The sequence below is a fragment of the Pholcus phalangioides genome, unplaced genomic scaffold (assembly GCF_987345545.1).
Source record: "Pholcus phalangioides strain wild (caught in Gottingen) unplaced genomic scaffold, Ppha-v1.0 ptg000010l_1, whole genome shotgun sequence".
NCBI classification, from domain to species: domain Eukaryota; kingdom Metazoa; phylum Arthropoda; class Arachnida; order Araneae; family Pholcidae; genus Pholcus; species Pholcus phalangioides.
The window spans coordinates 2,140,500-2,284,678 of NW_028301603.1; the positions used below are offsets into that span (position 1 = coordinate 2,140,500).

The window sequence follows — 144,179 nt, forward strand, 5'->3', positions numbered from 1 at the left end:
GCAGTGCCCTCTGAAGACAAAAATTTCACCCAAATACTTTATCTACACCTAAAAAAAAAAAAAAGAACCCTCTACGTGAGAATAATTTTTTCGCAAACCGCATGCAAATTACCAAATCCTTTAATGTTTTGAAAAAAATTGGACATTTTGTTTATTTAAAAAAAGTATGCTATGGACAAGACTGAAAATACCAATGCATAGTAGCGCAATTCTGAAAGTAGATGTCCCATCAGTAATATACAAAAACTGAGGAATGCTAGATTAGAATCTAAGAATTGCATGTCATATCCTGTTCACTACGAAAAAGAAACCACAAAATTTCAAGACATTTGAAACTACAAAAGTCAGAGAGAAAAAAAAAACAGATTAAACAAAGTCATTCAAAAATACAATGATGATATTAGATTCCACAAATACTTACCCAGCCATTGCAAATATCCTAATAATTGAGAAACTTGTAGAACCACAGCGATGAAATTAGAATGATGCCCTTCCACTTTCTGAACATCTTATATCTTTAACTCTCGTGAATGACGGATGAGAACTTTCATGCCAAAATTTTTCATCAGCAACTCAATGGTATTTGGTAAAAAGAAAGAAAAATGAACAATGTGAGACATTTTAGAACCATAAAAAAATATATGAAAAGATAAGAAAGCTTTTATCCATCTTTTTCATACAACAGGAGACAACACAAAAAACACATATCACAAGACAAGGACAGCACACACATCCATCCCTTTCACACAACACAAGACATAACAATACAAAAAACACAAATCACAAGACAAGGACAACACACGCATCCATCCCTTTCACACAACACAAGACATAACAACACAAATCACAAGACAAGGACAACACACGCATCCATCCCTTTCACACAACACAAGACATCACAACACAAAAAACACTAATCACAAGACAAGGACAACACACGCATCCATCCCTTTCACACAACACAAGACATAACAACACAAATCACAAGACAAGGACAACACACGCATCCATCCCTTTCACACAACACAAGACATCACAACACAAAAAACACTAATCACAAGACAAGGACAACACACACATTCATCCCTTTCATACAACACAAGACATCACAACACAAAAAACACTAATCACAAGACAAGGACAACACACGCATCCATCCCTTTCACACAACACAAGACATAACAACACAAATCACAAGACAAGGACAACACACGCATCCATCCCTTTCACACAACACAAAAAACACAAATCACAAGACAAGGACAGCACACACATTCATCCCTTTCATACAACACTAGACATCACAACACAAAAAACACAAATCACAAGACAAGGACAACACACGCATCCATCCCTTTCACACAACACAAGACATAACAACACAAAAAACACTAATCACAAGACAAGGACAACACACGCATCCATCCCTTTCACACAACACAAAAAACACAAATCACAAGACAAGGACAGCACACACATTCATCCCTTTCATACAACACTAGACATCACAACACAAAAAACACAAATCACAAGACAAGGACAACACACGCATCCATCCCTTTCACACAACACAAGACATCACAACACAAAAACACTAATCACAAGACAAGGACAACACACGCATCCATCCCTTTCACACAACACAAGACATAACAACACAAATCACAAGACAAGGACAACACACGCATCCATCCCTTTCACACAACACAAAAAACACAAATCACAAGACAAGGACAGCACACACATTCATCCCTTTCATACAACACAAGACATCACAACACAAAAAACACAAATCACAAGACAAGGACAACACACGCATCCATCCCTTTCACACAACACAAAAAACACAAATCACAAGACAAGGACAGCACACACATTCATCCCTTTCATACAACACTAGACATCACAACACAAAAAATACAAATCGCAAGACAAGAACAGCACACACACTTTCATCCCTTTCACACAACACAAAAAACACAAATCACAAGACAAGAACAGCACACACATCCATCCCTTTCACACAACACAAGACATAACACAAAAAACACAAATCACAAGACAAGGACAACACACGCATCCATCCCTTTCACACAACACAAGACATAACAACACAAAAAACACAAATCACAAGACAAGGACAACACACGCATCCATCCCTTTCACACAACACAAGACAACACTAATCACAAGACAAGGACAACACACGCATCCATCCCTTTCACACAACACAAGACAACACTAATCACAAGACAAGGACAACACACATTCATCCCTTTCATACAACACAAGACATCACAACACAAAAAACACAAATCACAAGACAAGGACAACACACTCATCCATCTCTTTCACACAACACAAGACATCACAACACAAAAACACTAATCACAAGACAAGGACAACACACGCATCCATCCCTTTCACACAACACAAGACATAACAACACAAATCACAAGACAAGGACAACACACGCATCCATCCCTTTCACACAACACAAAAAACACAAATCACAAGACAAGGACAGCACACACATTCATCCCTTTCATACAACACAAGACATCACAACACAAAAAACACAAATCACAAGACAAGGACAACACACGCATCCATCCCTTTCACACAACACAAAAAACACAAATCACAAGACAAGGACAGCACACACATTCATCCCTTTCATCAGTGGCGGATCATGATTTTGGGAGGCCCCAGGCGCAACCTGATCTGGAGGCCCCCCCTATCAGGGGCGGATTAAAGGTAGGGGCTGTCACCCCCCCCCCCCCCCCCGAGAGCAGAAAAATTAAATGGAAAAAAAAAATATTTTCTACGTTTTTGACTGAATAACAAACCAAGAAAATAAATTTGCTTAAAAAAGGGGGAAAATTCAGAATTTTTTCCAAAAAAAATCAGAACCGTCCTGAAAAATTGAACACATTGTCACAACCACCGCCCCCACCCACAAATTTGCGTTTATCCACCACTGCACCCTTTTGGCCCTAATAAGAACGAGATGGTTCACTAAAATGAACAGTATTATGAAAATCATAACTTTTTTTTTATTTTTGCATCACCAAAACCATAAACACAAAAATAAGATAAGGAAATATAATGATATTCTCTGGTACTAGATCAAAAATAATCACACTCCCATTAAAAAAAAAAAAAAAATCACAGTAAAATTCTGCATCATATTTTTAGTAATCTAAGATGTCCGTCCTGGTGCCTTCAGCCAGCCACACGGCGAAAATGGAGATCCGTCATAGTTTTAGTAATTTAATATTACTGATTAATAAAGATTTGATAATATCTCAAATATAATATATTTGATTTGATATAAAGATACTGATAATATTTAATAGAAAAACATTTCTTCAATAGAGGGAAGAAATTATATCAGAGTAAATATAAGAATTATATTTTTAATGGAAGAAATTAGGTCAGAATGAATAAAATTTAATGAAAGAAATTATTTCATAATGAATTAAAATTATTGTCAATGAAAGAAATTATTAAAAAAAAAATTTTTAGAAATTATTATTTTTTATTTGTTTATTCTATTTTATTTTTACTATTATTATATTAATTATTATTATTTTCTCTTTCAGCCACCTCGTTGGGCACTCTGCCTGTTGTGGCCTTTGCCTTTGTATTATTTGTATTCAGAGTGAATAAAAATCTTCTATATTATGCCCCCCCCCCGTTTCGTTTAATAACGAAAAATGCCACAGTATAACATTGTGGCCCGCGTACTTTATAAAATGTTTCAATATGGCCTGCTATGCCTCAAAGGTTGAAGACCACTGCAGTAGCCTCTCGCTAATCCGGTACGTATTAGACCACGGTGTGCCAGATTTTACCGAAATTGCTGGATTAACTTTGAAGAAACCCATTGAAATAATATATGAAATTTCGTGCAAAGACATAGTCAGGACTTGGTCAGCAATTAAGAAATATTAGAACGTGTTAAGGGGTTAGGGCATCAGGAGAAAAGTGACACCACACCACCTAAATATCCTGGACTACTGGACGTGCTGGATTAGAGCACGACCGAATTCTCCAGAGACTACTGTAGTTGAATTGAAATGCTCAAATAAAAATTTATCAGATAATTTTTATATTTTTAGTTTTGCTTACCGTTATTTTTGGAGATTCTGCCATCTAAATCCTAAAGGAAATCTTGAGGATCGGCATGGAATTTTTTTTCATTACAATAACACACATTACAATTACATTAACAATAAACACTTTTCGGTCTGACACAAAGATGTTGTCTACCCAAGCCTCCTTGATCAATCCAAAAATGTAGCTCTTTTTTTTTAGAAAGAAGGAAAAGAAACCCCCTTGATTTTTTTCAGCCGGGGAGGGAGTGTTAAAAGAGAAACAGAAAAATCACGTGATTCAGAATGCATGTCATTCAGCATTCATTTCAAACCCCACTTTTTTTTTTGTCATATGGTCGTATGATTCCAGTCATAGATTGCAAATGTATATGTTGTTTGAACCAGCTTATAGTATTTCATTCAAACAAGTGGGAGACAAAATCACAATAAGAGCTCTACTACATTCATTTTAATTATACAAATACAAATATACAAATACAAATACAACGCCACAACAGGCAAAATGCCCAACAAGGTGGCTGATAATTAGTACGAGTGTCTCTTCCTGTCGATGTCGCCGCTTGCCGATAGCCATCTTGTCATCCATTATACTGTATACAAAAGCTTACACCAAAGCTGTCGTATTATTGGCGCCTATAAAAGCATTTAATATTGTGGAATGAGACATCTGTTTATGCCTTCACTCCAATTTTCATTTCGGACAGACATTAGGACCTGCTGTTCTCACCCCTCCTCCTGCTTGTGCCCTTAGGGAAATACTGTTTGAAAATGACCCTCCCTGAATGATCGCTTTACAATGTCTCTTCTTTCTTTGTCGGGGAAGAACTGGCCCTTGAGAACTGCGTCTTGTAAATTGTTCTTTTCTTTCAGTTCCCGTTTTTCTTCCATAACTCTTATAGGTACAGTATACATAAAAAAAAAAAAGGTAGAGCAGATACTGTACTTAGTTCAAGAGATTTGTTGATGCGCATGTAAATTCATATGTAGGATGAAGCACACAACTATTTGGAGGCCCCCCGCTCTGCCGAGGCCCCAGGCGCGCGCCTGATGCGCCTGTGCGGTAATCCGCCACTGTTCATACAACACTAGACATCACAACACAAAAAATACAAATCGCAAGACAAGAACAGCACACACACTTTCATCCCTTTCACACAACACAAAAAACACAAATCACAAGACAAGAACAGCACACACATCCATCCGTTTCACACAACACAAGACATAACACAAAAAACACAAATCACAAGACAAGGACAACACACGCATCCATCCCTTTCACACAACACAAGACATAACAACACAAAAAACACAAATCACAAGACAAGGACAACACACGCATCCATCCCTTTCACACAACACAAGACAACACTAATCACAAGACAAGGACAACACACGCATCCATCCCTTTCACACAACACAAGACAACACTAATCACAAGACAAGGACAACACACATTCATCCCTTTCATACAACACAAGACATCACAACACAAAAAACACAAATCACAAGACAAGGACAACACACGCATCCATCCCTTTTATACAACACGAGACATGATAACACAAAAGATCATAAATTCAGTATGCGCACTTACATAGTTGCAATGAGATATTATCTCCTCTCATCTTTTGGATGAAAGTTCACAGCTGGTTTGTAAATTTGAAAAACCTGGAAGTAAAAATAAAATACAATATGTGTGTTACAGTAGATAACTAAATGCATGGAATCACATCTGAGTAAAGGCCGAAGCACGCTACACTGATGTTACGTGATTATTACGTCACGTCAGAGACGTTGTGAATTCTGATTCGTGGAAATTCTGTGACGTAAAAATTATGTGACATGAAATTCCCTCGTCGCAGAATTTCCACGAATAAGAGTTCACAACGTCACTGACATGACGTGAAATCAAGTGCCAGTGTAGTGAGTTCCTGCCTTAACGTTATGGTCATTTGATGTATAGGAGAACAAATTATACCGGGAACTATGGTATACAACTGATTTTCTTGGCAGTTTCTCTCTTTCCATAAAACTCTGTTCTAGGTCTTGTCAGCAAAGATTCTTTAAATGGTATCAAACTCATTACTCATTACGCTTCTGACAATCCTTTGTCATGACGGATGACTGTATTCTCGGCAAGTGCCTCCTAAATGCATACAATGTTCATTGTTCAATGTTTCATTTTTGTTTTGTCCATTCTGTTGTATGTTTCAAAAAGTATTCGAAATAATTTCTCTTGAAGTTAATAAGCCCTAGTTCTATTGTTCAGTGCTGTTTCTATATGCAGATTTTTCTTCTTCTGGATATGCTATGTATACTGGATTTTCTTTGGACCTCTAAGTTGTACGAAGTTAAAAGTAGTATTTGAGTTCAATTTCAGTATACAAACCGTATGTTGTACAGTACTTTGATTGCTATACCATTTTTATTTGTCCACTGCTGTTATAAAAAGTAAAGGAATGTGTTTACAGAACAGAAGATAAAAAGTGTAGATAACTATTATAACTATTATTAACAAATACAGCGAAACTCCTTTAGACTACCACTTGTGCGTTAAGCAAAAAAGTGGTCGTCTGCGGAGGTGACTGCCGAATAGAACCTGCCCACGAAGGTGTTCCATCTGGCCCGTGAAAGGTGTTCCGGTACAAATGTACCTATAAACACCTATAGACTGGCTGTTTCCTTCATAAGAAAATACAGAAAATCGGGATCCCCACGGAACACCACCAATAATAATAATTTAAAAAAATGGTTAAATGTAAGTAAAGCTGCCATTTAAAGCAAAAACTCTCAAAAGCAAGTAAAATTGCCCATTATAAGCGAAAACATTGTCAAAGGTCACTACAATTGCAGAAAAATTACCAATGGAGGGAAATAGAAGTTTACCACCAGTCCTAATGGGTAAAAATATAACTCCCCACATAAATAAAAAAAGATAATATACAATATATTTGACAAATATATGAGATGAACATATTTAAATGACGAAATAGTTTTGACAGTCATAATTATCATAATATAGTTTATAAGTCATCAAAATAATCTGAATTTTTGGTTTCAGTGAAAAAAATTTAAATTCAAGTAAGAGGGTCATTCCATGTCAAATCACCCAGCCATGACACCCATAGTCTCAGATTTCAATTTTTTTTTTTATTTGTTGCATTTACCATCCTTATTAACCGTGTGAAATATTATTTGCATACCTCTAAAACTTTTTGAGAAAAAAAATGTTGAAATTTATCAAAAACTGATGCAGATGACTTTTCCGAGGCTCAATTTTTAAGCGGCATTGTTTGAGAAAAAAATCATAACTTTTTCAATTTTCAATATATTCAAGTGAAATTTTCACTAAAGTGTTCACAAAAACATACAAAATATGAATAAAAATAATTCATACATTTACATTCGAAATTTACATGCGAAAAAATTATGTAAACTTTGTTTTTGTGGAATTTTTCGTTGGAAAAAATACAATTTTTCAAACGTATTTTTAGACCAGAAGCACAGCAGTTTTAAAACAAATTTTATTTTGAATTTTTCTAAATATATGAAGTAAAATACTGGCGAAAAAAAGTAATGGTTTTTTGACCGTTAATATATTTATTTTGGCTCACAACACAAAATTCATCGAAATAAGACTGGATCGTTCCAATTTCAAATCAATCAACTAGATACTGAAATGCAACCCATCATCTCGGATTCCAATTATTATTTTTTGTTTATTGCTTATACCATCCTTGTTGACCATGCAAAATTTCATGTACATATCTAAAAAACTTTTTGAGAAAAAAATGTTTTCTAACTCCATGAATGACGTGTCTAAGACTAACCATTCAAGCAATATTATTTATGGAAATGTATCATAACTTTGCAGATTTTCAATACATTCAAAAGAAGTTTTCACTAAAATGCTCAAAAAAAATGCAGATTATGAATAGAAAAAATGTAGACCTTAAAGGGAAAAAAACATTTAAATTTAATTTTTTTTTTATTAATTATTAATTTTTTTACTTTTAACACAATTTTTTAAACACTTTTTTTTGGATGCACAGCATGAATTTTCAATTTTTTTTTAATTTAATCCTATTAATATATTAAAAAGAAGACTGTGGAAAAGTAAACATTATTTTGACAGTTAATACATTTGAGTAACAAACCACAATTGTACTTATATGACTATATTAATTAGAAGCTATCCATTCTTAGAATAAGACAACCATAGACATTCTTTATGGGCATTGTATAATATTTTATCATGTGTATATATTGTTTATAATTTTATGTTAATTGCATTTTTAATTGGGTTGCTGTATTTTTGAAATATATGACATCCATATTTTTATGGGCATCTTTTTATCAGCCACCTCGTTGGGCATTTTGCCTTTTGTGGCGTTGTATTTGCATAATGATTAGTAAAAAAAAATTATATTTTATTTTTCATGTACGCTTATACATTTATTACAGTATTCACTAAATTAAGTTTCATGAGTAGTTACTGCAACAATTAAAAAATTTTAAAATTCAAGGATTAAATGAATTCATGAAATAATTAGAAATGTTAATGTAATGTGTCAAATGGGAGTTTGTGAAAAAAAAGGTTTTTGGTGAATAAAATATTTTTTTAAATTAAACCTTCATGTTCAGATTCTTAGAAGTGTTCAAATTCTAAATAATTTATTTCACTTTTAATTGATGTATAAATATTTCTTTTGATGCAACAAAGGCGAGCTTTTGCAATCTGATATATTTTTGCATAAAGAATTATTTTGTATTTGATAAATCCAGATAATATTAATCATATATATAGATGTATTTTTGAAGTTTTTTAACATGCTTAATTATAAAGTTATTTTACCACAACAGTGTTAAATTTTTTTTTAATTGCTTTGATTTTTACAGCATATATTTTAATAAACATATATTTAATGTATATGACAAATATAAAATGGTTATACTTGTGTGGCAAAAACGTTTACATTATAATATTTAACACAGGCCTCTATATATTTCTCCCAAGAAATAATTTAAAATTGCTGATAAAAAGCCAGAATATGAGGCATTAAATCACAAAGAATGAAATAATTATCAGCTACAACCAAATTGTTGTAGCTGAGGCAGATGGAAGAGAGTAGAATTGAAAACCTAATGTATATAATGCCTGGTGGTGATATATTAGATGAGATGTTTCTTGTTGTGATGATGATTGTAAAAAATAATAATAGCTTCTGTGAAGATATAAACTATGGCACACTGGTCTTTGTCCTTCAGAGGGCAGCTGGTGTCTTATTTAATTATAAGACTTTATCATCCCAGCAGGTGATGATAAAGTCACTGCTGCTGCTTCATAGCGAAAACTAAAACAAAAGTGTTAGAACTAAACTCCCCCCCACCCCATCAGATGATGCAAGTCTCAATTATGATCTTGCTGAAGACAAAATGTGCTCCATAGAGTAGCCTACTCCAGGGTTGGAAAATTTTTATATAACACAATTTCCATTTGAGCTAAATATTTTATATCATCATTTTGGAATTCAAAGTAAAATGTCAGAAAAGACACTCGAAATTTATAGTGTTGGAAAAGAAACTGGATCTGACTGTCATAAAAAGTGTTATGCAGAAGTGTAAAATCTGTTACCCATTACATCATTTGCCCCATCGGATATCAATCTTTTGATCTTGAGGAGTGGAGCAAGTTCTGAACATTTATCTACTGTGTGTTCAAGCATCATAGAGCTTTTTTCTCAAAGTATGAAATGTATCCGAAAGCATGCTTTAATCCTTTTAAATGTCATAAGAAAAAAAAAACAAAAGGTTTAAGGATAGCAAGCTTGTATTTTTCACGTATAAATGAAATAGATGGTTGTACAAAATCAATTCCAGGGTAAAAAATATTCCATGCCTGTAGGGACAGTGAATATAAACATCAATAAATTAAGTGAAGAAACTGGATACTGTGAAGAGATGAACAGCGATAGTAATGTAGAGAAGTAACTTGAAAAAATTTCAATTACTAAACAAGAAGCACTTGAAGAAATAAATTCATCTCTACAGAACATAGAAGAGACCAATTAAACTTCATAGGGTAGCTCCACAATGCAAGTGAAACAATGCCAAAAAAAAAAAGTTGAATCGGCTTGTAAGCTTTAAAATCAAAGGTTTGTAAAGTTTTTGAAGAAGAATTACCAGAAAATGAATCTCAAAGCACTCTTAATGGAAGATATTAAACAGAAAGCAAATGATATGTTTATTTTGATAAAGTTAATTAGAAATAGGACTCAATTTAACCATCACAACAACGGGAAACTGCAAATTTTAACTCTGGCCCCTGCTTTAGGAAAGGGGAACAAGGAAAAAATCTGAAGAGTTCGATGTCACTGAATATGCTGTGCGAAAAGCAGGAGAGCTTTTGTAAATGAAAAAGCAAAGGTGAGCTATTGTGTTTTTATTATTAAAAAAATCAAAAACTAAATTTCAACGATTTTTTTTGCAATCTAATTTTTCAATGCAAAGGTTCAAATTTTCTTTCCTAGTCATAATCTACATTTTTTTGTGAGCATTTTAGTGGAAATTTCATTTGAATGTATTGAAAATCTGCAAAGTTATATATTTTCACAAATAATATTGCTTGAATGGGTTTAGCCTAAGAGACGTCTTTCCTGAGGTTGGAAAACATTTTTGAGATATGCACGGGAAATTTTGCATGGCCAACAAGCATGGTAGAAGCAATAAACAAAATAATAACAATTGGAATCTGGGATGATAGGTTGCATTTCAGTATTCAGTTGAATGATTTGGAATCAGAACGATCCAGTCTTATTTCGATGAATTTTGTGTTGCGAGCCAGAATAAACATATTAACAGTCAAAAAACAATTACTTTTTTTCTCCATGAATAAATGAACGCCAGGGTCTCTGCCACCGGACTTATCCCATTGTCGAGATCTCTTCCAGCCCAGCTTCGTGGCAGAGTCTGGAACAAAGGATGTGCACCTAACAGTCTGAGTGTGTAGCTATTGTTGTGTATGATATTTCAGTGCTGCCATCTATACTTCAAATTGTGAGTGAAGTGTAATGATTGAATATTTGTAACGTTGTAGGCCTGTTGCTCTCTGTGGCGAGACTTTTTAACGGGGAGATCGGTTCGCAATCGCGCCTTGAAGTTGGGAACCACAGAAAACCACCTTCAACGACCACCACTGTGGGGTTCGAACCCGGATCCTCGCATCGCGAGTCCGTCACTATAACCACTCGCCCACCACAGCGGCTATTTTTTTTTCTCCAGTATTTTACTTCATATATTTAGAAAAAATTCAAAATATAAGTTGTTTTGGTAACTGCTGTGCTTCTGGTCTAAAAATACGTTTGAAAAATTGTATTTTTTCCAACGAAAAATTCCACAAAAACAAAGTTTACATAATTTTTTCGCATGTAAATTTCAAATGTAAATGTATGAATCATTTTTATTCATATTTTGTATGTTTTTGTGAACACTTTGGTGAAAATTTCACTTGAATATATTGAAAAAGTTATGATTTATTTTCTCAAACAATGCGGGTTAAAAAATTGAGCCTCGGAAAAGTCATCTGCATCAGTTTTTGATAAATTTCACATTTTTTTTTCTCAAAAAGTTTCAGAGATATGCAAATAATATTTCACACGGTTAATAAGGATAGTAAAAACAACAAATAAAAAAAAATCATTGAAATCTGAGACTATGGGTGTCATTTTGGTCTTTTGCAGGGTGATTTGAAATGAAATGACCCAAGAGCCTCCTTGAAAATAAAGAAAAAAAAACGTGAGACATTAAAAAAATACCCCAGTTACAGGAATGTCGTCACCCTATATACACAAGCTTCTGGCTTGCAAGCAGCAGAAATATGGCATATCTGACCCACCGATTGAAAAAGTTGTGTACCCTTGTCTTGTATAGTCTTGCGTCTCAGAAACAGTAAGGTAGGTAGGAAAAAAATATTTCTGAGTTGACCACACCCTATTTTTTTTTATTAGTTTCAAAATGGTAAGACTTTTTTAAATGAAGGGCTGAGGGCAATCGATTCCCCCCCCACCCCCGCTTCCAGTGCAAAAACTCTCGGTGATTTCCCCATCTTCTCCTTCCTCGTTGGAATAGTGAGTACCTGCTTATGTTTGTGAAGATAGAGCCATCCAATTTACTAGTGTGAAATATTTCATGATTTATCTGTTGAAAGAACAGCATGCAAAACAAAAAAGAATGTCGTGAAGCATACAGTAGCAGCTCTGAAAGATGTCTAACATGTGGCAAAAACCACAATCAATCACTGAGAAAGAAGAAATCGGTGTTAGTGAGAAAAAAAAAAATTAAGTGATGGGAACTGATTCATGTGCCCTGTCTTTCAATGTTTGTAGTTTCTTACATTCTGGCCAAAAGAAGGCATGTGTTCTGCTATGTGTTGACAGCAATAATTTACAATCCAGAGGCTTGCTGGTGGTGTGTTTCGGTTTCGCTGAGTGTTTCTCCACCCTGGCTCCCAAGTGAATTTTGTCAGCAGACTCGAGAGATTAAACACTGGGATAAACAAAAAAAAATTATATACTCAGTCCCTCTAGGATGGGATGGGGATAACGCCATCAAGCCGTCAAAGCTGTTGTATTTGACATATTTAGCTTTTGTTAGAGATTCCTCCTTAGCAGCAGGGCCCTGGGCCACCAGACCAAGGATTTCTAGCAACTGAAAATGTTTAGGACCCCCTTTGCCCCGATTTTATATATATTATGGAGGAGAGGAATTGACATCCATTATTTCAGCACACATATCAATGCCCAGATATATCCATACAAAAAAATTAAAAAAAACACAGTTGTAAAATGTAAATTAACGAAACAAAATTTATGAAAATTTAGCACTGGATGTACCTTCAAACAGAATCCCCGAAACAAATGAAAATTTCAGAACTGATGAATTAAAAATAATTGAAATAAGTAAATTCCAGCACCAACGAAAGAAATAATTCAACAACTGATGAAAATCCAGAATAAAGGGAAGAAATCCAGAATCGATGACAATTTTCAGAACTAACGGAAGGAAGAAAAATTAACGGAAGGAAAAAAAATTAAATTAAAAACACAACAACGGGGTAAAAACCGTTTTACCGCATTGCATATGTATATGTTACTGTCAAAGTCGGACTTTGACCAGTCATTTAGCAAAGTGGCAGGAGATCCTTGGTAAAAGCTTGATGCGCTGATGTAAGACGGCCCGGTAGGAGCCGAATCCATTTTTTTAAATCGCCAACGGGTGCTACATAATAGCTGTATTGGATTAGCTCCATGTGACGAGAGAAAAAAGAAAACAAGTAAAATTTGAGACAAAAAACTGAAAGTAATTGCGTAAACATATAGTTTTTTCTGCCGGAATTTTGAGGAAAAAAATTATTACTGCATCGTGACTATGGTTTGATGGATTGATACAAATGTAGACATAATTATCACGAAACAATACGCCGATTGAACGATGATCCCACATCACTTCTTTTGTTATCGGACTTTGGCCAGGGATCTACGGCCACTTCGCAAATTGGCCAATTTCGGGCTTTGGCAACAACAAACATATATGTACAATGAATGAATGAACGTCAGAACTTTGCCACTGGACTTATCCCGTTGTCGACTTTTTTGTGTCAAAAAAAGAAAAAAAAAACATACAAAATTGTTGCAACATATTTTCCCCAGGACAATTAGTTGCTGTCGCGATTAACAAATTTTGTGGTGATTACAGACGAGATGGGGTTCCGGGAGTTGGAGGAATTAGAGTTGGGAATTCGGGGTTTCATTAAGACGGAGAACGTACGCATTATTAGGATGGAAATATATTTTAAAAGCAATTGGAGAGGCTCCCCATTCCATCTCATCTGTTATCTTACACTTGCAATATTACATACACAGGATACAAAAAAAATTAAAGAAAAATAAAATCTTATTATGAAATATAAAATATCCATCGGAGCGAGTCTCACCTCGCTTAACACATTATTGGTGAGCAAATGGGTTTGATAACTTGCGGACTAGAAGCCAGCATCAGTTTTATTGGGTTGAGTTCACTCGCTCTGGTGGATTTGATGAAAATATGCAAAATACAAATATTGTGTGAGGGAATATACAATTAGGGATCACCCGTGCCATCTCGCTTAGCACCTTACTCCGTGAGCAACATGAATACGACAATATGAGTACGCACGTGTATTGTGGACATGAAATGCATGAATAACTTCAATAGAGGAAAGAGAAATACACATATATATACACACGTTTATATACGTCAATATCAATATATGTAACTGCCAGATCGAGTATCACTCTAAACCTATTTTGGTGAGCAATGTACATATATGTACAGTATTAGGTTTGGGTTTTTGACACGACAAGTGTCAAAAATAGCTTTAAACAGTCAAAATTCGGTTTAAATTGTCAAAAACTGTCGAAAACCGTCAAAAACCTAAATGAATGCTTTTTGATAATGTTTTGAACACAATAGGTATATAACATAATGAAAAACTTACTTTTTTGTATATTACAATGTTTTATTTTTAAACATTAATTTATTAAAATAATTAAAACAAAATATTAATTACAATTTGCAATTTCAAATTTTTCAACATAAGAGTCTAGAACATATAAAATAAAATTTTATGGTTTATTTATCTAAGCTATTCCATTGGCGTATGCAAAGCCAAAATTATAGCGTTATTTTGCAGGAAAAAACGTAAACCCTCCCTCAGAAGCGATAAAAATGAACCTTTCCCCCCCGCCGAGAAAATTTTGCATACGCCTATGAGCTACTCATTACCTGTGTTCAATTTGCTAAGCAGAATAGAGAGCTGCTTATTCGAAATATGTATGATAGGACTATAGGGTTAGGTTTTTGACTTGAGAAACTAAATCAGCATTAAAACGGTCAAAAACTTATTGTCAATGTTGTCAAATAGTTTTTTTAACCCGTCAGATATGTTAAATAACAAAACACTTACTTTTATAAAGATTAAAGGGTTTTATATTTGGAATTATAATTACTGAGAATCTATTTTAATATTTAAAATTTTCTGATCTGCCCAAAATTTTATTCCATGTAAAAATTCTTACACAGAATCTGTTAATACACTAATTAAACTCATTTACTTTCATCTAAAAATTTCTTAACTCAGGCTGTATAAATTCACACAGTTTTAAAGAGTATTTTCAACCAACACAGAGCTGACAGGACTTGATACCCAAAGCATTTGTTTTGCACATTTAAAATTAAATACCGCTTCAATTGGGAAACCATTGCATTATATGAATTCTAGTAAATATACCATATCATAGTGCAGAAGTAAGAATAACTGTGTTTGACTAAGGATAAGTTAAAGAAGTGCATTAAGCATAATATATAAGCCAGCATTGCCAAATTAAATGACATTTTAGGCAATTAATGGCATCCTACAATTTAGTATTTTGATCGCTAGATATATTTCAATGTTATGCACAATAAGTGTATTGTTTTAATTATCAGTGATTATCTAGATAATTTAATAATAACAGAAATCACCATTACATATATGATATAATAAACCTTTTTTTAAAACACATATCTGTTGTAAAAAGAGTACAGTTTGTATCAAAACACATATATAAGCAGTTGAAGAAATTTTGGAAGGTCAAGAATCATCTTGAATCAGAGAATGTTAAATCATTCCATAGTTTTATGCTATGCTTTATTCAAAGTGTATATTTTATAAGAAAAAAACATATTTTGTGCAAAATAATTCTGTAGAGAGTAGAAAATTATTTCACAATCATAATTAAATATTTACTCTTTGTATAACATAGTCACTTTGAACATTACATGCAATTAACGTGTGTATTTCCAATGGGAATTTTTATATTGAGAAACAATATTTGAGGTTTTCGATAGTTTTTGACGTGACAGTTTGAACAGTAGTAAAAACCGTCAAAAACTGCCATGTGTCAAAAACTTGTCAACCCTGGCCTCTATAATGCTGTTTTTTTCCCAAAATTTCCTTTGTTTTTCGAATTTGGCTATCCCAACGAATATTGCACTCAGGAACGTGAAAACAGTTTTTTTCTCGTTAACCTCGGGAGCGATATTGCAACGACTCTCTAATTGGGTCTTTGGACACAGGGTGTCTGTATAAAATGTTAATTTTTTTATTTTGATAGCTACACAACCCCTTGCAATATGAATGGCGTATCCGAGTTCTAAACGTTATTTGGATACTTTTCCTAATTGAAAGTACGCCTCTCTAGGATCAACGGTTCACCAGTAAAATTTTGTGCGTGCTGTTACCCAGCAGGACTATACAGTAAGGTCATCTTTTTCCCAATCTTTGTGAACGTGCACGCGGCCGTGGCTCAGTCGGGCATTGTCTCGGAGCCACTACGTGACGTCATAGATCAAGCATTTTGTATCAGACAAGAAAGAGCAAAGACCAAAGTGTCGTAGCCTAGGGTATTGAAGAGGATTAAGCGGGGCCGACTCTATATGATTTAATATTGGAACGATTAGGTCAGCATCGAAAAAGACTAGGGTTGGTATTGTATGCCCATACTGAGTTGGCCTCTGACCTTGACGCGCGAAGGGAGGGTTCATTTTCCAAGGAGGGGAAACGGGGGGGGGGAGGAAAGAAGTCACTAAAATAGCGCAAAAGACGCCAACGGAAAATACCAACCTGCGCCTTTTCACCGAAAGAATATTTAAATGGAATAGCCCATCGTGACGTAGCCAGAGGCCAATTCAGCGTAGGTATACAATAATTTATGGAAATTTTCATGTAGTTGATCGAGAAAAAATGTAATCGATTGATCGACTGGTAAATGGAACTTTAATGGACTATTTTTCATCTGCTCACACTTGGTAACAAACGTATATCGGTAACTTTAATTGATGCTGTAGAAATATATTTTGTTCATTTCAAACGCACATATTCGCTCGCTGTATGTAAACAAATATAGAAATGCACTAAGAATTTGAGGTCATCCCCCTTCCCCTGTCGAAGCAATTTCATATGCTGAACATATTTTAATTAATGCCAATTTGTATTTAATGAAATAATTCATATTTAATGAAAATAAATAATTTCAGAACATGTGGAGGATAATAAAAGAAATCATTTCAGAAATAAACGCAAATTCATAGTAAATGAAGGAAACTTCAGAATTAACGCAAATTGAATGAAATCAATGATATCCAGAATTGATGAAAATTCACATTTAATGAAAATAATGATTTCGGAATTAGTAATAATATTTAATGAGAGAAATCATTCCTAAATTATGAAGTGACAATCACTGAGAAAAGTAAGCTCATTAACTAGATCCCGGATTATATGCAAATGCATATGTGCATATGCATATTTTGGCCTTTTTTTAGCATTAATGAATATAAATGCATAAGATCAAAGAATTTTCATTATACGTGCATATTCTTGAAGGTTTATTTAAGCTCACTCAATTTTTTTTATAATTTTCCAAATAAATATTTTTCATAATATTTTCATAACATCAATTTTTTCCCCCCGCATGTGAAATTTAGTGAATTAATACGTATTTATAAAGTATTTTTACGAATACCAACTGTTTTATTGTAAGGCTATTTCTAGAAATGTGTCAAAATGTTAATTTTGTTTTTAGAAATAGTGTCGAAATTCTTTTATTACTGCTATTTTCGTTATTGAGCAGCTACAACAAACTGAAAACTAAAAAATGCCTGAATAAAAAAATATGTAGAAATTATTTGCATATGTGGGGATATATATATATATGAGAAGACATTTTTTGTAAATGAAAAATACATATGCACTAATGAATAGAAAACAAACACATTCGCTTTTTTTTTTTTTTGCATGGTGGATTTTTTAATGCACGTTTTCTATTTTTAATGCATATTTTCTCATCTTTTATACATATTTCGGAATTTTTGACTTTTTCAAGATTTCTAATGTATATTCTGGGGTGTTTAATGCATATTTTGGAATTTTCAGTGCACCTTTTGGTATTTTAAGTGCTTACTTTTGCATTTTTAAGTGCTTATTTTTTCATTTTTAAGTGCATATTTGCATATTTTTAGAGTATATTTTGCCACCACAGTGCATATAATCCGGTATCTACGCATAACTAATAATAATGGATACATAATGAGAGAAATCACTTTTCAGAACTTATGTAAATGGATATTTATTGAAGAAAATTTCAGAATCAACTTTAATTGATATATACAATGAAATAAGTCATTTTAGAACTGACGCTGAATTCATATCCAATGAAAAAATCATATTCCAGAATTGATAAGAATAAATACTTAATGAAGGATATCATTAAATTGGATACATGCATGGATTTAGGTATTGCAATAAGCCGCATTCTGGATTTCACTGATCATTATCATGGCATAGTCTGCAAAGCTAATAGAATTTCATATATGTTACGTACGGCATACCGTAAGTGTGATGCGCATACGTTGTCTCTGGAGTTCTGTTCGCAAGTATGGAGCCCTTACAAAATCAAGGACATACAGCTCCTCAAAAAGCCACAGAGGTCGTTTACTAAACGAATACCTGGCATGGGCGGTCTATCTTATTGCCAGAGACTTAAATTTCTGGGTTTACACTCACTGGAATGGCGTAGAATCGCTGCAGATCTGAAGATGTGCTACAAACTAGTCCACCAAATTGTTTATCTACCATCCAGAGAGCCTTTCTTTGAGATCATAGACAGGCGAGTTAACCTACGTAGGCATCGCTTCCAAATAAGAATACCAACGGCTAGAAGGGATTGCTTTTTCCACGGATATAGATGCCGTGTGGCAAGAATATGGAACAGTCTTTCCATCAGAACTTGTATGTGCCTCCTACGCAAGATTCGCTTCCACTATTGGAGATTTCGACCTGACTCCGTATGCGAAGTGCTTCCCGTTCTGACTATTATTATTATTATTTTCTTCCAGTATAAGTGTATTTCTTGCCTTCTGGGGTTATTGTAAATAAATAAATAAACAATGGTTTTTGGGCCTCAACAATCACTTTCCGAACGTTTACTTTGGTTACCGCGGTTCCCTATCAATGCGTTTCAAACGCGTTTTATGCCTTTAGAATGGTTTGTCACTTTTCTCATCCTGTTAGCATATGTATATGTATAATAGTTTATGCCTTTATAATGGTTGGAGGGACCACATTTTTAATACTACCAGTAATAAGGGGTTTTGAATAGATGTCATAATCATCATCAGCATAGCTTTGAGGATCAGGAAAAGGGTGATCCTCATAGAAATCAGTGTTAAAATTGCCGATTTTACCGTGGAAATGCGAAAATTTGGTGGGGTTTTCTGTCACATTAATAATTTTAAAAATTGTATTGAATTCTCGATTTTTGAAATATTGAGCTTACTTAGAGATATACGAAGCCCAGGAGATTAAATATGAAGTGATTAGCCAGACCTAGTTTTAAGTTCAGGTGAGATCCATGCAATAACATTGATTTCAACTTTTTATTTATATCTTCTGACGCATGAAAATTAATGTCTCTGTATTGTCTTTTAATATTCAACTGCATAAATTGATATAGTTTAGGTTGCTTTAAAATTAATTATGGGCCCTTAAAAAGTACATCGAAAAAACTCCACAGCTTTAATTAAACATGTTTGGAAGCAGAAACAGGCAGAAATAGATAACTTGAAGTTCGGGAAGGGGATCGAAACACCTAGCGCCCCATAAAAAAGGAAAAAAAATATATTCGTTTCTTAGTTTCTTTAATTCTAGATTTGTTTATTTCATCAAATCGCGCAGGAAGTCGCCATATTGGTTAACTTAGACACGGTTTGCAAAGAAAGAGGGAGATATCACGTGATCCAAACAGCCTCATTGGAGAAAACCCGGGCAGCGTGAAAAATATTGTTCCAGAATTTAAAAAAAATGATTTAAATTAAATTAAAAAATAATTTTCGAATTAAAGTGAACTCACATTTAACGAAAGTAATAATCTCAGAATAATTCGTTCAACCAACATCAGTTATATATTAGTCAACTGGTGGTTAAACACGGAGTGAGGGGGGTCTGTTGACTTATATCTCAGTCATGAAATTTTTTTTGGATTCCGCCCTCTCCGCAAAATGTTTCTTCAATATTTGTTGAAAAGTATTGTTGTGCAAAAATTAGATCACTTTCACGAAACCATCATTCATAGAAAGAATTGTAGAAGCTCAGCAAGTATGCTTCCATAGTTTTAGAGCTTCGGGTTTGCTTATACAAGGGAAATAGGCACTGCTATGCTAATTAGAATAACAGAAGAGGTATCGAGTATTTAAAAGAAAAAAATTGGTATATTTCCTTTTCCATTTGTAATATCCTGAGCACGCAAAAAAGTTCCATCCATCATCTAAATACCTTCCGCAACTTTACAAAATGTATACTTAAGTAACAAATTAACTTAAGAAAAGAGTAGTTGTAAATACTTGAAATCATTACTTACAAACGTTCGTAATTTTACAATTTAAGGGTCATTGTCTCAGAGCTACCCCCTTAAGAGGGGGGGGGGGTGCGAGCGACAGGTGCGGTTGCACTGAGCCCCACGCTTACAGGAGGTCCACCACTCATGATAATAGAAGTGAAGAAATTCAAAACATATGTAATAATCGCCCAGATTAACCCTTTTTTCAACTCGAAATAGATGTTATGATTTAAATTCATTTTGTTTCTCTAGTGGTGGGTCGGAGGGACCCGAAGCCCCGAATCAATCAGAGAAGCCCGAATTCCTGAAAGCTTTCAATAATCCTGGAATTGTTTCTTTCATTAATTCTGAATTCTCATCAATTTTGAAATGGTTTCTCTCTTTCATTGATTCTCAATATTCTTCATTTATGGAATTATTTCTATCGCTGATTCCGGAATCATTTCTTTCATTATTTATGGAAATATTTCTCTCATTATTTATGGAAATATTTCTCTCATTAATTCTGGAAATATTTCTCTCATTAATTCTGGAAATATTTCGCTCATTAATTCTGGAAATATTTCTGTCATTAATTCTGGAAATATTTCTCTCATTAATTCTGGAAATATTTCTTTTGCTGATTCCGGAATTATTTCTTTCATTAATCGTGAAATCATTTCTTTTCTAGAAATAATTCTCTCATTAATTCTAGAGTTACTTCTTTTTCATTATTTCTGAAAAATTATTTCTTTTGCTAATTCTAGAAATATTTTTCATTAATTCTGTTCAACAATTCTGAATTTTCATCAAATTCTAGAGCTATTTTTTTCCCATTAATTTTGGAATTGCAGTAAAATCTCTCTTTTGCGGACACCGGCGGGACAAAAAAATTCGTCCGCGAAAGAAAGTGGGGAATGAACGCATCTGAGGGCTGTCCGTTAAGAGGGGTTTTACCGTATTTACTTCTTTCGTTAATTCGGAAGCTGGAATAATTTTATCCAGTAGGTTCCAATTTTCGAATTTTTAGAAGATGATTCCCCTTTGCCCAAAATACATTTGAGAATGGAAAGATGCCATTCCCCGCCAAAGCTTTTCGGGGCCCCGAAATTGTCAATAAGCCCTGGTTCTTCTTTATTCTCGAACTGGGCCCCGCGCCCGGTAAAGGCGGCTTTGCATATTCAGAGAATTGTTTTCTATAAATTTCACTGATTTACAAAATATAAATGAATTTATGAAACTAATTGTAAAACTCACCAGAAACGGAAGAACGAATCGCACTCTCGAAAACACGGGAGGCAGTAACGTCACTGATGACGCCCGAAATTCAACTGCGCAGTAGAATTGCGCTGTCGTCAGCTCTGCGCCTCGAATTTGGCGGGAAATTGCAAGCCTTCTCATTGGTCATTGGGTCATCTTTCACATCCGGGCGCTGTTGCTAATTTGTTTATACTGCTGTGAGAGACAAACAGAAGGCAAAAAATCGTCTGCTCTCTATCGCTGTCTATGGTATTCGAGCGGGAAATTTCAAACGATCTGATTAGTGTTCCTTGGAATCCGGGGATTCCCAACGCGGGGCCAATTTGAGCAGAACCGTGGCGTGCCTTCTCGGGGCCCCTGGGGCAGAATTTTCTTGGAGGCCCCCCTGAAAGGGTTATTATTATGAAAAATAAGTGTAAAATGTTTTTGTGGGGGGGTTCCCATTCAGCTCAGGGCCCTGGGGCAGTGTCTCGGTTGCCCCCCCAAAATTTCAGTTTTTCTATGAAAGCTTGGAATCTTCCGAACTCCTTTCATTTTTTATATCAGTTCAAATTTTTAATTTTTTTAAAAATTTCTTGATTTCCACTTCTCTCTCCCATTGTTCTCTTTCAGTGGAAGGGGTTTGTTTGACTAATGTTCTTTGTTCCCCGATAAATTTGTGCCAGTAATATAAAGACCACGGATTCCATGTACCAATTCAATTAATAAAAAGGGGACACACGCACAAAAACAAACACAAACTCCTTCAAAAAAAAATTCATTTCTGTGTATAACAATGTAAAAACAATGAGTTGGTTGTTTTCTCATTCAAGCTCATGCACCCCCTTCGAATTCTCTCTGAGGACCCCACTATTATGAACCGTTGTTTTTGACTGAGTGAATGTAGACAGAAATGGGGGGGGGGGGGGCAAAGACCCCTGTTTTAAAATTTAAGGAGAGGAAAGCAAACAATAATGGTTCTTACATTTAAAAAAACATTCCTTCTGGAACTATGACGTTTCACCGGTGGGGGCATGTCCTGAAAAGTTTGGAGACCACTGTTCCATACCAAAGTGCGAGAGCTGAGGAGGAAGTAGATGGAGAGAGTCACGTGGGGGGAGGGAGGCGACTCAGCTAAATATAGAAACATTAATTCATTTAAGAGTTTAAAAAAAAATTTAGCAAAATTAATGAAATACCCTGAATTCATATTGGGGCCACCTTCACCGGACCCAGGGTTGTCTTAAGGGGCCGTTCGGAGCAGGTCGTTGGAAATTTGGGTGTTTTTATACCTTTTCCCCATCTGTGCGTGTGCCGAATTTGAAAAAAAAAAAGAAAGTCGGGAGTTGCCATATAATAAATGGTGATAAGATATTACGGAAAATAAAATTTGTGTTAGAGCCATCTAAGAGAGAAAAAAAGAAGAGAAATATAAATGAACTAGCTATAATACCCGGCGCTGCCCGGGTTTTCTTCAATGAGGCTTTTTCTCTTTCTTTGAGGGACATACAAACCGTGTCCATGTTAACCAATATATTGCGACTTCCTGCGCTGCTCATGAAATAAACAGATCTAGATTTAAAGAAACATAGAAATGAAAATATTTTTTTTCCTTTTTTAAGGGGTGCTAGGTATTCCCCCCCCCCAACTTCAAGTTATCTATTTCTGCCCGTTTCTGCTTCAAAATATGCTTAATCAAAGCTGTGGAATTTCTTCGATGTACTTTTTACTGGCCCATAATTAATTTTAAAACAACCTAAACTATAGGAATTTATGCAGTTGAATATGAAAATACAATACGTTTTCATGCTTCAGAAGATTTAAATAAAAATTGAAATCAATGTTATTTTCTGGATATCCAACTCAAAAGTAGGTTTGGCTAATTAATTCATATACAAGCTTATATAATTTTCTGCGCTTCATAACTCTAAGGGAACTCAATATTTCAAAAATCGAGAATTCAATACAATTTTTTAAATTATTGATGTGGCGGCAAATCCCACTAAATTTCCGCATTTCTACAGTAAATTCGGCAATTTTAACACGGATTTATATGGGGATCATCCTTTGCCTGACCCTCAAAGCGATGCTGATAATGGTTATGGCATATATTCAAAAAGTCTCATTACTGGGAGGATTGCAAAAGTGGCAAACCATTATAAAGGCATATACTCGTCTGAAACGCATTGCTAGGGAACCACGGTAACCAAAGTGAACGTTCCGAAAGTGATTGTTGAGGCCCAAAAACCATTGTTGCCCGACAGTTTTTTGCCCATTTGGGACATTTTCCCTGCTCTGAAGAAATTTTAAAGTAGCCTATCGTTCAAGTCGTGTCCCATTTGGTATATATGCAAGATTTGGCGACAATCGATCTAAAATTGTAGATTTGTATAGAGAACCTACACACACACAGACAGAAATCAATTTTATATACAGTCGAATCCCGTTTTAACGAATTCCGTTATAGCGAAAATCTCGTTTTAACGAACACTTTTCCAATCTCCCAAATAAGTTTGCATAGGAACAATGCTAGGTAATCTGGAATTCCTTTAAACGAAGTGATTCTTCCGGTCACTTGGCGTTCGTTATAACGGGATTCGACTGTATATAGATAAAAAAAGAATATAAAACTGAAAAGGCTTTTTTCAACTGCGGAACCTGTTGGGACACTCCGTCCACCATAGAGGCGAAATTGTTTTCGGCACGAGCAAAGCTGTCGGGACTCTCCGTCTGTCTCAGAGGCGAAATTGTTTTCGGCACGTGAACCTGTGGGACCCTCCGTCTGTCTCAGCGGCGAAATTGTTTTCGGCACGAGAGACATTGTCGGTACTCTCCGTCCGTCACAGAGGCGAAATTGTTTTCGGTACGTGCGCATCTGTCGGGACCCTCCGTCTGTCTCAACGGCGAAATTATTTTCAGCACGAGCGAATATGTCAGGACTCTTCGTCCGTCACAGAGGCGAAATTGTTTTCGGCACGAGCAAAGCTGTCGGGACTCTCCGTCTGTCTCAGAGGCGAAATTGTTTTCGGCATGTGAACCTGTGGGACCCTCCGTCTGTCTCAGCGGCGAAATTGTTTTCGGCACGAGAGACATTGTCGGTACTCTCCGTCCGTCACAGAGGCGAAATTGTTTTCGGTACGTGCGCATCTGTCGGGACCCTCCGTCTGTCTCAACGGCGAAATTATTTTCAGCACGAGCGAATATGTCAGGACTCTTCGTCCGTCACAGAGGCGAAATTGTTTTCGGCACGAGCGAATCGGTCGGGACCCTCCGTCCGTCACAGAGGCGAAATTGTTTTCGGCACGAGAGACCTTGCGGGACTCTTCGTCCATCACAGAGGCGAAATTGTTTTCGGCACGAGCGAATCTGTCGGGACCCTCCGTCCGTCACAGCGGCGAAATTGTTTTCAGCACGAGAGACCTTGTCGGGACTCTTCGTCCATCACAGAGGCGAAATTGTTTTCGGATTGTGATCAAAGCTATCGGGTCCGATTCACAGGAGATTTCGAGATGGGTCCTGCAAATTCACTTATAGACAGGTGTTCTTTAGCTATGGGTCATGATCAAAACTTGATTCATAGGGGCTTCAGAGAAGGGTTCGCGAGGGTCCATAACAATTAGCGGATCCTCTTGAGTTATGGGTCACGACCTAAACTTTATTCGCAGAGACTGCCGATGGATCGTACGAATACACTAACATTCAAAGGGGGTCTTGAGCTAAAGTGATTCACAGAGGATTTCGAGATTGGTCCTACAAATCCATCAGCAGCCAGGAGCCTCTTGATCTAAACGCGATTCGCTTGTTGCGGCCGAAGCCCGAAATAGGATAGTTTGCCACCTACCGGACCGTCTTTCATCCCGTGATGAAATAAGCTCGCGATATATTGCCCAGGGAAGTGTTTCTTAACTTTTCTACGCCCATGGCCACTCCCCTTTCAACCGGGGTTTTTTTCGTGCCCCCATCATCGTATTATGCAGGGGGGCCTCCTTCCAACAGATACTTCTTACTTTGTTGAATCCCTTTTTTAAGCGAAGTGATTAAAGGAAAAATTTCCAGGTTTACCCCTAATTCAGTGAGAAGGGGGAAGGGGGGTGGTGTTCTATGCAGTGCCGTATCAACACCATGGCCCCTCGGGCAAAAACATGTTCTGGAGCCTATTAATTTGGCGGGAAGCAACAGCTTCCCTACTCTCGGAAATCATGGTACCAGATGTCATCATATATGACCCACTATTCACATCAAGCTAAGGCAGGAGTTCTCAAACAGTGCGCCGTGACACTCTGGTGCGTCTGCAACCTTTGTCGGTTGGTGCCGCGGAGCGGTGACCCTGGCAAAGGTTTTTCGAAAATATTCTTTGTTAAACGGCTCTGGGGAGCTCGCGGATAAGCATTGAATAAGTGAGGGGAGGGGCACCGTGGGTGGAAAAAGTTCGAGAATCCCTGAGCTAGGGATGCCTGGATGGGCTCACATGTTTTATTATGGCCCTGGTTATATGCAGGATCATTTTAACAGCATCAGGGGCTCCCCTACCAGTGGAGTATATACTATTTACAGTGCGGAGCTTAGTGGGCTATAGCCCCAGGCAGGCAAGTTTGAGGAATGAGTGGTCAAGAGAGTGTGTAGAATTGGGGAAGGGTGGAGGAAAATTTGTATACACCTCAATAACTCCCCCTCTTCTAAGACAGCAAGGGACTATGCCACTGAGCGACGTACAGAGTTTTCAAGCACGAGAGTGGGCAAAAGAGCGACTTGGAGCGTGAGCAAGCATGTGAACGTCTAAAAGAGTGACCGACCTGACCCCTAGTGAACAGGCCTAGGGACCGGATTAGTGAGTCACCTAGAGCAGTGGTTCTCAACCTCTTTTTGTCCATGGCCCCCTTTCAACCATTTCTCATTCCTGTGGCCCCCTCTAGTGAACATGAATAGTTTTCTACTCCCCCCCCCCCCTTCCAGTTTTTCCATTAGAAGACAGTTATTCAAAAATTGTCTGAAGTATAAATATGTTTGAATTTAATTTCATTAATTTTTAATTTATGAAAATAACGAAAGAGCAAAATAAACGTAATAGAATAAAGTAAAAAAACAGAATAAATTATTTTCAATCAATGTAAATTCTGCGCTTGAAGACGGCACAATGTCATCAAGTCACTGTACTGGATGAAATTTGTATTATTTCAAATTAGTTTATTTTTGTGTAAATGATTATGGCTTCATTGAGAAAATGTCAGTTGTAGCTCCCAAAATACGCATTCTTATAGTGATAAAAATCGCAAAAAGTGGTAGCAAGCAGTTTTATTAATTTTATTCTCTTCATAAAAGTAGTAATGAGGGAGTAGCCACGCAAATGAATCGACTGTTGAAAAGTTGAACCTTTCACATCATTTTCACCAATAATACATGTATCAACGATATAGGTTCATATTGCAGTCCTACTATGAATTTGAAAAAAATGAACTAAAATACGTGTGAAAAATTTTAAATACTTGTTTGAAACATTCATTCCAGAGAAATCATGTACGCAGTCACAGGGACGGATTAACCATTATGCAAAATAAGCACGTGCTTAGGGCATCAGTACAGAAGGGGCACCACAAAAAGATATCGAATGGTTTGTTTTTTTTAATGTAAAAATTTTTTTCAACATTGATCAATCGATAGAAGATCCTGAAATTTAAAGAACATTTGATTGTATAGTTGAAGATCGTTATCACAAGGATGACACAGAACATGGGAAACTAATAGTATTGCAAACTAGACCACATTATTTTGTTCAGTTTTTTGATTAGCTTTTCCAAATTTTCATAAAGTACGCCCAGGTCTGTATTAACATTATCATACGCTCACATACAAAGCGATTTTTCTGAGAGAGGCACTACTACCTAGCTAAAAATTCCTACCTACATATTTGCATATTTACTTTTGAAAATCGGAACTAGATCTAATTCTCCCTTGGCACCCGGTGCCAGAAGTGCCCAGATGGGGCCCATGCATTAAACCAAGTTCTACAGAATAAGAACATGATTTTTGTGTGTTATTAATGAATCAACTGTATAGTTTGATCTATAGAAGTAATAGAAATGCTACCAGGTGTAAATTACAAACTTGAGAATGTATCTAAAAAAAAGAAAATACCCAATATATAACGGTGAATCTTCAGAAATAATATACCTACTGGCACTGGCAGGGCCGTAACTGAATACTGGATTAGCCGGGGCGACTACTCAGTTAGGCAGCTCCCGTAATGCTGAAGGGTAGGTTGAATGGTTAAATTTGCGCCCCCTTTTGTAATGCGCCCGGGGCAACAGACACCTCAATGCCTGCACCCGCCTGCTCCCCCCTCCACTAGTTACGGCCCTGCCTATTGGTAATATTATGGCCATTCTAAGAGTCAATGGTTTCTCCTTGGAGTGTTGGTAGAGCCTTTATTCATCAACCGTTCGTCGTAGTGCCTATAGTTCTAATTTTAAAACATTCTCAAAATGTGACCAGAAATTACTATGTACGAGTGTTGAGGATGAAGATACAGTGTACACAAAATAAACAATGAAATTTTTTAAACGATATCTCCCCCCCCCCCCCCGGTTAGACAGTTGTTGCTCTTTCTCTTCTGAGCCCAACAAACAAATCACATGTTTTTAACTGCATTATTCCCTGAGATATTGAAATTCAAAAATCGGAGACAGGTCCGGGCTTAGGAGAATTTTGCGGCCCAATTCAAAAATAATTTTTGCGGCTCCCTCTAAAAAATTTTATGTAGTTACTCCCCGACTTACAAACTTTTCGAGTTACGGACGTAAATCTTGAAGGGGAAATTTTTTTCACAAAGAGAACGCGTTCAATTACACTAATTTTTTTTCATTATTTCAGGAACGCGTTGATGGTCTGGATCGTAATCAAACACGATCCATTGAGAGGGAACAGCATTTAAATTAATTTTACAAATTTCATAAATTATTAATGATAATTAGTGCGTTATTAACCTGCTGACACTTCATCGTGGCTCGAATCATACTGAACAGACATAAATTTTGTCATACTTTTAAAGCGCTTCATCACCTCTTTATCAAATATACGTTCAATTCGATAACTTTGATTATTTTTTATTGCTGTTTTTGTTTAATTAATGTAAATTAATAGAAGTAAAGGAATCAAGTACTGGAATTCCATGACCCCCACAAGGGTGGGGCTGACAGGCAGGATCGTCGTAATAGCATCATAGGCCCAAGGATTTATATCATATAGCCTCATAGCGTCATATAGCCAAGGGATTTTTTGGAGGTCCTACCTCAAAAATTCGCGAAAAATTCAACAACGTCTCGTTTTTCTGAGGCACCTCTTCTCTTGAGGTCCTTCGGGCACGGCCCGGGGAGGGGGAAGCATGCGTTAAGACGGCACTACCTAAAGTTCGCACCAGGCGTTCCCTTTTTTCAGTTTTGAATCTGGTAACCCTATCTGAAGACCACATAATCCGTATTTTCACTTATTTGTTCGATCATCCATATTGTTCGAATGCTTTTGTGGAAAGAAATAATAATTTTTTTTTACATAAAATCGATTATATTGCAAATTTGCGAATTTTGTTACCAAAATTTTCGTCTCATAAAAAAATTTTATGCCAAAAAAAAAAACTCTCTCTCTTTCATCATCGCATGAGTTGCCTGAAATTTCGAGATCAGATGGCAGCACCAACAGCATATAAATCAAGCCTCCAGAGATAGTATGACGTCAGCGGTCTCCGCCTTGGCAGTGCTGAGAACTGTGCTTTCCCCCCCCCCCCCCAGCATCTTTCGTCGGAACATCACGTGACTCGGCGAAAACAAACACGATCCCCTGTTATATTCTTATGGCATAAGTAGGAGTTTAAAACAATAAATGAAAAAATAATTTCAGCATCGACGAGATAATTCCAAAATTAATGGAAGTTATAATTTCAGCATTAAAGGTAATTTCACCATTAAAGAAAGATAATTTCACCATTAATGGAAGAAAATATTCTACAATTAATGTAAGAGATCATTACAGCATTGATAAAAGTGATAATTCCAGAATTAATGAAAGAGATAATAATAAAATTAATGAAAAAGACAATTCCAGAATTAATGAAAGAGATAATTCCAAAATTAATGAAAGAGACAATTCCAGAATTAATGAAAGAGATAATAATAAAATTAATGAAAGATAATTCCAGAATGAAGGAAAGAGATAATTCCAAAATTGATGGAAGAGAAAATTCCAAAATTGATGAAAGAGACAATTCCAGAATTAATGAGATATAATTTCAGAATCAATGACAGAAATAATTCCAGCATTAATAAAAGAAATAATAATTAATGAAAGAATATTCAAGAAATAATGAAGGAGAATTCCAGAATTAATGGAATAAATTTTCAGAATTAATGGAGGAAATTTTCAGAATTAATGAGGGAAAATTTCAGAATTAATGAAGAAAGAAAATTCCAGAATTAATGAAGGAAAAGTCCAGAATTAATGAAGGAAAAGTCCAGAATTAATGAAGGAAGAGTCCAGAATTAATGAAGGAAAAGTCCAGAATTAATGAAGGAAAAGTCCAGAATTAATGAAGGAAAATTCAAGACATGATGATAGAAATTATTCCACATTAATGAAAAAAATGATTCCGGTATTTTAATGAAATAAATAATTTAATCTTTTTTCATCCTTAGACGAGTCCTCTATCCTTTTTTTAAATCTTTAAAACCCAATATTTAGAGCCCGAACAAATTACTATGGACAAATTGCCGGGCGGGAAGTTTGTTTCCACCGAGTCCCGTGATTTCCTTGCATTTGATGTCGCTGCAGTCGCGGTGGCTGGATTCTCCCTCCAGTAATATATAATCTCTGTAGTCTGCTTCTCTCCATGTTACTTGTTTTGGACGTCTCCTTGTGTCCTGAATAAATAACCGAACTGGGAGTTCGAACTTCCAGTTCTGTTTGTGAGCTCAGCTTGTAGGGAACCGACTTCTCGTCTGTCGTCTGCTCATTAAGAGGTAATTCGTTTTGGACGTCTCCTCATGCTCATATGAAATAACCGAACTTACAGTTTAAATTTCCAGTTCAGTTTACGAGTTTTGTGTATAAGGAACTGAGCGGAATAAAGAATACAGTTTTTTACTTTAAACTTCATCATCACCACATGAGTCGCTTTTAAATTTGAGACTAGATGGCAGCACATTACTATGAAGTGGAGTGGAAAAATTCACTTTTTACGATCTTATCCGTCGTCTGCTTGTGTGGAGGTCCTTTGTTTTGGAGTTTTGGATGTCTCCTTGGGTCTTGAAAAAATTACTGAACTGGAAGTTCGATCTTTCAGGTCAGTTTATAAGGAGCCAAGCTGAATGAAGATTTTTAGTTTTTTTATACCTGAGCTTCGTCATCACTACATAAGGCACTTCTAATTTTGAAAGTAGGTAGCAGCACCAACAATATTTTTAAAAATGAATGTCTTAAAGTAATCTACAGTATTAAATAATTTTAATTCCTTAAGAATAGTTAATGCCATTGTGAATTCGCTGCAAATGCTACAAGGCAAAAAAAAAAAAACTGCTTTGGCGGACAGCGTAACATTTCGATTCACCCGGTATATACGGGTTTTGTCATTGCGTAACGCAGTGACAAAACTGTTCGTGTGAACATAACAATGATTCATTGTCAGGATTTCAAGATCATCGGAAAATATAAATAATCAGATTTTCAAATAAGAAAATTATCAGTTTCTTCACTTTGTGGCGCTACTTGTTTTGTGCAATTTTTATATTTTTATTATATTTTTTATGCCACTTACTAGCTAGGCATTATCTAGTGTGTTCTTGTATTGGAGTTCAGTCTGACTCCAACTGTCGACCGAACATGTCCTGAAAGTCTCTCTCTCTTCTATTAAATAACTAAAAAAAGAAAGGAGTCATGACTGTATGTTTCCGAAATAACAACCAGACACATCCACCAGCACTAGCGTCACCACAGAATTGGTGACCCACGTAAAGCAGATGTTTGACAGCCACGAACGCGCAGACGAAACTACTCTTTCTCGCCTCGTCGTAATATGCGACTTGCTGCATTTTTTTTCCCCTGTGTGTGGTGCGTTTGCTGACTGATTGAGGGGACATCTCCTCAGTTCTCTTCCTGGATTGTGCTGAACTTTTTTTGGATATGCCGAACGCTACCGAAGAAACAGGTATGTCTTCTGAATTAGAACTTTCGCGTGTTTCTTTTCGCGCGCCTTCGATTTGGAAATCCGATGTCGATCTTTGGTTTCTTCAGATTGAATCGAACTTTAAAATAGCCGGAATTACTGATCCTAAAACGCAATTTCACTGTGTTGTGACAGCTCTCGATGTTGAAGTGTTATCATATGTTAGCGATTTGATCATTGCTCCTGTTACAGACGATTCTTACAACCAGTTAAAAACACGCATTTGTCAACAGTTTTCACTGTCGGAAACTTCCCGCTTACGAGTTCTACTCCAAGAGCTCACTCTTGGGGATAAGCGACCTTCTCAGTTGTTGCATGAGATGCATACATTAGCTTGCAAGAAAATTTCAGATGAAGTGCTTAAAACCCTTTGGTTACAACGTTTGCCTATCCATATGCAGCAGATACTTTCTGTTAGTAAGGATACATTGCCGGATTTAGCAGAAATGGCAGATAAAATTACCGAAGTCACTGGGCACACACCGACTATTTCTGAGGTCAGCCGTAATGAAACCATCAGCTTGCAATCACTTCAAAGTCAAATTTCGACTTTGACCGTTGCTGTTGACCGCTTATCCCGCTATAGAGAGAAAAATTTTAACAAAAAGGGAAGAGTTCGTTCAAATTCTCGGTCCAGAGAGAGGTCTAGTGGTGATGGTACACCCAAACGTAAACCTTATTGTTGGTACCATTTCAAATTCGGTCGAAAAGCATCAAAATGCATTAAACCCTGTGATTGGTCGGAAAACTAACTGGCCCATCTGTTTTGGCGACAGCAGGTGATGGCCGGCGTTTAGTTCGCCTTTTTGTTCATGATCGAAAATCCGGTACTGGTTTTTTAGTGGACACAGGCGCTAGCATTTCGGTTTTCCCACGAGATACACGGGTACATAAAGCAGCAGATACAAACTTTTCGCTATACGCGGCTAATGATACTAAAATTTCTACGTATGGTTGCAAATCTTTATCAGTGGATTTAGGGTTACGCAGACTATTTAGATGGTCCTTCGTTATAGCTGATGTCAATCGCCCGATATTAGGTGCTGATTTCTTAGAACATTATGGTCTATTAGTTGACGTAAAAAAGTCTCGTTTGATTGACAGTTTGACTTCACTTTCAATCAAATGTAGCAATGCCAGTTGCCCTACATTAGGCTTAAAGACCATTAGTGGAGATTCGCCCTACTTGAAAATTTTATCTAAATTTCCTAATCTAACGAATCCGTCTATGCTTGGGGCTACTTCTAAAAAACACTGCGTTACACATTGCATTACTACTAAAGGTTCTCCTGTCTTTACCAAAGCCCACAGACTTTCTCCAGAGAAACTTGCTATTGCAAAGCGTGAAGTTCAAACGCTAATGGATCAGGGCATACTGAGACCTTCAAAAAGTCCATGGGCAAGCCCGATACACATTGTTCCTAAACTTAATGGAGAATACCGTTTATGTGGGGATTACAGAAAACTTAATTCTATAACGTGTCCAGACAGATATCCTATACCACATGTTCATGATTTCAGTTACGGTCTGCAGGGAAAAAACATTTTTTCTAAATTGGACTTGGTTAAGGCTTATCATCAGATACCTTTAGATCCCGAGTCTGTTGAAAAAACTGCCATTATTACCCCATTCGGACTTTATGAGTACTTATATATGTGTTTTGGATTGTCTAATGCGGCACAATCATTTCAACGGTTCATAGATATTGTCTTAAGAGATTTGAACTGTTATGCATATTTAGATGACGTACTAGTTGCATCAGCAACAGAAGAAGAACATCTTAAAGATCTTGAATTAGTTTTTGAACGTTTAAACAGTTTTGGTATAATTCTTAATCCTGATAAATGCATATTTGGGAAATCTGAGATAGAGTTCTTAGGATTTTTGGTTAACAGCAACGGCATTTCTCCTTTGCCAGAAAAAGTCGACATTCTTCGTAATTATCCGCAACCAAAAACGGTTGATGAACTTCGAAGATTTCTAGCAATTCTCAACTTTTACCACCGTTTCTTAAAAAACGCAGCATCTGACCACGCTCCCTTACACGATTTGTGCAAAGGAAAGAAGAAAAAAGATAAATCTCTCATCACCTGGTCGGGGGAAACTATTGCTGCTTTCGAAACGTGTAAACATGCTATTACCAACGCTACGCTTTTGGCTCATCCTAAACATGATGCTCATCTTTCGTTGACAGTCGACGCATCAGATTTCGCTCTCGGAGCTGTTTTACAACAAACTTCCGATGGTGTCGTCGAACCACTCTCATTTTTTTCTCGAAAGTTAACGACAACTGAAAAGAACTATAGTACTTATGATCGCGAGTTGCTTGCGGTTTATAGTTCTATTAAACATTTCAGACACATGTTAGAAGGCAGACCATTTACGATCTACAGTGATCATAGGCCTCTAACTTATGTTTTTCACAAAGTTAATGATAACAGCTCTCCCAGACAACGTCGTCATTTAGAGTATATATCACAGTTTTCTACGGACATTCGTTACATTCAGGGTGAGCGAAATGTTGTAGCGGATGCCTTTTCCAAATTATCCGAAATTAATTTACCTGACTCGATTGATTACGCAGCTATTGCTACTTCACAGAGTACAGACGCTGAATTAACAGCCCTCCGACAACCAGGTGGGGTGCTCGATATAAAACCTATCAAATTCGGTCCTCAGGGTACAGAACTTTTTTGTGATTTATCCACTGGAATTATCCGTCCCTACGTACCAGAAAAACACCGATATCACGTGTTTACGGTCCTTCATAACCTCGCCCATCCAGGCGTTAAATCAACTGTAGACCTTATTCGTCAACGATTTGTGTGGAGTTCAATACGCAAGGATGTCACACGATGGACCAGGGCGTGCATCGAGTGCCAACGCTCAAAAGTGCATCGCCACACTCGATCTTCCATCGGTGCATACCCTTTGCCCCAATGCAGATTCTCACACATTAACATCGACATTGTTGGTCCTCTTCCTCCTTCTCGGGGTTTCACCTACTGCCTTACCTGTGTGGATCGATACACCAGGTGGGTAGAGGCTTTCCCGATGGAAAACCAAAAAGCAGAAACTGTCGTAGAGACATTCTACTCTGGTTGGATCAGCAGATTCGGAGTTCCGGAATCGGTTACCACCGATCAAGGGAGACAATTCGAAAGTGATTTGTTTCGCGCATTCGTTCGTTTTCTTGGAACTCAGAAAACACGCACGACAGCGTATCATCCGTCCTCCAATGGCATCGTTGAAAGATTCCACCGGCAGCTCAAAGGTGCCATACGCTGCCATGCCACGGAACGTTGGACTGAAGTGTTACCTACCATACTTCTGTCCATCCGAGCCAGCATCAAACCGGACATCAACACTTCTGCTGCCGAGATGGTTTACGGATCACCATTGCGCCTACCTGGTGAATTCTTCCGTAGTTCCGACCCTCAGCCAACACAGCCGGAATTTCTACGTGCTCTACGAGATCACATAAACACTTTACGTCCGATCCAAACTTCAAGGCATGGAACTCACAACGTTTTCGTTCATAAAGAACTTGCTGTTTCTTCCCATGTGTTCGTGCGGCTGGACACCGTGCGAAAGCCCCTTCAACAACCATATTTGGGGCCGTATGAAGTGATTGAACGATCTCCAAAAGTATATACAGTGAACATGAAAGGCAAACTAACGAAAATCTCAATAGACAGATTGAAACCAGCATTTTTGCTTGATTGCACTTTTAATGAGCAATCACCGTTCACTGAACCGAAACAGCCTTATGTAACTCGATCAGGGCGTACGGTTCGTATAAGAATTCCTTGATATTATTCTTATTTGCATATTTTTTCAAATGAATAACATTATTTTTTTTTGCAACATTTTTTGAGAATTAATATTATGTTTTGCAAAATTTTCATTTTTCAATTTTCTTATATGTATATATGTCTATTATCTATTCTAGTAATCGTTTTTGCATACACATACATTTAATAATTTTTTTTATCATTTGTAATTTATTTTTTGCTCGACTATTAATTTGTGCATATGAATATTTCATTACTTTTGAAAACATTTTGGTATTGCGTATTTTTTGAATTTTTTTTTGCACATGTCAATGCCATATTGTCGTAACTATACTGTCATATCGTCGTAACTATATTATCATATTTTGTACATTGTGCCATATGCCGTCCTTCAGACTCGTGGGGGAGTACTGTGGCGCTACTTGTTTTGTGCAATTTTTATATTTTTATTATATTTTTTATGCCACTTACTAGCTAGGCATTATCTAGTGTGTTCTTGTATTGGAGTTCAGTCTGGCTCCAACTGTCGACCGAACATGTCCTATAAGTCTCTCTCTCTTCTATTAAATAACTAAAAAAAGAAAGGAGTCATGACTGTATGTTTCCGAAATAACAACCAGACACATCCACCAGCACTAGCATCACCATAACTTCAATTTCGATACGGTGAAAATCTGATATTTCATTGGATGTGGGACAAGCTACCTTCAAGTGGCTTTTTGGTTCATAATGTGGCCGCTCTCTCGCAGGCGAACGAAACAACGTGCGAGTTGGCTTAAACACAACACAATATTTCACATAACAGCCCGTACTATATTTAATATACAGAGCGCATAGGTAACGGGGCATATGACATTTTACTGACGAACCATTGGTCCTAGAAGGAAAAAGTACCCGAATAATGTGTAGTACTCACATATTTGATTCACGTTGCCAGGGGTTACAGAGTTATTAAAATAAAAATGTTAACTTTTTATGCGGACACCCTTTGCCCCAAAACACAATTGGAAAGTTGTTTCTCGGTCTCCAACAAAAAAAATTCATCGTTTCTAAGTGCAATATTCACTGAGATATTCGAAGAAAGTTGGAAAAAAAAAAACCATCATTAAATGCGAGAAAACCATTTTACCCGCATTTAATGCAGTTTTTTTCCCAAATTTCCTCAATTTTTTTCGAATTCGCATATCTCGGTGAATATTGCTCTTAGAAACGTGAAATTATTTTAGTTGTCATCGGAAAAGACAGAGCAACAACGTCTTAATTGGATTCTTTGGCACACGGGGACGGTATAAAAAGGTTTTTTTTCATTTTATAACTATACAACCCCTTACAACATGAATGACATCTGAGTTGGACACGTGATTTGGATACTTTTTCCTAGTTGGGTATGTCTTTAAGACTAACTGCTCGCCAGTAAAGTGCCATACGCCCTGTTACCCATGCAGCCTGCACGTAAAAAAATAGTTTGAGACGAAATACACCCGACTCCCGTTTTAACGAATACCGTTATAACGGATAAAAAAATATCGTTTTAGCGAAAACTTTTCTAATCCCCTGGATAAGTTTACATAGGAACAATATAAAAATCTGAAATTCCTTTGTAACGAAATTTCTTATTACTCCGGTCTCTTGGAGTTCATTATAATGGGGTTTGACTGTATTCCTCCTAAAATAATCTGTTATTTTCCCACTAAACTAACGTAATTGAACTTTTGCAATTTTATCTGAAAGCAGTCCTTTTTATAATGATTATGTCATTTTACTTGTATAAATTTAGGAAGGAAACAAAGGGAAGAAAGGGTGGGGAGAAAAAAAGGAAAATGGCCAATAGGGGCTCGGTTGTGCGTAAATGCTTTTGAAATTACATTTCTCACTCCCAGTTTTATGACAAAATTTCATATTTATGAGACGTTTGACTACGGTCACGATTAATCTCTATATATAGCTTTCAATATTAAAATATTTCATTTATACGAAGCACAATTTCAATTATTTGACATTTTCATTTTGATTCGAACTCCAAATCTTTGGCATTTAGACATTTTCAACTATCAAATCCAAGCAGTTTTTTGCAGATTGTGAAAACGCGTCGCTGAATCGGTTTTGCATGCGTATTATCAACACTAAAAACCATAAATTTTAGGTTGACAAATACAAAGAGACGCATTGAGCTGGTTATGGACATTTCAAAGTGAAGACTTACGTGAGAATTTATTGCACTTTTCTGAGAAATCAGCAGACGCAATGAGTCTCAAATAAACGGATTTAAATTGCTCAAAATGTGGTCATACGCCTTTTTAGATTTTTTTTTTCTAATGTCCACAACATTGTTCTTGCAGGATAGGAAAATTGCATTGAAATTATTTCGGATTTTCAGGCCAGCAACAGGCTTATGTAGTAGGGCAGTTAATAGGGAAGCATTACAGTATAGATTAAAAAAACTTCAAAGAGGTGTGGTGTCAATCTTAGAGAAGTCCCAATACATTATCTGCTTGGATTGTACATAGAAACCAATCAGCAAACCAAATGACGTTAAGACCGTGTTAAATATGTTTAAAATTACGTTTTTCCTGTTAAATTGAAAGGAATGGCATATGAACGCTTGCGATTGAAACAACAGTAAATTTACGCAATTGCAGTTATACAGCAATGTAGTTTTAAAAAATTTAATTTCGCGGGGTTTTTTTCCCTCATGTATGATTTGGTCTCTTGGAGTTCGTTATAATTGAATTCGACTTTATTTCTTTTCAGTAGAGGCAATGGGTTGCCACCCCCTCCCCTAAAAATTCATAAAAAAATACCCCAAAGCAATCATTCTCTATTCGATTTTTATAAATATATTCCTCATCAGACCACTCAGTGCTGGCTGAAGATACCTTTGTTTTAAACTAGATGGCTATCCGTCTGTAATTGCATGAGAACGATGAGGTGTTTTTTACTGGCCTCCCTGGAATATCCTAGGGCCTCCCCCCCTGAGGCCATATGGCCCCCGGTTGAGAACCACTGGGTTAAAACATAGGAAAATGGCATTGTTAGATCATTTCAACTTGTCATAAATCAATAATCAGTCAGCACTTGGAGTGGAAAGGAACCAATGAACCCCCCCCCCCCCCCAATGCCTTATAAATTGGACTCGTTTTCTCAATCCAAGCACGTGAGCTTCTTCATTCCGTTATTAGTTCAGTTCAACGTCACTGGTTTAATTTTGTACAAAAGCAAGTGAAATTTTGCGGCCATAAATTTATGAAAAAAATAATAAAAGTAATATGTCTCTTACATCCCCATCCGCATTTTGAAGTTGGTAAAATGTATTCAAAAATTATAAGCTCAGAAACAATTGCAGAGTGCGGCCGAATAACGGTGTATGTGGTTTTTCTTCCTCACAGAGGAGAAGGGAATAAAAGTCATTGCTGAATTAGGGAAACGGTTTTTTTTTTACCTGGGAGTAACACAGACTAATATTCCGTCAAACTCATATGGCAATGGAAACAATGCAGCTCTGGATGCAGCTACGAACAGGAGGCAGTCTGTAATAAGATCGGATAGCCGTTCAAGTCTTTAGGCCATTCTAAACCCGCTCTCTGAAAACACAATGGCGAGAAAGATAAGGAGTATACTTGTATCTCGCCCATCAATACGCATCTCCTGGATAAAAGCCCACAACGGCCAGTGGGGAAACGAGCTTGCGGATGCGGCGGCCAAAGAAGCGACCAATACCGGAGTCTTTTACGACGAACTCTTATATCCAGCTTCTCACGCAAAATCACTCCTTTGGAGAGACATGATAGCAAATTGGCAATTGCATTGGGATATGCCGGATGCATCAGGCAGATCAACTCATGAAGTTATAAAGAAAGTATATACTAGGAGCAGGGGCTGGTTACGAGAGCTCATCTTATTTGTCATCGGTCCTGAGACTTTCCCGGCAACCTTACATCGCTTTAAAGCGATTGCCAGCGATAAATGCTCTTGTCTTGAGCCTGGCACGCCCCTGCACTACGCCACATGCTGTCCAGAAACAACGCCCTTTCACTTCTGTTCGCCGGCTGCCCATCTACACAGACCATGGATGCTTGGCATACTACGTCGAGAGGAATCAAAGGAAAAGATAAGAAAAATGGTGAAATTCCTTGAGGAACATCCCGAGAAGATAAGGGATCCGTCTCCTCCAGCTCCTGCAACTCCGGTACCAGCGCCGGTAAGGAGATCGCCGCGTCTTCACCCTGACAGTGCGCTGGTGGCACTGTTTGCGAGCGCGGAGCAGGATGAATCCCAAACCTAATTAATGACGTCTCGGAGAAATTAGACTGACTGTATTGAACTGCCGGAGTGCAATGAGATGCTCTGCCCTTCTTGTCATTTGATTCAATCCTTGATCACTCAAATTTCTGATTGCGCTTTTTGCGATACGATTTTTATACAACTTTCCATGATTATTTATTATCCGTGCCCGTTGCACTTTGACTTTAACTTGATTAATTTGATTCTTCGATTTACATAATTTTTGATTTCCTTGCACTATATGTAATCTTTGACGTATCAATAAATTTTGGTTTTACCGGAGATGCCCTGTTCCTCCCTCCCTGAGGGGGGGGGGGGGAGAAGTGCTTACGTTGCTTCTTGCGACAGAGCCTGGGTGTCTCGCGGTTTCTCCAGCTCCAGTGGAAACAATCAACGCAATGGTGACATAGACCGTTATAGAACACACAATTATAGAACACACTAATTATAGAACTAATTATAGAACACACAAATACAGTCGTGTAAAGTGGCATAGCAACGATATGTGTTGGTTTCAGCAGGAATTTAATTAAGGAACTTGTAACGGAAATTTTATGGTACATTTTTCAGCCAAAAAAAACGCGAGTTTTCGCAAAATATTTCACACTAGCTATAATACCCGGCGCTGCCCGGGTTTTCTTCAATTAGGCTTTTTGGATCATGATATCTCCCTCTTGCTTTGAGGGACATGCTAACCGCGTCTAAGTTAACCAATATGGCGACTTCCACCGCGACTAATGAAAGAAACAAATCTAGATTTAAAGAAACATAGAAATGAATATATATTTTTTCGTTTGTTAAGGGCGCCAAGTATTTCGATCCCCCCCCCACCCCCACTTTTGAACTTCAAGTTATCCATCTCTGCCTATTTCAGCTTCCAAAAATGCTTAATTAAAGCTGTGGAGTTTCTTCGATGTACTTTACGGACCCATAATTGATTTTAAAACAACCTAAACTATATGAGTTTATGCAGTTCAATATTAAAAGACAATACAGACACATTTTCATTTTCGAGCTTGAGAAGAAAGAAATAAAAAAGTGAAATCAATGTTATTTTGTATGAATATCCAACTCAAAAGTGTAGTGCCGTTCAATTACTTCATATTTAAATGTCTTTTCACGGGCTCATAACTAATTTTAAAATATCCTAACCCACATGAATTTATGCAAATAAATATCAAAAGAGACAATATGGAGACATTAATTTTCATACTTGAGAAGATATAAATGAAATCAATGATATTGCTCGAATATCCAACTCAAAAGTATAGGTTTGGCTAATTACTTCATATTTAATCCCCTGGGCTTCGTATAGCTCTAAGCGAACTGAATATTTCAAAAATCGAGAATTCAATACAATTTTTAAAATTATTGGAGGGGCGGAAAATCCCACTAATTTCCGCATTTCTACAGTAAAATCGACAATTTTAGCACTGATTTCTATGAGGATCACCCTTTTCCTGACCCTCAAAGCGATGATGGTGATGATTATGACGTCTATTCAAAAAACCTCATTACTGAGAGTATTGAAAATGTGACAAACCATTATAAAGGCATAAACACGTCTGAAACTCATCGCTAGGGAACCACGGTAACCAAAGTAAACGTTCGGAAAGTGATTGTTGAGGCCCAAAAACCATTGTTGCCGGACAGTTTTTTGCCCATTTGGGGCATTTGCCCTGGTCTGACGAAATTTTAAAGTAGCCTATCGTTCAAGTCGGGTCCCATTTGGTATATATGCAAAATTTGGCGACGATCGATCTAAAATTGTAGATTTGTATAGAGAACATACACACACACAGACAGACACAGAAAATCAATTTTATATATATAGATAGAAGCGTCATTCGGCCGAACCCTTCAATTAACGGCCCGTACGAAGACGAAATATGGTGGTTTTTGCAATTGAAAAAGGGGGTCCAGATGAAAATAATTTTCGAAGGCGACGGAAAATTAAGCGAGGACGTAATTTACGGTGACCATGCTACTCACTCGCACTTTGCAAAGCCGAAAAGCAGCAAACCACGCAATTGAGTAGAAAAATAATGCATTTCCTAGGGATTCAATGACTCGACTAAAATGAAATGAACCACGCGCGTCTTCGAGTCGTGATGTCGGGATCACGCCTAGTAATAAAAAAACGCGTCCTGCATTTGATTTTTTTGTTACTTGCGCAACCCCCTTAGTGGAGGAAACTTCCCTGGAGTCTCAAACTTCGTTTTCCTCTAGAAATTCTTTTGTTCTAGAATCTTTACACGCCAAAAACAGCGACTGCAGTCAACAGTCGGAAGAATTACAGGGAGTGTTGTTCATTTTTTTTGTTCCATAGTATCGGCAATTTTTTGTTGCTACGAAGAATCGAGAACTCGATCGTAAAATTGAACATCATAACCACAATTCTTGTGAATGACACACGGTTGATATTCAGAAATTCGGTATGCACTGAGACGGAATAACACGGAGGGAATGACGAGACTCGATCACCCAAGCACATGTTGCAATCACCCAACGTCACTCCGTGCGCTTTACTTAAGACAAATCGCAATGTTCAGTCTTGTTTTTAATAATGGTTTCACATTGAATATCACTGAAAAGTGTCCGCACATGAAACATTGAAAGTAAAAACTATAATGTTTATATGTCATCAGAGAATTCGATCTTTCTGGAATGTCATCGACCATTCGAATATGTCATGGGTCTTCTCAGACTCGTATTTTCGCTACAGTCGGGCGTACTGAAAAAGACGGAAAGGAAATATTGTCATTCAGTCTTAAAATAATGATCAAAATTCATGCAGTAAGATACAGTCGAATCCTGTTATAACGAACGCCAAGTAATCGCTTCGTTAAAACGAAATTTCGTTATAAAGGAATCCCAGGTGACCTCTAGCATTGTTCCTATGTAAACTTATTTGGGGTATTGGAAAAGTGTTCGTTAAAACGAGATTTTCGCTATAACGGTATTCGTTAAAACGGGATTCGACTGTATTACTACTTCACCAAATACAAACTCTGGCCATATCGCAATTTACTGCCATTAATGAGATGGGTTGGAAATGAAGGCGCTGTCTGTTGGTGGTCGCCTCAAGTTCGTTAGAGAAAATATTTTATCTATATATCCTCTCTCGGGACCGTGACAGCAACCTTCACGGTGGTAGGCAAGCATCTTACTACCACGCCAATCGGGCGCTCATACAAGAACCTAGTACACATTCCTCTACGGAGTTTCTAACGAACTGGTACATGCAGGAATATGTGTGGTCCCAAAGTATTTAGGTTGTCAGAATTGTGGTTGTTTGTGATCTTGATGGTGCTGCCACCTGTCTCTCATATTTTGAAGTAAAAGATGGTGAGCGTTTGAATTTCCATGTTATGTGAGTATCGTGTTGTAAGACTGCCTGCTCCCTGCAGGCTTTTTTAAATGGAAGACCAGTGGCTCGCACTGACGCCTCGAGGTTGGGAAAAGCAGTAACACTCTTACTTTTTTCCCCTTGCTTTTAAACCAAGCACAACTCCGGTTTATCGCCAAAGGCAATTCGCTACGATTGAGCTGTACTAAAAGTGTGTGTGGGTTCGTAACTCTATGGTCCAGGTCTTTGACCCCACTGCTTATATCTTTCGTTGATCCAGAGCGGCGGGCCATGTTCTGGTTGTGCGTATCTAGTGTAGTGTCTGATTTCCAGTGCCGCCATCTACATTTCAAATTGGGAGTAGTCGAGCGTAACGACTGAATATTTGTACCGCTGTAGGTGTGTTGGTCAATGTGGGGAGACGTTTTAACAAGGAGATTGGCTCACATTCGCGCCTCAAAGTTTGGAACCACAAAAAACCAACTTCAGTCGACCACCACATTCCTACAAAAGTAAAACCAAATTATAATAACCGCCTCATTTTCTTTTGATCCACCCTTTTAGTTTTAGGTTAGTGCTATATGAGTTTAAGAACATAGACAAATGTTGACAGGGCGAATACGTGGGAATGTGTCGAGTTTTCCCTTCTTTGAAAATTCTGTCCTTATGAACGAATGTGCATTGATGTACTTACATGCGCATATGCTCGAGTTCGTCTTCGGAAACATGGAGAACTTGATGTCATCGAGCACCCATCCTGACTTCTGTACTATGCTCTCGAAGGCTACCTGTGGATGAGAAGATTCACCAAAAATCGCACGTGTTAGATTGACTAGAAGAAAGCACACAGTAAAAAATGCACTGCTCGTCTCTTTATATTTAATATCCACTACCAATTCTTCCAGCCCCATAATATCACTAGGCATAGTGCGCTTGCCTAGATTTTCCCGCCCCCTCCTCCCCCTTTCCGATCCAGTACTGCGTAAAATTACAGACCATTCCTATGGCTTGCTCACTTGCAATTACAATGGTAGTGCCTGGGGCAGTGGTTCCTAAACGGAGGATCATGTGCGCCCGCACCCTTTGCTGCCTTGGGCTACTCTGGGGGAGGGGGCGTTCACGGGTAAAATTCAAGTGGAAGGGGGAGCTGTGAAAGATTTTTTAAGGGGGAAGCCACAGGGAATTGTGGAAAAAAACTTCATACGTGAAGCAATGAAGGTTTTAACTGAGATATACAGTGGGATAAAGTGTCGTTACTTACAGGATCCAGCAGAAGCATCCATAGAAACAGAACCAGGGTTCACGTTCGTGGACATAGCAGATTGGGAGATATGGACTAGGCGTTTCGGCAGATTGTTTCTGAATAACGATATAGTTAATATGGCTGGGACTCTATTAGGATTTCCAGTAGGTTCAAATTAAAGGGTATAGGGAAAAGTTTTCCATCGAGAAATCAACTTTACAAAATATCTAGGCTTGTCAATGTTAAAATAAAGGGTTCCGTAATTAAAAGACCCCTATTTTAAAGTGGCCTACAGGCGAAACCCGTCAATTGTGAAATTTTGTGGAGGACTTCATGAAGTGATGGGAATTTCTTTCAGGGCGAAAAAAAAATTAGTCGCACATGTCACTACCAGAGGGCGTTTTATTTAGAAATGACACATTTAGGCAAACGTTTACAATTTCAGCAACTGTTAAACACTTTTACAATTGTCATTGCAACAAAACATGTTCCACATGATGGCCATCATTCCCAGATATCATGTGAAATCGCAAGATGGCATGTTCCACAACTGACCGAAGTGTGCGCGGGGAAATGTTCAACACGTGGCGTGAAATGCTGTCTTTAATGTCAGGTATAGTTCTTGGATTGTCACAACTTACCAGACATTTCAAATGCCCCAAAGCCAAAAATCGCATGGAATAAGTTCCGTGGAGGCCGTATATTAGGATATTGCCGGCTGATCACACGTTCTTCTGTAAAATGTGTTTTAAGAACGTTCTTAATACACACTGCAATGTATGGTGGAGCTCCGTCTTGCATAAAGATTGTGCAGATTATTGTTTGGAAGGGAGAATCCCCTTTCATAAGGACCTTAGGTATCAAGCAACTATCTAAGATTTTTCTGACTATCTGAAGTCTCTTCCATTCTTCGTGTTTTGGCACTAGGTCCAGCTTTAGAGTCAGTGGACATATGTCGCACAAGAAGGCTTTCCAGAAAGGTCTGTTTTTGCCGTCTCTCTAATATTTGCCCTAAATGGGGTGTTGCCTTCTTTGAAAAGCTCTTGGCTCTGGAAACTTTCTTTGGTCCCATTGAATTGTTTGTCTAGACGCGTGGGGGTGATGCTCACACAACGGGAAACAACGCCACATTGAGCAGGATAATAGAAATTAGTAGCGAGGTGACGTGAGCAACCAAGACAAATTTTTCGCGGAGAAAATCAACGAAAACCGATACCGACGGTAACCGAAGTCAGCGAAAACCGAGGTATTACTGTAAATATACATATTTTAAAAGCCAATAGAGGCCAAGAGTGACGTCATTCAAACAATACGTGAATTAGGAATAGCACAGACAGTGAAAGAAAGAGGGGAACGAGAAATAACTAGTGAGAGTTTCTAGGGGAAAAAGAGCTACAGGAAAGAGAACAAGAGGCCGCTTCTGTTGGGGAAAGAGGGACAATAAGTTTTTTTTTTTTATAGATAAGTAGATAAGTTTTATAGATAAGTGATAAGTAGCCAGTTTCTATTTTTCATTAATTTTTTTATGGCTTTAAAAATTGCATTCCGCAGCTAATGTTTTTGTTTTCATGGGTTTCTGAGTGAGATGAAAAATGTACTTCAGTTTTTTCATAACTTTTTGAAGACGACACCTTTGGACCCTTCCCTTGAAAAAAATAAGACATTTCATTGCTGATTGCTCACTATAAGAAAGAAAATCATGGAAAAACCGAAGAACAGGTACACGAAAAGTATAGAGTTAAGAAATATATATATATAAATAATACATACATAGAGATTGGACAGAAATCACACACAGTGAGAAACTGTCAGGGTCGTCTTGTCACCGATGTCAGCCGACCACAACTGTGCCGCTAGTGGAGTACCAGGGTCTTCGCGATGCGAGTGCGTCGCTATGACCACACGATCGCGCAGCTGTCAATCGCATTGCTGAATGAGTTTTCACATGGAAATGATGGAGCGTGCATATTTCACGTGAAAACTATTCCAGGATAAATTCCTCAGGAAAAAAACTTGAAAAATCAAACAGATACCACCCCCCCCCCCCCGCGTCAATATTTCTTGCGGAACCTCTAACTTAAAGGGTATCTGTTGGAAAGGTATCAAAGCTAGTTGGAAAGAAACTGCTGATAATAAAAAACGAAGCCTTATCCCGTAATCCTATAGATGTGTTTCGAAAAAGAAATAGGCTAACACGATTACTCACAGTGAAATTACTGGAAAGGGTCACGTTGAGTTGTCCGTACTGGTAGTGGGTCTGCAGCTTTTCGTCACGCTGCAGCTTCCAAACCTCGTGAGACCCAGTCTCGTTGTAATGAGCCCGGACAACCAGAGTCGCGCCTTTCTCAGCCTCCAGGGCTAAGTACCAAAAGCTAAGACAGTAGGTGATGTTAGGGTTCCCGTAGAGAGTCGAGCTCTGCAGAACGCTGCTTATCGGCATCGGTGACGAGAATACGTCCATGTAAACGAATCCATCTGGAATTAAAAAACTTATCTATATATTTTTGAGTCTTTATAGAAATAAACAAATCCGAATAGTCAAATTTTTGGATCAATGGCGATCATCTCAATCGAATCATGTCGAGACAAAAATTGATCTTACCTCCGAGGACCTGATAAGTGTGATCTTTGACCGTGGCTGGCTTAGTGTTACCTGATGGCAGGCGCCATTTCGGACCCGTGTTCGAAGAGTTGACGACTTTCCATCCGCAAAGTTCGCGGTCGAAAGCACAGTCAGCTGTTATGTCATGCCCCAAAAAATAATAATAATAAATAAATAAATCAGAGCTAAATTGTGAGATTAATTACTTGATTAGTGTTTTTAGTTAAATTTTTAATTACTGTTGGCAACATATATATTTTTTCTGAATAGGACTAGGTTACCATTATTTGATACTTTCTAGCAGGCTCTGAAATTACCGGTGTCCCTCTTCCCAAACGGACCTAACGATTCCGGCACAAAATATACGATTAAGCAGGGTATTTGATTATGGGGAGGGGGGTGAACACAATTCAATAGCTATTCCACACCGTTAGTATAGTTTGTATATTGAAACCTGATGAATAATCACCATTAATAATGCTTCTGGAATGAATAAGACATCAAAATGAAATGAAAATTATATTGAATTACAACGATCAAAAAATACCTAAAATTGTTAATTTTCATTGCGAAAGTTAGCGCTCTCTATGGGCTTCAACACTGAACAAAAAAATAGGCTCAGAGATGATTGCCCCATATAACCTTTGAACCCCCACCTTACGGGCCGAATTTCACAGAACCCCGTGTTACTGAGACTTCACACATCAACCGCCTGCTTATATCTCTTCATTGAGACGGGCCATTTTCTGGTTAGGAGGAATCTTTACATCATGAAATACAATCACTGATCATATTTATAGTTTCGGCTCGGCATGGCTTCTCTATATAAATTTTGAACTCACGTTATGATCCCCCTTAAGGGTGGAATTTAGAAAAACCCGTTCTTAATTAGTCTTTACATCAGGAAATGAAACTACTGCTAAAATTTCATATTTATAGCTTCAGCGGTTTCGGCTTTGCGATTATGAATCAATGAGTCAGTCATGACATGTTATTTTGTATACAGGGTTAGCAAAAAGTCCATAAAACTTTAAAAATGAATAAAAACCGAAATAAAAAAACGGCTTGCAGGGATAGCATCGCTAGGTCACGGGAATTTTTTTAAGATAAGAAAAAAAAAATAGCTAGAAAAACGGCTGATAGGCGGCGCTGGTGCGAGCGACTTCGGTGGAAATATGCAAATGAGACGGCATTAAAGTTTTTACGGACTTTCTGCCCACCCTGCATATAGAAAAGGAGAAACAGAAAGGGAGAGAGAAACCAGTACAGAAAATCGTACTTAATTTTTTAATTCAAAAATGCTTAAAATTTTGATACAGTTATTAACATTTCTTTAATTAAAATTTCTTTTCAAAAGCTTTTGATTGATATTTTTTTGAATGGAGTATCAATAATCTAATTTTTAGATAGATTATGTCCATGTAATTGGATTGCATGAATATGTACCAAGATATCATTAGATTACTGTTGCATGAGGTCATAGCGTTTGTGCAGATTTAGTTAGATGTTTACTTTTCGTTAGCACCCTCTACGGGCGAAGATCAGCATAGATTACAGCAAAGACTACGATAGTGCCTACCCATGCTAGGCACGGGCAAGTCAATTTCGGGAACAAGCGGATGATCGTGTCTGACACGGGCAAGCGATTTAAATGAAGTTCATCTTAAACAAAAACATTTCAAATCATCACAGGATGATTAATCAGGCTACGACGATCATCATCTGCGAATAACGTAAGAACTTTGGGGTTGAAAGCGTAGATATAGATAGATAGAACCGCTCACAACCCCGGGTTGAAAGCGTGCGAATATACGCACGTACAAATTTTCGAAGCCAGGGGAAGTCACTATAGCAGAAAGTTCGCAAACCTCTGAGCTGTAGGCATCCTTCACCAAGCTCCCTCCAGCACCACTCAGGTACACTATGACTTCATTAACTGCAACTGAGTCAACCCTCCATCTTCCCATCGTGTCTTTGACACACGAACCCTCTATCTGCTGTCTAAATTGGACAAGGCGCGGTCGTTCTAGTTATTTTCTGAATGAAGTAGACAGTGAGAACACTCGACTTGTGTGTGTGTGTTTTGAAATAATAAGCATATGAATTGAATTGCTAAATTCATTGAAGTAATAACGTATTCTCTCGAACAAATATATTACCTGCATGCACTGCAGCTTTCTGAGGCTTCACTGAAATGAGGATAAAAGAGAACAATTCAGAAAAATTCATTCATCAATTCAAAACAATCAGTTTTAAAACTGATGGGAGCTTCAAAAATAAATTGATTATTATACTGTTACAGTTTCAGCTCTAATTTATATGCTACTGCCAAGGCCCGAAGCGTGGCCAATTTACTACGGGGTCGTCCACTTCGCGAATTTTGCCAAGCCAAGAGTTTTTTGGCCGGCCATTTCGTGAAGTGGCCGGAGATCAATGGCCGAAGCTCTATGTGCTGATGTAAGACTGCCAGGGGTAGGAGTCAAATCAAATTTTTTTTTTTCAATCACCGACGTGCGATACATATCTATATATCGCATTTGTATTGAATTAGCTCCATGTGACGAGGAAAAATAAGTGAAATTAAAGAGAGAAACCAACTAAAAATATAAAAATAGTTTTTCTGCCAAATCCTGGAGGGAAAACATTATTACCTCACCGTGACTGGGGTTTGTTGCGTTGCCATAATTAACGTGGACATAATCATCACACAAAAATTACGCCAACTTGACGATGATCCCGAAGCATGTTTTTTTGGCCGGGGATCACCGGACTTCGCGAATTGGCCGGGTCCATGTTTAACGAAATTGGCCAATTCGCGAAGCGGCCGGCCCCGTCGGGAATTAGCCAATTCCGGTGTTTGGCAGTAACATGTACAAGGGTAAAAAAAATCAAGCACTTTCTTTTATAACCCGTTCTTTCTTACTTTTCAATATAAATAAAAATGCCCAGCCCACGAAATTAATTATGGCCCGTCTATTTTTTTCTAATTACATAAGCATGTACAAATAATTATATTTCTTGTCTCACATACACAGTGTTTCCAACTCAAATGTAGGGGCCCCCCTTTCCCCTTCAAAAAATTCTTAAAAAATCCTACAAAGTTCATATTCCCCTACAAAAAACTTGAATTCATTCACCAGTTCTTAGTTTCTGATTCGGAAGATAGGTAGTAACCTGAGCGGATATTATGCGTGACGCATTCATAAATGCACAGCTGGGTTCTACATCTCACAGTTGTGGAAACGCAATAGAGAAAGAGGATTTCTTGGGGCAGGGGATATCCAACTCTTCAGTGCCGAGTTTATTTCTTTTGAACATTTCGCTAACTACTGCAATTGCTAACTGTGGAAAGTCTGTAGCCAGACAACTACTGCTGCTGCAGAACTTCTAAGACTTACTTGCAGCTAGCAACAAAATAATCCAATCCAGTGAAGCGCCTGGGAAAACTCTCGATGCTGAATGACCACTAGCGTTGGTGAAACGTGAAAACAACAACTTGTACCAACGATGACTTTATTCTAAGGAATTCCAAATTCCAATGAGAGTACCGAGCTTTGCCAATATAAGATTTATTTTTTTATGCTCAGAAATCAATGTTATGATTTTGGATGAGACTTTTGATAAATGTCCAATTTCGATGCAGGAAATCAAAAAAATGTCAAACTCATTAATCAAAAATTTTAATCTTTACGAACATAACTGAATGCCACTAAGCTTATTTGTGGTTATTAACGTCTTCCGACAGTAAAAACGGTACAGGACCGCAACTGGTGGGAGAGGGGGGGGGAAGGGTCTCGTGCCCCGGGTGCTAGACCCAAGGGGGCGCAAATTTCATTCTGAAATCTCTCCTTCAACATTACAAGGTGGGGGAGTCAAAATGCGTGCTTGCCCGGGTGACCAAGCATCTAGTTGCGGCCCTGAAACGGTACATAACTCAACGCTGATACGGAAAAGCCAATGTAATACAGTAAAACCTGACTTCAACGGAATAATCGCAAGTGACCGAGTTACCCCCCCCCCCACACCGTTCATTACAGGTTTCCGCTTAATTAATAAAGGTTCAATCGATATAATGTGTGAAATTATGTAACAATCTTGTAAGTAATTGAAATGAAATATTAAAACAAATCAATTGAAAATAAATTAAATAAAAATAGATGAAATAAGAGTAATTAGTCTATAATTGCTAAATACTGTGTTTGGGTTTCGGCAGTGCCTTTAAAAAATTTCGATCGCACTGTTTTTCTTGTAAAATAGCATTTATACGATGTTTTTTACTTCCTAAAAAATTTTCAATTAGGGTGTCAATATCTGTCGTGTCAGGTTCAGTTTGTACATTATCGTCTATGTTTATGTAATTCTCACCATCCGGGCCGTAACTAGGAATTTTGTGAGGGACAGTGAGCAACATGATTTTGCCGCCCCTACCGTAAAATTCGATGGTTTTTACGACGGTTTTTTTTGTGCCCACCTAATATTTGCCACCCGCTAAATTTTGCCGCCAGGGCAGTTGCCCCATTTTGCCTCTCTAATTAATTCCGGCAACGCTCAGCTTGTCGATCACGGAATGCTTCACAGCTTGCATGCAATTTTATAAGCCTTGTATATCATTTGGAAATTCAACCCTTACACTGATTTCTCCCGTGGAAAAAACCTGCTTTTCCGAAAAAAATGTTGTTACAATTTTTGATAGCAACTGCTTTTTACTCATATGGCTTATCAAAAGCACAGCATCAACTCTGTTTTGCGGCCAACGGAAATCAGAGGGACAGTGCGAATTGAGACACGAGGTGACACTACGCTAAGCGCGTGCACGCGCGCGCTCGTTGGCGCTGCTGTTGAGCCGCAGATTTCCGTGTCCCGCGCGCACGATTCTTCGTATTCGGTAGGGGTTTCTTAAAAATAAAACCGTCATTTTGATAGAGTTCGTATTCTCTTATGAAAGATGTTGTTTAATATCAACGTTATTTACATATATTATCAATTATTTCTATAATTATTACCTGAATTATTTTCAGAATTCATTATGGAGTTATTTTTCGGAATTCATTATGGGATTCATCAATTTCGGAATTCATATGGGATTCATCAATTTCGGAATTCATTATGGGATTCATCAATTTCGGAATTCATTATGGAGTTATTTTTCGGACTTCATTATGGAGTTATTTTTCGGACTTCATTATGGAGTTATTTTTCGGACTTCATTATGGGATTCATCAATTTCGGAATTCATAATGGGATTCATTAATTTCGGAATTGATTATGGGATTCATCAATTTCGGAATTCATTATGGGATTCATTAATTTCGGAATTGATTATGGGATTCATCAATTTCGGAATTCATTATGGGATTCATCAATTTCGGAATTCATTATGGGATTCATCAATTTCGGAATTGATTATGGGATTCATCAATTTCGGAATTCATTATGGGGGGGGGAATTCATTAATTTCGGGATTTTCATTGATACACGGAATTTTCACTAATTTTGTGATTCAAAATTTAAAAATTTGTCATTAATTCTGAATTTTCATTAATTTTTATTAATTTCTAAAGAAAAAAAAATCCACTTTTGTTTTTTTTAATAGCCTACGAAATGTTTTCCATTAAATTTCCGAATTCGGCTATAATTCCGAATATTCATTAATTATATTTAATCGATCGATAGAGGAATAATTTTTCTTTAAATCTGAAATATAATTATTAATTTCACTAATTCTGGTGTTTCGTTAATCTATTTTTCCATTAAATATGAATTTCCAGCAGTTTTGGAATTATTTATTAATTTTAAATTGTGATCAATCGTTTCATTTGTTTTAACTTTTCACAAGTTCCGAATTTCATTCATTATGGGATTAATTTCGGAATATTAATTCATTCCAATTTCTGTTAATTATATAATAATCTTTACAAATACAAATACAACGCCACAACAGGCAAATTGCCCAACGAGGTGGCTGACTTAAGAACATCATGGATCCCCGAGCCATTTTTTGGAGGCCCTAACTACTACTGCTACACCACACATTCACCCCCCACCCACGAACCCCCAACGAATCGGTACATGCGGGAATGTGCGTGTCCGTGTAGAGCAACCTGACGTAAAGTTTGTTTCTGTGTAATGCTTGTTATGTGTAGTGCTGTCATCTGCCCCCAGTTTTTCTAACTATGAGTGAAGTGTTATGGTTGAATGATTTACCGTTGTAGGACTGTTGCTCTCTGTGGCGAGACTTTTTAACGGGGAGATCGGCGCGCATTTGCGCCTTGAAGTTGGGAACCACAGAAAACCAACTTCAGCCGACCACCACTGTGGGGTTCGAACCCGGATCCTCGCATCACGAGTCCGGCACTATAACCACTCGACCACCACAGCGGCTTTAATTAAGTTTATTGTGTGATTTATTCTAAGTTTTGAATTTTCTTAAATTTTATATTTTCATTCATTTTCGTAGGCCCTGAATTTTCATTAAAATTTTTATCCCTCCTAAATTTATCTTAACTTTTATCCATTTTCAATTTTGATTAATTAATGTAAAGTTTTCATTAATTTATGTACCTTTAATTTTTTTTTAAGGAATAATTCATCAGAAACATTTCATCAGAATTTTCAATAGTTTTTAATTATTCGCTAATTTTGAATTGTCATCAATTCTAATTTTTTAGTTCTTTGTGTTCACGTTTTTATATACGGTATTTTAATGCATATTTTCAGCGCATACTCGAATTTTCTCTTTAATTAATTTTATGTCTTCATTAATGTCAATTTTAATGACCAATTATCCAGGATCCGGGAAAATCCCAAATGACAAGTTTCCAGTCCCCCGAAATCGTTTCCTTTTTTAAAACGCTCGTGCACTGGGAACGCGTTCCAATATGCGCATCCCCTCGCTACGCGTAGGGCGTGTTAACGTCATCGCACTCGGATCCCACCCACTCGCGAACGCTGTACGCGACTCAATTTGCGTTTAGCCTAAAGGGTACAATTTTCGTTTCCACGTTAAACAAATTCCGTTTGATCCGGGTTTTTCAATGTGTATTTTGGCATTGAAATCGTAGGAACACCATTTTTTTTCCCGTTAAAGAAAGTTTTCCTGTATTTGGTTACCTGTGCAGTTATATGGAGTTGTGAAAGTGATGTCATCTACAGCGATAACTGCTCTCGTATCGCCGCCTTTTATGGCCTCCAATATTACCTGTAGACGGAAACATAAATGATGTGTCATGCATTGGATAAGATACATCAAAGACAAAAGTACTAGCCTGCTAAGGGTTATTGATCAAAAATAGTTGCATGTATATATATTAGTATGTATATAATTAGTATCTTAATTAGCATCAGGATCGTTGTGATTAATAAATAACAAGCTTCAAAATTTATAAAAATCATAGAAATTTCATTTTTTACTAATTTTTACTAATTTGAGTGACTAATTAGTTAATTAATTAGTATCTTAATTAGCATCAGGATCGTTGTGATCAATAAATAACAAGCTTTAAAATTTATGAAAATTAGAAAATTCGCATTTTTACTAATTTTCATGAGAGTTGCAAAATGTCAGCTTTTACCAACTCGACTTCGGACGTTTACCATTACATATATATATATATAATGACTTACATACTTACGTAGTTTTTACCATTATACAAAGTGTTTCAAACGAATCGCGTTCAATGGCTACTAAACCGTACATGTAACTTCATAGACATTCATCTGGGAAATTTCTAATGAATTTATGCGCGCCGAAATTCGTTGTGTGTGTATATGTGTGACCCTAGCGCATTTATAATGCCAGTTTTGCCATCAATTATGCCATAAATCATGTGATAGATGTTAGAGAAGTGCTGCCACCTGTCTGACCACATTGCAAGTAAAAGCGGGAGATGCGTAAATTTTCATAATTTCTTGGCTTTGAATAAATATCTAGCATGGTGATCCCCAGTCAAAAAACTAACAACTTATTTTGTGTTTTTAAAAAAAATAAGAGGTGATACCTTTATTCTTTCATTACATAATGTATTTTATTATGTAAATAAAAATACAGGAAATTTGTACATTTTCAATGTCGGATCAAATATTTGTACTAGAATAATGACCTTAAATATAAATAGGGACATTGTTCTGCCAAAGACTTGTTTTTCGAGTGGTGATTTCATCTCGACGAGTGAGAAGTGATTCCAGTCGTTGCCGGGTAGTGAGTGCAGTTTGAAAATTCATTGTGTGTTTGTGTGAGTTTTGAGTTTGTTGTGTTACGTACTACACTCAAACCTGTTTTTGTGCGGTCTTTTTTTGTGCGATTTTTTTAGTGCGGTTTATGAAAATTTCAATCAAATTAGAACATAACTGACGAAGTTATCAATAAAAAAAATTAGTAGGTTTGATCGGCCATTTAGTTTTTCCGATTTTTGATATTTCATCACATCGTTACGCTGGCATCGGCGGAGGTTTTGATACTTTCAGTGAAAATGATCTTGTCGAAATGATTCAGGATGAAACCGTAAGGGATGATGACATTATAAATTACGTAACAGATGTTACTGATGGGCAAGAAGAACCCGATTATATGACAGCAGATAAAATCTATGCAGCACTCCAACTTTGCTGTAAATTAGAAGGTCATTTTCTTGCAATCGATGCCAATTCTGAAAGAACTTCAAAATTCCAAAAGGAGCTTCAATCTTGTATATCTGGCTACCGAGATATATACAAGCGTCTAGTGAAACAACAGTCGTCGCAAAAACTGATCACCGACTATTGGGTAACTGAAAAAAAGTCAACTCTAAACGAGTGCGAGGTAGTATCTTCAAGTGACGAAAGTGATTTTGAACCAGTTTACCACAAGAAATTTCGCGTATTGTCAGACTACGAAGGATAATGGTTATACATTTTGAACAGTTTTGTATGTGTAAAATAAGTACATATGTAAATAAAATATTTAAAAATGTTCGCGTGTGTATTTTCTAAATCAGATTCCGAAAGGTTTGGCGAGATTCCAAGTAGCTGCCCAGCCTCGTGTCTTGATTTGGTTTAAAAAAGCAATTTCTAGTTATTTCTTAAGATTTTGAGTTATTTTCTAAGTGAGACTTTTTTTATGCGGTCCCTATCCACCGCACAAAAACAGGTTTGAGTGTATATCTTGGATAAATATCATCTTTAACAAAGGTGACGGTCACCATACGGTAAGTCATAACTTTGCTTACGTTAGATAGGTATGGCGCCAAAAATAAACTGCTTGTTAGGAAGAAAAGCTTCCTCGAAACTTGAGGTTATTTGGAATCGACTGATTCAACGGGCGAAATTTCAATCTAATTCCACGCAAATCGATGCTAATTTTTTGGGAAAATTTCGAAGATTTCGTTATCGGCGTAAATCGTGAGTTTCCCGACGAAATTCCGGAAACCAGAAATTTAGCTTACTGGACGAATTCAAACATATCCTCACCAGGGCTAACGAATTCATGCCTACGCCAAATGACCCTGAACCTGCAGATGATAAGGGCAGTATAATTTTTTTCAGCTAGAAATTTTTTTCGGTAAAACGTGCGAGGAAATCGGAAACCAAAATTAAAGCAGTTGTTGTAAGCTCGAAGCAAATTAATGATCGGGAAGATAACCCAAATCACCCGAGAGGTCAATTAGTGGTTAGCGATGAAGAAGATGGGTACAACACTGCAGAAGATGTCTTTTCGAAACTGCATCTGGCAACAGTATTCCAACCGCCTTATTGAACAACATTTCCAGAAAAATCGTCAAGAAACAGATTCCTTGAAATCGTCACCCTCTCCATCCTTGAGGTATGTCCGGCGATTTATTGACTACTTTTTTTTGGACCTTTTAATTTATTTTTGACTTTTCAACTTATTTCTGACATTTTTCATAATCCTTGTAAAATATTCGCTGTAATTATTTTGTTCCTGTAACATTGTATATATTTTTTTCTCATTCTTCTTTGAGCTTATAATCTAAAGCTCTGTATATATTTTTTTATAATATTGTATTTGTAACATTTTTTCATCGTCTTTTTTTTCGTCCAACATGTTTTTGAGAAGGCAGGCGTCGGGGAACAAGTGTTTGGCATTTTTAATGCATTTCGGCATAGCCACCCTTTAGAAGCGCCTACACTTATCGAACCATGAATGGGTTCCCCTGATGACCCACTACATAGGTTCTATTTCACTCTCATAAAATTCAATTTTTTTTACTTTTTTCTTAAAATAATTCTTTTTTGTAACTTTGTATTGTACAAATTTACAATATATTTATATATATACTAGCAGAAATACCCGGCGCTTTTCCCGGGTTTTCTTCAATTACTGGGAGGATTGGAAAAGTGACAAACCGTTATAAAGGAATAAACTGTTACAATAACAGAATTAAAGGTGTGACAAACCATTGTAAAGTCATATATTCCCGTCTGAAACGCATTGTTGGAAACCACGGTAACTAAAGTAAACGTTCCGAAAGTGATTGTTGAGGCCCCAAAACCATTGTTGCCCGACAGTTTTTTGCCCATTTCGGGCATTTGCCCAGCTCTGACGAACTTTTAAAGTAGCCTACGGTTCAATCCCGGACCTGTTTGGTATATATGCAAAATCTGGCGACGATCGGTCTAAAACTGTAGATTTGTATAAAGAGCATACATACATACATACTTTCACATTTATATATAAGATTGTAAATATTCACACATTCAATAGTTAGTTCTTCTTTCAAGACAATGTTTAAGACAGTTTCACGAACGAAGACATCAAATGTTTGACAAGCTAGTGGATAAAAGACAATTTTCCCAACAAATAATATTTTCTTTTCTCTTTAATATTACCATTTTATAACTACACTAGCTATAATACCCGGCGCTGCCCGGATTTTCTTCGATGAGGCTGTTTGGATCACGTGATATCTCCCTCTTTCTTTGAGGGACATACAAACCGTGTCTAAGTTAACCAATATGACGATTTCTTGGCGACTCGTGAAATAAAGAAATCTAGATTTAAAGAAACATAGAAATGAATACTTTTTTTCTTTTTTTTTAGGGGCGCTAAGTATTTCGATTCCCCCTATCCTTGAACTTCAAGATATTCATCTGCCTGTTTCTGCTTCCAAAGCTTAGCTAAAGCTGTGCAATTTCTTCAATGTACTTTACGGGCCCATAATTAATTTTAAAATAACCTAAACTATATCCATTTATACAGTTGAATATTAAAAGGCAATACAGATAAGTTAATTTTCATGTTTGAGAAGATGTAAATAAAAAGTTGAAATCAATGTTATTGCATGAATATCCAACTCGAAAGTAGGTCCGGGACTAATTACTTCATATTTAATTTTTTGGGCTTCGTATATCTCTAAGCGAACTCAATATTTCAGAAATCGAGAATTCAATACAATTTTTAAAATTATTGATGTGACAGAAAACACCACCAAATTTCAGCATTTATACAGTAAAATCGACAAATCGACAATTTTAACACTGATTTCTATGAGAATCACCCTTTTCCTGACCCTCAAAGCGATGATGGTGATGATTATGACGTCTATTCAAAAACCCTCATTACTGAGAGTATTGAAAATGTGGCAAAGCATTATAAAGACATAAATTATTATTCATATAGTAACAGGATTAGAGAAGTAACAAACCATTGTAAAGGCATATAGACGTCATAAACGCATTGCTAGGGAACCACGGTAACCAAAGTAAACGTTGTCGCTTGTATGGTATTTAATATTTTGCAACACTTTTCATAAGACTAGACAGGCTTGCCTGGTAGCTGCGTTAAGAATCTCGATCTCGTTTAATTGATTAACGGTATAACACTACTGAAGTTCATGAGGATCGCTAGCACCTTGTTATGTGCGACGGTGCACATGGTGCACATTCGCTAGCATATGGTGCGACGGTGTTATCAATCCACAATCTGCGAGTTGCATCTTTAAATACGTAAATTGCCCAAAATGACCTTGTATAACGAACTTACACCAACAGTGGCAGATCTACGAGCACCAGTGATGCTGTTAAAATAGCCATCTGGGACTATTCCTTCCACATTTAATGAATTCAGATTGTGTCGCACGTGCACAAGCTTGTCAACTGTGGCGTAGTGTTTCAGAGCAAGGGTTCTTAGTTAAAAACGAACGTCAACATCTCAAAACATTTGATAAACACTTATAGTGTGTGTGTGCGCGCGTGCGTCGTCTCCGATTGGTTAAAAACCCGAATTTATGTGGGTTTTTTTTTTTGCTTGAAATTCAGGTTTTCAACCAATCGCAGACGACGCGGGTTTCCAGAATCGGAAATACGGACGCACTATGTTCACACCCTTACGCAGCAAAGCTCACCGTATCAATAAGCGAAAACTCACCCTATCCGTGTTGTTGACGTTCTTGGGTAGTGGCAGCTGGGACGGGAACCAGTGAGAGGCCTGGTGATTGTCCAACCTCCAGAGAACTTCAGTCGTGTTGTCGGACCTCTTGAGTTTCACCTGGAGCCCACCGATGGAAACTCCGGCCGTACTGGCGTACATGTAGGTCCAGAAACTAAAGCAGTGGGTGAAGTTGCTGCGACGGAGAGTCGGGCTGACCAACTGGCCCTTGTCGAGAGGTGCGTGTTGGTAGCTCGCGGTGTTGAACATCATGAACGAATCTGTAACAAGTAATGATGCAGACACAGCATTAGTAGTCTTCAAAAGAATATGTTCCCTGAGAGGTGTCTGATGAGAGTAGTTCTAGTGAAACACGTATATGATACCGTGTCATTCTGAAATTCTGAACTGACGAAAAACAAAAAATAAGATGTCTCACCTTGACGGGACACGCCACTAGAATGACCATTCGGGCTGAGGAGAGTCCCGTCACCAGTAACTCTACCCCACAGAGGTGGACTCTCCGATCTCGTTTTCGTGTCAGTCTCTTTCCAGCCGCAAGAATCAACGAGGAACGCACAGTCACCTGGAATTCGCATGGGTAAAAAACACAATGTAGTTATCCGTACTCAATAAAATACAGTCAACGCTACTGACTGCCAACTCCAGCCATACAAATAGAACTGTGATAGCTCACTCTGCAATAGCTGGAGGGACAGAATGAAAAAGTTAATTGAGTCTTACCTGATTTGCTGGCTTCTCTCGGCACACCTAAATAATCGAATACGTTCTACATTAAAGTAGCAGCACAGACATCGAACATGTCAATAAACTTTCATTAAAACGAGTAATAATTGCAAAAACTTATGTTGAAAATATGGTACTTATTGATTAAAAAGTGTAATGGATCGTGCTAGATCATCCGCAGCTAATGGATTGCAAAAATGGCAATGTCATGGCAAAAACGGCATGCATGGCAAAATGCACACTCGCTTCTCGTATCGAATTTAATAAGGCAAAGGTGTTTCTAACGTTTAAATTCACGCGGCACCCTTGATAGCTACGATAATGTCGAATGAGTCCAACCAACATGATAATTTCTACAGTACGACTGTTTTTATTGCACCCCAATGAAAATGATATAATGTGCCTATTCCGTGACCATGAGTCCGCAGGCCAAATGCAAAGTGTGTATGGGGGGGAGGGTTCAATCATCCCGTGGTAGTTGTTCCGGGGTATATACTCAGGCTGACCATACTTCCCGCTATAAAAATACGGGAAATAATTTGATACCAGAGTTGGAGCCCGTAGAGAAAATTATCTATGGGACTCCTTCGAGTTGGGAATAATTCTAGATTATTTCTTGTATTATTTGGAATAATCATTATTATTTCTATGTTTAAACCTACCTTGTTCTATTGTTGTAATTTGCATTCTTTATATATGCTACCACATATACGGTAATATATAATTACCGCATTTATATTACCACATATGCGGGACTCCTATAGTATTGGGGCCTTGTGGTATTATCCTGTTGCATACTCCTCAGGGCGACTCGAGTCAATTTACAGTAATTGAATACTAAATATGTAAAATAAATAGCCATGCATTTATGGTGGAAAAAAAATCACAACGACAAGGAGGCCCCAGAGCTCTGTGTACTCTTGCCCCGCGTTGTGTGAGCAATGACGTCTACTGATGACCTCTTGGGACAGTCATCGTTCAGCTATACAATGCAGTTCAATGTCTGAACGAGACATGTTATTTGAAGTATTTCTAATTTTTCCTCTGTTTTTTTAACATAGGCTGCGTGCTTCTGAAACAAAATCATTTATGTCGAATACCATCCTTGCCAAAGCAATAACGCATGTCAACACGAAGTTCCCTGTCTTCCGGGTCGCTCATTCGCGTTTAAATAGAACTGGAAGGGACGGAGGGGCTTTCTGATGCTAATAATTAGAACTGAGATTCGTAAAACTTTGAAAAGAACAATTTTTTTTTGTTCTCAATGCTAAAAATATCTGAGTTTTACAGATTATGACCTCTGAAATTTACTAATAAACTTGAAAATATGTCAAAAAAATAGGCGTTTATGGCAGAAAAATTTCAAGAAAGGCATTTTTTTACCAAATATTTGAAAAATAGGCAAAAAAAAAAGGCATTTATGGCATTTCTCCTGAACATCCGGGTGCTAGCCCATTATATTATCTGTACTGTATCATCGATCTCAAACTATAAGACACCAAAAAGAGAAAAAAGCGCCAGTTTGAGAAGCCAAACGACCTTTTCTTTTTCAAGTGACTAGTTTTCTTCTAGGAAAAAGATCAAACCGTAGCATATGAGAAAGGCAATGCCAAGTTCTTTCTCATGATTGATAGACTATGTATGTTACGGTAAATGCGATAAATATAATGTAACAAATGTTATTATTCATAACCGACAATCATTTTGGTAGGTTTGATAAATTTCCCTAAATTTATCACTTTTATCGGCGATCGTGCATAATACCCAAGCGTCGTTGGTAAACATATCGTGATAAATCGTACTATATTCATCGCATTTGCCGGTTATTATGCATAATTGACATTTCGTGCCGGTAAATATGATAAATCATTCCCCCATTGCTGTGATGAGATTTGTTATTTAGATCGTCGTAATTGTGAGTCAAAGTCTGAACCAGATATAATGAACTCTGATTTAACGAATTTTTCCGAACATGCCCGAAATAACTCCTACTCAACGAATTCCGAAATCATACCCCGATACAACGAACTATCCTAAACCAATTTCACGATCGTACTTCGCTATTGCGTATCATTAATAATAACCGGTAAGAGTGATAATGTTTTTAGCGCATTTATTGAATTTAACAACGACGCTTAGGTATTATGCATAATCACCTCGCGGTAAGAGATATAATTTTATCAATCCTACTGAGAACATTGACGATTTTGCATAACAACCGGAATTTATCACATGCACATTTCAAGAAGTGACAAGGAAAAAAAGGTACTTGGGCAGGTTCCGTTGTTCAGGGATATATCATCAATGGCGATGTCACTTTCTCCAGGAGTATTGATTTCAGCCTCGAATATTACCTGTGATAAGAAGAGATTTTATGTAATTGTATAACCTCCATTATCATCCGGAGAAAAGATAATTTTCTATTAATAATCGAATAGAATATCTCATCATGTAATAATAGCAAACAATCACAAACCCTGAAAGGTCTCGGAAGTGAAAGAGGCACCTCCCCTTTGTACCACTGATCCGGTGTCAATGTGCCCGTGTACAGTTCCCAAATCGGATCGCCAGTCGCATTCGTCGTATTGTCGTACATGTACACTCTCAGAGCACCTATTCCGGCTCCATACAGTGAAGTCCAGAAGCTTAGGCACAGAGCACTGCCGTTTCCTGGATGAAAGCGCAAAAGAAAGGAATTACTCATCAGAAACATGATGAGTGAACTCAGAACTCATCAGAACCATTTTCATTGACTTTGTTATTCCCCCGAACTTTATTTTATTGCCCTGAAGTAAGGCAGCTGGAATACCGGGCAGACTTATCGTCCTCCATCTTAACGCAGCAAGACAAGTTTTTTGTTCAAAGGCACGTCTAGACGTTCAACGATTGGTTGTAGCGATAATACTGACGTCCCACTTTGTACAAAGATGGCAGATAAATCGGCCGGGATTTCCAAGAGCCCTACCTCGAAGGTACTTCATATAACATCAAAGGATAAGCTTTTGCAAAGGCCGAGCAATTTAGTATCAGATGTGTATCTGAAATTCGGATACAACAAACTTTGGTACTTACCGTGACGGTTCAGCACGGGGCTCCATAAATGTGCTTTGTCGCCAGGTTTGTTGGGATATCTCGAATCGATGTAGGCGTAGCCACCTGAAAAGTATGTTCCAGATCAATTTGCATAGACACATTCTTATTGAATGTTATTTAATTTACGGATTCTTTTTTTAGAAGCAGTGGGTTTTTTTTAGTGGGTTTCAAGTATTTATGATGTTAGCGCTATGCGTGTTGCGCGTTCGAAAAGTGCTGCCATCTATCCTCCGTCTTGGAAGGGAAAACGGCAGATGTCTGAATATTCGTGTTTTATGAAAGGAAAGTAGCAGATGCCTAAATTTTCGTGTTTAGTTTAGGGAAGCTTGTAGATGCCTAAATGTTCGAGTTATTTCAAGGGGGAGGTTGCAGATACCTGAATTCTCGTGTTTTATCTTGGGACGGTTGCAGCTGCCTGAATTTTCGTGTTTTGTCACGGGAAGCGTTCAGATGCCTAAATATTCGAGTTATATGAAGGAGGAAGCTTGCAGATGCCTAAATATTCAAGTTATATCAAGGGGGAAGTTGCAGCTGCCTGAATTTTTGTGTTTTATCAAGTAAAAGTTGCAGATGCTTCAATTTTCGTGTTTTGTCTAGGGAAGGTTGCAGATGCCTGAATTCTCGTGTGTTATATAGGGAAAGTTGCAGATGCCTCAATTCTCGTGTTTTGTCTAGGGAAAGTTGCAGATGCCTAAATATTCGAGTTATATCAAGGGGAAAGTTAAACTAGATAAAACACAAAAATGCAGGCATCTGCAACTTTCCCGTGTTTTGTGATTGAAATTTTTGTCTTGAAATTTTGTTGTTTATGTTAGTATTGTATTGAATGTTTTTCTGTCCTCTGTGGCGAGACTTTGAGAAAATTTGAAGACGAAAATTCAGACAGCTGTAACTTTCCCTAAATACAGATGCCTGCATTTTTGTGTTTTATCTAGTTTATTTAGGGAAAGTTACATCTGTCTGAATTTTCGTCTTTAAATTTTCTCAAAGTCTCGCCACAGACGACAGACAAACATTCAACACAATACTAACATGAACACCAAAATTTCAAGAACCAGTGACTTTCACTTGCAATATGGAAATCAAAAAGCAGCACTTCCCGATTTACATCAATTCATTGGATGTTCTTTAAAGGAATGTTTACAAGGTGCATGTAAGGTTTATTATTAGCTGTAGGTTTGAAGTAGCAGCCAAATTACCAGTTTCCCTCCACGTGACGCTACTTCCATGATCCCTGGAAGGTCCCGTGACGGAACTACTGCTACCCCGTCCCATCTTCCAATCAAAATCATCACTTGAGTTCGAGTTGGTCCAGTTGCAGAAATCTTGCTCGAATGTACAGTCACCTGCAAGATACAAGGGTAAAAAAAAAACATGTTTTCCGATTAAAGTCAATTGTAAAATGCCTAACTTTTTTATTTTCGTTCTAATTGATGTGATAATTTATGGATTAGAGTGTGATACGAACCAAGGCAGGGTCCATCCGTGAGAAACACATCGTCCACGGCTACGAATCCTCTTCTCCTGATGTAAGGTTCTCGTGGAAACGCCTCCATCACCAGCTGCGATTCAATTCATATTCGATTAGTGAATTGAGTACTGGCTGCGGAAAGTATAATACACAAATTTCTATGTCTTGAGATGAGGTAGTTTTCCCGTTTTTCTGGGGGTAAATGTAGCCGAAAAATGGTAAACGTTGTAACTGCCAAAAGCGAAGTCTTGAGAAATCACATAAACTGTTTTTGCAGTCCGTAGGAAAGTTCAGACTTACTATGAACTCTTTTCATGCTCATCTGAGCTACTTATAGGACCACCGGGCACTTCTCACGTTGACAACATTATAAAGCATTGTTCATTTGACACTTTAACCCTTTAATTGGGAAGCATATAAAAAGGAGAAAATTTTTGAGACGGCTAATGAGGTTAAAACAAGTGAGGTTTTCTAAATGCATGATTTAAAAAAAAGTTATTGCCAAAATTCTAAAAAATATGGGACGTTGCACTTCAGGAAAAACGCTGTATTTACATAGATTTGAATAGTTTAAAAATGTTTATTGCTTGCCACTTACTTTCTATCATTGTTGGAGAATTCTCAACAATGTCTCCTGCACACGTGGTATTTCTTTCCAAAATGCAAAGGTAAAAAATAGTTCTTGCTTTGGCTTGTCATGAAATAGGAGACGCGTGTTCCTTTGAGCCATTCTGTTGGTAATTATAGAAACCTCATGAGCAGCTCAAAATGGGTTGTTTAGGAGTTGATTAAAAACGCCAATGCCGAAACGAGCTCAAAATACAAAATGTCTTTACTTGAAAATTATTAGAAAACCATGTTGTAGTTTTTTGAGAGCAACATGACCAAATAAAGGGTTAACATGAAAATCGGTGGTGTACGACTTTTTTTGGCACTTACATTGTTTACTACTTCTACCCTCCAAAAATTCACACTTCATAAATTTGAGAATCTCTTTACCCGATAAGGCGTCTCACAGGTAAAGCTGATCTTGCCCTGGTGCCACTCGCCATCAGTCGAGTCATAGGTTTCCCATATCGTGTATGTCACGTCGGTGGCGTTGATGAGTAGCCTGAGCCCACCGGATGACAGGCCCTGGGTGCTGTAACTGAAGTGGATGCATTTCCCCTTCGGTGATGTCGAGTTCAGGAGAACTGTCGGGAGCCAGGCCCTCCTCACAAGCTCCGATTCGTCGCTTGCCATTGCTGAAAGATCTATGAAGGCATATCCACCTAAAAATAAAATAAAAACGACAATCATAAGTATGTGTTTATGAGGTGCATGTGCTAATCTTTGCGGTTGATATATTAGCATTATTTTCATATGTTACCAGAACCGTTTTAAACCAGTTAGAAAGTTTCGTCATAGTGAGGAACAGAATTCATAGCTTGGAAAATTTATGCAGATGGCAGCACTATAGCAATCATACAAGCATTACACCGAAACAAATTTCACATTAAGTTCACAACACATACATACACATTTTCCAGCATGGCCCTGGTCTTCTCCGACAACCTGCTATAAAACTCGTCAGAGAGCCAGAGGGATGGCCCACGATCTGGTTAGGAGGACGAGGTGGTTAAATATTAATGATAGGAAGGAACTAAATCACGATATTTTCAAAACGCCCACCATTTGCTACATGCAGCAGTTTCAAAGAGAGAATTCTGCGAATACCCTCGGAAAAATCTCTCGCCTGGATGGTGTATATGCTTTACATACAGTATATGCTCAGCCTATGGCCCCGCGGATCAAATGTGGCACTTGAAGTTATCAGATGTGGCCTGCGACCTCAAACCAAATTCTGTACAAAAATAAACCAGCGGGACATTCACGGATCATTTCAACGACCAGCGAAACATTTCTAGATCGCACACTTTCGTATCACTTCAGTGATCCGCGGCGCAGTTCTAGAGCATTTAAGAAATCTTTCCAGATCAAGATAATATCTGGACACAAGATATATCCACACAAGATAATATCAGAACTAAATGAACATAAAGCGACAGGGTATGATGGTATAACAGTAAAAATGATCAAAATCATAGCCAGATATCATAATGACTTTTTACTATACCTAATAAATACTTCACTAATAAAAGGAATTTTCTATCCCGAACTCAAGGTTTCCATCGTGTACCCAATTTTTAAAAAAGGTGATAAAAACCTTTTAGCAAATTATAGACCTATTTCAGCACTCCCGGTTTTTTCAAAAATAGTTGAGAAAAGTATGAAAACAAAATTGATTAGTTACTTGAAACGTATAAACTTCTTTGCTGAGAATCAATACGGTTTTCAAACAGGAAAAAGCACTGAAATGGCAATCACAAAAGTGAATGAATATCTAAACCAGAGCTTCAACAACAATAATTATTCAATAGCAGTTTTTATCGGTTTAAAAAGAGCTTTTGATAATGTAGATCCATCTCTGTTATTACATAAGATGGAGAATGCCGGAATTCGTGGTGAACTATTGCGGTGGTTCGAGATGTACTATTATGGACGAATACAGGCAGTCTATATAGAAAATGAAAAAAGTGATTACCTTGAAATAAAAAAAGGAATACCTTAGGGAACAGTACTTGGCCCCACACTTTTTCTGATATATATAAATGAATTATGCCTTCTAAATTTGCATGGTAGAATAGTGTCTTTCGCGGATGACACCGTATTGTTGAAGGTAAAAATATTTCTCATTTGATAACTGAAGTTGAAGATGACCTTAGACAGATTAACACATGGTTAACAAAAAATAAATTACTTCCAAACGTAGAAAAAACAAAATTCATCTGTCTAAAAATTAGAGATATTAAACCAGAAACTCCAATATCACTAACATTACACGTTTGTAAATACCCCTCCCAAATTTGTTCTTGCGGTCACATAGAAAGAGTAAGAGAATATAGTTATTTAGGTGTAGTTATACAAGACGTGGAAATGGAATAGCCATTCCAACAATGTTTGTAATACGATAAGAAAACAAATTGCAGCTTTATATAGATTAAGAAACATTGTAAGTCCGGAACTCCTTAAAACAATTTTCTACGCCTGGATCCAATCAAGAGTAACTTACGCTATTACAGTGTGGGGAGGTGCCTATCACGACAATATTAAGAACCTAAATAACATCTATAATCGCATAAAACGTAAGGTAATGTTATTTAATAATCCAGATCTACTGAAATCAGAAATTTTAATACTTGATCTAAGACAAATTTATGTGTATAAAATGATAATTTTCATGACTAAAAACCATAATTTATTTCTTAAAACTAATAACGATAGGACCTCAAATAGATACAACTTCTTGTATATAACTCCAAAAACAAACAAATACCTTGTTCAAAAAAGTATAAATTACCTAGGACCAACTACACTGCTGGCCACCGTAAATGCAACACCCTGAAGGAAGCATGCAAATAATATGAAATTTACGACATGCATTAGCAGAGGTGAGATATGCAAATGATTAGAATTTCAGCGCAGACGCACATCACGCGCGCCTGTGGCGCCACTTCAAAGCTCTATTTAAGGCTTGGAGATTTCGACGATTTGAAGTACGGCAATTGTGTTTTTCTTGTGGTTTTTTCAAAAAAACGATCAATTATGCCTCGTAGAAATCGCGATCATCTTTTGATCAAGTATCCGAGTTCGACAGAGGAAGGATAGTGGCCTACCGAGATTGTGGATTATCTTTCAGGGAAATCGCTAGTCGTGTTGGACGAAACCAAACAACTGTAATGCGGATATGTGATCGTTGGATGCAGGAGGGTACGACGGACCGACGTGTTCGATCGCATCCACCTCAGTGCACCACTTCACGTGATGACAGGCGTATTGTGCGTATGGCAGTGACGGATCGCTCAGCCACATCACGAACCATACAACAGCACATTCAGTCTGTACCGCATCATCCAGTGTCTGCGCGTACCATTCGACGCCGTTTACAGCAGAGTGGTCTGTCCGCAAGACGTCCATTGCTTCGTCTACCCTTGACGCAGAACCACGGACGTCTCCGCCGCCAATGGTGCGATGAAAGAAGGATGTGGACGGCACAATGGAATGAAATTGTCTTTACTGACGAGTCACGCTTCTGTCTGCAACACCACGATGGTCGGATTCGAGTCTGGAGACACCGTGGAGAGAGGATGCTGAACAGCTGCGTTACGCACCGCCACACTGGTCCTGCACCGGGTATTATGGTATGGGGCGGTATTGGATATCACTCTCGCACTCCTCTAGTACGCATTGTCGGTACTTTAAAAAGCCAGCGCTACATCTCCGAGGTGTTGGAGCCAGTTGTCCTTCCTTACCTTCAGGGCTTGCCCACAGTCATATTTCTACAGGATAATGCGCGACCACACGTGGCACGCATTGTCCAAAGGTTCTTCGTCAATCGCCAGATTGAATTGCTTCCCTGGCCAGCTCGCTCTCCGGATCTTTCGCCGATAGAAAACACGTGGTCCATGGTTGCTCAACGATTCACCCAGATTACATCCCCAGCTGCCACACCAGATCAACTTTGGCAACGCGTGGAAGCTGCTTGGTCTGCTGTACCCCAAGAACACATCCAAAGTCTCTTTGAATCAATGCCGAGGCGTGTGGCAGCGGTGATCTCCAACAATGGCGGCTACTCTGGCTACTGATTTTGGCAGGAACCACACTTCACAGAAGTCTATAAATTTAATCATTTGATGCTTGGTCAACATGTTATCTACAAAATAAATATTGTTGCGATATCTCTTGTCTTTCTTGGTGTTGCAATTTGGGTGGCCAGCAGTGTATTTGTAACAAATTCGGAAAAAAATTATCAGACCTTAGAATAAATAAACATCTCAGGAAAGAAATTTTCACATTCTCAAACTCTATAACGAATTTTGAAAGGTTTATTGAAAATATAAATAGGTAACCAAGGAAAAATTTGAAATATCTATAATAATAAAATAAAAAAAAAATAAATAAATAAAAAAGAATGAAATGAAATAAATATAAATCGAGCGTGCCGTTTATAATATATAATATTTATTAAGCTCTAGGACGGACCAAATGGGTCCCTAAGAGCTGCATAGTGTATGTTTTGTTTTTTGTTCTGTTGTCTTTATTTTATTTTGTATATTTGTGTCCATGTATTTATGTGTGCTGTTTTGAATTATTAATAAAAAAAAGATCATTTCTAAGTGATCCATGACATATTTACAGAACACTTAAGTGCCCCCCCCCCGACACGTATTCAAGTCAAAGAAGTGGCCCGCATTCCTCTAAATGTTGAGCATTTAGGAGATTACCGTACTTAGAATTCAAGGATATATTTAGAATATTGGAGACTAGTCTGATTTCCATAATTGTTGTGGAGAAGAAGCGAGGTTGAGCATTTCGGGATTCGAACCCGGGTCGAGAGTCAGATATCTTCACCACTGGACTACACAGCACGTCTTCAAACTGGGTTTAGGTAGACTTCAAGGATATTTGGTATATCGAAAACAGAAATTAAAGTTATTCCCCCAACTTGTATTTACGCAATTGTTATGATAATTATGACTATAAATTTTATCTCATTTATTTTTCATATTGAACTTTTTTTTGGTAGAATTCGTGTAGCCTCTTTACGAACACGAAAGTAATATTACGTCCAAAGTCCAGTGGAGTAAATTCCAATTATCTAGGGAAGTTTCTTTTCCTATCCCCCATTCTTTCTATATGAGTGCTCCTGTTAATGATTTTTTTCTACAATGTAAACTATCTTTCCACTATACAGGGTGATTCAGAAAAGATGGGGAAAACTTTAAGGGGTGATGGTACACACTAATACAGGCAATCGTCATCAAAGAATGCATGGAAACGCAAACGTGGCATTCCGGTCGAAATTTATCGAGAGAAAAAGAACACCATGCATGCAAATAATGGGTAAATGATGAATACTTCCGTTTGCAGCTCCGTAAATGAAATGCGTGTCCGCTTTTTCAGTATTACTAGAGTGCGCCATTATCCCGTACGTTACAACGGTTGGAACGGTCGCACGCTGGAATAACTTCACGGGGCTGGCGTCCGCACCTTTCATTCACTATGACGCAGATTTGCATACGGTTACTTCTTCTTCCCCAGGTTACATTTGCATGCATGGTGTTGTTTTCCCTCCCGATAAATTTCAACAGGAATGCCGTTTTAACGTTTGCGGAGCGGCCGTTTCGAAATGCGCTAGCGCATTTGCGTTTCATGTTCGACCGTGCATTGTTTGATGACAATTGTTTGCATTGGTGTGTACTATCACCTCTTAAAGTTTTTCCCATCTTTTCTGAATCACCCTGTATACATGTAAGAGCGGAAGAGAACCAGAGAACAAGTAGGGTGAGGGTGAAAAGAGAAGAGGAAACACTCTTAAAAAAAACTCTCTTACCTATTTTTATATCTTTCTTCTCCCCTCCCCCCCCCCTTCTTTCTTTTTGTAACGCACATGCTATACAATTTCGATGCCTCCCCCTCCCCCTTCCCATAAAAATCAATATATATATGTATATATAACATACATTCTGCAAGAGATACTGAACTGAAAACCCCAAAAATTCAAAATTAAAACATTTCAAAGGCCAGAGCATAGCGCCAAAGGCAGCTGTATACACATAACTAGAAATTATAAAGACATAATCGGAAAGATGAAAAAATACAAAAATAAGTGGAACAACGAGGAGGTCGTTCACAAGGGGGACCCTCCCCCCATTGTTCCAAACAGCAAAAATGTTCCTAATGATGGTAGGCCAAGAATAGGCATAGAATTATCATCAGTTTCTCCGACATTTTTGCGAAAAACAAGCTTTGGAAGTCAAAAAGCAAATATGAGAAAATACGGAAATTGAAAAAAAAAAAACTAGCAAAATACATTAGTAGCACAATATAAAATGGACACCACCACAAAAGTGTGTTTAAAAGTGGAAAATAGAAAGCTATAGAAAATAAAAATGTAAAACCTAAAACCTGAAATTCAACTTTTTAATACTAATGTCACAAATAATGAGTCACGTGGCGTAAATTAGCAAGTCGAAAAACGTGGGTGAAGTTTGAAACCCATAAAGGAAGACAGATATCCGTTGCCACTCAAGACATTTAAAAAGTCAGGAAATGGTTTAAGAAAATCATTTACATTATTGCATGTTTTTTTAATTCTTGAGAGTTATCCAAAAAAATTCATTTTTCAGAATTCCAATACTAATATTAGAATTGAAATTAGAAAAAGAAAATTGACTTTAAATTTAAATTGTTTTGTTTTATCAAAAATTCCAATAAAGGCTAATGGTATTAGAGAAACAAATTTTAAGATCGAGGAAATCCGCAGATTGATTGCGTCATGATTGGTTCTCTTCAGTGTCAAGTCCGTAGTGTAAATATCACCACTTAATTCCAGAAAATTGGTAAAATTAAAAAAATGTGTATATATATATATGTCTGTGTGTGTGTGTGTGTGTGTATGTGCACTTTGCATATCCCATTAAAAATTGAAAAAAATATAAAATTTCATAGCACAAAATATGCCGTTCATGCAACGGTACTAAATTGAAGTAAGCTCGAGGACCCAAACAATGATAAAGACATCATCGAAATGATCTAATTTCCCTCCTTCTGGTTGAAATCAACTTCAAACTGTGGAATCCAAAATGACCGCTGCAGCGAAAGATGACCACTGTATGACAGTCACAGAGATGGCATGAATCCAATTATGACAAACGCCATCTAGTGTCTATGTTAACTCAATAAAATAATCATTGAATAAAACTAAATTCATAGATTGGATGATATTGAGTCAATAAAAATTATATATTTTAATTTATTTTTTTTGTTGATCTAGAATAATAAAACTGTTAATTGAATTTTTTTAAACTTAAAATTTTTGATCCATTTCTATCAGATATAATAATTATGTTACATATTAAGTTTTACCTTTGTTTTCCGAAATGATAAATAGGGGTTTCCCCTTAATCATAATGAAGTTTTAGAATTCATATTTATTTCTTAGGACCTTTCAAAAGTCAAAAACGACCCATTATCAGAAAAAAGACGTATAACTGCAGGAATTAACCAAAGCTCCAACTTGGGTCCGATGATCCACAATATTTTCATGGATGATTATCGTATGGTACCAAAGGACATCTTGGGTTTATACGCTGACGATGTTAAATTAATTTCAATCGACAGGAAGCCCTTGAATGTGCTAAGTAATCTCCAGGAGCTGATCGCAAATGTCGAAATATAGAATGCATACATCAGTGTCAAGTTGAATGCGAACAAATGTGTACTGGTGTGGCTCATAAAAACCGACATATCTCAACAAGTACGAAGATCATCATAGAGCGACAAGATATCGCGCCATCGACTCAAACTAATTACGAGGGCGTCACCCTGGATGAAAGACTCCATTGAGTAAAGCGAAAGATGACTACTATATCTTCAGTAGCTATAACAAAATCAAAAAGGCTCATATCCTCTTAAGAGAATCTCTTGAGATTCTGCTATCCGAAGTTCAAACTTTGATGTACGAACAAATCGTTCGCCCAGTGTTGACACATGGTTGTGACCCCCAGCTTGGGCTCGCATCTAAGAGCAACATGTACAAACTACATCGATTCCAGAATCGCGCCCTCGGGTGCTTCACTGTAGTAAAAAAAAAATTTTCCTCCTCACCGATCTGCACAAAGATTAGAAGGTGTCGTCTATGTATTCCCGTTTCAAGTTACTATCTCGAAACTATGTACTTCAGAAAACAAGAAAGGCCGTGTCACCAACATCTGAGAGAGATCTCCAATTATGGTGCTCGTGAGTTTCTGAGAAACATCTAAGGCCTTATAAACATACTCCATACAAAATATGTGTCCGAATTTTGAAAAATGCGTGGGCGTTTCTGTACATATATATATATTTATATGTATTCAAACAATCATTAGTTCACCTTTGATTACAATTGTTAAGACAGTCTCACGAACGAAGACATCAAATACGTGACAAACTGGTGGATAAGATAATTTTCCGCAACGAAAAACGTTATTTTCTTTTCTCATGTTTCAATTCAAATATTATCGTTTTATGATAATGTAATATTATGTTACTCCAAGATGAAAGAGAGTAGGGCACTTTTGAGCTCGGGCGTTCTGTATAATGTTCAACGGTCACGGTCACAATTTATAAGTGTGTAAAAAGAGTTTGAATTGGTCAGACACCGTTTAGACGGTAATAAAGACGTAATATTTAAACGTATAGCTTGTTAGCTATACCGTTTAGACGGTGTGGCCAACAAGCTATACGACAAACGTTATCGAAACGTCCCGCAGGCCACGCGAGAACCAACTTCAATTTTTATTCTTTACTGAAATCAAGGATTGAAATCATCATCCTCCCGTATAAATAATTATTATGATAATTATAAGTTATAACAATGAATAACTTACGCCAATTTATCTATCTCAAATTTATTTGCTTTCAACTCTTCGTTCGTAGAGAGATTTCATTTAAATCTACTTTCATTTGTAGGAGTGCTTCATTTCCAGATATTTTTCAAAGATTTCAGGCATCCAGTGGAGCTTTTCTTACTTTCTCCGTATCTTTTTCTTCTTTTTTGGTGGCATTTGGCAATTTTAGCACTTATTTTTTGTAGTTGAGATTCCACTTTACAGGGACCTTGCGCTGGGATCTTTGACGGGATCCCAAGGTTAGATTTTTTACGGGGGTTACCCCCCCCCCCCATTTTGAAATTTTGCGTGAAAAAAAAAAATCAGAATCATCCCAGGCTCTTTGGCAAGGTTGGAACTACTAATTTTGGCGCCCCCGTGTAATGTAGAAGAAGCGATTTTATATAAAGGGTAAATTCGGCATTCCCTCTAGTACAGCGCCGGGGCACCAAATCCCATAGGGGGGGGGGGGTAGCAAGCTGGCCGCACTGTGAGCCAATCTTGGCGGGTCCCAATTACAAGACGAATGGACGAAACAAAGCTTTGTTGACTAAGAAAACATGGTCAGCGGGTTGACCATAAATAGGTTTCCGCACACGTAGATATTTCTTCTCTCATCCCGTTCGTATTGACTATAAATTTGATAACCAATGCCATCAAGGGCTCACGGGGTGGAGGTACGGGAGCTGCTTCCGGGCATCGTCATGCCTGCACAACCCCCTTCTCCCCTCAGAAAATTGCCAAGAGTTCGTGTTTCACGGGCCCATAGTGCCAACATGACAAAGGCCACGGGTCCCCCTTTTACCAATAAGATGAAGGTCCCGGATCCTTTACCGAATAATATTAACCACGTTATTATTATTCGGTAAAGGATAATAATACTCACCACGTTATTTACATAAGAACAATATTTTATTTTCTCATTCGACATCACAAAGTCCTTCCCATGGTACCCTGGCTAACTGACTTATACAAAGGCAGCTCGGAGGAGCGGCAAATTTGAGGGATGAGTTGTCAAGAAATCAAGTAGAATTATCGAGTCTTCCTCCCGAAAGGCAGAAAAAACTATTAATCTGTATCTACCTAGAAAGAAAGGGCACCAAAAACGTGTGACCCAGAGATCAAAGGACCAAACCATTGAGCGACAAAAAGAATTACCTGGAGAGTTTGCAAACATGTGGAGTGATCTAGAGTGTCTTCACAAAAATGTGAGTGACCAGGTAAATGAGCGACCGAAAAAATGACCCATATGTATGTATCCAAGCATGTTTGGAGTGAAGGAACCAGGTCAGTGAACGACCAAAAGAGTGACCCAGAAATAGTGGAGCAGTGTTTTCCAAATCTTTTGGTGGCGTGGGGCTCCTTATGGTGACGGTCAATGCTTTCGCGAACACGATATACAATTTTAACGCACCCCCCCCCCCCCACTTCTCATAAAAACCAATACATATATATTTATTTATTTTTACAATTGCCATATTCCTTAAAAAATTAAATGAACTTAATTAATTAACGAACTAAGCGGCAAATTTACAGATTGCTTAGGTGATCCATGGCACAGTTCCAGAGCATTTGAGAAGCCCGTGGCACATTTTCAGATCACTTCAGTGACCCGCGACACAGTTCCAGAACACTTAAGCGATCCGTGGCACATTTAGAGATCTCTTGAGTGACATGTGGCACATTTTTAGAGCACATAAGCGGCCCCCAGTGCGGCTCTACATCACTCGAGTTACCGGCGGCACATTCCTAGATTACTTAAGTGATCCGCGGCATAATTACAGGTCGCTTGAATGACGCGCGGCGCAGTTCCAGTGCACTTAAGCGGCCCGGGTACATTCCCAGATCATTTGGGGATTCTGCGGAGCATTTAGAGATCACCGAAGTGGCTCGATAGCGTACTTAACAAAAGAAAGAATGTTAGTTCAAGTGCCCACAAACTAGCGAAAGGTTTTCCTCGTTTTTGGCGCACCGAGCAGGATAGCAATTAAGAACATTTCATATTTTTATAAAGAGTGGTTGATGACGTAAGCGTTATCCCCCCCCCCCGTTGTCATCAAAAGTCAGCAAACCCGAAACCCCCTCGCCCCCCTATCGATGCTCACGTAATACTTCAATGACCCCTTAGTTATACTGGTGAGCCTCTGTGGTGGTCGAGTGGTCATAGTGGCGGACTCGCATCGCGAGGATCTGGGTTCAAACCCCACCGTGGCCGCAGTGGTGGTCGGCTGAAGTTGGTTTTCTGCGGTTCCCAAATTCGAGGCGCGAATACGAGCCGATCCCCCCGTTATAAAGCCTCGCCGCAGAGAGCAACAGGCAAAACGTTACAATTATTCATCCATTACACTTCACTCACTATGAGTTGAGAAAAAACCCGTAGTTTAGGAAATTGATTGCAGATGGCAGCACTACACATAAACAAACTTCACGGAAGGTTCACTATACACACATTCCAACATGTGCCAGTTCGTTAGAAGTTCCTGAGAGGAATATGGATGAGGTGCATGTCTGATTTAGTAGTTACTGGCAAGGGTGTAGCCAGAAATTTCGTTCGGGAGGGGACCACTTTCCTTTCGGGGGGGGGGGAACCAAAGTGATAGAACAATAGATTTGGCAGCCATTTTCTCACATTTCTGGGGAGACCAGACCCTTAAGTCCCCCACCGCTACGCCCTTGGTTACTGGTGAGATTGATTCTATACCACTTCTTACCTTTTGCGGTTCCGTTGTTATCCGCTGGGGGTCCTCCAGTCCAAAAAGCCGTTTCGCCGCAACCCAGGTCCCAGTTGAACATGGACAGCCTCGTCTCAGGCAGCTCCATCTCGAAATAACACGGATCGAGGTCATTCTGCGCGTTTGTGAAGTTACACGGCCCTAACGTGTAATTTGAATACGCTGCGTACAGAGAAAGAAAAATAAAATTATTGAGAAATTTTTCATGAAAATATGAAATTATAAATTTCGGTTATCGATAATGAGATAATAATCGAATGATTACTCACTCGCATTGAATGCGCAGTCAACGCAGTTTGGCACGATCTGGAAAATTATGCAAAGTATCCAGTGTTACATATTTGAAATTCCTATACTTCATTGAAACACATGAAACCATAAATCAAATTATAATCTAATATTGGTGAGTGTGTCAATGCTGTACGGTACGAATAAGACGGGATTCTATAGTATGCGGTTATCTCTACATACACTTGATACAGGGCCAGATTTCCCCCATGGTTTTGGGGGAAGCTCTAGATTTAAACAGCATGTATTCTCTCACCGGCTAGTCAAACATCTTCGATGCCAGCCGCAAGGGTTCCCTGATCCCTGCTTTGCTCAGGGACCCCAGGGGCGCATTTATGGGTTTTGTCGCCTGTGGACTATTTTGCCGCCCTTATCCAACTCTAGTCTAATTTTTTTGACTACTTATTCTTCAAGTTCGCTTTCCTGTGCTATAACCCACTTGGTCTCCACCCACTTCTGCAAGTATACCTATGTCTCTAAGTCACTCCTCTAGTCATTCACGTGCTTGCACGCTGTTTTGTCACTCCCATCCTCACACACTCTCTAAGTCATTTACATGCTTGCACACAGTTTTGATTACTGATATGATTACACACTGTTTTTGTCACATGCTTATACACGCTCTAGGTCACTCTCATTCTTGCACACGCTCTAGGTCACTCATATACTTGCACACACAGTAGATCACTCTTTTGAACGTTCGTTGACATGTTTCCTTGCTGTATGGGTCATTTTTGATCATTTATACGTTTACACATGCTCTATGTGCATTTTTTGGTCGTTCACATGCTTTCACGCTCTCCAGCTCACTCTTTCGGTCATTCACATGCTTGCACATGTTCTAGGTCATTCACCGACCTGGTCCCAGGACCGTCAGACCGAAAGGTACCCAGGCCACATCGCCCTATGGCAATATCGACTCATTGTGGTCCCAGGACTGGATTAACCATTAAGCAAAATAAGCAAGTGCTTAGAGCAAGTGACGGGCCTGGAGCCCTGTCAGCCCCCCCCCCCATGTGGGGGCCATGCTTAGGGCATCAGGAGAATAGGGGCACCACAAAAAAAATGATCAGCTGGTACATTTTTTTAAATGTACAATTTTCTCCCCCAATCTGGTTAGAAAATCCTAACATTTTAAGAGCATTTCATTGTGCACAGTTGTAAATTTTGTGCCCAGTTTTTGGATTGAGCCACTTAAGGTCATTGATAAGAATGCAGATGGACGCTTTTAAGTGAACTACAAACATGCTGAACCACTCGGCAGATTTCGAAGTTTGCCGCTGGCCACCCGAGTGATCTGGAAACGCCTGCCAGTCATCTAAGTAATCTGTAATCCACCGCGCCCGGCTGCCGCGGGTCACTCAAGTGATTTATATATGTGCTTCGGGTCGCTTAAGCTATCTGGCAATGTACCAAGGGCAACTAAAGTGATTTTGTAAGCATTCATGCGCCACTTGAGCAGTTTCATTATTACTCACATGACTAAAATGTGGTCCGTGGGGCCCACGGGTTGGATATTAATTAAATAGGAAAAGCTGCGCTGATGGAATGAAGAGGGCATTCATAGCGAATATTGGTTTGAATACAATTGATTGTGTGTATTTTACTGTATTGTACGTATTTTCAGAAGGAAAAAATATTTAAATTAATAATTGAACTTCTGAATAACGTTGCACAAACAATTGGCATTTGAAAGCCAATGTCCGTAGCATGTTAGAGATGATTCCGACAACAGCGACATCTCTGATAATTCTGTTCTAGTAGAAAGGCCATTCCCCATTAATTTAACATTGCATGCATGAGCTCGGATAAGCAGCCGCCGAAAATCAAATATTATTCCTAAAAATTTAAAATAAATGTCCTGATAATGCAGCATAGTTGAGGCTTCCACAGAGAAAAATTTATAATGATTTGAGAATAATTACTTTAGAATATAAATCATCAATAAACAGTAGTTTTACATTGCTTTATCATTAGAAGATGTCCTACGATGAATCTGATGACGTCACTAAAACCATGGAAGCGAAAATTGAAAATCCGGTTTTACGGCCCACCTGACTAATGACGTCATAAATCTCCCCAATGATTCGTTCCTCGTTTCTTCGCTCCTCCTACAATCGATGTCACTGCACTTTCTCCTTGTCTCATTCGTTCTTCGATGATGACGTCATGAGGAGGGCTTCATGCTGAAGTTCAAGACCCAAGCTGTATTAAAGATAATGCTGAAGGCAGACTGAATGCAAGGCTTTTTAGTGGGGCCAGAGTGATGGTAACCAGGGCCGGACTTAGGGGGGCCGCAAAATTTCAGGGGCCGCAATTTTTCCAAACAAAACCCTTTCCTTTTTCAGCAGGTGTTTTGGAAATTTTTTGATTAAAATTAAATTTTTTTCCAATTCGAATTTTTTCCCCATATTGATTGTGTGAAAGGAGGCTATCAGTTTAAAGCCTCCTATACAGTGACATCATTTTTAGTGTTATCAGGCATGGCTTATTATTTGGCTTATTTCAAAGAGGAAAAGAGTGTATGCAGGTGGTCGCATTCTTTACCCCTGAAAAAAGGCTGGCCTTTCTTTCTGCCATTAAAGAATAACAGAATTAACCAAGAAAAAAAAATGTTTAGGGCAGCAAGTGAAAATGAGCACCACAAAAGAAATCCAGTAACTTTTTCTCCTTGAAAACCTCCCCTCCCGTTAGAGTTACTATCTGGTCTGTAACATGGACATCTCTAGATGACGACTGCCCCGGAGCGAGGCAACTTCGACTGTCCTCCAAAGTGTTAATTGCGTGCTTTCCTGGGAACCTCTGAAGTGTTATGATGTTTCTCTAGGGAGGCTTGAGAACTTCTTAGTTTCAGTCATAAACACCACCATCTGAATCATTCTCTCATATATTCCGGAAGACGGATATATAATGTGTAAATTATAAATTTTGACAATTTTTACTACTGAACTCTCTTCCGAAAAAAAGGTAAGACGTTTCTCTCTCTGATTTTTTTTCTGAATTTGATTATCACCTAGTACAGTACCAACATGAGATATTTTGTTTCATGAATAGAGAGTTCATGCATAGAAACTAAGGAGCACAAAGGTCAGAAAATTTAGGATGTAGGCTACGTTGCTTGCGGCGGGGCCTCCCTGATATTTTTCCTTCTTCCTGCAGCCCCGATAGTTCATTGTCTGATAAGACAATGTTTGCCTACTATTGAATAAGTTATACAGTCGAATCCCATTATAACGAACTCCAGTAGACCAAAGAAATCACTTCGTTATAACGAAATTTCGTTATAAAAAGGAATTTCCAATTTTTAACACGCGCAAAAAAAAAATCGGTGTAGCGGAATTTGAGTCTAGGAAGAAAAATACTTATTTACGTTCTAGATAATAAAAAGAATGAAGTTGAATTTTAAAAATAATACAAAGCAACTCAAATCAAATAAGCATTGAAGTTTTTTGCATAAGTTTTACCCGGGTTGGGATCTTTGGCAGGCCTCCTTGTCACATGTTTCACGGGTCCCATAGAAGAAAAAAAATAGTTATCGGGTCCCCCCCGGCTGAAGTGTGGGGTCCATGGCTGTTAGTTGTGGTGTTTCAGATGGATGTAGCCCATGCTAGAAAAGCAGAGGAAAATCAGAATTTTTTTTGCTTCTCTACATGCTTCACATCATATGACTCGCTCAGGCATTGGACTATATTGTATATGTATAGCTGACCGATGACTACTCCCAGAGGTCAACAGTTAACGTCATGACTCACCCAAGGCGGAGTAGAAGACAGCTCCGTGGACCCAAATGTTGTTTTGATTTTGTTTTCACACCACAAATGCACTGCAAAAAACTATTTATTTTACATACATATTTTTTAGTATTCCATTAAATTGACCAATCATCCTCCCGTCTAGGGTGTGCGACAGCTGCGGCGACACAGGGCACATATGTGGAATATAAAAAAAAGTTGTTTTCACTATAATACAACGAGGTAGTTATGTTTCAACTACAGAAACAGTAGTAATTATTCCAAATAATGCATCAGATAAAAGAGAATTACTCACAACTCGAAGGAGCCCTACAGGTCGATCAGAGAGACTGCATAAAATTTTTTTGCACCGGGCCGCGAAATTCCTAAGCCCGGCCCTGATGGTAACTCGCGGGAAATTTCCCATATTCGTGGGAAAAATTGGACAAAATGGGAAATTTCTTGGCGTTTGTGGGAAATTTTGAGTTTATCAAACATTTTTTTGATAGTATCAAGAATTTTTGTTGAAAAAATATATAAATGCAAAACAATGCTTTTCTAGTGTAAAATACTTGACTGCGTATTTCGACCGACAGATGGCAGGACAATATTCGGAATGTATGGGAAAAATTTAGTAAAAAGGGAAATCTTCGAGGGAAATTTTGCTTGAAGAGGTTACCACATCACTGAGCCACTTCATTGATTTGAAAAAGTGTAGTGGGCCGCTTAATCAAGATGGGGTATATCACTTAAGTGAACTGAAAATATGCCCTGGGGGAATTAAGTGACCTGACGAAGTTGAAATAACGGCCCTGTGTACGAGTAAACATGTGAATAATGGTGTGAGTGACTGCATGAATGACCTAGTAAGTTGGACATTTAGCTCCTGATGACATTTTGCCTGCCCTGACCGCGTGAGTGACCCTATAAGTGATCAAGTGAATAAGAAATTTACTTCACATTTCACCTGCCCTGACCGTATGAGCGATCGTATGAATGGCCGTATGAGTTAACATATTATTGATGGTAAGATTGACCAGGTAAGTGACCGTATGAGTGATCAAGTGAGTTGGACATCTATCTGTGACATTTTGCCTGCCCTGACCATATGAGTGTCAAGCGAGTTGGACATATACTTCCTGACATTTCACCTGCTCTGACCGTATGGGCGGTGGCACGAGTGGCCGTATAGTGAACATATGAATGATTGTATGAGTGACTGCATGAATGAACAAGTAAGTTGGACGTTTACCGATTGGCATTTCACCTGCCCTGACCATATGAGTGACCGTAGAAATTACCGCAGGAGTAGCAGAATGAGTGATAAAGTAAGTGATCGTATGAATCATCAATTGAGGGACCGTGTGAGTGGCCACATGAGTTTCCGAGTGAGCAACTACGTGAGCTGGACCGGATGTCTCATTTCACATCCGGCATTTCGCCCCCTTGTGTAAATGTTAGGTGAGTATGTGGCAGAAATTTGCACAAAGCATAATAAAAATGCATTGACGTAGGCCTACGTATTAAGCGGGGGGGGGGGGGTAGTTTGAGGGATTTTAATGTTTTCCTTCAGGACTGGTATACTCCAGCTAATGTTGAAAAATTTCGCTGCAACGTAAATTTGGAAAAAGTATTTTATGCTTCACGGTGCAAATTATTAGGGTCCATTAAAGTACTACATAGCCACCTATGGGGGGGGGGGGATGAAGAGGGTAATCATTTTTGCAGACACTCATCCACTCACTTTGTAACTAATTTGGTCATTATTACGATCACTCATATGGTCACTCACTTGATCACTCATACACTCACTTTGGAACTCGTATAAGCAATCACTCACTCACTTTGGAACTCGTATAAGCAATCACTCACTCACTTTGGAACTCGTATAAGCAATCACTCACTCACTTTGGAACTCGTATAAGCAATCACTCACTCACTTTGGAACGCGTATAAGCAATTACTCTCTCACTTACTTGGATATTCATCCGGTCAATCACTTGGTCACTCATGCGCTCACTCACTCAGTCACTCACTTTTTAACTCATACATGCATTCAGGTCAGACTCATACATGGTCACTCATATGCTCAATCACTCACTTGGATACTCATACCGCCACTCACCTGGTCACTCATACAATCATTCCTATGGTCAATCACTCTGTCACTCACTTAGTCATTTTTACGGTCACTAACTCACTCCTAAAGTCAATTTCATTCTCACCTGGTCACTCACACAGTCAGTCACTCATACGGTCAGTCATGCGTTCAGGGGAGGTGAAATGTCAGGTGCAAAATCTTCGGGGCCGAAACATACCAGGGGCCAAATGTCAGGGGTGAAATGTGATGGGGGTTAAACGTTCCAGGGGCGAAAAGTCAGGGGTGAAATGTCGGAGGCGAAATTTCCGGATCCCCTCGCATGTTTGCACACTGTTTATTCACTATTTAACTCACTCTTTTAGCCACATGCTCTCACACACCCTTCAAGTCACTCTTTTAGTGACATGCTTACGCATCCTTTAAGTCACTCTTTCAGTCATTTACATACTTATGACTAAAAGACTACTTCACTGTTTTGATCATCACATGCTTGCACATTCTTTTGGTCACTCACATACTTGCACACGGTCTAGATCGCTCTTTTGGTCACCTACTGACGTGGACCCTGGCATGGTTTTTTGCTTTATAAGTCACTCTCTAGGCTGGCTTAACCATTGAGCAAAATAAGCACGTGCTTTTGGCCGGGTTTACACTATAAAAGTTTGATAAAAGTTATTTTATAAAACTTGAAAAATTCAACCAATCAGTTGCATTTTCTCGAATGTAGCCGATACGCTTATTGGTTGGATTAATCAAGTTTTATAAAAGAGATTTTATCAAACTTTTATAGTGCAATCCCACCTTAAGGAAAAAAGGGGCACCACAAAAAATGTAAAAAAAATCCCAAAATTTGCAATTGATTGTATAGTTGAGATCTTCATCAAAAGGATGGCACAAACGCAGAAAAATTAATAATATTGCCAAATAGGGATGACGTTAATGCTGAGTTTTTGGAATGAGATTTCGTGCAATTTCTATAAAGTTAACTTGGGCCTTTTTAACAGCATCATGAGGGCCCTTTGACAGACTGATTTTTCTGAGGTCCCCCCCCCCCCAGCTGAAAATAACGGACTACAAATTTGCATACTAACTGTCTCTCGCAAATTGTAAACAGATCTAATTGTTACGAGGTCCTTGGGCTGTGTCTGGATGAGACCCAAGTAAGAGTAAGCCAAGTTCTACGGAATACGGACGTTAACTTGAAAATGCGCATATCTTTAAGAGAGAGAGAGAGTTATTAGCGAATAAACTGTAACTTGAACTTGCCACCCTGGGCTATAGCCCGATAAGCCCCCTCCCCGTAACTGCGCCACAGCGTGGACCCCCCCCCCCCACCCCCAATGAAAAAAAAAACTTGCCCCGACGTGAAATTGCAGGCTCTCCTAAACATTTTGCAAAGCAGATATCTCTGCAACCATTGACTTGCAGATCTACATCTTTTGCACATATCTCTGCAAAAGTTGTTACGCTGTCTCTTCTGAGGCCAAGAGAGGGGAAAAAAACTCGACGTTTACGACTGCAATATTCGCTCAATGAATTCAAAAATCCGGGAAAAGTTTGGAAAGTACAGCATAAGCTAACGGAAAACGCGAGGAATCCTTGATAAGTTGCGTGAGTTCACCAGCAGCTTCATTTCAAGCCACTGCTTGGATCCACAACTGGATGCATGGTCAGGCGAGCCAAGCACGCATTTCAGCGCCCCCTTGTAATGTTGAAAGAAATGTTATAAAAGGGTGGAATTTAACCCCCCCCCCTCCTTCTCCGGTACGTCCCCCGCCCCTCTAGTTGTGGCCCTTACAATGGATTGGCCTAACTTCGTCGTGAGCTACTCGACAACGAAAGGATAAATTTCCTTCTTTCGCGGAGTGATTTTTTAACGTAATAACTCGTCGCCAATTGGATATTTCCTCGTTCTTCCTTCGCGAGCGTGTAAAGTGATCCTCCGACCATCTTCGTGTCGAAGTTTGTGATCCTGCGTTCAACGTCGAAAAAGCTGCGTGTATCTTCCTGGATCGCCTCTTTTCAGCGGATTTCAATGTTTTCCTATGGACGATGAAGTTTGCCCTCCGCCTGCGTCCCTTCCCGAGAACGACCGCTCCTGTGATTCCTACTGAAGGTGAACAATTTGCTCCCGTATTTTTTACCGTTCTCCGTTTCCTGCTGCGACCAATGGTTCGTCAAATATTCCGCTTTGGAATCCTGTGCGCATAGGCCACCCACGCCACTTTGCGCTCTTCACACAAAGACTGTATTGTCCCCTCTCCGGATATCACCAGTTTCGTAGCGTCTCTTCTCGGCCATTGTGAGTAAGTGTCATCATAGTGTCTACATTGTGCGTGTGTATTCATCGGATAGTTGGGTATTATACGAACATTTTTTTTTCTTTTTTTGTTTGACATGGTCTACTCCTCCCCCTCCGCCTGGGGCTGTAGGAGCTAACTCTCCGGCTGATCCGATCATCCCTGTACTTGGTGAGGAGACTGCTCACATCGTATAAGGGACTGTCAAAGTTGTCCCATTCAGATTGCTTGTCCCGCTCCTGAGTTATCTGGATTTTTTTTTTTTTTTTTTTTGTGATATTGTACATATTTCTGTGTTTTTTGCATCGTGTCTTTTTGCAGTGTATATTTTGCATTGGGTATTTTTGCATTGTGATAATTTTGCTAGTGCCCCAAACCTATCATTCCGTGCATTTCTGTGTACCCGCCCCTTGTTTTCGAGCCCGTATTTTCTCTACCCCCGTTTTGCTCTGCTCGATAAGTTTCCTCTTGCCCGAACGGCATGTACTCTAAGCGCTTCTTGAGCATTGTTGAGGGGAAGACCCCTGCCCCCGCCGATAACAAGCAAAATCAGGACTATAGGATGATGAAGAAGCGCATGCGGGCACGCATCCGATCACAGGTGTGGCCCAGTGATCTGAAGGACTCCCTTCACATCCCCACAGCCTACGAGGATGACAGTGGAAGTGAGTCATCAACTGCTACTGTCGTCTCCATTTCATCGATCTCGAGCTCCAATGGATCCCTCCTCCTAGACGCACCACTAACCAATACGATCGCTGAGATCGTGCTTCCCCAGTCTCTACGGACGCCCGGCCGTGGCAGGCTCCCAATAAAGACAATAGCAGCGGATCACTGATCTCTCGCGAGAGCTGGACGAGCCTGGCCTGCAACAATTCTTCTGCTCAACCCCCCTTTCGCCCGCGGATAAGCTACCCTCGAAACGCACTTCACCAACCCTGGCATCCTCCCCGATTCTCCCGGAGAGTCAGAAAACAAGATTACACAACGAAGACGTGGCCGCCGTTGTCTCAACAGCCATGGAGGACATCCTGTCGCGGCCCCCCAACACTTCCCAAGCGCCTGCGACCTCCGAGACCCAGAGGAAGGTCGAGGTCCGGTCTCACGAGCCTCGGGAGTCGTCGAACGACCCAAGGGGCGGATCCCAGAAGGAATCAGCTTCACCAACAACGCCCACTGGGGATGTGAGCTCGTTCTTCGTTTCGCCGCTCGACATTCACGACGAAGAAAGATCAGAAGGAGAAACTCACGAACACTCGTCATCTTTCCCCCCGCCCACATTGTGCGTTCGCACAGCCAAGCATGTGTCTGCCCCCCCCCCCCCGCAGGAAGCCTCGCCATCGGACTTCCTGGCAGCAAAGATACACGAAGACCCGTCATGCTCCCCCGCCGCCGGGAGCCTAAGGGGCGAGAGTCTAAGCAAGAAAGCCAAGAGAAGGAGAGCCCTGGACAACAACCTGGGAATCCCGTACTCCGCTACGGACTCCGGAGAAGACTTTGATCCCCCCCCGGCGGACCCCCCCCCCCCTCGTCGTCACACGTTCCCCCACATAGATTCCCCTGCAGCGAACGCCCTCAGCCCCAGAGATATGGCACGAACACGCCGGACAACGCTGCCAGCTGACCCAATTACCCCCCTGGAAAGGCATAATGGGCAATCGAAAATCACTGCGAACTCTGGCCGGGCCCAGATCAGATTACGACCTCCCCTACGCGCCGTACGCTGATCAACGTCTCGGATATCATCCAAGAAGTCAGGGAGATTGTCCTGCACGCTTCAGGGAAGGGGAAGAATCTCCGCTACGGCGTCCCCTCAGCCCATAGGAAGACTGCCCTCCGGCACTTAGATACCCTCGCTCTGTGGGCCGACAAGGCGGACCAGATGCCTGTCCCCACGAGCTCAGCGATACCGCCTGCCGGAACAGGGTACTGCGCCACCTCGCCAACGTCAATGAACTCTGGCGCCCGTCCGAAAGAGTACAAGCGCAACCAACAGACCCAGACAGACGAAATAAGGGAAAGAACTATCCAGGACATCATGGAAGGAGATGGAATCTTCAGTGCTGCCACCCGCCTACAGGATAACACCCCCGAGGAAAACGTTCCATCACCCAGGCCTCAGAGACCGCAACGAAATCGCAATAGGGGCCGCAACGTATCAACTATGCACCCTACGCCCCCCTTGCGAGAAAACCGGGCCCTGGGACTTCTGGAGAAAACTGGCACGCCTCCACAGGACGACTTGAACCCTCCAGCGGACTCGCCAGTGGCGTACGAGGACGATGCACCCATCCCTCCCCCCCCCACCAGAGGACCGACAATCATGCAAGTGACAGCAGCGGACGAGACCTCCAACAGAGCCGCGGACACGACAAGACATTACAATCCCTCAGCGAGTACACAGGGCCATGTGTTACCTCAGCCGGCGGGTACCCTCAGAAAAGGCGGTCGCCTTTCAACTGAGACTTTTGGAACTGGCCGACAGATCGGCACCGGATTTACAATACCGAAGGGAGAACCCTTGGACCGAGGTCACCAGCCGAAAGTTCCGTCGTCGACAGCGTCATGCGCCAAAGCGATCCCGCCACGTCCACTTCGAAACGCCCAGATACCTGAAGGAACACCCCTCGACCTGCCCTCTGAACCCCCCCCCCCCATTCGCAATAGATACACGGCAACCCCTCATCAAGAACAGAACCTTCGTCAGCACCCTGACCGAAGGCGTCAGCAATAGGAGCGGACTATTGACCCCAACCGGCGCCCCAACATGGTGAGAGGCAACGACTGGGCCCGAACAACAGCCACGCATGGGCAGCGCCCGAAACCAACCAGAGCGACGCAATTCCAGAGGGACCGCCCTCGCATTACTGACCACCCCTCCAGCGCCCCGCATCTGAACAGCCGCCCCCAACAGTCTTTTACAATGGATCCTCCTCGCTATACCACGTATGCAAGGGCAGTGGGCAACGCCCATCAAACCTCGAACTTCTCCAGGCAGTGGGCCCTCCACGCATACTTCTTCTCCCCGGAACAGGGCACCAATAGGAAGGTTTACGACGACCTCTTGGAGCAAATCCTCCTTTCCAACATCATTTCGCTGGAAGCCAAACCACTAGTCGCTGCTAAACTTACCTCAAGTGGCATCAACATCACGGGACAGACCACAACATTCCGTCGCCAAGTGGTGCAGGAGATATCAAACAACTTTAAGCTTAAGCATAACATCTACATTGCCTAACTTTTTTCTGTTCTCCTCCCAGCCATTATATGTCTTCATGAACAACTTCTTCCTCAAACTATGACTCAGACTCCCTACTGGACCATTACTCGCTTTCTGGGAGAGGCCTTAAGATCCTACAGATCAATCTGGACAAGGCACATGCCGCCACCTCCAACGCCTACGTCCACGCCAGGAAACATGAATACGACTTCCTCCTTGTGCAAGAACCAGCCCTACTGCACCATAGAGTGGACTGCCCCAATAACTGGCGTTACTGGCAGTCCCGAAACGCAAAAGCGGCAATCATCCAAATCAACCAGTCCTTTTCCCCCATTTTCCTGTTCCACAGCCAAGGGGCAGTTGCCATCAAGTTGTCCCTCCCATCCTCTACGGTGGTCCTCTGCTCGGCTTACTGTTCGCCATTAGCGGACATTGACGCGTCCATTGCCGAACTGGACTCTCTCATCCAGGCAGCAGGCTCGGCAGGCACTATCTTTGCTACAGACCTCAACGCCCACAGCCCTGTCTGGGGTTATAGAAATCAAGATGACAGGGGCAGAAAAGTCTTGGATTTCCTGTCGTCTTTTGACCTTTTCCTGCTGAATGACCCCTCTTCACCCGCCACATACACGCATGGAACGGGCTCCGGCTGGCCAGATATCGCATTCACAAGTTCCAAGCATATCTTTGATCGCACGAAGTGGGCCGTGGACTCAAGGAATAAATCCCTTTCCAGCCACAAGTACATCGACATTCACGTCCACGATCGCCATCTTCAACACAATCTGCCAGGACCTATCCGGTATAAAGACACGCAACGATGCCTGCTCAGACTCCGCGCTCATCTCCCTGCAGCTTTCAATCAACTCTGCCGGGAGTTTCCCCTCATCTCCACAAAAGCGGATCTCGACACCCACGTTACCACGCTGGTTTCTGCTCTTCAAGCGTCCTGCGCATCCACTCTCGGAGTCAAGTTACCCCCAACCTTCACGCAGGGCATACGCTGGTGGTCCCCCCAACTTTCGACACAGAAAAGGGCCATCAGAGCCCTGGAGAGGCGCATCTCCAGATGCAAAAGGCGCCAACAAGACACGACGGAAGAAACTCTCTCCCTGAGACAACTTCGCGCCAATTTCAAACGGTTGGTTAAACGTACCCGGATCGAATCCTGGAGAAAGCTCTGCACGACGACAAACACAACATTCGGAACACCTTACAAAGCTATCTTTCGTTCAAAGAAACTGCCGCCATCGCCTCCTACGCCCCATCCCCATCTCTCAGCAAAAGAACTGGCAGCCATGCAGCTCAGGGACTTTTTTCCCGACGTGGAGACAAACATACACATCCAAGCACTGACAATCAATACACACCATGAGCCGCCTTTCCACCCGCAGGAGGTCCTCCGCATAACAAAGGCACTGAAACTCAACAAGGCGTCAGGTCCAGACGGGCTCTCCAACAGAATTGTATAGGCGTTTGTCCAGACAATGTTGGACTACTGGACAGGAGTGTGCAACAAGTGCCTGGATTTTTCCCTGTTCCCATCCATCTTCAAAAAGGGCCGCCTGGTACTTATACCTAAGCCTGGTTCCGCACTAACAACGTCATCCCGGCCTATCACGCTGACCTCGAATCTGGGCAAGATACTGGAAAAACTAATCGCACAGAGGCGATTTACTTTGAGCAAGGAGAGGCGCTTCATCCGATGCAATTCGGCTTCAGGGCAGGAAGATCAGCCGACGGACGCCCTTCGCCACCTGCTGACTTCGATCGAGGCAAACCGCAGGGAGAATCTCCTTACGGCAGTCATCTCGTTGGACATCAAGGGAGCCTTTAATAACGTACGCCACGAGAAAGTCATCAGCGCCATCCGCAACCTTGATGTCCCAGCCCCATTTAGTGCGCTCCTAGAGGATATCCTGCCGGACAGAGAGGTCACCCTGTCTACGGACATGGGCGAGGTATCACGCACTTTGGTGCGTGGCTGCCCGCGAGGTTCATGCACCGGTCCGGCCTTCTGGAACCTCGCATTCGATCCTCTTCTCCACTCATCGTTACCCCTCGCTCGGCAACCGGAGAATGTCACGTCACTGGGACGCATCGTTCTCCCTACGATCTCCAGATGGCTCCAGGAAAACGACCTTCAGGTGGAACCATCCAAATCACTGGTCCTGTGGCCAAACAAGCGCCTGAAGAAGCCCTCGTTCAAACTGAACAACGTCAGGCTAAAGCATGCCTCATCAATTAAGGTTCTAGGGATAATTATTGATAAGAACCTTAACTTCCTCTCGCACGTTTCGTACTTGCAGAAGAAGACGGCAAAGATGCTCAAAGACTTCAGGCGCCTCTCAGGCTCGAATTGGGGCTACGGCAAGGAGTTTCGGAATAACCTCTATCGTCAGATAATTGTCAGGCAAGTGGCCTACGGCGCATCCATATGGTATTCCGACCCCGGCGTCAGGCTCTCAAGGGCGGTTCAGGCTCTTCAGCGCCCGCACCTCCTGTTCATCACTCGACCATACAGGTCCACGTCGAACAAGGTACTCCAGCTGGCCACCCACAACCCTCCTCTGGGCCTCGTTCTGCAAGCGGAGAATCGCCAGGTTCGGCTGCTTAGGTTCAGGGAAGACGTCACGTTTTTTAACACGAGTTTCCTGGCCGACAGGTTTGAACGCCCGGTCCCCAGCGTTCCCCAGCACCCGTCAAAGGAGCTGCCCACGGACCAAATTGCTCTATTCCAGGTGCCATTCAACGAACAACAGTGGCAGATTTTCACAGATGGCTCCAAGAACTCCGACGGCGTGGCCTCTGCATTCGTGGCATTCCGCAACCATGTCCGAGTACAAGACTGGAGCTCCCGACTCAACAATTTCAACTCGATCTTCCAAGCCGAGATCTTTGCCATTCTCCAAGCGGTCCGCTTCGCTTCATCATGCTCTGAACCTTCCATGATCTTCACTGACAGCCTCTCTTCCCTCCACGCCATATCAAACCCGTTCAACCGAACCCAACTGGTGAACGACACTCGCAATACCCTCCTCCTGCACCCACGCATACGCCTTTCATGGATTAAAGCCCACCAAGGATTTAAAGGCAACGAGGAGGCCGACACCCTAGCTAAAAGCGCCACGACAGCCATTTCTGCCATCACTCTCCCGCTGCCAGCTTCGCACGCGAAGTCACATTTTGCTACGCTGGTCCTCCGCAGGTGGCAACTCATATGGAATGCGGAGGAGACTTCCACCAACGTTAACCTCATTGTCCCAACGGTCTCACGTGGTCGGGAGGTGTGGTCAAGGACGAAAATCATCTTTTACACGGAACATGGTCCCTTCCCGACGTACTTGAAGAGGTTTAAGGCCTCGAATAACCACTTCTGCGCCTGCGGGGAATCGGCGATCTCCATCACTAAGTTTCCATATGTACCCTTACGGAATCGTACCACTCCTTCTTCTTGGGAGACTGGAGCGTGCACCAATATGCATGGAAACGACGTATGATGCGCAGCCCCTTCAACTACAACAAAATTGCTGCACTAATTAACTTCTTGGAAGCTTTTTCGCACCTTCTACGTCAAGATACAATGTCTGACAGCGGAAATACGGATGATCTTGACCCGCCAGTTACCAGATCACGCTCCAGCGGTCAACATTATATGCTGGTGTAATCCGAAACCCCTCAACGAGATGCGATACGACCAACTCAACCACTCGCCACACCCAGGGCTTGTGTAAGCTCCCTGATGTCGACGCCGTAACTATAGGATCACATGTGTATTATCGTGTGTATATAGTGTGTATTATAGGATCTCCTGTACATTTTGTATATTTGTATACTGTTCTTTCTTGCACTTTTTTTCATCATTTTGGAAATCTGCACAGCACCGGCACTCTGCTTCGTTCAATCTTTTTTTTTTTTTTTTTTTTTCTGTAATCGTCGTAGAGGGACGGTGCGGTGTCCCCCCTTGGTAAAACTTGGCTCTCCAGCTTCCTGGATGGGAACGCTCTCTAGCAACGGCTAGATAGGAGCCATCAATCTCTGGCAGACGGCCAGCAGAGATGCTCCCCGGCGCAGACGGCCCGGGTGGAAGCCTAGGTCTGGACACCAAGCTCCCTCGAAAGCGGACGCGCTGCTCTGTCACCTTTCCTTTTCTCACATATATCTATCCAAGAATCTTGGACTCGTGATGGGACAGTATTGTCTTCCACGGTTGTGTCCATTCTATATGGCTCTTGCAGTCTGATTTTCTTTTACTCAATAAACGGTCTCCGGCGCGTCTCCAATACGTTAGAGGTTCTCACGAATATTAACGTGGAGGCGCGTCTGGTCTTTCTGGCCCTTACAATGCGCGCGCTGTGAGAAATTCCAACCCCTTATAAATCAGTGCTTTATTTCGCCAAAGTCTGCAATAGAGCCATTGGATGGCAGCTCTAAACTTGACACACGAACACTTGAGAACTGTGACCACAAACAACCTCAGACTGTTAGGTACACATGCACACTTCGGTAGTAAATTGTAAATGACGATAGAGACCGGAGTTACGCTCGATGTAAAAGAAAGTAATGCAATTTCAGCTCCCATAAAAATTTTTGTTCCGCCATCTATTGATACAATATAAAACTTGAAATTCACCAGAATGTTTTCTTTTAAGTTTCATCAATGAAATTGATTCACGAAAACAATTCAAAAGGTTTTAAAAAAAATTATTTTACAATTTTGATCACAAAGATACAAATCTCAAAAATTTTTAATTAAGATACAAATTTTATAATTTTCAGTTAAGATACAATATTTGATATTCATAAAATATTTACAAGTTAAGCAGTATACGAACATCCTTGTTTATTCATTCGCCAAATTCCTGTTGCAAGGAAAACTATAATGTTTCGGATTATTTTTCACTAGAGTCCTTGAAACAAGCAGAGGATGGAAACATTTTGCAGGACACAGCAATTTTTACATGTATTTACAAGCATATATAGTATACGCTAACCAGATCAAAGTCCTCTTATTCAGCCTTAAAATCTAACGACTCTCTCTCCCTTTTCCACTGGCTATCTAGTGATTTTTATAGACGACGAGAATTCTAGAAATCTCGCATAGTTCTGGTTTCGTGGCGCCACCGTCTGGAGACCTTCTAGAAAAATCTAGAAGCTTCTAGCATATACCTTGACATTTCCGTTTTCGCAACAGGAGATTATCGCCTTGAGGGTTTCTTAAAAAATTACGCAACGATATTTTTCGTAACAATATTGAAAATATTCCAAGTGAGGCTTGGGCAGTCGTGACTGAAATTCACAATTTCTGCTTCTTTCACTGTGAAAAATATACACATATGCTGTATAAATAGGCCAGTGCGGGGGTGCACAAACTTTTTCAGGCGCGACCCATTGTGACCAAAAAATTTCTCTCTTGACCCCCACCCCCATAGGCTGTAGACAATATAAAAAATATTCACACATTACTTATCATTCTATTCTGTGTTTTTAATTTTTTAGAAATATACAATTTTGAAATCGGGTGATTCTCTCTAATTCACCCTGCAAAGGCACCAACTTGATATCGTCCGCCGCATGTCACGGTATATTTAAATGTCCTTCAAATGTGTGACCTGCAGTCAATTTACCGATCACTCAAGTGACCCGCGATACGTTTACAGATCTTTTAAGCGATCAGCATCACATTTACATATCAGATTGGCCCGAAGTATATTTAAAAATCACTCAAGCGGCCCACAACACACTTTGATGGCTCGCAGTTCATTCACTGATCACTTATAAGATCCACGGCACATTCGCAGATCACTCAAGTGGCTCTCGATTACTTGAGTGGCCTATGAAAAGCTTTCAAGCCATTGAAGTGGCCCTCAATCTCCTAAAGATTGAGCGCCCTTGCCGTAAGGGGTGGCCTTTGTTTGATTCCAAGTATAGGCAGTGCTCGCGACTCATGAAAGGTTCAAGACTCCTGTCTTAGATGCTCACACAGATGCTGGATTGACTACTCTCACAACCAAAAACACTTTAAGAAGAGTTCACATCATCAAGTTGACAATAATGGGATCGCTGCCTTCAGACCCACAAACGATAATGTCATCGTCAGGGATTCTCATCGCCTTTAAGTTTGACCATTGACCAACCTGAGTAGATTGTCGTGTGTTGCGGTGAATTCAGTGTATATGCCTCGCTTGATCAATATTCAGGTAGTGAATTCTTTCATTATGCTTCATTGGAAAATTGTAGAAGGGAGTGAACGTAGGGAGTGAACAAAAGTATCTCTCTCTCCAAGCTGCACAGATAGAAGGCCTCCGCAGTCTGCTTGTGACGTCAGTAAGTAGTCCGTTTTTCCCCAAAATATTCAGGGGGAAAAAATTCCCTGCTCGTGGCAGTATCATCGTTGTGAGGAAAAGAAATGATCGATCTCAGAATTGGCGATTTCTATGCCCCACATATCCAATCACTATGCGGTATTTGTGAGTCAATCAAGAAGATTCTACGCCAAAATAAGAAGAAACGAAATAGGTTGCTGTGTTTCAAAATGTGGCAATCTTGCTAGGTAGTCTGAATGACGTTTATGGCAAACAGTGCAGATGCCTTCTATCCTCCAAGACGTTTATATCCGAGGATGATGTCACTCTCCGCTATTCATACAAAGGTTTTTAACAGCTGGTTGATGCGATAATATATTTTGGAAAGAGAGAAAATTTTTCAACAGGAATTGTGAGCTTTAGCCTGAGTTAGGTCCGACCATGTACGGTCCCGTTCAATGCACGCGAGCTCCAAGGAAATATTGAGATATATACCTTTGTATGAATAGCGGAGAGTAACATCATCCTCGGATAAGTCGCCATCTGGTGGTATTGTCAGCAATTGTGGCCTGAGTTAAGTTCAACCGTCCATGTACGGTCCCGTTCAGTGCACACGAGCTCCAAGGAAAGATAGCGATATTCGTCCTGTAGTCGAGTGGTCTAGGGCGTTCACCCGGAAAGTGAAAGGACGTGAGTTAGATTCCCCGCAGGGGCAGTTGCAATTTTCTCTCTTTCCGAAATATGTCTTCGCATCACACACACACACAGCCAGCTGTTAAAAACCTTTATAAGGACTTCTGTAGACCGACAAAATAAGATCTTAGACCACGAGTAATTTAGTTGCGTTATTTACTCGCGAATAATAATCTTAAACTGACTGGTCTCGAGTTTAATCCAGATTGTGGCTGTCATAGGGGAGTGGTTTCCTGAAACTACCACTGGGGGGGGCTGAACTGGTCAGTTTATCATATTCATAATTTCAGAGCCATTAAAAACCGTAAATGGAATCAGACCTAGATCATCCTTACATGGTGACACTCAAATCGATCTCAAGTAGCCCGAAGACCAAGAGACTGAACGACTCAAGTTGCCCGTTTTCCGCTAACGCGGCGCTATTAAAAATACTTTTAATAGAAGAAGAGATAGATTACGTTTATTGAAACTTTCCTATTCATTAGACACGAGGAACGACTTGACACAAGAGTGACAAACACGATCAACTAGCTAAAATCGAGCAACTTGTATGCAAAAAAGGAAGTGTAAGATTGGGTGAATCATGTACATGTAGGAGAAGCTCGCCAAAAAAATTAAGAAAAATTTCGCAATAATAGAGTAACGAGGAGCAAGGGAGGCTTAAACAAGGATTCGAGGTGTGCGGCAGCTTGGACTCTAGTTAGCAATCGAAATTCCCAATATTAAAAATTCACATAGCATTACGATTTTGAGCTTTACTTTGACGACAGAAATGTTGTAAAAACGCGAGTTTTAACAAGAAATAAGAATGTTCTCTGTCACAAGGGGCAAATGTGGATTTTGATGCTCCCACCCCTGCAATTTTTGAGAAACGGTCAAATAAAGGCAGAGGAAAATTCGGCTTCTCACACTCAGAAGCGTATTTTCAGAAGGGGGGGGGGATAAAACGGGCTATGGAGAGGCATGCTCAGAGGGGTGGCAAATTTTAGTTATTAGTGGTGAAGAATATGAAATTACAAAGTAAGAAGGGCGACAAAATTTCAATAACCCACAGAAATTAAAGCTATAAATCTGCCTCTGTTTCCACTTGTCCAGAAACACATTGTGCAGCACCAGAAACACCTTTTGAGATAAATTTCTTAATAAAAGTCGTCTCATTACATTTGCATTCTTCACAGGACAAGTTTATAAGTAATGATCAGGGGTGGCTCTTAAGCCACGCGGGTACACGTTGTGCCGCTACTTGGCGTCAAATTCGAGTTACATGGTAGAGAAAAACTTTGTTGACCAAAAAAAAAGTAAGCAGGGGCGCTAAAAATAGGTTTCGCACGGGTAGAGATTTTTTTTCCTCGAGCCGCCCCGGTAATGATGGCTCATCAATAAGATCTGTAATGGGCATTAAGTTTTTTGGCATAATTGAGAACAATGAAATTATCCTGGATCAAACAGTTTTTTTAAGAGCGAGCATTTTTATCAATAAACAATGGTAAATGACTTTGTACAAATAAAAATTCAGTTTTATCTTACTGTTCCTTAGACTAAAACTCTGTGAACCTTCCACAACAGTCGCCTTTAGGAGCGGCACATGAAGCTTAGCACCCACGTGGCAAGTAAGCTCGAGCCGCCCCCATGGCAAGGAGACTAGCATGACAAGCCGCCAGTCAATCTGTCATCACATAGGCATTCTGGACGCGCCAATACTTAAATATCCTTGTTGTCTGAGTGACACCATAGAAATAAACGTGTTGGTTTGAGTGGATACTGAGTCTTCTGGTATCCCCGTGACGACCAAGATCCTGGCCTAATTGTCCATTCGAGCATAAAATGTCCGACATCTTGATATGGTGACAATATTCATATCAAGTAGTTAATAAGGTTCCTGGACAATTGTGAGAGAGTTTCTCGAGCAAGAAAAAAATGCTGTCTTCATAACGAATTCATTATCAGGTTTTACTCCTAGACACTTTCTGATGATACACTAGAGTTTGAACTCGTACTACTACTACCTCATTGGCTATGACACTGCCTCTGCGCTTTTTGAACTCGTACTGACAACAATTTTTTGCTCCGAGAAACTTACTTTCCAGCTTCGTACCGTAAATTTTTCCAGACCATATCCTTTAAGCAGTTCTGCGTGAAATTTTTCTCACCCATTTCGTACACGACCTCATTGATTCGCGTTCGCAATCCTGACTTATCCTTTTTTTGTGATTACACAACCACACTTATGACCAGCGCCAGGCATGAGGCGACGAGATGGCCGCTTAGGGCGGCATGATTGCAGGGTCGCCATTTTTTTATGATCGATTTATTACGGCTGTGTTTTCGCCCTCGAAAAATTTTACGCATCGAAATAATTTCGGAGGGAGAGAGCTGGAGTGGATAAATACGCGCAAGAGTAAATACAATACTTTTCAGTGTTGAAATGCTATTCAATGTTCAATTCATCTCAGCACACCTCTTTTCTTGCACATATTTTTTTTACACTACAAATTCATAATAGCGAGCCCCGCATCAAAGATCTCAGCCTAGGGACTCTACTGCGGGGCCATGAGTCTACGTGCCATGCCCGGTTGAACTCGTGGTTGAGACTATAGAGTAATAATAATATATATTATCACGAAAATTATGTAAATAGTGATTATTTCTCATTTATTATGTCATCTTTTACCAGTAAATAATCGGTGTAATCTCTCTGTAAATATCAAAAATCATAATAACATCATACGATCTCAAAATATCATAAATCTCTGCCAAATTAACAACAAACTTGACGCGTATGGCGACATCTGCGATGCCATGCTAAAGGGGAGGTGTAAAGATGTTCCGAGAAGATAGTAGAAAAATTTAGGTCTTTAATTGTTGAAACTGTATCGGAAAAACGAGACGTTATTCGTCGATCGAATTCCATCTGTAGATCACGTGCCGTCAAGATCTCTGCTTGTGTAAATATCTGTTCTGTGAATAAATCTGTGACATCCTGTATTTTGTTTCATTCTCTGCTTATTTCAAAGACTTGTTAAAGACTAGTTCTGTCAATTGACTCTGTTATATTGGATGGCGTATTCACGAATCAAGAGTATTGATTATAACCATCACCAGAAGAAAAGCACCCGTGCAAGAACTCTGACGTATGGCTTCAACTGAAATAATCATTATGCTGCTTGTTAAATCATCGTGTCAACTTATTTGTCGGTGAATATCTCCTCAGTACGAAATCAAGCGCCTATCCTCAATGGCTTGAGTGAGCACAGTGAACCCCACCAGGGTAGGGCTGACAGGGCATCCACACAGGGCCCCGGGGCAAAACTCGTTTTTTTTCTGTCCATGTTTTACGTTATAAATTCACTATAGAGGAGACCCCAACAAAGGGACTACATTTTCTTATGGTGTAGGGCCGATACTGGCTCCCTTCACTCCCTCAAGAAGCAATCCCGTGTTGTCTGGTGTGTAAGTGTATGGAGATTGATAACAGAAGCATTTTCAGTCATTTTCAGGCTCTAAACGTGATACTTTGTAAAGTTGGCTTATACACCGAAGTTTCACCACTGATGTGCGGCCCGCGACGCTATAGATGATAATTATGTTGGCCCGCGAACAGAAAGAAGTTGGCCACCCCTGATCTAGGTAACAGAGGTGAAGACAAAAAAAACTCTTTTCAGGTAACCGTATCTTATCGGCAGCAAAATATTATTCGCCTCGGGTGGCAGAATTTCTAGGACCGGCCCTGCAACACCTATCGAACATTTTTCTAACAAAACTGAAAAAAAAAATTTCCTGCTAAATATCCACCCTTTCCCTGTTCTTAGCGCTGTGAAAGAAACAATAAAAAAAAATTTCATGCAAAAAAATACAACTTTTATAAACTTACAATGATGCCCAAAGGCAAAATGACTAGGAAATACTTTACAAATGAGGTGCAGGTCATGACACCTCCGCCAATAACTGTCTACAGAATGGAAACCTGTAATTTATAGAAAATATTAAAAAAATCGCATTAGAAACTGTTTCATAAGTAGTACTTTTAAATTGATGGATGCATTTTTTTTTTAATTGGGTAAACTAAAAAAAAATTACTTAAAAAATTCACTGTTAATGCGAACAGCTTTGTCACAACAAAATCAGTAAAATACAAATACAACGCCACAACAGCCAAAATGCCCAACGAGGTGGCTGATAAAAAGATGCCCATAAAAATATGGATGTCATATATTTCAAAAATGCAGCAACCCAATTAAAAATGCAATTAACACAAATTATAAACAATATTATACACATGATAAAATATTATACAACGCCCATAAAGAATAATTATGGTTGTCTTATTCTAAGTATGAATAGCTTCTCGATTTACCCCAACATGTTTATCGTACTTCTTTTTAAACGTGTCAATTGTGTTACAATTTACTACCTCCGGGGGTAAGCTATTCCATTTATTAACAACCCTATTAGAGAAAAATTCCTTGCGACACCATAACCTTGCATTGTCCCTCACCAATCGATACTGGTGTCCCCTCGTAAAAGCAGTCGATTGGCGGTGTACTAAAAGTTCATGGTCCATCCTATCCATCCCATTAAAAATTTTGAACACTTCGATCATATCTCCTCGACACCTGCGTTCATCCAATGTAAACATATTCAAAAAATGAAGTCTCTCTTCATAACTCAAGCCCCGTGTGCCAATAAGGACACGCGTAGCTCTTCTCTGCACCCCCTTCAACCAAAAGTCTATATCCCTCTGCAGGTATGGTCTCCAAAACCTTACCGCATACTCCAGTCCAGGACGAACTAAGCCTCGAAAAAGCGGAAGAATGACTTTAGGAGAACGCGAAGAGACCTTTTTGAAAATGAGACCAAGCATTCTATTCGCATTTTTGACAACCGCTGAACAATGTTCAGAAAGATGGATTCGAAATCATTTTTCCCAAACAATCATCTTTTTTTTCAATGGCTCTTTAATTATCGATCCATATTCTCTCCGGCGATCATTTCCCGAATATACATAACTTAACCTAGGACTTTTGTCTCAAAATTTATTTGATTTAATAGTAAAATTGATTTCTCAATATGCTTCACAGAAAAAATACCGTAAATCCTTCGTCATGAAATACATGCGCCTCATGAGTGTCGCGCGCGTCCAAGCAAAACGAGATATAACACAATAAAATGACAACAACATGCGTAGGTAGGCGGCATGTATGTCATTGAACTAATTCACGGCACAGTTTCCGGCCTAGGCTTCAAATCGTTGCTTTTCATAGAAGAGAAGCAATAAATAAACCACGAGGTCACACACAATAAAAAAAAGTGGTGTTGGAACGAAATTGTTGCCATGTCTTTTTTTTATTGAAACGCGTCTTCCCACAAAAGGGTAAATGGATTTCGGTCCCATAATCCCAAAGAATAGACGCGAGCAATTTTCTCGCTTTGATTTCAGCGGAAAAGTAATTCAATTTTTTTAGACGCCTAATTATATACATTATTATAATAGTGGGCCTTGTATCTAACTGCTGTAATCTTATAATGATTGCGTATTTATTGACTGATGTGGGGGAGGCTCCATTGAGAGCGAGATGCATTATGGTTTTTAAGGGCGCAGGAAGAGGTGCTTCTCGAAGTATCAAAACTTAGCCAACGTGTTTCTGTGATGAAACCAATTTCAACCAAATTTAGTCCATGCCTTGTACATGCCACATAGGTCTTCGTTGGTTAATAGTGTTATATACTGTTTTAGACCTTCTGTTCTGTGTAAAGTCAGTCCATAATTGCTTTTTAACTCCTTCGCTTACAAGTGGTGGGCAAAAAATTTGGATACCTCTATTTGCGGAATCGGTGATCAATATGGTAACTTTTCTCAAGTAACCGCATGCTAGGAAAAAGGAGAAGGAAAAAAAAGCAGGAGAAAAGGAAGAAAAAAACAAGTGAAGGAGCAAAACAGTATAATAGATAAGTTGATAACAATGTTAGGTACAAAATATATTTCTCTCTTATCACCCTTACCCTACCTGTTCTTACTTTCACTCTTATAAGAAAGATACATCATGTGTGGGGAAAAAATCGCTATCAGGAAGGTATATAAAAAAAACCAAGAGTGAAAAAAAATTATAGGGTTGCAGTTGCAAAGCTTTGCGATGATGGGGAGAGAGGACAGAAAACGGAGAGAACTTTTTTTTAAATTTATTCCACTGGCGTTTGGACGCAATAATACGTCCTTGATTGTAAAGAGGTTAGGAAAGCCTTTGCTGTCCAAAGGTTTCTTCGGTACTTCGTTCGCAAAGTTCGTACTTTATAGTGCCTCCTGAGGAAGCGTCCGGATATTTCTCCCTTTGCAGTTTTTGTATAGCTTATGAGTTCTGCCAAGAAGCCGAATTCATGGGAGGGGCCCTCCTATTGTCGTAAGGGGCCGTTGTAGCAACGAAGTACCGTTGTTACCGTTGTTAGCGGACCTAAGTCGATTCCATCTCAACGTAGGACCGAAAAAGGTTAAATGAGTCTAAAAAAAAGTTCTGAAGGATTCTGTCTGAACAATTTAGAAATATTGAGCTCTTGAAATACAACGTATATATATTTAAAAACATTGTGTGTCTGCAGGATTAAATAGGAGTTCTAACTGAAGGATGCAGAATGATACCTGTCAGAGGGATTGGTACTGATTCTGTACCAAAGGTTAATACTGATCCTATATGAAAGATTGATCCTGATCCTGTACGAAAGATTGATCCTGTAAGAAAGATTGATCCTGAACCTGTACGAAAGATTGAGAATGATTATGTGAGAAGGATTTAGAATGTTCCTATCTAAAGAATTGATAATAACTCTATCTAAAAGATTGGTAATGATTCTATCTAAAGGATCGATGATTATTCTGTTTCTGGAATTAAATTATCCGGTCTAAAGGATTGAGAATAATTCTGCCTTTAGGATTTATAATGATTCAGTCTGAAGGATATGACAAAAGAATCGAGAAGTATTCTGTCTGAAAAATGGAGAATGATTTTGCGCGTGTATCTGAAAAATATATAATTCTAACTTTGAGCGGTTCTATAATTCTAACCTGATCCTAAAGAACTTAAAATGATTCTGTCTAAAGGATTGGGAATGATTGTCATCAAAGCCGAAGAATTGATAATAATCCAGTATGAATGATTGGGAATAATTCTTTCTGAAGGATTTAGAAGGATTCTGTCTGAAAAATAAAGAATATACAGTATATACATGCAGTAAAACTTCGATTCACCGTCCAGACCAGGGCTGTGACGGATAACAGAAATCTCTTAATACATATGTGCAGTGACGTGATTTCACTTCGGACTTGGGACGAAAATGAAAATAAAATAATACATACATATTGTATTTAGTTTTAAAAAGCGATCAAAATATAAATTTCAATATAAGGTCAGCCCAGGCAGTGGCGATATTGAAAATTGCGTCCTTTATATTCATCTGTTCCAAAATTCTTTGATAGTCATGACATCATCAGATGGAAGCAAGCCTTCTATAAAAGCTTGTTTGTAACTTCATATTTTCAATTATACCCTGGTCCATAGGCTGGATAAATGGAGTTGTATTCGATTGGGGAAAGAAGCCATCGTCACTTTTGAATTCTTAAGAGGGGCGTGTCGGGGCATTGTCCATTAAACTGCGGCAACTGCTTTTCGGCCACGTAAGCTCTAACTTCAGGCACGGAAACGCTGTGGAACCATTCTAAAAAAAATTGTTTGGTCCATCTAAGCCAGTTTCTCAACCACCGGGCCGCGGATTTCCAAAGGTTGCGAACCACTGATCTAAGCACTTTTTTGGGCATAATTGTTCACAGGCAATGCATTCATATCTAAATTTTTGAAAGCACGGGGTTTTTTGGATGTATCGAATACAAGAAGGGGTAATCTATGATTGCCGGTGGCATTTGCACAGATAGATAGATAGAACCGCTCACAACCACGGACTGATGCAAAGCACCTTACTTCCGTTACCTCAAAAGAGGCAGAGTTGTGTCGGAAAAGTTAGCAAAGATTTATAGTGGTGGCTCCCCCTTGCCCCGTGCTCGCAAGTATCGAATCACTAGCGTCGTTCTCCCCATGAAGACAGCCATCAACTCGATGCAACGTACAATCCATTTGACAAAAATGAGTGACTGAATCCAATGTCTAGGGAGAAAAATTTCTGCGCCCAGTGGCACATAAGGGTCGGCATTTGCACAGATCATAGCAGTGATCCAATCTTAAAACCTGGGGCCGTTTTTTTTTAACGACGACGGATAACAGAAACTAACGGTTAATCGAAATTTTAATGTATATGTAAGTTTACTGTGTATTTACTGCGCGAAGGAATAAGAATGATTCTGTTTGAAGGATTCAGAAGAATTTTCTGTGAACGATTTTAACATTTCTGACGTTTGAACCGATTCGGTTTTACCCCACACATCTATAAATACTATATAAACACTATATTAAACACTATCAAAGTATCTTTATCAAACCATCGAAGCGTTTTTTTCGAGATAACAACTGTGTAGTCGATAACTCTGGAATACTACGCATTAGTGAAAATTGATCATTTGAATGATTTCAAGCACCACAATTTTACACGCACTACCGCACTAGCATGTACTAAAACAAAATGAAGGATTTCTCGTGTTTTTGTAGGACTGAATACGTTACTAAAATTTGTGTTACACACGGAATTCTGAGGAAGACATGTCCGAGAAATTACGGAATTGCTTTCCGTGTCGTCTCTTGGGACTCGTGCGACTCTTCTTACTTGCAAAAAAAATAATTGGAATGACTCCAGATTCATTCTACGTACCTAAGCACAACACTCCGTTCGTTTGCCGTTGAAAAGTTAGGTGTACGTAGAGAGTCATAAATATGATATCTGATCAAACACGTTTTCTCCGTAAATTGGAATGCAGATGATACAAATTTAAGAACCACAAAAGGCAAAATGCCCAATGATGTGGCCGCTCAAAAAATGCTAAGAAAAAAAATATAGGTGCAAAATATGCAGTTGAACTCGGTTATAACGACACTGCGATTACAACGTCAGCACAATTGACTGTTCTAATTCACTTAGAGAATAATTTTAACCAACCTGTATTGTAATGTCAATGCTGTTTCCAGAAACAGTCTTCAAAAAATTGATTTTGAAAACCATATAGGAAAACATTCAGAAATCATTTAAATAACTTCTCAACTGTTCAGGATTTGGTTCTGAGAACGTTAACTACTATATTCTAACAAATGTTTGTAGAAAACAAGACAATAGGGATTACATAAAAGTTAAATTCAATCTTAGAAAGGGCTTTTTCTCAGCAAATTATTTTTAATATGGCTTTCAGATGTTTCATAAATATTTTCTCATCGACTTTAGTGTAGAAGTTAACTTTCAGGTTTTTTTAGCCTTCATTATCATCAATATAGAGTATTTAAGGAAATAGACCAATGAATGTGATCAACAAATGTTGAGCTAGTGATTATTATTGTAGTGCTGTGTGTGAAACAGGAAAAAAAAAATAATCAGCGTTTACAGGGGACTTTTCCTACAGCTTTCATCACAGAAAGAACAATGATTGGCGTGAAAGGTTGAATTCCATATGGTCAATATTCATATGCCACATGCATCACGTCTATTTTAGCAACCTGTACTTTTGTATTTCTCTCTAGTTGTTTTCTTTTTTACTTTTTAATCATAATTTATGGGTTTTTTTTCTGTCAAATTTTCATTTTCTTTCTTTTTGCGTTTTTCGCTTTCTGCATTTTTTATAATATAATGCTTTTTTTACATATTTTCCATGTACTTTTGGCATTTTTATTCAAGGGGATTAGTGCATGCGAATATCCCAAAAAACCACATTTCCCAATTTCTCAATTTTTAAATACTATGAATTTTTTCTCTGTTTAACTGTGTTCAAGTTTTTGTTCTACCTTGCACTAGAAATATATTTTTTTAAAAACTATTTTAATGTACACTGCTGGCAGGCATTATATATGCCAATGTCTCCACTAAACTACTCTTTTCTCAAAGTGTTTTGGTAGATATAAGGAGCATTTTTCCGAACACCACTCATTTAAATGTCTTGAAACTTTGTGCGTCTCTCAACACTATGATGTTACATACATTAACACGAGGATTTTTTGTAAAATTTATTTTAAAAAATTGTTATGCACAAAATATCGGCAAATTTTGGTAATTTTTGAAAAAGTCGGATGTTGTTGAAGTTAAAATTCGAGAAAAAAAAAACCAATTAAAATCCCAAATGTTAAATTGTATGAAAATATCCATAATATTTGAGTGCTTAAAGTGAATAGAAAATTTTTAAACGTTCCTTGATTTTCCCATAGGAAAGCATGGGAAGCCAGGATCGTGCACCAACCACCTTAGTTTTAATTATTTCACGTGCATTATTTTACGTCAAATATACAGCATTATTTTTTAATCTTTTTAATATATATTCAACCACCTCCACAATATATGCTTACATTTCTTTTCTATATCACATTATCCTTTTACCTATTCCACCACATTATGAAAAGTATAAAAAGAAGGAAATAATAATAAGCCTAAGTAGACATATAAACATGATGATAATGATAAATAATTATCACGTACGCATTGTTTGGTTCGTCATTTTGGTTCTAATTAAAGACAAAAAAATTTAAAATATTGTTTTTCCAAACAGTTAGTTAGCATGTAATAAATTATCTAACATGATATATTGAAGTACCGGCGGTAGAAAGGTAAAAATGTTTTTGTAAGATATTTTAGCATTTAAGCATTTTGCATTTCTTTATACCCATATTTTACTTATTTTTCCTCTACATTCTACTTCTCAGACCATTTCAAGTATATTTCTGTGTATTATTTCATTTCAGTCTTTCTTTTTGCAGCATTTCAATCTCTTTCTATGCAAGATTCAATTTTTTTCTACATCATTTAAAAATATATTAAGCGCATCATAATTCGTTTTTTCACTCTATAAATTTGATCTTTTTTATACATTTTTAATTTTATTGGAAAAATTCTTACAAATTTGCACATAATTTTTACACACAACTTATTACAAATATTGCAAACATTTTTTCTACATTTTTCCATACGTTCCTCCTCTACTTTTCTCATATTTTCCACATTATTCACATCGTTGATATTTAAAATATATATTTTTATTACCTTTGTGTACTTTTTGCATCATTTTTTTCACGATGTTTCGATTTTTCAAGCGTTGTTTCATGTTTCAAAAAATTATTTTACATATTTTTCAATACTCGTTCAAGTATACGTAATCACTTCAAAAATTATCTCTATTTCATAAAAGGAAACAGAAACACCGTTCTTTCACGAAACATCTTTCACGGAATTGTTATTAATCATCATGAGTTCATTAACTTTCAGTAATTCAAATAAACCCATTTCGTTTGTATTAATTAAATATAAATGGTAAGAAAAATAATTCTTTTGGAATTCTGTAATCATCAAACACTCACTGCCATTGACTGATAATTATTTATATTCAAAAAAATATATTTGAAAACAAAACTCACCATATTTTAATCATATTTTCATATCCCATGAGTACCTTTAGCAATAGCACCGATACGGATTAAACTATGTAACATATGCCGGTATATATTTCTCTTTTGTAATCAAACCGACGGCACAAAACGGTTCGAAAAAAAATCGAACAAAAACCACTCGATTCTTTCATAACGAGTAAACGCGCTCGAGGAAATGTGAATACATAGAATTATCATTATCCAAAACAAAGAGCCATAAGATGGACATAACAAGACTGGACATCGCCAAATGACCGCCAAGCGAGAGGAATTCCAAAATATCAATATCGAGAACATTCATGGGTATTTTATAAATATTCAATTAGGAAAAATGCTAATTTTATCAAATGTTTCAATTGGAGATATGCATTTTAGGTTCAAAATAATGTTAGTAAGATTTATTTCTCTCCTTTGAGAGTTTAAAATATTGACATAAGAACGCCAATATCGCCAAATCGAATGCTGTTTACTATAACGAACAAATGCATAACTACATATTACAATATGGATATTATCCTTTACAGCAAATTCTATATCCGTAGGATGCCAATAATAGAATTAGAAGAAACAGGTTTATAGGAAAGTACAGGTATGTACAGAAAAGATGAACTTAAAGGTCGCAAACGAGATAACAAAGTAATCCATTTTGCTTTTTTTGGCTTTCAATCTCGGATCAGCTTCAATTACCGCTCGGGAAGCTAATTAAAACCCACAGCCGCAATATTGAGTGACCTGCGTTGACCTATTATGTCTGATACATGTTTATACAGAGGAAGTATTATAAAGGGTGAGAAGAAATGGCATTTCCTTTTTTTCATATTGTGCTTTATTTGAGTGAAACAAACATTATAGTTTTTTTAGGTGAATATCTGTTTGTTTTCATGGTTTATTACTACCATATTTACTAGTCAAAGTCGGTTTTTTTCATAATTTTTTTAGCAGAATATGATTTTACAGAGCTTTTCGTTTTCACTACGCTGTCCGGCCTAATAATTTTTAAATCAACGGGTATCAAGGGATATTAAAATTTTTGTGACCACACTGTTCAACCATGGTACTGTGCGCTAGACAAATGGTCCCAAGACTGACGTTTCAATCTGTGGATTTTTAACCACCACTTGTGACGCAAACGCAGGGCCGTCTTAAGAGCATCATGGGCCCCCGGGCCAAATGATGTTTCAGAGGTCCTACCAGGCAAATTTTCGAAAATCTCAACCAGATCCCATTTTTGTGAGGGGGGGGGGCCCTTTTCTTTTGAGGCCTTCGGGCCGTGCCCGGGTGGACCCATGCCTTTAGACGGCACTGCGCAAACGCTACATCAGGAGTGACCACCCGGCGGCACGCGCGCCACAAGAGCAGGGCCGTAACTAGGATTTTTGCCACTTGGGGCAAATATTATTCTGCCGCCCCCCTCCCCAACTTTGAAATTTGATAATTTTAGATTATTTATTCTGCGACACACTCTTTTTTTACTCTCAAAAATGGAACAGGGTGATTTCTGAAGACATTTTTTGAGCATTTTTTTAAATTGGAACCATACCTCTACGACGAACGGTTGACGAGATGAAATCTGAATTAGGACTTACAGGACACCCTGTATACAAAACTAATCTACGCAATATTTATCTTAACAGAGATTCATCATGGTGAAATAAAAGAAAAAAAACTAATCTATATCTTATCCAATCTTGACAGAGGTTCGTTCGTCATAGTTAGGTAAATTCAAACTGGTCTCGCAATCTTTATCTCAACGGAGATTTACCGTGTTAAAGATAACCACAAAACAGATCTATGCAATCCCTATCCTAACAGCGATTCGCCATGGTGAAGTAAAACCTTCCATACAGTAACCGCCATACAGTAAAACCTCGCTAAGTCACCACCCTGATAAGTCGTCACTCTGCTTAAGTCGTCCTTTTTCTTCAGGTCCGTACAGCTTTCTCAACAACAATGTTAAACCCTCGTTTACTCGTCGCTAATTTCGGTTAACTCGTCACCATGAAAAAGTTTTATAGGAACAGATAATTTCTATGGCTTCTCCTTTAAAAAAAATAGCTTGTTAACAAAATTGCCATATGCTTAAAAGTCACCATAAAAGCCTTATGTACCAAAACGGAACAGTTCATGTAGCGAAAGTTACGCTGGGGAAGTTAATTTGCCGTCTAAAGTTTTTGAAACATTAGGGACTGTTCGAGCAAGACCTGATTTCTGCATGCGCCTCACTAATTTAGAGCGTCAAATTTAAAAACAGATTATCTTTATTTAAAAACCAGGGTTTTTTTCCCGAGTTGAGGTCTTCTAATGTGTGTTTTTCCCTACCCGAGGCTCCTCCACAACTCCCACAAAGGGGACCCTGTGTTCGAGGTTACCTCTTAGTTAGTATGTGAAATATTACCTTGATAAATTTTACCAGGATTACCTTGTAGTTTTTTCGTGAACTACTGATAGAGAATTAAAACTCTGAAATTAAATTTCATGTATATATAAAATTGATGTGCAGTAGTTGTTCTGTTGTGAAGAAAAGCTAACTAATCTAATCAGTTGTTCCGATTAGTCTAAATGAAAAATTACTAGTATATCTATGCAATTCTTATCTTAAGAGACATTCGCCAAAGTAAATTATCTACGCAATAATATCAGATCATTAAAAGGAAAAATGAATATTGAAATCATAAGACTCACCAAAGACGGAAGAATGTCAAGCAGCGACCGCCATTGCTCAACGATATGAATCATCGTCATTCACTCAGACACATGTTCACAGAAAGTGAAACCATAATGATGATGCACATCAGAATGTTTTACCTTCCTAATTCACTAGGCCCGACCTTGACCAGTACAGCCTACTCCAAAAATTACTAGAACTTACAGCCCGAGCAGCAACTGTGGGAATTTTTCAGAGCGTGGCTATCAGATCAGATTAATCTGGATTTTTTTTTTTATCAGCAATAATCAGAAAAAGAGGGATTAATAGATCGTCCTTGGCTGGATGGGATGTTCAACAGGTAGGAAGTTTTTTACATAGAAATATTTGTGACACATTCCTATACAGTGAAAGCGATCATTTAGATTGCGGCATCCGTCTTAAATGAGGTTTATGGCATATGAAAACGTGAGCGAAAGTGTGTGAGGTTCCAAAACCGTAGATTACTATCAGCTGAGACAGGCGTCGTATTTGACGTATTTGTATGGATTTTATATACACGTGATACGAAAATTGTCACACATTCATTGCGTATAATGAATGCTCTCATTCTCACGTTGTAATTTTCACGAGTTTTTCATTGAATTACTGATTCGTACTCTATTGGCATTAAATTCCAAAATGATTCCGACAAATAATACTGAGAGGGAAAAAAATGTAAATACTGCATATAGACTGTAAATATTTCACATACGGAATATTAATGTTTACTTTAAAACTAAAACTTTAATTAATGTCATTCTTCATATCTACATCATCTATCCCAAGCAATGCAGCTTTAATAATGTCACAGGGTTGGCAGGTTTTTTTGACGCATGACAGTTTTTGACGGTTTAAATTGTCAAGCCCAAAAACCTCAAATGTTGCTTTCAAATATAAAAATTCCCGTTGACAATACACACATTGATTGCATGTAATGATTAAAAGTCTCTATGTTATACGAAGAATAAATACTTGATATGATTGTACAATAATTTTCTACTTTCTATCAACCCTGATATCAAAATTGTATTGTATAATGAAGAAAAACACTTACCCTTTTTCTAACAAATCTTCGTAAACCATCGAATCATTTTACCAGTAGTACGACTTCTCTAGTTCTACTCATCGAAGATGTTCTGCGAAGATCATCATGTGCCGTCACAAGTATACAGATTATATTACGTATATTTCAGAGATACAACTATGAATGTAATTTCTACCCCGTCTTCGAGAGAGAAAACAAATCTGTCTGTGTGTGTGTGTGTGCGTTCTAATTTCAGGTCGGGAATGTTAGATACATGTGTACAGAAAAAGAAGGGCTTCGCGTGTTGTACTAACCCGCGAAAAATTTCGTGGAAACTCATGTCACAAGGACGGAATAATGCAGAAAAATATATATAAATGCACAGTAGGGAGGAATATAATTACAATAGAAATAGATATACGTGGAAAAAAATTCCACTTCCGACAGTCAATATTTATTTTTTAGTCCTCTCGCAGGTGTTGCCGTTCTCTTTCTCTCTCTCTCTCCATGCACTTCTATTATCATAAAGTTTGTTTAGAGAATCTTATTTCTCTTATTTTTCCCTGATGTTGATATTAGACAGATCTGGAGCATAGGAATCACCCACATTTCTTTCAAACACACGGGACCATCCATTATCAAACTCGTCAAGAGGATAACAAGTTCATACACCGGATAAATGCAATGGAATTTGGTGTCTTTTTATTTAGCTATTTTATTCTATGTTTCGGCATTTAGTTGGTGTTAAGCATTCAAACAGATGTCAAGTGATTACTCATTTAGTGTCAACGCTGATACAAATACAAAGCTACAACAGGCGAAATGCCCAACGAGGTGGCTAAGTAAAAGATGCCCATAACAAGTATGGATGTCATATGTTTCTAAAATACAGCCCCCAATTAAAAATGCAATTAAAAACAATAAATGTATGCATCATAAAATATTACACAATGTCCATAAAATGTATTGATGGTTGTCTTATTCTAAGTATGGAATAGCTTCTCGATTTACCCCAGCATGTTTATTGTATTTCTTTTTAAACGTGTCAATTGTGTTAGAGTTCACTACCCCCCAAGGGTACGCTATTACGTTTATTAACAACCCTATTAGCGAAAAAAATCCTCTGTGACACCCTTGAATTGTCCCTTACCAAATTATACTACTTTACCGCACACCAACTCCGGTCATATATCGCCATACGGCAATTATCCAACCAGAGGAGTTGGGTGGGAAATGAAAGCTCCATACATCGGTGGTCGCCCTAGGCTCGATAGGTAAAGAACTTGCTTCTAACGTTCTATGCCCGGATTCGAACCCATGTACCTTGATGGTAACCTTCATAGTGGAAGCCGAGCATCTTACCACGGGGCGCCACTCGGGCCCTACCAAATGATACTGGTGTCCCTTGTAAAAACAAGTGGATTGACGGGGAATTAATAAATCATGGTCCATCCTATCCATACTGTTGAAAATTTTGAACGCTGCGATCACATCTCTCCGACATCTGCCGTTCATCCAATGTAAACATATTCAAAAAATCAAGTCTCTCTTCATAACTCAAGCCGCATGTGCCAACGAGGACACGCGTAGATCTTGTCTGCACCCTTTCAACCAAGTCTATGTTCCTCCGTAGGTATGGTCTCCAAAATCTTACAGCAAGAAATTTACCTTTAGAACAATTTTTTTTTTAAACTTTTATAGTGTAAGGCCGAGATTACACTATAAAAGTTTGATAAAATATATTTGAAAAACTTGAAAAAAAAAAATTAATAAGCTCATTGGTGGCATTCTCTCGGACGTAACCGGTGCGCTTATTGAACAAATTTTTGAAGTTTTGCAAAGGATCTTTTATCAAACTTTTATAGTGTAATCCTGGCTTTTGAATATCTTCCAAATTTTTGAGAAAAAAAAAATACTTTTGATTGTGTGAACAACTGTGTGGGAGAAACGGAAGGAAATTCCGTGCTCGTGATTTCTATAAAAAACCTCGTTATCTTGGAAATGCAGATACGATATTAGATTAGATTAGACTAGACTAAACTAGATTAGATTAGATTAGATTAATTGTGCTGAGGGCTACTACACTACTGTTTTACCGGACGTGCACCTCGCACACATTCCTCTACGGAATTTCTAACGAATTAGTACACGCCAGAATGTGAGTGTACGTGTTGTGAATTGAATGATTGAATAATTGCACCGTTGTAGGCCTGTTGCTCTCTGAGGCAAGACTTTTTAACAGGGAGATTGGCTCGAAGTTGACAACCATGTACAAACCATGGGCCAATTACAAAAATGCAGATACGATATAACAGTTGAAAGACAAGGCTATTGAATAGAACATATTTGATAGAAATTTATTCCTTTCATGTTCTTTATTTTTTTTTTCCCAAACTGTTTAAATTGTTCCTTAATATGTTTAACCCTTTAAGCGGCACAGCAGAAATCACCGAACCCTCGTTCAAGATGCCATATATATACTGTACATAGTGTTAAAATAGGGAGAGAAAGATGCTCAGTACCTCATCTTCCTTTTAATTTCTCTGTCATCCAAGTGTGAAGTTGTTTATCTCTGCAAGCATTTGTATTTTTTGCAATGTTTCGTTGGTGTTTTTCTAACCCCCCCCCCCCTTCCTAAACAATCACTGACGAGATATCTCGTTGAAACGTATTAAAAGGAACTCCTTCTCTCTAGCTTTCTCTGGTTTTTTAACCTCTTTTTTCATATGTTACTCTTTTTCTTCAGTGCTACCCTATTAACGAAAGTTGTTTGTTTCACCTTCCCGTTTTTTCCATACTCCTGTTTAGAGATTCCCCCCCCCCCACACACACACACACACACACACACAAGTAATGTATTTTTCTACTATACAGGGTGTTCTGCTAATGGACCGACAAACTCAGAGGGTTGTTAGTAGGCATCAAGAGGAACAAAAATTTGCTATGGAACAGGGTGTCGCAAACCACCCTGAGGGTGAGAGGGTGAAAATCGCGAAAAACGCATGTCACACAAGTCGTCTCTAGCTCTCAAATTAGTAAACGAATGTAGTAACAATAAAAATGAAATAGCGTTCAATATATGAAACAAGCTGAATGAGGAAATCAGTGGACGATACTTATTGGTTCATCGGCCATTTCCCCTTTTGCAAAGAATGGAACGGACCAATATCATAACATAAGAAATAATTCATTTATAGTTATCACGACTTCGGTTCACGTTATTTTTTTTTTTTGTCTATTTTCAAGATGTTTAATTCAAATCTTTTTTTTTCTTCTCTCTATAAGTTATAGTTATCAATCTGCAAAACTTCGTAGAAGGTGGCTTCCTTGTTGGCAAAATTGTCAAGACTTTCATAAGAAAATCTATATGGAACGTACTGTACTTTTTAAAAAGTGTCATAATTCGTGATACACATTAGACGGTCCCTTTCTAACTTCTGACAATTTCTGGGTTAAACGAAAGATCTTGGGTTGAATGAAAAAAATCCCGTTTTATAGCAATATGAAAGGAAAAGGAGAAAATGGCACGATTCAACATTTTGCAACCAATCATGTGGGGGGGGGAAAAAAACGGGGTTGTTCTTTCTACCAAACTGAACTCATGGTCATCGCACCTGCAACCGAGATTTTTCGGACATAGTTATTAATCGGTTATTTTTATCAGAAACGTCAAGTCCCGATGTGATCACATTAAGCGGCGTGCACTGTATTAGCAGAGACGTACAACCGATTAAAATTACTGAAAAAAAAGAAGAATTGTTTCATAAGCTTCGTGCTTTTTCACAAATACTAATTTTCTGTTAAGCTTCAGCCACCTCGCACCGCAAATCACGTGCATTATGGATCCAAATATATCTAATATAAAATCAAACTCGAAAAGGGACCGTTTCTGTGCAACGGAAATTAGTGACGATTTTATGTAACGGAAGTGGGTGACGCTTTTTGAGTGACGGAAGTTTTTTCAGTGACGATTTTGAGCCAAGTTTTCATTCAACTCTAGCATATATCGGGACCCATTTGACTCATCGGGACCAACTTATATGCATGTACCTAGAGGCACTCACATCCTACAGCAGGGTCCCTAAGCTGGAATACATGGCGAACCCCTAAACCAGCTTTTCAGGCACCCCTCTGTGGTTAAATTATAGTGTGAGAAATCAAAGTGATAAGAATCGTTCCGGCCCCTGTCAACAATGCCCTTGATGTATGTATATGTATAATATACATATATCACCAGTGCTCCCAACACACAGGGTCGAGGTACCCCGGGGGGATTGCACGTATACTTTCATGGGGAAGTTAAAAGGTTTCATTTTTTCAGGGGCCCCTTGATGGATCTCGTTGTTTTCTTGCTGCTTAACATTGAAAAATTTGCGAGAGATAGCCCAAGATATATCCAGTCTGGGGAGCCCCATAAAATTTGCGGATTTTGTCACGGGTAATTGAGGGGGGGGGGGAGGCTGGATTTTATTCGTTAGTAAAATGAATACATTTCCTGAAAATTTGCCGTGGCACTCACAGGGGGATCTCCGACAAGCTTCCGAGTCAGGCGCCCGCTTCATTTTCGAGGCCCTGGATGAATCTCATTCTTTTCTGTAATTTAACATTGTAGACTTTGCAACAGCGAAAGCCCGAGATAAAGTCAATCTGGGGGCCCCACTAAAAGTATGCGAATTTGTGTCCCAAGTAATTGGTTGGGATCCTGGATTTTATTCGTTGGTAAAATAAATACAAATGAAGTTTTTTCATGACACTCGCAGCAGCGGGGAATGACCGACAAGATTGTGACCAAGTTGCGGGCCCATGTTTACAGGTTTCATTTTGGGCGCCCTGAATGAATCTCATTCTTTTCTGTTGTTTAACATTGTAGAATTTGTAACAGCGGAAGCCCGAGATAAATCCAATCTGGGTCCCCCACTAAAAATCTGAGTATTGGGTCCCCGCTACTGGATGTGGGGCCCTGGATTTTATTCGTTGTAAAATTGATAAAAATGAAAATTTTTCGTGGTCTTCACTGGGGAAATGTCCGACAAGCTTCCAGGTCGGGGCCCCATGGAAATGTTGACTGGTTTCATTTCGGGTGTCCCTGGATGAATCTCATTGATTTTTGTCGTTTAACATTGTGAAATTTGCAATACATCTGTAGCCCGAGATAAATCCAGTCTGGGCCCCACTAAAATTCAGCGAACTGGAGTCTGGGGACCCCCATGGGCAAGTTTTCTGGGCGTAATTTATTAATCACATTTGTTTTTTGTTGCTTTATCATTGTAAAATTCGCTTCTTCAGTAAGCTGGTGCTTTCACACGTCCCTTTCCATATCACGCTGATGAAGTGGGACGGAATAAACAAGATATGTTGTGAAGGGGGGGGGGGGGTTGGACGCCAAAAGCGGCAGGGGGGGGGCTGTTTTGTCGGACTACGGTCATTTTCTGCACGCGAGGGCTATTCAGACCGAGACTTGCAATTTATTGCCGATTCCGAGTGGCATTTTTTTTAATTATAACCTGGAGGTTGGTGCACTAACCCCTCGGTGGGACTCTCTGCGATAGCGATCTTTATCTGTGGTCATGTCACCGTTTTTGTTGTACCACTGCATCAGGATAGTTTCTGACATTTCACCTCCGATGTTTCGTTCCCAACATTTCACCCCTCGCATGTTTCGTCCATGGTACTTTTCACCTCTCGCACAAGTTTAGCCCTCGGTACATTTCGCCTAGGAAATTTGACATACCCTGACCGTATGAGTAAATATGTACGTGACCCCGTATGAGTGACCAAGTGAGTAACCGTATGAGTGACCAAGTGAGTAACAGTATGAGCAACATCTGGGAAACATTGCCGCTGTGGTGGTCGAGTGGTTATAGTGCCGGACTCGTGATGCGAGGATCCGGGTTCGAACCCCACAGTGGTGGTCGGCTGAAGTTGGTTTTCTGTGGTTCCCAACTTCAAGGCGCAAATGCGAGCCGATCTCCCCGTTAAAAAGTCTCGCCACAGAGAGCAACAGTCCTACAACGGTAAATCATTTAACCATAACACTTCACTCATAGTTAGTAAAACTGGGGGCAGATGACAGCACTACACATAACAAGCATTACACAGAAAACAAAAAACTTTACGTCAGGTTGCACTACACGTACACGCACATTCCCGCATGTAACGATTCGTTGGGGGGTTCCGGGGGGGGGGGGGTGTGGTGTAGCAGTAGTAGGTAGGGGCTCGGGGATCCATGATGCAGCCACCTCGTTGGGCAATTTGCCTGTTGTGGCGTTGTATTTGTATTTGCATATGACATCTTGTATTTGTATTTGTATCATTAGAATTTTCTGAAAAGTTTACTGCATCAACTCACTCCTCACATAAATCTGATATCCCCCCGCCATTCATATGGTCATTTACTCAACCACATACTCACTCCCTTAAACGGTCGCTCACTTGGTCACTCACTCATTCATACGGTCGCTCACTCACGCATATGGTCAATTACACAGCTAGTCACTGAATCGGTCACTCACACGGTCAGAGCAGAAGAAAGCTCGGGGCAAAATTTCCTCGGGCGAAATGTCCGGGAAGACAACGTTGGGGGTGAAATTTCTGGATCCCGAGATTAACACAGAAGTCAATTTCTTGTCTGGCCTAGTGCATCGACTACAACTCGCTACTCCAACAGAACTTCCGCAGTCTGTTCCCACGAGAATGAACAGTTTGAGTGGACTCCATCGCAGTATTCAAGAACATATTACGAAAATACTCGGCTCCTCTTTGTTCCGTCTCCACCAAATGCACAAAAAGAAACGTGATAAAATTCCAGTAGGCGAAAGCGCTAATAGATATAATGGGAGTATTGTGTGTGTGTGTGATAGGATTTTGCAATTATACGTCTGTTCTGACTGAGCAACCTGAAAACCGTTTTTGTTTCTTATATCATTTAATCGTCTTTTTTCTGATCAAGTCTGTACAATGGATGACAGAACCTTGAAAATGGTCACACAATGAGAAAATAAAGTAACATTTCTGTCATTCCGATTACCTTTGAATTTTTTTCTTTCTTATTATAATTCTCACGGACTGCAGGCTTAACATTCGAGCAGTGTTTTCAGATGACGTCAGATGCTTTGTTACAGTGTTTCTCAAAACATGTTCCGCGAACCAGATGTATTCCGTGACGATGGCAAAGGTGATTCTCAAGCGGACTTGATAATTGAATTCTAACTAAGTAAGAATTATTCAACTGTTGCAATTGATATCAGCAATATCCTTATGGATTGAAACAAAAATTAGATCCTCATACTTGAGGTAACCTTATATCATCAAGAAAAGTGCGATTCTAAATACGGGATATGATTAATTGCAGCCGTGAGCAGAGATACTGGGGGGGGGGGGGGGGGGCGCGTGCCCCCCTCCCCCAGCGTCAAAGGTGGATTCGACTGGCGATGGCCGCTGTGGTGGTCGAGTGGTTATAGTGACGGACTCGCGATGCGAGGATCCGGGTTCGAACCCCACAGTGGTGGTCGGCTGAAGTTGGTTTTCTGTGGTTCCCAACTTCAAGGCACAAATGCGAGTCGATCTCCCCGTTAAAAAGTCTCGCCACAGAGAGCAACAGTCCTACAACGATAAATCATTCAATCATAACACTTCACTCATAGTTAGAAAAACTGGTGGCAGATGGCAGCACTACACATAACAAGCATTACAGAGAAAACTTCACGTCAGGTTTCACTACAGGTACACGCACATTCCCGCATGTACCGATTCGTTGTGTGTTCCGCGGGGGGGGGGGGTGGTGTAGTGGTGCCTCCAAAAAATGGCTCGGGGATCCATGATGTTCTTAAGTCAGCCACCTCGTTGGGCAATTTGCCTGTTGTGGCGTTGTATTTGTATTTGACTGATCTAATGTAAATATGTATATATGAATTGACAACATTATCATCGTGCCCTGCCTAGCAATAATGCCCCCCAGAATTCCAAGTCTATCTCCCGCCTATGATTACGGGGAAAAAAACTGAATTTTATGACAAATATGAAAATTAATGATATGTTGATGAAAGGTAGGTGCTGCAAATCGTTATGAACAGAAATATATTTGGACGGTTTTTATATAAAAGGAACCAAGCGTCCCATTAAATCAAAACTGAGAAAAAACTATTGAAGGTTATCTCGATTCAGTTATCTCTTCAGTTTAGTAGCTGGTTCAAGTGCACACAGACGGCAGCACAGCCTATATGTCACTTGGTTATATTTAGGTGATGAATTCGACCTGTTTCAATACACATAGTTCAGATGTCAACGGCGCTTGGTTCCTTTTATATAAAAGCCGCCCATTTCATGGAAAGAAATAATCCATCATGGGGGACTATCAGCTATTAAGAAAATACGGGAAATTGGGCCCCCGTCTTAACCCCCCCCTCCCCCATAGCGTAAAAGCTGTTGGCAATAAATTTGAATGATCTGTATTAGACGTATAGGCGATAAATGTGGAAGCCTTGTTCGCTCGTTAAAGAAGAAAGAAAGGGAAAGAGAGGAGAGAAGAAAAAAGCGGTAGAGGATGGGGACATTACAGGGTGTAGGTAATTAGATAAGAGAGTTACAGAGAGGGAAGAGATCTACAGTACCTTTCTTTTCCGTCCTCATCTACGTGCTCTCTTTCTCACTTCCATGTACGGTGTGTAAGAGAAGGATTATTTATGAGAAAGATACATTATATGTGGGAGGGAGGGACCCACACACGGCAAAATACTGGCGTAGTCAATTTTCACCAAAATATATTGCTGGTAAATGAAGGGCAACTGAATGAATGAACGCCAGGACTTTGCCACTGGACTTATCCCATTGCTGTGATCTCTTCCAGCCCAGCTTCGTGGCAGACTCCGGAACACTTTATTTTGTGTCAAGAAAGAAAAGGAGAAACATTGCATACACGAGGTTTTTACAGCATATTTTCCCCGGACAATGGCATACTGTCGCGATTAACAAATTTTTGTGGTTGTGGCGCTACTTGTCTTGTACAATTTTTATATTTTTATTATATTTTTTATGCCACTTACTAGCTAGGCATTATCTAGTGTGTTCTTGTATTGGAGTTCAGTCTGGCTCCAACTGTCGACCGAACATGTCCTGAAAGTCTCTCTCTCTTCTATTAAATAACTAAAAAAAGAAAGGAGTCATGACTGTATGTTTCCGAAATAACAACCAGACACATCCACCAGCACTAGCATCACCATAGTACTGGTGACCCGCGTAAAGCAGATGTTTGACAGCCACGAACTCGAAAGCAGACGAAAACAAGTACTCTTTCTCGCTTCGTAATATGTTATTTGCTGCCTTTCTTCTTTTTTTTCCCCCTGTGTGTGGTGCGTTTGCTGACTGATTGAGGGGGCATCTCCTCAGTTCTCTTCCTGGATTGTGCTGAACTTTTTTTTGGATATGCCGAACGCTACCGAAGAAACAGGTATGTCTTCTGAATTAGAACTTTCGCGTGTTTCTTTTCGCGCGCCTTCGATTTGGAAATCCGATGTCGATCTTTGGTTTCTTCAGATTGAATCGAACTTTAAAATTGCCGGAATTACTGATCCTAAAACGCAATTTCACTGTGTTGTGACAGCTCTCGATGTTGAAGTGTTATCATATGTTAGTGATTTGATCATAGCTCCTGTTACAGACGATTCTTACAACCAGTTAAAAACACGCATTTGTCAACAGTTTTCACTGTCGGAAACTTCCCGCTTACGAGTTCTACTCCAAGAGCTCACTCTTGGGGATAAGCGACCTTCTCAGTTGTTGCATGAGATGCATACATTAGCTGACAAGAAAATTTCAGATGAAGTGCTTAAAACCCTTTGGTTACAACGTTTCCCTATCCATACACAGCAGATACTTCCTGTTAGTAAGGATACATTGCCGGATTTAGCAGAAATGGCAGATAAAATTACCGAAGTCACTGGACACACACCGACTAGGTGCTGATTTCTTAGAACATTATGGTCTATTAGTTGACGTAAAAAAGTCTCGTTTGATTGACAGTTTGACTTCACTGTCAATCAAATGTAGCAATGCCAGTTGCCCTACATTAGGCTTAAAGACCATTAGTGGAGATTCGCCCTACTTGAAAATTTTATCTAAATTTCCTAATCTAACGAATCCTTCTATGCTTGGGGCTACTTCTAAAAACCACTGCGTTACACATTGCATTACTACTAAAGGTTCTCCTGTCTTTACCAAAGCCCGTAGACTTTCTCCAGAGAAACTTGCTATTGCAAAGCGTGAAGTCCAAACGCTAATGGATCAGGGCATACTGAGACCTTCAAAAAGTCCATGGGCAAGCCCGATACACATTGTTCCTAAACGTAATGGAGAATACCGTTTATGTGGGGATTACAGAAAACTTAATTCTATAACGTGTCCAGACAGATATCCTATACCACATGTTCATGATTTCAGTTACGGTCTGCAGGGAAAAAACATTTTTTCTAAATTGGACTTGGTTAAGGCTTATCATCAGGTACCTTTAGATCCCGAGTCTGTTGAAAAAACTGCCATTATTACCCCATTCGGACTTTATGAGTACTTATATATGTGTTTTGGATTGTCTAATGCGGCACAATCATTTCAACGGTTCATAGATATTGTCTTAAGAGACTTGAACTGTTATGCATATTTAGATGACGTACTAGTTGCATCAGCAACAGAAGAAGAACATCTTAAAGATCTAGAATTGTTTTCTGAACGTTTAAACAGTTTTGGTATAATTCTTAATCCTGATAAATGCATATTTGGGAAATCTGAGATAGAGTTCTTAGGATTTTTTGTTTACAGCAACGGCATTTCTCCTTTGCCAGAAAAAGTCGACATTCTTCGTAATTATCCGCAACCAAAAACGGTTGATGAACTTCGAAGATTTCTAGCAATTCTCAACTTTTACCACCGTTTCTTAAAAAACGCAGCATCTGACCAGGTTCCCTTACACGATTTGTGCAAAGGAAAGAAGAAAAAAGATAAATCTCTCATCGCCAGGTCGGGGGAAAGTATTGCTGCTTTCGAAACGTGTAAACATGCTATTACCAATGCCACGCTTTTGGCTCATCCTAAACATGATGCTCATCTTTCGTTGACAGTCGACGCATCAGATTTCGCTCTCGGAGCTGTTTTACAACAAACTTCCGATGGTGTCGTCGAACCACTCTCATTTTTCTCTCGAAAGTTAACGACAACTGAAAAGAACTATAGTACTTATGATCGCGAGTTGCTTGCGGTTTATAGTTCTATTAAACATTTCAGACACATGTTAGAAGGCAGACCATTTACGATCTACAGTGATCATAGGCCTCTAACTTATGTTTTTCACAAAGTTAATGATAACAGCTCTCCCAGACAACGTCGTCATTTAGAGTATATATCACAATTTTCTACGAACATTCGTTACATTCAGGGTGAGCGAAATGTTGTAGCGGATGCTTTTTCCAGATTATCCGAAATTAATTTACCTGATTCGATTGATTACGCAGCTATTGCTACTTCACAGAGTACAGACGCTGAATTAACAGCCCTCCGACAACCAGGTGGGGTGCTCGATATAAAACCTATCAAATTCGGTCCTCAGGGTACAGAACTTTTTTGTGATTTATCCACTGGAATTATCCGTCCCTACGTACCAGAAAAACACTGATATCACGTGTTTACGGTCCTTCATAACCTCTCCCATCCAGGCGTTAAATCAACTGTAGACCTTATTCGTCAACGATTTGTGTGGAGTTCAATACGCAAGGATGTCACACGATGGACCAGGGCGTGCATCGAGTGCCAACGCTCAAAAGTGCATCGCCACACTCGATCTTCCATCGGTGCATACCCTTTGCCCCAATGCAGATTCTCACACATTAACATCGACATTGTTGGTCCTCTTCCTCCTTCTCGGGGTTTCACCTACTGCCTTACCTGTGTGGATCGATACACCAGGTGGGTAGAGGCTTTCCCGATGGAAAACCAAAAAGCCGAAACTGTTGTAGAGACATTCTACTCTGGTTGGATCAGCAGATTCGGAGTTCCGGAATCGGTTACCACCGATCAAGGGAGACAATTCGAAAGTGATTTGTTTCGCGCATTCGTTCGTTTTCTTGGAACTCAGAAAACACGCACGACAACGTATCATCCGTCCTCCAATGGCATCGTTGAAAGATTCCACCGGCAGCTCAAAGGTGCCATACGCTGCCATGCCACGGAACGTTGGACTGAAGTGTTACCTACCATACTTCTGTCCATCCGAGCCAGCATCAAACCGGACATCAACACTTCTGCTGCCGAGATGGTTTACGGATCACCATTGCGCCTACCTGGTGAATTCTTCCGCAGTTCCGACCCTCAGCCAACACAGCCGGAATTTCTACGTGCTCTACGAGATCACATAAACACTTTACGTCCGATCCAAACTTCAAGGCATGGGACTCACAACGTTTTCGTTCATAAAGAACTTGCTGTTTCTTCCCATGTGTTCGTGCGGCTTGACACCGTACGAAAGCCCCTTCAACAACCATATTTGGCGCCATATGAAGTGATTGAACGATCTCCAAAAGTATATACAGCGAACATGAAAGGCAAATTAACGAAAATCTCAATAGACAGATTGAAACCAGCATTTTTGCTTGATTGCACTTTTAATGAGCAATCACCGTTCACTGAACCGAAACAGCCTTAACTCGATCAGGGCGTACGGTTCGTATAAGAATTCCTTGATATTATTCTTATTTGCATATTTTTTCAAATGAATAACATTATTTTTTGTTTTTTGCAACATTTTTTGAAAATTAGTATTATGTTTTGCAAAATTTTCAATTTTCTAATATGTATATATGTCTATTATCTATTCTAGTAATCGTTTTTGCATATACATACATTTACTAATTTTTGATCATTTGTAATTTTTTTTTTTTTTTTTTTTGCTCGACTATTAATTTGTGCATAAGATATTTTCGTATTGCGTATTTTTTGAATTTTTCGAACAAATTTTTTTTTTTTTTTTGCACATGTCAATGCCATATTAGTTGCCGTAACTATATTGTCAAATCGTCGTAACTATATTATCATATTTTGTACATTGTGCCATATGCCGTCCTTCAGACTCGTGGGGGAGTACTGTGGCGCTACTTGTCTTGTACAATTTTTATATTTTTATTATATTTTTTATGCCACTTACTAGCTAGGCATTATCTAGTGTGTTCTTGTATTGGAGTTCATTCTGGCTCCAACTGTCGACCGAACATGTCCTGAAAGTCTCTCTCTCATCTATTAAATAACTAAAAAAAGAAAGGAGTCATGACTGTATGTTTCCGAAATAACAACCAGACACATCCACCAGCACTAGCATCACCATATGGTGATTACAGACGAGATGGGGTTTGGAGTTGGAAAAACGTTTCTGGGTTTCGCTAAGACGCATGAATGTACATATTAGGTTGAAAGTATATTTTAAAAGAAATTGAGGGTCCCCCCCCCCATGCCATCTCATCTGTGTTATATTACACTTGCCATATTATATACACAGGATACATAAAAGACAAACGAAATGAGACCTTTTGAAAAATTTCACAATCTTATTGTGAAATGTGAAATATCCATCGTAGCGAGTCATCTCGCTTAACACCTTATTGGTGACTAAATGGTTTGATAATGAAGGGCAACTGGAACTCGCAATAAAGAAAGATCGCAAATTCAAATTAGTAACGTTTAAAATACAAACCAGCCCAGTTGCATGAAGAAGTCAGAAAGTGTGGGCGGGGTGCATGTGTGGTGTAGCTGTAGTAGGTAGGGCCTCCAAAAAAATGGCTCGGGGATCCATGATGTTCTTAAGTCAGCCACCTCGTTGGGCAATTTGCCTGTTGTGGCGTTGTATTTGTATTCAACAAACAATTGAAACTCGAGTAGGCCTCTGTAAAACGGGACGTTTTTATGATATAAAGTCAAAAATACGATCATAGCATAGGCATCAATTTACTGTACCTGCTAAATAAATGCAACTTTCTGTACCTAACTGTATCAATTTACTGTACCTAAGTAATATTCATCGGAAATTTTTTTGGGCTCAGAGCCGTCTAAAAATACTATGGGGGGGGGGGCTCTGTCTGGCATATAGGCGTACGCAACTTGGGTACGAGGGCGGCCGCTGTGTCCCTCCTCAAGATAATGTGAATGAAAGAATGTACACAACGACTCCGAGACCGATAAAAACTCATCGGGCTCCAGTGACGGTAATGCTCATGATACATTTATTTCTCTCCCGTAAAACTTGGCTCATCATTTGGCTTTACCATGCTTGTGCATCCACCACTGCATTGGTTGATGGACATAATTTTTTGATACACACACCTCAATTCAACTAACTCATTATAAAGTATTTAATTTAAAAAATTTTACGCAATGGCTTTAATATCATGCATTTGACAGGACCAGTTTCTTTTAAATCTTTTGTTGTTTTGTGTGCACACTTTTCAAATTTTCAAGTGAGTGTTAATTATTACGATTTTATAAGGTTGCGGATGTTTTTGAGTTCATCCACAAGATTAAGAAAAAGCTACTGCCAACCCGAAAATTCTGAAATTTTGCTCGAATGTGTTATTCGCCATGTTTAGTAAAATGAACTTCGGATTTCTAAGTTAACCCTAGTATTTTTTGAAACAAATATTGAATATTTTCTCATATTTTTGAAAAATTTATACATTTTTTCAAACTTTAAAATTCGTAAAATTCTAACCCGATGATCAAACATCGAAGTTCGAGATTCATCTCACTAAAAAATGCCATATAAATATTTCTGCAAAATTTCATAATTTTTGGTGTGTGTGTGTAGTATATGTATATATATATAGGCTATATATATACGGGGTGATTATAAAAAAACTATCCCGACATATGGGCCCCTAACTCTCATACCATTCACAGAAACTGAATGAAGTTTTGGCATAAGGTATTTTGAGGTATGCGCTCAAGAATGATATGGAAAACAACAGTGTCACTCTAACAGTTACGGTTACAGTGAGAAAATTTCGAAAATATCAAATGGCAACACCAAGTTTTTTGTATTGGAATGTGATCTGCATTGTGAAAAACCCTAAATAGCGTTGGAATGGCACCTGTAGCACGAAAATCTCCGGAGCTAGGCAAGGAAAAAGTAAAAGGGACTTTGCCGTGCACCAGAGCATTAATGCTCGTTTCATTCGTCACACCGTTTCTTCGATCCCAGCCTGATTAGTCCTCCACAAGGTCATGTGGAAAATTTGTGAAACACAATAAAATGCTTTATTTTATGCTGCTTCTCTGTCCTTATTGGTTGTCCTCACTTTTAGCCTATCTACCGCCGGTGGTTTTCATGCTACAGTTGCCGTTCGAACGCTATTTAGGGTTTTTCACAATGGAGATCACATTCCAATACAAAAAACTTGGTGTTGCCATTTGATATTTTCGAAATTTTCTCACTGTAACCGTAACTGTTAGAGTGACACTGTTGTTTTCCATATCATTCTTGAGCGCATACATCAAAATACCTTATGCCAAAATTTCATTCAGTTTCTGTGAATGGTATGATAGTTAGGGGCCCATATGTCGGGGTAGTTTTTTTTATAATCACCCTGTATATAGGTTTCTTTCAAATCTTAAACGGATGAGCTGAAAAACTGCAATTTGTAAAAATACACCCCTTAAATGAATAAATCATATCCAACAATTTTAAGATGAGATTTTTTTTCCAGTTCCAATTCAGAAGTTCTGGAAGATTTGCATGTTGCATCACAGCTTTTGATTGAAATTCTGCAACACAATTAACTGAGTAACACAACAAACATAATGAATGAAATAGATCACAGTTACAAATTTTCACGATTACAGTTTAACAATTACAGTTAAAAATTTTTACGGCATCTCATTTATGTTATGAATGTGCGTATGAAACAATAGGCTCTGCTCAAAACCATATTTGGAGCAATAGACAGTAAAGACATGGTGATAAAAAAATTCTCAAATTTTGAAAATTGAGAACCAGGAGGGAGGTTACTCGTGATTTTTCGGAAAAAAATTAAGAAACGAAATACAAGGGCAATGGGGCGGCAAAATCCTGAAGTCCGTCTCTGTTAAGAGGGGTACCAGGGCAATTGCCTCCTTTCCTGACATGAGAAGAACAATTATTTTCAATTGGTCATTTGTTTTGGCGCAGTTTGACCTAATTGGTTCTTCTGCTACAAGAATCAAAGTCCAATCGAATAAATACGCCATTTCATTTTAAAAAAATTAACCAAGTACTGCGCGAATCACGTAGGCTGGAATAAAAATTTCAAAGTGGTCCAAATCTTTCTTGTGAAAAGATAAAGTAAAAATTTATTAATATTTCAACGCGATAAAAATCAATTGCAGTCAAAAGGAAATGAAAAATCGTCATTGCAACATGCAGAAATCGGTATGAAAATGTGACTCGATGAATAATCAATAGAAAATATCCGAGAAACCACTAATTATTTTGAATATGCCAATTCATAAAACGACTAGTTTGATTGAAAGTTTCTGATCGAAGCGTTGTTATTATTTTAGTGTTCTCACAAGTCACCTTCGTCACGCTACCATTTTTGCAATCTTCTTTGAAGTTTATTACACGTGACTGTGTGTGTGTTTCGATGCGATTTTAAAATAACTCAAAAAATATTGTCCTGTTTCATTGATCAATATGTAGTCTGATTAAAACGACAGCGTATAAAAACGATCGCGTAGTAAACAGAACGCACTGTATAGCACCTTCCCCGAAACATTTTGACTTAATAGTGAAAGAGAACAAATTACCACATTTTGGCAAAAAAGTATTGATTTGGTTAAAAAATATTTCAAGTAGATCTCATTTGGCTAACACTTTAAAAATCTGGTGTATAAACAGGATTATACTATCACACTGCAATGAGAGTGAAAGCGCCAATCGTGAAAGAAGGCCAAACTTGGCTTCTAATGATGAATAGAATGAATATTTCAGTTCATTTTTAAGAAGTGACAACCCGCTGCTGGCGGAGAAATGCACTTTGGTTCGGTGTTTGGCATATAATTGACCGTTAGAAAAATGACACGTCACAAAATTTTAAAAGCTTATAACTCACTTAATATTCGTCCGATCGAAAACGGAAAAAAACACTTCTCTATATTAGTTTTTCACAAGGAATCACGTGTGTAATTATTGGGCGGTCGATAGTTACCACCCTGTATATACAGTACCACTTTTTGTGTGTCTTTTGTTTGCTTAGATTCTATTAGTAATGGCGTGGGAGAGGTGGAAGGGGGGGGTAAAAAAAGTTGGATTGAAATAAGAGGGAGCGGCAAAATTTGTATAGCCCCACTGGCGGCAAAAACATAAATACGGCCGTGATCTCGTGTTGAACGATTTACGGACTCGCTGTTGTTTGCACTCTTATTCTTTTTGTGACTTTAAAAAGAAAGTATCCAATGCTACTTTTTGCTTCCTTCTTATGACTTCTCGGAGACGGGAAATCGATTTGTCGTTGCACAGATTTAGTGCTTGCTTTTTTTTGTGCTTCTATTTCATTGGTACTTTTCTACAGAATTTTGCACGGATTCCCACATTTTGCACATCTCTCCAATCACATTTGAAAAGTGAGGGACTTCTCACTTCTCTCTTCCTCAGAAAAAGATACCTTCAATATAATCTCTTGCTGTTGCGTGCAATGGAGGTCCATCAGTTCGTCTGTGGTCAACTCCTGGCCGAGCAGAATTTATATATAAAAAAAGCGCACGTACGCGCGATTGCAATGCGACATCTAGTTACGTCATCTAGTAGTCACACTCAATTTTTCCACTGAGTCAGCTGACCGGACACTGTAGGAGAAAAGGAGAGAATATTACCTACAATTCCACAGTGCGTGTGTGCACGAAAGCGGAAAATCATCAGGTTAGTTGTGAAAACGTGATTATAAATAAACAAAGCGCAAAATTTTTGCTCGTAATGCGAGTTGTTCGCTAACCGAGCCACTCGTTAACCGAAGTTCCACTGTATTTATTTCGCACTAGGGCTTCGCTGTCCAACCGTCCCGCCCCCCAAACTCCTCCAATGGTCCTAACTACTCATCACATCTATTCTTTAACTATCAAGCAAAATATTCCTCGGGTACTGCGAATGCCTGCAAAATAGTGATTCAATTGCCAGTTTCCCACTCTGATTTCGATAAGTAATGCACTGCCATCATAAATACAGCACAATACTCGATATGCACCGCAATATATACGTTATACACAAGGATAGACGATACACACTAAGCAATGCACCACAATATGCAGTGCATCGCAATAAGGAATGCACCACTATATGCAGTGCATCACAACAAAGAATGCACCATTATATGCGGTGAATACAGAAAAGCACAATAATATGCAACGCACCACAATACGCAATAAAAAATTACAGCATGCGACGCACTACAATATGGAATGCGCCATATTGTGGTGCGTATATATTTTTGGTATGCCGCAATAAGCAATACACACCCAATACGCAATAAGCACTCCTTAAAATAAGCAATGCAGCACGCGATTCCCTACAATACGCAATGCATTACAATCGGTAATGCACCACAATAAGCAATGCATTACAATCGGTAATGCACCACAATAAGCAATGCATTACAATCGGTAATGCACCACAATAAGCAATGCATTACAATCGGTAATGCACCACAATAAGCAATGCATTACAATCGGTAATGCACCACAATAAGCAATGCATTACAATCGGTAATGCACCACTATTTTCATTGCACCACAATAAGCAATACAGTATAATATGCAATCCACCACAATACGTAATACGCGATGTATCGCATTAAGCAAAGCACAATAATACGCAATGCACCACAATACGCCATCAGCACTGCATTACAATAAGCAATACAACACGCATGCCCTACAATTATGCATAACAGTACGCAACTAACAAAATCAGCAATGCACTGAAATCAGCGAAGCGTCACAATAAGCCATTCATCACAATACGCAATACGGATTACATTATAATAAGCAATACAGCGATACACTAAAACCAGCAGTGTACCCCATATGTATTGCGTATTTGCAGTGCACTACAATAACCAAAACCGAACAATAGCAATAACCACTGCATTATATTAAGCACTATAACTCGCAATTGAATGACTAAATCGGTGCACTATAAATATTAGTCAATTGCATCGCGTGATTTATTGCTTATTGTAATTCAGTACGTATTGCGTATTGTGGTGTATTGCGTTTTGTGGTGTATTGCGTATTGTGGTGTATTGCGTTTTGTGGTGTATTGCGTATTGTGGTGTATTGCGTTCTGAGCTGTATTGCGTTCTGAGCTGTATTGCGTATTTGTGGTACATCGCTGATTGTGGTGCATTGCATATTGTTATGCATTATGTATTTTAGTACGTCGTGTGCCGTATTGCTTATTATAATGTCGTGCTAATGCTTATTATGCTATATTGCTTATTATGCTATATTGCTTATTATGCTATATTGCTTATTATGCTATATTGCTTATTGTGGTGCAATGCAATATGGTGCATTGCTATTGTTATGCATCACAGATTGTATTGCATTGTACCACAATGCATTGATGCATAAAAATATGCAATGCAACACAATCAGCAATTCACCCTATTGCAATGCACCACAATAAGTAATAGAGTATAATAAGCCGTAGACACGACATTATAATAAGCAATACGGCACACGACGTACTAAAATACATAGTGCATAACAATACGCAATGCACCGCAATCAGCGATGTACCACAATACGCAATACAGCTCAAAACGGAATACACCACAAAACGCAATACGTACTGAATTATAATAAGCAACAAATCACTCGCGATGCAATTGACTAATATTTACAGTGCACCAAAATAGTCATTCAATTGCGAGTTTCCCACTCTGATTTTGATAAGTAATGCACTGCCATCATAAATACAGCCTAATACTAGATGCACGGCAATACATACGTTATACACAAGGATAGGCGATACACAATAAGTAATGCCCCACTATATGCACCCAGGCCCGTTATTTTCAGGGGGCAGCCGTCCGTCCCCCGGCTTTTCAAAATACACTAAAAATTATATATATATATATATATACACACACACATTGAGTACATGTTCTTTGCTTCCCCCTACCTGGAAAAAGTTTAAATGACGGCCCTAAGAACATACGGTGCACCACTATGTGCTGTCAATACGCAAAGCACCATCATCGGACACATGCATTTCGCAGCGACATCTATATTTTCTCGAGTGAGTCTTCGTATGCTATGACATGATGATGCTGATCAGAATAATATTGGCCTTTCACTACTTTTTTTAGGCATTGGTACCAGTTTTGAGCTCGTTTACTTATATTTGCTACAGACAACAAACTAGTTGCAGTGACATCTATTGAGTCTTTATATGAAAAGACACATTAGCTGAGACAAGTGTATTGGGCTTTTACTACGTTATAGGCTATGGTAAAAAGTCGATTTGTTTACTTATATTTGCTACAGAAAACAAACTATTTGCAGCGACATCTATTGAGTTTTTATATGCAAAGGCACATAACCTGAAAGAAGTGTATTGGGCTTTTACTACGTTATAGGCTATGGTAAAAAGACGATTTGTTTACTTATATTTGCTACAGAAAACAAACTATTTGCAGTGACATCTATTGAGTCTTTATATGCAAAGACACATAAGCTGAAAGAAGTGTATTGGGCTTTTACTACGTTGTAGGCTATGGTATAAAGTCGATTTGTTTACTTATATTTGCTTCAGACAACAAACTATTTACAGCGACATCTATTGAGTCTTTATATGCTGAAGATTTAAAAAAGTTTCTTTCACTGCTCCTAAATTTATAGTGTGAAAAATCAAAAAATTATAAGAATCGTTCCGGCGTCTGTCAACCTTGCCCTTGTGGGGCTCATGCCGATGAGGTGTGCTTACGTATGATATACATACATCACCAGACACGGAGGGATTGCATATATACCTTCATGAAGAAGTTAAAAGGTCTCATTTCCAGGGGCCCTTGATGGATGTCATTGTTTTCTTGCTGCTTATCATTGAAAAATTTGCGAGAGATAGCCCAAGATATATCCGGTCTGGGGGGGGGGCCCTATATGGGGGGGGGCCCTATAACATTTGCGAATTCGATCAAGGGTAATTCAACGGGGCCCTGGATTTTATTCGTTGGGAAAATGAATGCGAATGAACATTTGCCCCTCACAGGGGTATACCCGATAAGCTTCCGAGTCAGGAACCCCGTTTCATTTTGGGGGCCCTGGATGAATCATTCTTTTCTGTTGTTTAATTGGCTTTATTACCAGGTGGGCTAACGTCGATTGTACAGCCTTTAGATGTGAGCATCAACAAGCATCTCAAAGACTATTTGAGGAATTTGTGGATCGAATGGATGAGTTCCGATGATAAAGAAACTAAAAAAAAAAGGGACCGCCTTGAAGAAATCTGACATTAGCCTAGTGTGTTAATGGGTACATGAGGCGTGGAATTCTGTTTCCGCCAAAATTACCATCCGATCCTTCAAAAAGTGTTGCGCATAAGCAATGCAATGGACGGAACTGAAGATGATATCCTCTTTGAAAGTGACGATGACAGCCCAGATGAGGATAAAAACGAAAATGCCGCACCCTCTATGATGATCTGATGGATTACGATGAGCTTGGAGACTCGGAAGGAACGGATTAAAAAATTTGAACTATTTTCTCTTGTAAATTTCCGCAAGCTATTCATTTTGCATGAAAATATAAGAGTTTTTTCTCTCTAAAATTCGTGGATTTTTTGGGGGTCGGCTTATACACGGGTTTTCAATTTATTGCGGTTTTAGTGGTCCTGAAGTTGGGGGGGGGGGTTGGTCGGCTTATACACGAGTATATATATATATATATATATACGGGGTATATATTTCTTTCAATTTAGTCGAATGTATAACCATGCATGCCTCCCACATGTTTATTCTTATTTTTATTTATTTATTTATTTTTTCGTTTTTACTCCCTCTTTTTGTTTGCATATATATATGTGTGTGTGTATATATATATATATATATATACACACACATATATGCATACATATATATATATATATATATATATATATATATATATTTTCCTTCCATGCATGTATTTCTATAAAACAAAAATCTAACTGTTCACCTTGTTTCCTTGTAACGGGGCAATTGGCCCTAAACAATAAAGATTATTATTATTATATATACCATTTTTAGTGTATTTTCAAAAGCCCCCAACCCCCACCCCCTCAAATGACGGCCCTGGATTTGAAAACACGTTGATGGATTAGCAGGGATTCTCAAATTGTGCGCGCCAACCTTTGTCAGGGGTGCAGCTTCGCTGTGGTCCTGACATAGGTGTTTCGAAGAAATGCTTTGCTTTCATCTGCTCTTCACATAGGTATAGGCAGAAATTTTCTCGGGGGGGGGGGGGGAGAGTTAAGATTTTTTACTCCCTTCTGGGGGGGTTTACGTTTTTTCCTGCAAAATAACACTATAATCTTGGCTTGGGGGAGGGGGGGGTTAGAACCCCAAATCCCCCCTTTGCGTACGCCAATGGCTCTTCATAAGGGAAAGGGGCGGCGCGGGTGGAAAATGTTTGAGATTGAGGACCCCTGGGTTTTAGGAAAACCGATAAACACCGTGATGATTGCTCATCGCTTACTAACATTGTCGAAACATGGTTTCTGTTTTTTTCTGTTTTATTTTATTGTACTGAATATCTGTTATTTCCGTGGATTTGAATTGGAATGCCGTGTGTTATGAAAGAGACACGAGCTTTTTTCTGATACAAATAATGAACATCTCACACACAATACATATCTCTGTATTTCTTACAAAATCGAAACCAGTTTATTGCAGCATCCGTGCGTTCATTGAAATTGGTTATGCGCAGAATATTCCGGATATAAGCAGCGCCGTCTTGAGACATGGGCCCACCATGGCACGGCCCGGGGGACTTCAAGATAAAAAAGGCTTCACAAAAGTGAGATGTGGTTGAGATTTTCGAGAATTTGCCTGGTAGGGCCTCAGAAAAATCATTTGGCCCGGGGGCTTATGATGCTCTTAAGACGGCCCTGCGTATAGGAGGAATCTATAATTCTGGGATGTCATAAATGATGGATCCACTCTGATAATTTGTGATTAACGACCACGTATACACTTATCGCTAATAACAATAATTTTCATAATGATTCACTGGCCATAAAAAAATTACGGTTTCATCATCGAGGGGTGTATGGATAACTTCTCGCTTCATCTCATTAACGGTGATATTTTGTTTAGAAAGTACCGAAATTAGCTTCTGCGGATTGTAGGCATGTATTTTTATTCAGTGTTTAACTATAACTTGGTCGGATTCATCAACAACATCGACTCCAATACGTGAAAGCAGCACAATCATGACGAAAAGTCGTCGCGCCATAACATGCCTTGTTTTGCAAAACATCTCTGGCATCGGAGAAAAGACGGCCAAGCTTTCGTCTTATGAATCGCTGCTTATCGTCACAATCCGCATTAAATCCGAAATTCTTTTTCATTGTAAATGGATCTTCATTGAAATTCTGGAAATATTTTTTAGCCGATTATGCATAATCATATCAGAAATACAAAGCACTTTTTTTTCCAAGGAGAAAATTTGTCTTTCATGTTTTTTTCAATGTTAATTAATAGTTGTTTCTTTTTTAAATTTTTAAATAAATTTCCAGCTCGTAAACCCTCTTTACTTTCGAGAGGTTCGGCAGCCACTTCGAATGAATTTATACGCGTATGGAAATGAGTTGCTATCAGCGGTGAACAAATATCTCGAGGATCTAGGTTCAACTCCAGTTGGCGGAACAGCGCACAATGGCGGCGGTCATCTTTTATATCCCGTGTCTGAATTTTAAGTTAAATGAAATTTAAGGAATATCTATGACTAAAGAACGAAAAAAAATCCATTTAGCGGAGAACAAAGAAATCCGAAGCCAATGATTTAAATGAGTTCTCACGAAATCCTACGAAGTAATATAATATAAAAGTTTTCACATGATCCGACGGTTATTATAATACTTTCAAGTGTGTTTAAGCTTGATGAGTATTGCGAGCTTTTCCTTTTGAGTTATGGGAAATGTCAAGAAAATTCTAGCGGGAGGTTTTTATTTCTGAAACGGGATGCTTCAGCGAATTCCATGTTTTATACTTGCCGTATTACTCTTGTGTGGTCATGACATGAAGGAATATCAAAATGTGTGGGGCTTTCGAAAGAGATCCATCATAGCAAAAAAGTGCTATATTATGGTGAGAGACGTACAGGAGCTCCTAACACGATTTAAATTCGAAAAGTCAGTGAAATCTCTGACTAAACCTTATTTTTCCCGAAAATATACTTACTCGTGTAGTAGACATATATTCATGGTAAAAATGTTACAATTCATGGAACACTTGAAACTCGAGACAATTTTCTTACTGATATCCAGATTCCTATGCGTTTATCTCTTCGTCTCAAGTCCAGAAGCTGATTATTCATGTTAATGTAGTGCTCAATATGTCCTTGTTTCAGTGAGAAGTAGAATCATGAATATATATACTGTACTGTATAAATTTTAACGCATGATGGCGGCACTCTGGTAGTTTTTCTTTATGAACTCATATTTGTGTGTTATTTTTAGGCGTTATGTTAATGATTAAAAATTCAGCTTTATTCTGCTATACAGAAATAAATTAATTTTTTTATAACATAAAGATGACATTTCATTCCGTGCACCGCCCAGGCTCTATCGACCATTGTCAATTTCAGCCATTGCCCCGGATGAGGGGGCTGGGCGATGTCGGGTGCTTTATTATGCATATAAAATACATGAACATTGAATATAAAAACACATTATTAAAAAAAAAAGTATATACAGATTTAAATATTTCTATTATACAATATACAATTTATTCCGATGAGCTCTTCTGATGTCTTTTTTAGCTTTATTGAGCTTGAGTCCTTTGTTTTTCTCTCTGTGGCCAAGCGCCAGGTCCTGAACCACATTTTACCCCATTGGCTTGTTGGCCCGGGAGAGCCCTCCGCCGTGGCCAGGTCCTGGACCACGCGTCTTCCCTCGTTGGCTCGGGTGAAGATGACAAATAGCCGAGATGTAGACAATTTATTTTCTCGATTTCTGCTGCTTTTTTAACCGTCACCTGTAAAAAAAAAATTTTCAGGCTTTTTTATTCTGGCTCTCAACATGCATCAAGAATATCATTCATACAATTCATTCAATTTTTTCAAGAAAATAACATTTATTATTTAGGTATACGTTATATATGTTTCGGTAGCGTAAAAATATACAATAGATACCTGCTAGATTCGGGGAAAAGAGTGTATAACATTTCTAATCGTATAATCCAAATATCACTTCATACGGGGCGGTATGATTCATCTGACCAGGCTTGGTTACTTTACCATGCCGTTGTGTAAGTTTCTCCTAGTTCACAAACTATTACAAGTCTGAAGAACTTTTTTCATGCAACCACTCTATATTTTTCTGTCAATGAGAGTCAATCGAATTTCCTCAGTGACACCAGCTTTGCGAAAAAGCGAAAATTAAAAATCCGGTTTTACGGCCCACCTAATGAATGACGTCACTTATCTCTTCAATGATTCGTTTCTAGTTTTTTCGCCCCTCCCACAATTGATGACGTTGCACGTTCTGCGTCTCTCATTCGTTCGATGATGACGTCATGCAGACCTCATGCTAAAACTCAAGACTGAATGCTGCCCTTTTTTTAAATCGAGCAGCTTGTTGGATTTGAGAACATGTCGAGGGCCATTTACTCAAGTGCTCTGTAAAGATGCTGTAGATCAGTGTTACTGAACCGCCGGGCCAAGATCCAATACCGGACCCTAAGACTAGTCACACCGGGCCGTGAGTGATTCGCAGTTTCATTTTTTCCATTCTTTTCACGTTAGTCGTGTGTATGAACGGGCCTTTCACTTACGCAAAAGCGATTTACCGGGCCGCGGGCTACCAATGGTTGAGAACCAGACCCGTCTTAAGATCATCATGGGCTCCCCACCGGACCAAATGATTTCAATGAGGCCCTACCCGTAAGATTACCGAAAACCTCAACTAATTCTCATTTTTCTGAGGTCCCCGTGCCGTGCACGGGTGGGCTCATGCGTTTATACGGTGCTGTTGAGAACCACTGCTGTAGATCACTTAAGTGACCTAAGGCACGTCTGCTGATCACTTAAGTGAATACGTGACGAGTCACTTACTAGGAAGGGGGCCGAGAAATATTTTAGTTGTCTGGAATTCCGCCACAACCACTGAAGTGATCTGAAAATATGTCGGGGGCCACTTGAGTGATTATATAAGCAGGTGAGCGACCATATCAATATATCATAATTAATTAACTAATTAGTCATTCAAATTCGTAAAAATTAGTAAAATTGCGAATTTTCTGATTTTTTATAAATTTTTAAATCTTAACATTCATTAATCACAGTGATCCTGATGCTAATTAAAATCACAATTAACTAATTAGTCATTCAAAAATGCGCTCGTGGGACAACCGGTTGGGAAACCCTGCTCTAGTAGGCCTATACAGACCGCCCCTCTTGTTCGGTCTCAATTTAAGAAGCAGAGAATACCCTTCTAGAGGACAGGGGTGGGGTGGGGCCGGCAAAACACTTTTTTGTATCCGCTCAGCGTGGCACATGCGTTGTCCTTGAGCAGAGGTCTTCAACCTTTTTTTCGTCGCGAGCACTGCATCATTAAAAGAGGAGCACCCTAACAACAAGTGTGACATACCAATGCATGAAATCAGGATGATTCCAATCCTTTAATGCAATTTGTGCAAGGTGTTTACTTGAGACATTGATCTAGTGCTCGCGAGCACGAAATCGAACACAACATCGAGCACTCAGGGCGCTCAAGGGAGCACCATGGTGCTCGCGAGTAACGGGTTGAAGATGCCTGCTGGACACAACCTAGGAAACATGCTCTTCGAACAGGAGTTGATGTAATTCACCGAGAGGTGATGGGGGAAATGTGTCGACTGTCGCCCGGCCGCCAATGCTCATGCTGATGATACAATTTTTCGTGGATCACAGTCCCCCCCCCCCCGCCTCCACCCTCTGTACCGTTTATGCTCCTGTATAGGGTGACTAGATGAGGTGCTTGCAGAACCGGGACTAATTTCAGAAATAGTTTCTTTTTAATGAAAAACATAGAAATAAGTCTAGTGAAAAAAAAAAATTACATCTAAAATTCGAAGGTGTATTTTCACTCTTCAACGAAATTCGGAGGAGGAAAATCCATTTTTGATTCGTGAACCACAGCATCTAGATGCTTATTGGCGAACACCGCTTAAGAGTGAAAATTGCATGGACCTGGATTTTTGTGCTCATGTAATTATCGTAATGAAATTCTTCTCATTCTTAAGATAGACTTGTTTCAAATAAGAGACATAAAATTCTTCAAATAAAGTTTCAGAAGTTTCGTTTCTTCCACTTTTTTATGTCTATCAAAATCTAACTTACGGTTTGCACCAAAAACTACGTCAGGAATTCCTATTTCATTTTGTAATAAAATGATAATTTCAGAGTATCGTCGATTTCTCACCTACGACAATCCACATAGATCGTGAATTCCTAAACTTCACAACTTTGCATTACTTCATACACCTAATAGAAATTATAAACTCGAATATATCGAAAACGAAAGTCAAATTCAATGAATGTTGTTTATTTTTGGCGATTGACCAAATCCGTTCCGATTACCGTTCTTACGATCACGATCGACGAGTTGCCGATCGCTTCTCCTAATCTCACGTATTAAGAGAAAACTCTGGAAGGAGTGACCGGTATGCCTGCCGTTCACTTAGCTCACTCAGAAAAAAGCCAAGGAATGAATCCAGCCGTCTTCTAAGGGCAAGCCCAAAACCTCCGCACGCTGTCAAGCTAACGATCTCGATAGGCTGACACGAGCCTAATTTGTAATAGGCCTTTCGTGGAAGAAGGAATCCTTCTCACCCAGACATCGCATACAAAGAATTCGCACCGCAACATTCTTTTTTATAATGTCTCTCTGAATCCATCGCGTCCATTGTTAAAGACTGACAACTGAGTGCCCATTGTTGACAGTTAAGGAATTTATTTCAATAATGGAGGAAGAATTTATTTCCCCGGCATTGTTGAAAAATTTACGAAAATTAACCCTTTCCGCTATTTTATAAAATTCACTGATCGGTATTAAAACTGTAAATGTAAACTGTCTCGTTTCTTCCGAAGGACTTTGTGTCAGTTTTTTTGCATATGATAGGGCTTTCCTTTCCTCAACTCCGACGACAATCAAAAGAGGAAGATGAATGTCGTCTTCTTTTTACCTTTGCACTCTAGTCATAATCCCGCACCACTCCCACGGGAAGGAAAAAAAGCTACATTTCAAACATCGTCTCTGTCATGACAGCAGCCCTCCCCCCCCCCCGTCAAAGTATTAATTTGAAGTTAACATGTTCGTTATAACGTCTTCCTACATTCTATCCCACGCCTAGGATCACGGTGCATTCATTTCATTTATATTAGATATAACTTGGTCGGATTCATCAACAACATCGACTCCAATACGTGAAAGCAGCACAATCACGACGAAAAGTCTTTGCGCCTTAACATGCCTTGTTTTTCAAAACATCTCTGGCATCGGAGAAAAGACGGCCGAGCTTTCGTCTTATTATGAATCGCTGCTTATCGTCACAATCCGCATTTTGGCAGTTGGAATCAAAAGAGAAGAACCGTTTCCGTTTCTGTGATCATCCATGATATTTATCTCTGCGTTTAGAATCAATACGTGATATTATCGGTGAATGAAAATAGCCTCTATTAAATTATTGCAATTTTATTATTTTCTATCAACACTTTTATTGACTGCGAATTCATTTCTTCCGTTAAATTTGAACTTTCTTTTTCCTTTTTTAAATATTTCTTTCCATTCGTTAATTAAATTATTTTTCTGGGCTTCACTCGTAGGGAACAGTACTGAGTGGAAATTTCTGCTTCTCGATCCTAATTTTGTTATCACCGCTTTAGTCATCTCTAATTTCTAATCCAGATGGCAGCATTACCAGTATGAATCAAATTGTAGAAATACTATGTTGTTCAAGCAGCACGATCTAGAGATAAAAAAAGGATTGACCCACCCCTGAGGGATGATCAACCAGTGCTGTCACAAGGAAAAAGTGGACTCAGAAAAATTAGAAATATTTGAATTTTTTCGAAAATTTGCTACGTAGGGTCTCAGAAAAATCGCTTAGGGGTTATCCGTCTCGCGAACGGGACTCCGCCGCCCCAGGGTGCTTAACAGCATTTTCATTTCTCGTTGAGGGCCAGAGGGACCCTCAATCAAACAGGAGATCCGCTTTCCCCCCCCCCCCCCCACATTTCGAATGCTTTCGTCAATTTTTAAGTTACTTGTTTGATTAGTTTTGAATTTTAATCATTTCAGTAATTTTCTTCCATTATTTCTCTCATTAATCGTCAATTTCCATTCTCTGTGAAATTATATCTGTCATTAACGCTTAATTTTTATTTACTCTGAAACTATTTCTTTCGTCAATCCTCAAATTCATTTGCTGTGAAATTATTTATTTCACTAATGCACACTTTCCATTAACTCTGAAATTATTTTCATTGATTCTGGAATTATTTTCATTAATTCTGGGATTATTTCTTTCATTAATTCCGGGATTATTTCTTTCATTAATTCTGGGATTATTTCTTTCATTAATTTTGGATTATCCTGAATTTTCATCTCAACTCTGGGATTATTTCTTTCGTTAATACAGATTAACGTTACGCCATTAACAGATTCCTTAGGTGTCCCATGGCACAATTCCAGAGTATTTAAGCGACCCGTGGCACACTTTCAGATCACTGAAGTAGGCCTCAAAGATCACTTAAGTAAGCCACGACACAGTTCCAGAACACTTAAACGATCCGTGGCGCATTTAGAGATCCCTTGAGTGACATGTGGCACAGTTTCAGAGCACTTAAGCGGTGCCAATGCAGTTCTATATCACTCAAGTTACCCACCGATTACTTAAGTGATCCATGACATAATTACGGATCACTTGAGTGATGCGCGGCACGCAGTTCCAGAGCACTTAAGCGGCCCAGAAACATTTCCAGAGCACTTTAAGGATCCGTGAAACATTTAGAGATCACTAAAGTGGTTCTGTAGAGGACTTATCAATAGGGGGAATGTTAGTTCAGGTGCCCACAAACCAGCGAAAGGTTTTTCTCGTTTTTAGAACACCGAGTAAGATGCCATTAAGAATATTTCACATTTCCATAAAGGGTGGTTGATGACGTAAGCATCATCGACCCCCCTCCCCCCCCCCCCCTGTCGTCAAAAGCCAGCAAAAATCGGTAACCCTCTCTCCCCCCATTCGAAAGATAATTTTAATAACTTCATCCCTCTCAAAACATTCTAAGGCTCTAGTTCAACATACAATATTCTTGTGCGCTGAATGCCATCAAATTAGGAATTATAACCAAATAAATAGACTCAATACTTTCATTAGAATAAAACAATATGATTAACGCTTATCTAAAATTTTTGTAAAAGCTGGCGTTTTGAGATGCAAAGAACATATTCTCTGATTGACTTGCAAACAACATTTTTATTCTATTTCTTGAAACGTGCGAGGGAAAAAAACCTTCTTTTTATCTCTTTCGTTTTCTGGATTTCTCTCTGCGTGAGGGTTAATATCAGTGCTGAGAACGGTGCTGAACCCAAACATCATTCGTCGTGAAAACACACACAATCCCCCGTTATTTTCTTATGGCATCCACACAGGAGTTTAAAACAATACATGAAAGAAATCATTTCAGCACCGATGAGATAATTCCAGCATTATTGAAAGAGATAATTCCAAAATTAATGAGTGATAATTCCAGCATTAATGAGTGATAATTCCAGCATTAATGAGTGATAATTCCAGCATTAATGAGTGACAATTCCAGCATTAATGAAAGATAATTCGAGATTGATGAAAGTGACAATTCCAAAATTAATTAAAGCGATAATTCCAGAATTAAGGAAAGACATGATTCCAAAATTAATGAAAGACGCAATTTCAGCATTAATAAAAAGAATTATTTCAGCATTAATGAAAGTGACAATGCCAAAATTAATGTAAGGCCGGTATTACACTATAGAAGTTTGATATGAAGTCCTTTTATAAAACTCAAAAAATTCAACCAATAAAACTCATAGGTTACATTCGAGTAAATGCAACCGATAATCTTATTGGTTGAATTTTTCAAGTTTTATAAAAGTTCTTTGTCAAAGATAATTTATAAAATAAGTTTGACAAAAAAATTTGATAGTGTAATGGGCAACTTTGATAAAAAAAAACGCTCTTTATCAAAGTTTCTTTTACCAAAGTTAACCTCCTCATCCAATATTTGAAAAAAGATTGATGTTGATGTGCTTTCTATGCTGCAGTTTCAATTGCTCAAGTTTATATGCTATGTACTTTGCGAGTTGATGAAGTAATTAAAGAATGAGTGGTAGGTATCAATTGGATATCCAAGTTTTCGTCTCGATGAACTGAATTAGTTCCTACGATTTGAGAACGGTATTAAGATAATATAAAAATGATTTTAAATAAATAAAAGAAAAAATTATTTTTTTTACTTCCATCACATACACTGAAGTTAGTGGGAGCTACAAATACTTCCAATAATCCCAATCTGAATATCAGAGATTTGAATTTCTCTAGCTGAATGAAAAACAAACGCATTTGTGTGCTTATCGGTTATAAAGAATTTAAGTCCGTCCTGTTGAACCTACGATACAATAATAAAATAATGTTGAAAATATAGTTATAGAGATTGGAAGAAAATGTATTTGAACTTGAGAATCGCCTAGATAGGCTGGAAGAAGATGTAGCTGCAAATCATGATCGGTCCTCGGCAACTTCAGATACAAGGTGTGGCGTTGGAGATTGTGTAGAGAAATGTGAAGCGATTATGTGAGAAAAGTGGATGAACTTGAAAACCGCTCTCGGAGAAATAATGTTATTTCTTTCGGCTTTCCTGAGCAATTGACTGAATCGCCAGAGCAGCTGGAGGAAACTATAACTGCGTTTTGTGTCGTGAAATTAGAGGTATCGAATGTGAAAATTGAAAGGATACGCAGACTGGGCAGGAGACAGAGCGGCAAATGCCGACCAGTCATAGGCAAGTTCCTGGACGGAAATGACTAGAAGGGTTTTCACAAATTCTCATAGACTCAAGGGTGCAGGATTTTATGTCAGAGCTGATTACAGCCAGAGAATGAGATTAATCCGTCGTAAGCTGTCCGATTTCGGAGCCGAGCAAGTCAAGGGCACTGAGGAAAAGTTTCGCTTGACGTTCGATAAACTGTTCGTGAACGACCGATGTTTCGTGTATGACGAGAAGAATAGCAGCGTCATCGAACAACCGGGACATTAGGAGTCATGCCGGAGTCCGCTGAAAATACTGTCGTGGAATGTATCTGGTTTGATTTCATTGAACTCGCATAGTCTATCTACTAGTGCTAATTATGATGTTTTCTTTTTTTGTGAAACTTGGACTGAGAGCTTGAGGCATGTGAGTACGATGTTTTTTTACTGATTTCAATCTTATTTTTAATCCGGCGGTCAGAACCTCCGTCAAATATTAACTGGACCGGATATTTTGGAAATATTTTTGCTGCAGGAAGTACAGTCATTTCAGTATACGGGTTGTACAATCACTGCGTAAACTGAGGAGATGAGAGACTCCCGATACACCGATAACTGAAACAGAGATTAGCTTTAGCTTTTAAATATTCCAAAAGGGGTAAATCTCCGGGAATAGACGGAATTCCCGTTGAGTTTTCTAAACATGATTTTCTTGTGCCGTATTTGGCTAAAATGTTCAATACTTTTTACGACTATGGTAATACACCAAAGGAGTGGAATGAAAGTGTGATATACCCGCTACATAAAAAGGGATATTTAAATAATCCGGGTAATTTTAGAGCGATTTCGTTATTATGTGCCGCTTCCG

The 144,179-nt window shown here is 39.0% G+C and overlaps 1 protein-coding gene across 3 annotated transcripts; it reads right to left on the reverse strand.

Moving 5' to 3' along the window:
• Positions 1–42,646: 42,646 nt before the first annotated feature.
• Positions 42,647–111,414, reverse strand: LOC149080746 (MAM and LDL-receptor class A domain-containing protein 1-like). 3 transcript variants are annotated; one of them, XM_089237425.1, is made up of 19 exons: positions 111,096–111,414; positions 99,675–99,767; positions 77,435–77,471; positions 77,145–77,327; positions 65,963–66,234; positions 64,961–65,054; positions 64,692–64,838; positions 63,472–63,555; positions 62,876–63,069; positions 62,669–62,753; positions 60,397–60,423; positions 60,092–60,238; positions 59,653–59,933; positions 54,402–54,489; positions 49,451–49,480; positions 47,292–47,426; positions 46,896–47,164; positions 44,141–44,234; positions 42,647–42,831 (listed from the first exon to the last, which is right to left on the reverse strand). In XM_089237425.1, exons 2-19 carry the CDS (start codon positions 99,729–99,731, stop codon positions 42,800–42,802), a joined length of 2,256 nt encoding a protein of 751 aa, XP_089093551.1. In that variant the 5' UTR covers positions 99,732–99,767; positions 111,096–111,414; the 3' UTR covers positions 42,647–42,799. The 3 variants fall into 3 exon arrangements, with proteins under 3 accessions (XP_089093551.1, XP_089093553.1, XP_089093552.1); XM_089237427.1 differs by lacking the exon at positions 111,096–111,414 and adding an exon at positions 110,038–110,089 and having other exon boundaries at positions 42,648–42,831; XM_089237426.1 differs by lacking the exon at positions 111,096–111,414 and adding an exon at positions 107,344–107,431 and having other exon boundaries at positions 42,648–42,831.
• Between the last annotated feature and the right edge of the window lie 32,765 nt (positions 111,415–144,179).

Excerpts from the sequence above, each read along its gene's own strand:
- LOC149080746 (XM_089237425.1), bottom strand. The coding sequence starts at position 99,731 with ATGACCTGCACCTCATTTGTAAAGTATTTCCTAGTCATTTTGCCTTTG. Across the intron at positions 66,235-77,144 it reads TAACAACGGAACCGCAAAAG|GTGGATATGCCTTCATAGAT; the intron begins GTAAGAAGTGGT and ends TTTTATTTTTAG. Across the intron at positions 63,556-64,691 it reads CGTCACGTGGAGGGAAACTG|GTGGCTACGCCTACATCGAT; the intron begins GTAATTTGGCTG and ends CATACTTTTCAG.